This window comes from Ursus arctos, unplaced genomic scaffold (assembly GCF_023065955.2).
Source record: "Ursus arctos isolate Adak ecotype North America unplaced genomic scaffold, UrsArc2.0 scaffold_21, whole genome shotgun sequence".
NCBI classification, from domain to species: Eukaryota; Metazoa; Chordata; class Mammalia; order Carnivora; family Ursidae; genus Ursus; species Ursus arctos.
Window position 1 is genome coordinate 16,679,142 of NW_026622886.1, and position 144,179 is coordinate 16,823,320.

General features: G+C 39.8%; 1 long non-coding RNA gene across 2 annotated transcripts; it reads right to left on the minus strand.

Annotated features, from left to right (window-relative positions):
- Positions 1–47,743: 47,743 nt before the first annotated feature.
- Positions 47,744–113,771, minus strand: LOC130544476 (uncharacterized). 2 transcript variants are annotated; one of them, XR_008960764.1, is made up of 8 exons: positions 113,634–113,771; positions 112,922–113,030; positions 112,184–112,322; positions 111,462–111,647; positions 75,589–75,793; positions 56,358–56,562; positions 52,562–52,650; positions 47,744–47,886 (listed from the first exon to the last, which is right to left on the minus strand). It is a non-coding gene; the product is annotated as an uncharacterized LOC130544476 (long non-coding RNA). The 2 variants fall into 2 exon arrangements; XR_008960763.1 differs by having other exon boundaries at positions 112,922–113,104.
- Between the last annotated feature and the right edge of the window lie 30,408 nt (positions 113,772–144,179).

The following is a 144,179-nucleotide window of genomic DNA, read 5'->3' on the forward strand; positions in this document are numbered from 1 at the left end:
TCGGGGGAGGGGTGGTGGCAGAGAAGAGAACAGGGCGTGATGTAGAATTTCAGCTGTTGCCGGTGCCCTGGCAGGCACTTCCAGGAGGTAGGGGTGCCTCCTCAGAATTCTGAGAGTTCAGACTGCGTGAGGTGCATACACGGACCCTCTCAGAAGGATGGTAACTGGCACGGCACCCACCGCCTGCACTCTTTATGTGAGGCAACGTGTACAAGGTTCTCAGAACTGTACCTGTCACTTCACAAAATGGCAGTTTGAGAAAAAAAGCAAGAGCTTCTAAGTCAGACAAATTTGAGTTCCAATACCTACTCCGCCACCTACCAACCAACAACCTTAAGCAAGTCATTTAGCTTCTCTGGTCCTCAGTTTCCATACGTCTTAAATGGGCATTGGGGTATTTACCTCCTAATATTGTGACAAAGATAAAATGTATCAGTATAGTGCCTGCATGTAGGAAGTGTATAAAAATGGCAACTATTGTTAATATTAATTAATTGTCATTAGTAGCAGTAGTAGTTACTACTTAAGCAGGTCGGAAGGCTGCGTTGGAGCTCCTTAAGAGAGTGTGGCTCACCACTGCTAGGACAGGGCTGCGCAGAGGCCCAGATGGAAGCTCCCTTCGGGGATGACGCTCGGGGTGGGCTCAAAGACCCAACAGAACCTAAGAGGTTGAGAAGTCAGCACAGTTACCAGGACAATGGTTCATGGCCATTGTATGGGCCATCACGGAAGGAAGCTTCCCTCAGCAGTCCCACACTCAGTGGGAGCTCCCCGAGGGTGGGCGTGGTATCATGCCTGAGATATCCCACGTACAGTAGGGCCATGAACAAGGAGTAGCTCTTGGAAGGCCTTGCTGGGGGAGCTGCCACCATTGTCCCTGGGAGACCCACCTGCAGCTGGACCTCTTTGGCACCTCCTCCATAAGAAGCCATTGTAGAAAGACCTAAAGTCATAGAGGCCAGAGTGACCAAATTCCAGACCTGAGTGCTGTAGGAAAGGTTACTGTTCGGGAGCTCCAGCCCACTCCACCCTGCCGAACACACTCTTGGCTCCTAGAGACATGGCGAGCGCGTGCATGTGTGTCTGTGCGTCTGGGATGTGGTTTGGTAGGAAGCTAGTGCTTCAATGCCCCCATTATGAGACCCAAGTTTGGATGGGACCTAGGCCTGCTAAAGAGATCCTAAATTATAACCTGACTACAAGTTCTTGTGTGATGAGTGGCCTGAGAAAGGAAAGGTTCCAGTAACAAAGGAAATGAGAGCCTCGTATTCTACTTAATGGGAAACAGCATTAGCATTCTGCAAAGAGATTTCAGAGAAAATAGCTCTGAACTGAATTATCCTGCTTCAAGGGCAGCCAAACTTATTGACCAACTGGGTCGTGTAGCATAACCTTTGCCAGTTTTGAAATAATAAGCCTCCCGCCAACTTTACAGAGTGTTTACAAAATGTTTAAGTTCATAAAGAGCCTTTCGTTTCTCACATCTTCACCTTCTGTGGCTGCTGGGGATTGAGGAATAGATTTCAAAGCCAGTCCCTTCTATGGCCAAGGATAAGTTTATTATTTCTCTGAGTCTTGATTTTCCAATGGGGAATTAAATATATATATTAATACTTATTTCAAAGTGTATGTTGTGAACACTCAGTGAAAAACTGTAGATAAAGCACTTTGTATAATGCTTGGCGATGATAATCATAACAGTAATAATAATAATATTTATTAAGTGCTTAATATGTCATACATATTGAGCTTACTGATTAAACCTCATAACTGTCCTGTTTAGGTATTATCATCATCATTATCATTATCCTAATTTGACAGATGAAGACATTGAGACTTTGAGGCCAAACCATCTGCCCATAGCGTCACTGCACGTGGCAGGGCCACATGTCTTTAGTATCAGACACCCTGATACTAAAGAACAAGCACTTAATCACTTGGCTATCCTTCCTTGGTATATTAAATAATTCTTGCACTCAGGAAGTATTTCCTGTACAACTGTTAGGTGCAAGACCCTGACAGTGTCCCATCCTGAACATCCAGTAACAGCTTTTCTCAAATGATAGGTTACTAGCTCAGAGTGCAGCACAGATTCAAGACAATGTTGCAGAAACATGGCTTAGCTACTGTCTCTGCTGTTTTCAGAACTGAAAATGAGGATGTGGCATCATGAGAGAGGAAGCAAGTGAGACCTGATGGAGTAAAAGCATGGGAAACAATGAAAAGCAGGTTGTACGACAAGCTCTGTTTGTTTGGCAGTTTTTCCCCCTAATGTCGTGTATTTTTCTCATACCCTTGAAGATACTTTGGAGAATGGCCATCAAGTCTAATCCCCTCTGGGCCTCGCACGCTGCCGGGTCTTCGGAATGCCTACGGATATCTGTTGTATCAGACTGAACCACAGGCATGTTTGGCATCAGCCGCAGCTCCGCTGGGGCCATGACGTTCAAGCAGCCGGGGGGATCTTGGCAGGGATCGCTGTTTCCTGAATTAGGTACTGTGCTTGGGCGATAACAAAACCTACCTACAACCCAGAGCCTTCCTCAGTGGGGAGCGGTTTCTGCAGGTGAACCAGCATCCAGCTACGGTCCTCCAGGCACGTGGCGCCGTGTTCTGAGCAGCCACACTCAAGGTTCTGGCCAGTGGCAAGGACTGTTGGAGAGCGCACCCTGGAAACTCCTCGGAGGGACCCAGGTTTCATGAGGAAGCCTGCATCCTCTTAGAACCCAGGTTTAAGGACGAATTCGTCCCAGGGCAAGCCCGCAGATGTGAGCTCTGTCAAGTAGCCACCACCTCCGAACTGAACAAAGATTAACAGCAGGGTCAGGGAACCTGACTCTGTGGGAACCAGGCTCTGTGAAACTGGCTTCATCCTTCCTGCCATTCCAAACCAGAATCCAGACGCTCTGTCTATAAGAACACCTTTCCATAACACCAAAACATAATGTCTTTTGAGTTCCTTTTTCACTATTTTGAAAAGGAAATCACCCACAAGTATGGGAAATTTTCCCACTTCCCTGATATGTGTGAGAGAATAATCCATGGCTTTCCAGACAAACAAACCAGGCCCTGGTAAAAGTTTAGGTAGGAGGAGAAAGGCTTGCCCGAACCTCCCAAGTGGCAAAGCCAAGCTCTGCCCCCCTTACTTTGGATCGCTGCTGCCAACTTGCACTGCAGTACTGGGGTGGAAGGGCAGCCACCATATTGAAATCTGATCAATCAGAGCCAACCTCTTGGATGTCACAAAGTCGATGTTACAAACAAGCTAGACTACACAAACAGAAATTATGACTAGAATGGGGGGATGTTATTAGTTTTCAATTAGCAGCAAACAGCAAGAAGCTTATCAACTGTTTATAGTGGTGAGCCATTGTCTGGCATTAATAGCTCATAAAATATTTCAGAACATTCTAGATTAGACAAAAGAAATTTTGTCTGGCATTAATAGCTCATAAAATATTTCAGAACATTCTAGATTAGACAAAAGAAATTGAGTAGATTCTATGATGACAATGGTAGAGGTGATGTCCTATATGAGGGCATCACAGGGGACAAAGCAATGAGAACCCAAGACCCTTTGGTGACTCCAGAATAGAAGCCAGGCCATTCAGCATTAAAGGAAGGACACAATCATCCCTTCTAATCAGGAAGTCCTGAAAATGCATCATGAAAGAGCTAACATTCAAAATGGACTCTGACAGAGGAAGACCCAAGAGACTTGGATTTGCCTTGCCAGGTCGGAGTCTGTCCACCAGACCGGGGAGCTGGCCAAAACCGACACTGGGGAACCTCAAATTCTGGAGAAGGTCAGGAACATCCTGTGTAGCCTGTCTAAAAAGGGTGCAGGTGGAGGAGTCTGGACTGCACTTAGCAAAGACAAGGCTTTGGGGGCTGCAGGAGTAGCCTTCACTAAGACACACCTGGAAGCCTTCATTACTGGCAGAGCAGCAGAACCTGGAAGCCTTGCAAGGACGGACTCCAGCTTGCTGACCATGGCGTCCTCAAAGAGAAACACCTGGGAGTCTTGTTTGCTGCAGGTGCTCAGGACTTCAAAAAACAGGAAGTACACTCATGGGGGGAGCAGGGGGCTCAGTTTTAGGATAGCCCCAGCAGCAGGATGGACAGAACTGAGACGCTTTTGCGGTGACACTCCCTCGCCAGCCCCTGTAACACACCTCTGTCTAGGGAGCATCAGGGCATGGAGCCCACTTTACCTGGTGCACAGGTCCCTGGCGTAAACGCCGCTCATCACTCCCGCAGGTCCCGCGAGCGCTGCCCCTTCCCAGACGCTGAGGTGCACGTCCACCTGCGCGTAACTTCGCAGCCCTCTGGTACCTGCTCCCACGGGAATTAGCAGGCCCTTGGACCGCCGGGCGAGCTCCGAAGCCTCGCTCCCTTCACTGTCCCCGCGTGCTCAGCTACCCTGCGTGGGCCGGCCCTTCCCACCCGCAGCCCCGGTGCTCTGGCCTCCCCGGGCGCCCAACGCGCAGGCGCCTACCAGACGTGATCTGAGAACTGCCAGCCGGGCTGACTGGTAAGCCCGCGTGCAGTGACGCCCTGGAGCCGCTGAACTTCTAGCGCCCAGGGACGCCTGTGTTGAGGAAGAAATCTTCCATCCTGGGCCCCCGGGATGAATCTGAAGAAACGCTGTAATTCTGTGATGCCATACTGAAGGCAAACTTCAGGATTACCAAGGAGTTGAAGGATGTATACTTGGAGTATAGATTTTAAAGGGAAAACGATTAAATGTGTTATTTGCTGACCCTTGGGGGTAAAAATGCATTTTGACAGATATGTAGGATTTTATCCCACAGAGATGAAGCAAAAAGCATTCCAAGTGGTGAAATAGGGTAGGAGAAAAGGCGAGGAGGGGGAAAGCAGTGCAATTTGAGAAAAATAGAGTAATCCAGAGAGTCCAGAAAACAGTGTTTTTCAGTGAAAGAAAATGGATGTAAAGCTGACAGGTAGGCTAAATCCAAATTGTGGAGGGCCTTGAATGTTGGGGTGATAAGCTCGAGTATTATTGGGAAGGCAGTAAGGAGCTCTTCATAGTCTTTTAACAGACGACTGCTACCATCGTAGACATAAATGTTTAGTCCTAGATCCTTACCTTCATTAATTTCCTAACTAGGCATGCAGAAAGGATTTCTTTTTTTTTTTTTTTAAGATTTTATTTATTTATGTGACAGAGAGAGAGACAGCCAGCGAGAGAGGGAACACAAGCAGGGGGAGTGGGAGAGGAAGAAGCAGGCTCCCAGTGGAAGAGCCCAATGTGGGACTCGATCCCGGAAAGCCGGGATCACGCCCTGAGCCGAAGGCAGACGCTCAACGACTGCGCTACCCAGGCGCCCCAGAAAGGATTTCTTACTGTGGGGCAGAAGCTGGGAGAATGTCAAGAACCACCAGAACCAGTAAGATGAGGTTTTTATCAATTAATATTTGTAGCATCAGAAACCACCCTAAAAATTCAATGGTTTAAAACGATAACCATTTCTTTAGCTCTGTGGTTGGTCATTTGGCCTGGACTTGGCCGTGTCTGGGAATCAGCGGGGGACTGGTTTATTGTAAGCCAGGCACTGTGTCTCTCCTCCAAGTTTTCTCATTTTCCAGCAAGCTCGTCTGGGCTTGCTCACCTGGGGGAAGCAGGCTTCAGAGAAAGCGAGCAGAAGCAGGCACAGCTCCTGAAGCCCGGGCTTGGGACTGGCACCCCAGGACTTCTACCACGTGCTGGTGATCAAAGCAAGTCACAGGGCCAGCTCACGCTTAAGACATGAGGAAAAAGACCCACTTCTTGGTGCAAGGAGCTGCAAAGTTCACATTGCCAAGCGGCCTGGATAAAGGAAGATAACTAATTTGTGGCCATTTTTGCAATCGACAAGACTACTGCAATTCCACTAATACAAGTACACCCTGGACACTTACACCCTCCCCGATTACATAGTCAAGCAAACCATACTGAATCCCACAGACCTTTCCATGATAGCAGGTTACAGCACTGAATATGGAAAAGTCCTGTAAATATGGGGCATTCCGGAATCTGAATGTGAGTCTGTGGCAGCAAGTTCTAAAGCATAGTAAAGGGCTTATGGCCCACTGACCATTTGTAACCAAATGTGTTTGTGACTTCTCACTCAGGACAAAAAAAGCAAAATTTAATGGGCTATGAGGGAAGAATTGATCCATGAAGCAATTTGATAGCAATTGCCAACAGCTTACTGAGAATTAAAGTAATAACAGAAAAGTGTCTGAAAGGGTTCAAGAGAATAACCGCCAACACTGAAAGTGAGATCATTTAGCAAGGAATAAAGAGAAACAGCCAGCATGACAGGGCTGAGACTAAGAATTTTAAAGGAAATTTCAGGGTGTCTTGATTCCCATCCTTTTTCTTTCTACTTCTTTTATTTTTTTTTTAATGCACGAGGAAAATCAGATACATCATCACCAAACCCAGCATGCAATTAAAAGGGCAGACAGAATCACCCATAATTTTGTTAAATAAATGTTTCTCAGTGATATGTGCAACCCCTCCGAGGTTGGAAAGCGAAGTCTGCTCTTAGCATATCCATTTCTTTTTTCTCACAAGCATGTGCACATTGAGAATAGTATTATCAGACTGCTCATGAATGCCAAGTGCCAAACATTGATTTCCATTTGGGGAAGGGAGCGGGAGGCAGCATTTAGTCAATGAGTTGGTGGTCTTCATCCAGTTCCTAGCATACTGGTGCCCATAGCCCCACTGTGCCATGACAATGGGACCCTTTGTTGACAGTCTTGGCATGAGCACTAAGGATTAACTGGGCACCGTGCCTCGGTGACTCTCAGCTGTGTCTCTGCTCAGTTCGGAACACAGCTAAGGTACGGGGGATGGCCTGAGAAGGCTTTATTCATCACTGCAGCTCAGCACTGCTGGGGACAATCTGTTGTTTGAAAGTTGTACACTGGATCTTTTATTTCATACATAAGCTACACATGGCTCTTCTCCCTTATGACGAAGGCAGCGAGTTTCATTATTTTCTTGCCAAGAGGTGTTTCCAGTCCAGAACATATACAGGAACACATTTTATTGGGTGACCCACAGCCAAGAAGTTAGTTTCATTGTAAAGTGTGCAGGATGGAAACAAAACAAGTTTTTGGAGGACGACAGCAAAAGCATAAATAATCACAGAGTAAAATTTAGTCAATCTGGGAATGTTCTTGGCTGGGTTCATCTTAAGATATCAAACTCAATAAAACTAGGCTTGAAAGAGACCTTAAAATGTAGAGTATCTGTGCGTGGGGGTGGGTCGGAGGTGGGGGTAGTGTCGTCGTTGTTTGTTTGTCCTGCCTGTCCTGCGTGTCTTCCTTCTTTGTTACTAAAAAAACTCCAGTGTAATTTTGGGAGTCACTCCCCACCAGCACGTCATCATACGTAAGCCCTTAATTTAGGTGAGGCTGACCCAACCCCCTAGCTCCGAGGTTGAGCATATGACTCAAGAATGACGAGTTAGGCTATTCAAACTTCTTACTCTCAGTAATTGGTTCATGGGTAAGTCCTTGACCCAAACCAAGATAATCAGAGTCAATTTTATAATTTTGCTAGGACAGCTGGGAAAAAGATATTATCATTTCACGGAGGCTATTAAAGAAGTAGGATGTAAACATGAAAGTGCTGTGTGGGGCAACATGCTCACCAAAAAAGAAAGCAGAGGGAAGGGAGGGAGCAAAATAGATTCCAGATGACATTTTGAGCCTCTGGATCCAGCCATGCCTAAAGCTATGTCAATTCCTTCACTTCTTAATTATGTAAATCAATAAATTCCCCCCTCTTATTTAAACTAGTTGGAGATGCATCCTTGTCATTTGAAACTGAAAGCTCCCTCTAATCCCCAAGGTTTTCTATCTTGTCATCGTATCTAGGACAAAGAAAAGATAGAAGCCAATGCAGGTGATATGCTTTCTTGTAGGTTTCCAGGGATAGACCAGCCACACATTAAACAGATTTTTCCTGTATTTTCTTCTCCTAGGAGAGAATGGCTTTTTAATGTTCAGACAGTTTTTCCCCTGATGTAGCTTCGTTCCCTCTCAGAAAGCCATAGAGAAATTCCATGTCCTTCTTCTCCTAAATTGTCATAGAGGAGAAGATAAAACTTAAGTTATCCCTCTAATCTCTCCTTTAAGGACTAACTTCTTTCCTCTGGTCGTTTTGTTCCTCTTTGCTCTACAGACTTAGGTTTGTCTTTGTTCTTTTTTTGGAGTAGAGTGACATTAATTTGATCCGGTCACTTCCCCATTTAAACCCCTCCCACTGAGCTTCAAATAAAGTCCAGTGCTCTTTCCTCGGGATACAAGGCACCTCATTTTCTAGCATCGAAATTACTTGCCCTAGTCCCATTGCGCTCCCTTGCACCCAGCCTCTGAACTTTTTGTTTCACTAACAGAAAGTGTGCTCCCTCCCCAGGTTTACCTTGAAAGTAAGTGGGGTCCCAGGCAAATTCCCAAGGATTGCTGTCTGTATAAACAGTATAAATCAGCACCACCCTGGAAACTCATGTGATCCTGAAAGGAATATCACACTGGTCAGCAAGAGAGATTCGCTTGCCAGGCCTCCCTCCTGGGAGACAGCTCTGAGGTCCAGGGCGACATCACAGGCCTAAGTCCCAGAACTCCTAGGCATCCGAGCAACTCTGCTGTTGGTTTGGAGAACACCCCCTCAAGCAGAGAAACGGGTACCTGAGAAATTTTGAGCACGGTATTTCTAGTGACTGGGACTCACACAGCGCAGATCATAGAGGGGAGCTTGGCACTTCAAAGTGTGCGGATAAAAATTTTCCTCATTATATCATCGATGCCCAGCATAGAGCCTGGGATAGAAAGAAGATGCAGGGGCGCCTGGGCGGCTCAGTTGTTAGGTGTCTGTCTTTGGCTCAGGGCCTGATCCCAGGGTCCTGGGATGGAGCCCCACATCAGGCTCCTCCACTGGGAGCCTGCTTCTTCTTCTCCCACTCCCCCTGCTCTCTCACTGGCTGTCTCTCTCTCTGTCAAATATATAAATAAAATCTTTAAAGAAAGAAAAGAAAGAAAGGAAAGAAAGAAAGAAAGAAAGAAAGAAAGAAAGAAAGAAAGAAAAAGAAAGAAAGGAGATGCATAGTAAAAATTATGAATAAAACCGGATACTTCTTTTTAGTAAAGGTCTGGCAAAGATTGCTAGAAGTATAAAGTCTGATTTCTTCTGCCTCACACTTATTTAACATGATCCAGAATAATGGTAGCTTTTTCATAATTGCAAACCATGTTTGTGGCCAGTCGCAATCCTTATTAAAATTCCAACTAACAAAACAGTTCAAATTTTTCTCTTGAACTTTTGTCTTCAGGGCAGAAAATATGTCCAGATTTCAAAAATATTAGGATGCTAATTGTTTTCTTCTCTTTTCTTTTTAATTACGTGTGAACCCAGTTTTGCCTCAGCTGCTCTATCTTCCAGTTCCACTGTTGGACAGTCTAGGTTATTTCTTGGTAACAATTCCAACCCAGTATGTCCTGTATGAATCACACCATTTCTCAAGACATAAGTGTGTCATACAAATACACCTTCAGAGAAAAATTTAAAGATGGTGGGTGTATGTGCTGTCTGATCATTTTACTGTACTTTCTCTCTTGAACTTCATTAAAATCAGCAAAAACAGCAACAACCCAAGAAAAGTGGAAAAAGTCATATTCAAGTCAGAAAAGAAAAGAACAGGGGCACCTGGATGGCTCAGGCAGTTAAGTGGCTGCCTTCGGCTCAGGTCATGATCTCAGGGTCCTGGGATCGAGCCCCTCATCGAACTCCCTGCTCAGCGGGGAGCCTGCTTCTCCCTCTCTGGCTCCCCTTGCTTGTATGCTCTTTCTCTCTGTCAAATAAATAAATAAAATCTTTAAAAAGAAAAAAAAGAACATGACCCCAAAGTAAAAATAAGTAAATAAATCATGAAGTATATCTGGTAAGTACTATGAAATATAAAGAACAGATATGAGAAGGGAAGGGAAGAGCCAAAATATATACCCTCGGATCTCTGGCAGCAAAGAAAGATGTCCCTAAAAGTAATAGTTTTCTAAAGATCTACTGAGTGATTAAAGAGCAGACAAAAGGATGTCAACATTCTGAGGGAAAGAGAGTAAGATTTTTTAAACACTGAGATGTTCATGTGAACACCCATAAACCACAACGGCAACCAAAACCATAAACATACCCACCACCCCTAATTCCTTGGGCTCCTGTGTCATCCTTTCCACTCATCGCTCCCCGCCACACCTCATTTCCAGGCAGACCCTGATTTGCTTTCTATCACTATATACTACATTGCAATTTCTAGAATTCTAGGTTATAAGTGGAATCATGCAGAATGTAGTCATTTTTGGTCTGGCTTCTTTCACTCAGCATAATTACTTTGAGAATCATGTAATCCATTGTGTGTATCAATAGTTTATTCCTTATTATTATCCCATCTTTGGATATTACTACAATTAGCTTATCTAGTCACCTATTAGCAGACATTCAGGTTGTTTCCAAATCCTGCTGTTACCAAAAAAACCTGCTGTAAATATTTGAACATAAATCTGGGTATGAACATATGCCCTCATCTCCCTCAGCTAAGAACATAGGAGTTGAATAGTTAGCTCATATGGTAGATGTATGTTTAACTCCTTAAACTGTTTTCCGAAACGATTATACTATCTTAGATTTCCGTCAACAGTCTGGTCCACATCCTTGCCAACATTTGGTAGGGTTAGTCTTTTAACTTCTAGCCATTCTAATAGATATGCAGTGGTATCACACTGTGGTTTTACTTTGCATTTCCCTAATGACTGCTTAGGTTGAACATAGTTTCATGTACTTCTTTCTCATCCATATATCATCCTAGATGAAGTGTCTGTTCAAATCTTGGCCTGTTTTTAAATTGGGTTGTTCAGTTGCTTATTATTGAGTTTTGAGTATTCTTTATATATTGTGGATACAAGCCTTCTGGCAGGTATGTAACTTGTGATATTCTTTCCCAGTCTATGGTTTGTCTTTCCATTCTCTTAAGAATGTCTTATGAAAAGAAGTTCTTAATTTTGATGATATTTTACTTATCAATTTTTTCTCTTTTTTGGGTCATGCTTTTGGTGTCAGATCTAAGAAATCTTTACCTAATACAAGGGCACAAAGATTTGCTTCGGTATTTTCCTCTAGGAGTTTTATAATTTTACGTTTTCAATTTAGGTCTATAGTCCATTTTGAGTTAGTTTTGCATTTGGTGGGAGGAATGGACTGACGTTCAATTTTTACATAAGCATATCTAATTTTTCCAGAACTGTTTGTTGAAAAGATTATCCTTTCTCCACTGAATTATCTTTAACTCTACTTTCAAAAAACAATTGACGATATATTTGTGTCTTTTTCTGGACTCTAATCTGTTTCATTGATATATTTGCTTATATTTATGCCAATACCACATTGTCTTGATTTCTTGATTTCTGTAGCTCTATAATAAGCCTGAAATCAGGAAATAAAGTTCTCTAGAATTCTGTTCTTTCTCAAACTTGTAGTGTCTCTTGGCCTTTGCATTTTCATATGTATTTTAGAATTAACTTAGCAATTTTTGTTTTTAGAAAGACCTTCTGGGATCTTTGTTAGTACTGTGCCGAATCTATAGCACAACTTGGGAAGAATTGTCAACATGTTAAGTTTTCCAGTCCATGAATACAGTCTATTTCTTAATTTATGTAGGTATTTTTTTACTTTCTCTTAGCAATATGTCTAGTTTTTATTGTGTAGGCCTTGTGCATCTTTTAAGATTTTTTCCAAATTATTTCAGAGTTTTGACATTATGAAAACAGTATATTTTTAAAATTTTAATTTCTAATTGGTAATATTATAAAGGGATATAATTCATTTGATGTGTTGATCTCATATCCTATAACTTACTAAACTTATTAGTTTTAGTAGCTTTTTTTTTTTTTTTTAGATTCCATAGATTATGGGATTCCATAGAATGATCATGCTGCCTGAGAATAAAGGAAATTTTGTTCTTTATTTCCAAACTGGAAGCATTTTATTTCTTTTGCTTGCACTGGTTAGAACCTCAAGTATAATGTTGAATAAAAGTGGTGAGAGCAGCCATCCTTGTCTTCTTTCTGATCTTAGGGGAAAGCATGTGCTCTTTCGCTCTAAAGTTTGGCATTAGCTATAGTTTTTTATTAGATGCCCTTTACCAGACTGAGGAAGTTCCCTTCTAGTCCTGGTTTGCTAGTTTGAAATTTTTATTAGGAATGGATGTGGGATTTTATGTAATGCTTTTTCTGTATTGATTGATATGTCATATGGCTTGAATTTTTGACTATTTAAAAATTAATATGTTACATAATTCAATAAATTAATAATGTTAGTAAGCTGCACTTATTGTTTAATGTTAAACCAATCTCAAATTCCTGGAATGAACCCCATTGGTTGGACTCCGTGTGCTCAACTTTTCTTAAGAATTTTTTGTATCTCTCTTCATCAGTGATAATGGTCTTTGGTTTTCTTTTGTTACAATGTGTCTGGTTTGGTGCCAAAGTAATGCTTGTCTCATAAAATGGATTTGGAAATATGCTCCCCTCTTGAGTTTTCTGGAAGAGTTTCTGGAAGAGATGTAATATTGGTATCATTTATTCCTTGAATGTTTGGTAGAAATCACTAGTAAAACCCTCTAGACCTGCAGTTTTCTTTGTGATAAGCTTTTTTTTCCCCTTCAAATTCAATTCTTTGAATTGAATAGAGCTGTTGGGGTCACCTATGGCTTTATAGTCTATTTTCAAGTGACACAATACTACTTCATGTGTATTACAGGAACTTGCATTAGCGTACTTCCGTTTCTCCACTGCTAGTCTTTGTGTTATTGCCATCACAATTTTCCTCCCACATATGTGCTAAACCCCACAACATCCAGATATTATTTTTGTGTTAAGCAGTCAATTAATTTTTGATTTATGTAATAGTCTGTTTATTTTTTTAAAAGTCCTTTTCTATGTGTTTAATTTTGGATAGTTTCTGTTGCTATGTTTTTAAGTTCCCTTACTTTTTCTTCTGCGATGCCTATTATGCCATTAATCCTATTCAGTGTATTTTTCATCTCAGATAATCCAGTTTTCATATCTAGAATGTTGACATGGGTCATTTAAAAATGTCTTTCATACTTCCATATAACATAGTAAATCACTCCCCTATCTCCTTGAATAAACTGAATTCTGTTAACTGTTGTAAATGTTCTTGTTTCTTCCTTCTATTATCTGTGTCATTTCTGGGTGTATCAGTCAATTGATTTTTTTCCCCAGTCTGAAGTGAGAGAATAATATACTCCAAAAAATACAATACCAGTGGAAATAACTGTAATCCAGGAAACAGAAAAAATCAAAAGAAAGAGAGAAAAAGAGACAGAAAAAAAGAGAGACTGGAGGGAAGGAACAAAGCCAGGAAGATGAAAAAATAAAGAATATTCTAATTATTTTCAGAGAAAGCTGAGGAGACCTTGTATCAATAATACAAATACGGGATGGTATGATAGACTCTGCTTTTCCTCCTAAATCCATTGCATCCTTCTTCCTGATGGCATCCACCTCCGTGTTGTATTTTTTATCTTCCTTCACAGCTAGTTGCGACGTGTGACGAAGTTCTAGTTCACTTAATGCAAGAAGAAGTCATGTGTGCAGCTATGTCCTGTAGTTTCGTTTTTCTTCCCTGTGTGGGTGTGGCCAGGACCCAGCTCGGACTGAGCACTCAGACGAGAACAACACCCTAACGGGGGGGGGGGGGGGTGGCAGTGACCGATGGAAGGACTTAGGTTCCTGGATGTCTTCCGGTAGCACAGTCACCCCCATCCACGTCACATCAGTAACATGAGAATGAGATCCTGTTCTCTATTATTCAAGTCACTATATTTAGAGGCCTATTAGGACAGCAACTCAGATTTTTATCAACACCTTACATAATATGAAAAAGTAACAGAGAACAAAAAAATTGGTCCTACAATAAAATATTAGAAAAAAAGTTAAAAATATGTCCCAGTACAAAAAAAGAGGGAAGCAATATAAGAGAACAGATAATAGATACAAAATACAAAATCCGGAAGTTCCACCTGACTACAAGGGGTTCCAGAGAAAGGAGGAAAAATGCACATACAAAGAAATTAGTAAAGAAATAGTATATTGATTCCATTTATATAAGAGACAGAAACAGACAAAATGAATCTTCCTGTTAGCCATCAGGATAGTGGTTGCACAGGCAGCATGGTTGGAAGAGCACAGGAGCAAGGCTTCCGGGCTGCTGGAATCATTCCATTTCTCAGTTCTCGGGACTAGTTACAAGGATATTTGCAGCTTGTGAAAAAATACTAAGTGTCCTCTTATGACTTGCACATTTTTCTCTAAGTAGATTATACATAAATAAAATCTTTAAAATAAAGATAATGAATAAATATGGATAAAAATTTCCAGCATTGAAGTTGGAGAAGCTTCACTTTAAAGAATTTTTCAGATGGCAAAAAAGATCTGCAAGGAACATTATATAATTTCTAAAATTTCCTAACACCAAAGATAGAGATCTAACAAGTTACTAAAGAGAAAAAAAAAAAGTTAATCTACAAAAGAATAAGCAGGTAATCATCAAACATCTCACCATCAATAATAAATGCAAGAAAGCAATAAAATAGAGCCTTCAGAATTCTTAGAAAATTATTTTGATTCTAGAATTCTATAAGTAATCAAATTCTCTCAGTTGACTTGTGAATTCCTCTTAAGAAAAAAATAATTCCGTGAAATAAAATGGCACCTCCTAATCCCATGTTTTTCTTCCGTCTGGTCACTGAATTAGAGACACACACTATTGTACTTCTGAGGGGTAGTCTCAGTGTTTACCTAGTTCTTCCTTCCAGACAAAACCATTTCCCTTGACATCATTTTTGCTCCTCCTTCTATCATTTGTGGGCATAAAGTTTGATTATCCAATAATGAATCCTAGTTTAGTTTCCCTGTGTTTATCAAATATCCCAAAGCTATTTGTTAATTTAGCATTTGCAATTTAATTTTTCTTAAACCTCAGAGAATGCTTTATGAACAACCCACAAACATTTCTGAAAATATTAGAACAATATTCTCTACATAACATCGTATCTTTTGGAAGCTACTTCTATCTTCATATTATGGCAAGAGCTAACTATTTTTCAGACTGTCATTATTGACCCCTTTTATTCCATATAATGGGCTCTATCAACCTGATTCCCAAGGACAGATTCTACCAAGAGACAGCCATTTCTTTGAAATTATATCTTTAAAAATGTAGAATAAGAGAGCAACTGGTTCGAAATAAGGGGTTAGGTTTTTTTCACGATGATAATGTTATCAGTGACAGAATTAGCTGTTACTTCTTTGCCTTCAATTAGATACTGAACTATTTTAGCCAGAACCCCTGGGATTCTATTCCTATTAGTTGGTTGGGGTTGGGGGAACTGGTATAGAGTCTCTTGCTGTGTAAATTCTTTGTATTTTATGGCTATTACCTTGGATAATATTCATTAATCAAAGAGAGTAGAGTTAAGTAGACATTTGTGTGCTCTTGTCTTTTCCCCATTTGGATCCCATGGTCCAGCCGCTGGCAAGCTGCTAGAGTTGCCATTTTTCAGGGATTTGTTTGTGGAGTGGCCAATTTACCTCAGGGCATGTGTGGCCAACATTGAGGGAAATAAATGACAGGCATGTCATAGCCTGTCAGCTGCTGCAATTAAGTAATGTTAAGTGCCACGACTGCAGAAAAGGGTGGTTTGGAATCATAAAATGTTAGAGGTGCACGGGACCATCCAATGTCGTCATTTTATATGTGAGAAAATTGAGTGCAGAGATTAACAGGTTTGCTCAAGGTCACACAGGTACTTTATCAGGGCTTTGTGGTACTGTGATTTCTTTGTCCTCCACCTGCTCACTCCACTCAGCTGCTAGAATGATCCTCTGCCAACCCAGTTTCGTGACATTACTCCCCTGCTTGCAAACCTTTTGCAGCCCCCTATTGTTTCTAGTGTCAGAGCTGTGAGGGGGTAGCAGCTGGCAGAAGGCCAGCGCTCTATCGGCGACCAGGCGCCTGCAGTGAGAAATAAACCGTCAGCTCCAGCAGCAGCTGTAGAGGTCACGTGACAGAGAGGCAGAAAATTTGGGTTCAACTCCCAACCACATCCCTATCACAAACTGCTTCACTTTGGAATGAGCCCCTCCAATAATCTGGACCTTGCTTTTCTCATCTGCAAAATGAGCAAGTCAGTCTAGATAGATGTCAAGGGCCCCATCCAACTCGAAGATCCCATCCCCATGGCTTCCTCTGAAGCGTCAAAGCCGAGGCTTAGCATGGCCACACAGCCTTTCCGCTGAGCACTTTCTGGTCTTCCCTTGCTTCTAGATCCAGCATGAAGCAGTTACACTTCTCCAATCAGAACCTTGTGATTTTCCACTTGTGAAGGACAGAAGGTCTACAGGAATCACTGAGATGCAACATTATCTGCTTCTGAGTGAGCTAATTTCCCACAACCCTTGTCCACTCTAGCTTGTACCGACTTGACTTTCCAGCTTGGTTTCTCCCAGTCTCTTCCTCTCTTTTCCACAACTTCCCTCCTTCTCATAGATTGGAGTATTACTGCGTCCATCTTTCCCTTTCGCTTTTCTTCTCCTTCCATCTTCTTACTCTCTCTCTCTCTCTCTATTTTCTTTTAGTTTTCCAATTCTGGTGACAAACATCACCTGCCTCCCCACCAAAGACAGGGATTATTTTGCGTTCTGGGAAAGTCATCAGTCAGTCAGAGGAGTTCTCTTCCAGGTTTAACCCAATCTAGATTGTTACGGAGAAGAGGGACTCTTGAAGAGAAAAGCCATTTTTCCCCAGGGTAGAGAACTAAGATTGCTGGAGGGAAATGACCCTGGCTTCTGCTCTCTAATTTAACAGAATCCTTAACCAGACTGGTTTATTCAACCAGAGGGAATGACCGGTACAACTTTGTAGCAAAATATCTGACTGAAATACTCTGCAAACTTGCAGGAAATCCCATTTCTCTGGTTCCTTATGAGTCGGTGCCTAACAAAGGAAAGAAAAAAAATAAAAACAAAAAACCAGTTTTGCTCCACATTAAGAAAAGTGATCAACCGAAGCTTCAGGCAGGTCCGAAGTCTCTCAACTGCACGTAGATTATCAATCACCGAAGGCAATAGCTTCGGGTTCTCCAAGCCTCTCCACCTGCCTCCCTTTGACCCCTAGCAACCGCGCTTCTCTGCAGTGAGAGATGAGAAACGAAAGGGGGAGGAGGAACGGAACACAAAGGCATCAAGGGAAAACAAACAAACAAACAACATGTCAACAGAGTGAGAGATAATGGAAGGTGGCAAAAACCGAAGGACTTTCAAAAAGGGAGCTATAATTCTGCTGTCTTTACAAAAGGTGTTCTCAGCGTCTGCGGGCTGCAAACCCAGGCTCGGTTGCGTGCCAGTCAGGACAATTCCCAAGGCTCCGCTTTCCCTGACTGCAATTTCTTTTCCTCGGGCCCCGCATTTGCAGCGGCACTGGCTGTGGTTAGGGTACTTCATCCATTTGTGACCTTTCTTTCCTGACACCATGCTTACAGGCAAGTGTTCGCGCCAGTTAACCTTCTCAGTTTTCCCCGGGTGACCTTATGAATTTCCAACAGGAAAAATACAAAATCGTCAATTTGTTTTTTCATTACCCAGAGGATAAACACAAAGTGGGGAAGCCTTTTATCTTTGCTGCACCGGCAAACCTCCTCATTACTCAGCATCGAACAAACATTTGCTAAGAGTTAATAAATCCAGCGTGTGGCTTTCTTTGTGCAGGGAATGGCCTACCATCCAAGGCAATCTCTCATTAAGGAAAAAGAAACAGAACATACTCATATTTTATTCATGGCCTCAGAATCCCGGGGGAAAAAAAATCCAAAAACTGATAGACGCAGAGAAATCCAAAACAAAAAGGCTCACACATTCTTCTTTCAAACGACACCTTCTGACTCTCAGCCCCTCGGAGGAGGTGCTGATCCATGTCCACAATGGTCCCAACACCACTGCCATTCCGGCCTGCCAGTCTGATTGCTCAGACTGAGCCCAGTGACCTTTCACCACATCCTACAGTTAAAAGGGAGCGGGGTTTATTAAAGCACAGCCCTTGAAGAAGTCCAGTGGGTAATGCATTTTGTAGTCGTCAATCACCGATATCCTCTCAAGACTGTTCAGGCTTCCGGTTCCAGCTTTCCTCTGCAGGGGTGTCCGGACAGAACCTGCACGGGAGGCATCAGCATAGCCACTGCAGCAGGTTTTAATTGACCGATGATTCCTAGTCCTGCCGGCTTAGAAAGGCTCTGGTGATTTATTGGACTTGAGCAGAACTCTCATCCATTATAGTTTGTCTTAACTTAATCAAAGGTATCTTCTCCCTTCGGAGCAGCTAGCCTACAAACTCCGCGGTCACCATGATAAATGTGCCCGCTTGACTTCTTTCTGATTACTGGGAATGAAGCATCGCAAACAACTTGATACATTCTGCTCGTGCTGTGGCTGCAGTTATGTTATGGAAAAGCAGCTATGGGGGGGGCTGCAAGGTGATGATTATGCTAGGGTTTTGCTTGACTGATGGAATTAATGACGTGGAGGAGAAGAGAATTCACAAGGATTTCTCAGTTGTTTAAAAGATTAAAAAAAAAAACAAAACCACGAAGCAGTTTCCTTGTTTGTTCCCATCCCTGTACCAATAGGCCTTCCCCCACCCTCTACCAAACACACACACATACACACACACCCCCACACACGTACCAAGATAACCACACCTTTCGCAGAAAGCATGACTGATTTACAACAGTCTCTTAATCTAAGTGTTTCCTCAACTTAGTGGTTGATACAAGGAGATGGAGGGTTGTATCTGAACAAATAAGAACCTGAGGAAATAACAGATATATTTTAAATTTCTGTGTAAGAAATTATAGCCAAAAGAAAGCGGAATCATGAGGTAACCAGGCATTTTTCTGTATGACACAAGAGTCTCGTGTGCGCTTTTTAAGTGACTTATATGGCAAGCGTTCAAGATGAATATCTAGACTTTGCCTGCAGTGTTCTCCTGGCGGACAATAGTTAGAAACTGATGATCATGAACTTAAAAGGCTAGTCTTTGACTAATTCAACTACACTCTCTTCTTAAGAGAGCTGAAGGTCCTCCGAGGAAGTACTGTTACATTCATCCTCGCGACCCTGGCAATTAGGCCAGTGCGTGATCTGCTCAGGGTCTTCGGGAAATGCAAATGTTAAACTGAATTGTTCACATTAAGGATGAGAACCCTGTTCATTTTTGTAGCCTAGTACAGACGTAATTCCAAGGATAACTATGAACCAGTAAGGCCTCCAGTTGACTGCTTTGCTTTTAAATCATAACCTTGTTAAAGAGGAACCTTTTCTGAATCCCACTGACCAGTAGCTGCCCCCAGCCCCATCAGCCTGTAGCGTTCGAGAAAGTCCAGAAAGACAATGTACATTCCTCTACTATTTGTTTGTGGTAAACATATTTTATTCTGCTAAATACATCAGAGTAGAAGATCTCTGCTGTACAGTATTAAGACGAAAGTGTGCAAAAAGAACAGAGGTCAGTGAATGACAAGTTCAGAGTTTAGATCAGGGCTCAGCATATATGACCCAGGAAATCTGCCTAGAGCCAGTTTTTGTACAGCACAAGGACTAAGGATGATTTTGATATTTTAAAAGGGATTTTGTAAAAAAACTATAAAGAAGAATATGCAACAGACACTGCATTTGTTCCTTAAAGCCGAATATATTTACAGAATGTTTAAAATATTTACAGAAAAATTTTGCTGATCCCTGATTTAGATGACATTAGCCAATATGTGAGAGTTTTTCAGTAAAAGTAGTATGAGCCAGGTTGATTTTTTAAATAAGATTTTATTTATTTGCGAGAGAGAGAGAGAGAGAGAGAGAGAGCATGTATGAGCAGGGGGAGGTGCAGAGGGAGAGAGAGAATCCTCAAGCAGACTCCCTGCTGAGCACAGGGCCCGAGGGGGTTGATCCCAGAACCCTGAGATCATGACCTGAGTTGACACCAAGAATCGGCCACTTAAGTGACTGAGCCACACAGGTGCCCTGAGCAAGGTTGATTTTTAAGTGTGTTAGTCAGACCACAATATGGAGAGAGAATTATACAATCGAGCTTGTGTAAGATAGTAAATTAATGAGAGAAAACGTGTGCATTATTTTCTCTGGCTGTGTAGAACTTCCTTACAGGGAAGGAATACATTTACAGAGTCTTGAGTTTGTGGGTACAACCACGATTTCATGTAATTGTATTGTTTCCCAAATAGGTATCTAATTCACTCTCGTTCTTGGAGGAGAATTTAGCGGGATGTGGAATTTTAGGTTGTCAGTGTCAAGATGTCATGGAGGTAATCTGCATATCTGTCTCGTTCCGTATCATATTTTCTATTTGTCTCTCATGTTCTGCAATTTCACTAGGATCTACTGAGGAGTAGATTTATTTTTATTTTCTGCAATTTCTTTCTAATCAGTGTTTCATTAGCCTGTACGTTTATGTGTTCTTTAATTAAGAAAAATTGTCAGACGTTATTTCCTTGAAATTAACTTCTCACCTCTCTCACTCTATAAAACTCTTCTGAGAGGTATTGGAATTTATCATCCTGGCTTTTGCATCTTTATTTTTTTATTTTTATTTTTTTAAAGATTTTATTTATTTATCCGACAGAGATAGAGACAGCCAGCGAGAGAGGGAACACAAGCAGGGGGAGTGGGAGAGGAAGAAGCAGGCTCATAGCGGAGGAGCCTGATGTGGGGCTCGATCCCAGAATGCCGGGATCACGCCCTGAGCCGAAGGCAGACGCTTAACCGCTGTGCCACCCAGGTGCCCCATCAAAATTTCTACTTCTTCATCTCTCTAGTTTGCATGCCAGATGATTTCTCCAAATCCATCTTCTAGCTCATTGATTCTCTTTTCGGCGTTTAATTTATGCTTTCGTCTGTCTGTTTAGTTTTTCATTACAGAAAAATTTGGTTCCTTTTCAAATCTTCTGATCATATTTCATAAGGTCCTATTTTTCCATTATTGATTCTGTTCCTTCTTTTATCTTTTCAAATATTTTAAGCATGTTTATTTTATTGTCTCAGATTGTGCTCTTCTGTTTGTAGTGGTCCCCTGGTGCTCTCTGTGGGGAAGGTTATAAGGTTTAAGGAGAAAATTTATGGGAGTGGGAAGAACACGGTGTGCAACCGGCAACCAACTTGACATTCATGGAGTAAATCGTGATTAAAACAAAGAGATGAAAGACTTGAAAGACAAGTTGAGAATAATTTAAGAAGAATATTTCCTTAAGTTTAAACATATTGGAGTTTAAAATGTAGGTAATGGGAGCCATGGAACATTAAGCAGGAGGTGAGCTGGTAAAAGGAGTGTTTTGGGAATTGGTGACTATCAGAATTTTAAGAAACTTTGGCATTTTATTCCTAACACAAAGGCTTTTGATTACAGGGAAGGAAACAGAATTTGTGAGATAAGTTATTTTTCTCAAGAGCATACAGCTAAAGGAGAGCACTGTATGGAAAAAAGATAATAAAAATTAGAAGAGACAAAATGGTTTGTAAGACCCAAAATTGCCAGTACAATATTGATGGAGAAGAACAAAGTTGGACAACTGATGCTACCCAACTTGAAGTCTTACTATAAAGCTACAGTAATCAAGACAGTGTGGTGGTGGCGACAGAATAGACAAATAGACCAATGCAACAGAACAGAGTGCCCAGAAATGAACTCCCGTAAGTTTATTCACCTGATACTTGACAAAGTAACAAAAGCAATGCGACGAAGCAGAAATTGTGCCTTTGACAAATGATGCTGGGCCAACTGGACATCCACATGCAAAAGAGTGAATCTAGACCTTCCACCCTTCACAAAAATTGACTCAGAGTGGATCATGGATGTAAACATAAAATGCAAAACTATAAAACTCCTAGAAAATAATATAGGAGAAAATCTAGATGACACTAGGCATGTGATGCCTTGTTAGATACAACACCAAAGATATCATCCATGAAAGAAATAATGGATAAGCCAGAGTTCATAAAATTAAAAATTTCTACTCTGTGAAGGGCAATGTCAAGAGAATGAGAACACAAGCCACAGACTGGAAGAAAATACTTGCAAAAGACACAACTGATATACAACTGTTATCCAAAATATACAAACGGCTTCTAACACTCAACAATAACCAACAACCCTATTAAAAATGGGCCAAAGACCCTAACAGACACCCACCAAAGAAGATGTACAGACGGCAAATAAGTATATGAAAAGATATCTACGTCATATGGATCAGAGAAATGCAAATTAAAACAATGAGATACCACTGAATGCAAATTAGAATGGCCAAACTCTGGAATGCTGACAGCACCAATTGTTGAAGAGGATGTGGGGCAAAAGGAGCTCTGACGCATTGCTGGTGGGAATGAAAAATGGGACAGACACTCTAAAAGACAGCTTCGTGACTTATTACCAAACTAAACATACTCTTGCCATATGATCCAGCAGTCACGTTCCTTGATATTTAACAAGGAACTGAAAACTTACGTCCACAAAAAATTGTGCACCTGGATGTTTATAGCAGCTTTATTCAAAACTGCCCCAAACTCTAAGAAACCAAGATATCCTCCAGTAGGTGAACGGATAAACAGGCTGTGGTACATCCAGAAAATGGCATATTATCCAGTGTTAAAATGAAATGAGATATAAGGTCACAAAAAGACATGAAGGCACCTCAAATGCATAGTACTAAGTGAAAGAACCCAATCTGAAAAGACTAGATATTGTGTGATTCCAACCAAATGAGATTTTGGAAAAGGCAAAACTATAGAGTCAGTAAAAGGACCAGAGGTTGCTGGGTGAGAGGGGGTAGGAGAGAAGAACAAGCAGAGCACAGAGGATTTTAGGGCAGTGAAAATATTCTGTATGCTGTTATAATGATGGATGGATGTCATTATACATTTGTCCAAACCCATAGAGTGTATGATACCAAGAGTGAGCCTTCAGGTAAACTACAGACTTTGGGTGATTATGATGTGTCAATGTGAGTTTGTTCTTGTTAAAAAAAAAAAAAAAAGTTGTATCACTTTGCTGAGAGGTGTTTATCATGGGCAAGACTTTGCATGGATAGTAGCAGGGATTTTATGGGAAATATTTGTGGGGGCACTTCAATTTTGTTTTAAACCTAATACTGATTTTTAAAAAATTAAGTCTTTGAAAAAAATTGACTAAAAAACTGTAATAACTCTGGTGTGAAATGCCAGAGATCCTGTACTAATTTAGTACTGTTGGGAATAGCCAGAAGAGTGTAAAGGAATGATTAGCAGGGATGCTAAATGTCCATATGTAGATGTTTGGGACAGTGCATAATGGAAAAGTAATTCCAGATTGAAAGCTGAGACAGTTATGGGCCCATTGACATTACTGTAGACATAAAAATGTTAATGAAATGTTCAGATTTTTTGTTTTTTGTTTCGAAATGTTAAGATTTTCAAACAGAATGATGGCAGAGGAGAGAAAAGCCTCTTGGCACATGACAGGCATTCAACACGTGTTTACATTATTTTATTATTATTATTATTATTATTATTTATTTTACTACATGGGGACAAAGTTCTTGGAAAGAACTTGGATTTTGCAGTAAAATAGAGGATATGGGGTACATCACATCCTCTTTATGTCCTAGCTTCCTTACCTTCCTATCCCCCTTAGAGAGCTTTTTGGATCTAATATGACCAAGTGATAAAGAACTTTGTAAATACCAAGCATCATTATTCAAATGAGATAGGATTTTTCCCGGCCATAGCATTGCACCAAAGTCAGATATCATAGTCTTCCAGGAGTGCATTTTGGAGTAACAGCAGAGTTCAAGGCCCAGCTTAACCCCTGTGAGCTTTGTAATATTGGACAATTTCTTTTTCTTTTTTTTCTTGAACCTAAGTTTCTAAATCTATGAAACATGTATAATTACAGTATGTATGGGGTTGCAGGATAAGTGATATCAGGATAATGTGCACAAATGACTGGCCATGCTCTTGAGTCAGTACTCAATGTTAACTATTATTACTGTCCTGATATTGAAGAACACGGATGCATCGTCTGACTGCAAGTACCGTCTTAAAGTTATGGACTACTTGTGGCTCGTGAAGACAAAATTCTGCCTGAATGCTAAGAACTGGAATATCGGGAGGCTTTCAAGTTAAAGCTGAAGGATAAGTTGATGAAGGTTGAAGAAAATGAACATAAATATAAGTCTTTGCCCATCAGACACATATGAAGTGGTTAAAAAAAAAGTACATTTACCATTTACTCAACTTTTGTAGTTGGAAGTGAAAAAATCACGTAGGGAGTGCCATTTTTTTTCTCTTCTATAATTTTGCACTGAGAACATATTTCTTCTCTTAGATGCATTTTCAGAAGATGCAGATTCAAGGAATCAGCTTCTACATATTTACGTCTATACTCAATATGTGTGCTGAATTTTCTCAACCTCTGAAATGTATGAAATGTAAGCACATCGTCATAAAATATGAAAATAAACCACTATGGACACCCGTGCAGCTGGGTGGAGACTTCAGGAGTTAACTGTGGCTTAAGAGAGTGGAAACTATTAATTTCTAATCGTCCGTATTAACTTGACAATTGCATATACCTAGCAGGTGCTGCCCAGGAAGCTGTGTTTCCTTAGAATTAATGACATGCCATAATTGTAGCCATTTTTCTAAGTCTCCAGAGTATCTGTAATTAAGATATTTAACTGTACTTAAAATGATATAAAGTGTCATTAGTCCCATGCTAAATCATTTCAGATTATGGATTTATTTGCCAGTAAAATTATCCAGGTAATTTCCTCCACCTGACTAATGTAAAGTGTCACGCATGAGTACTCCTACTGGGTAAAGCTTGGGGTCTTTTTCGCAGGGGAAAAAAAAGAGTTTGCTTTGAAGTTTCACAAAATTGTAATGTAAAGCTTTGTTGTTCTCTTCTCTGAGGTAGTTTTCTTCACTGAGTGGGTTGGACTAGACCAGTGACTGTCATTTAATTGGGAAAAGTAAAAGAAAAAAAAAAATTGGGAGAAGTATTTTTCCCCCTTAATGTAATCAATAGAAAGATTCCTTCAAATAAAATCATCATTGAACTGGGGTAGCTCTGGCTAAAGGAGGAAGTCTAAAGAGCCTTATCAATCTCTTGCCCACCCTAAGTAGCCCCTCCCTCTTCCAAGCCTCCAGAACTCCCTGGACTCAATAACCTTTAGGTGCTTTCTGGTTGCATTATTCTACTTCTATGGAAGGCTTCCATCTCAAGTGTCCGATCCGTTGTCAGTACTTTCATGCTCTGTACCCTCCCTCTAAAGTAAAAGTTCAAAGAAGTGAGGTACTTCTGATTAATATGGAAAAGAGAAGTAGGATGCAGGTTTCTTGAGTATGTGGTCGAGTCTTTTGCCTTAGAACAACATGGAGGTGAGTAACGTATTTAGATAACCGTATCCTTTTTATGCCAGCAGTTTCTGGTGCCTAAGCTGCTCAACACAAAATCATTCTTTGTTTTCTCTTATGTTCTCTTCAAAGCTTTTAATTTCCTAACTGTGGCTATCCCAATTAGATACTTAAGTTTACAGGGGTAACCTGATTACCAATCCGGTATTGCACATGGATTTATGCCAGCTTCTCCCGGTATGGTAAGAGGTGCAGGCTTTTGACTCATTTAGGCCAGGAACTGATATAGGGTATATACACGAGGTGGAATTACGTACGGTTGGTTTGAATGCAAGACTCTTAAATTTGTACGATCATAGCTCACGGCTCCTTGACAATTAGACATTAAATTGATTTACGTGGCTCTTCCACATTTTATCTTTTCAAGTGATTTTTGTTCCTTCTGGCACTTTTATCTGGGATCATTTTCCTTTTGCCTAAAACTCTTCCCTTAGTATTTCTTCTGTGTTTGTGAGTCTGTTCTCTTCATTTTTGTTTGTGTGAAAACATCGTGATTTTGCCTACAATTAAATAGATATCTTTATTGAAGTATAGAATGCTAGCTTGGCAGGTTTTTTTTTTTCTTCTTTCAGTTCCTTAAAGATACTTCATTGCTGTCCTGCTTCCATAATTTTCAACTAGAAGTCAGTTTAAGTCTTAACTGCTAATCCCTTGAAGGTAATGAAACTGTTCCATGCTCTGTTTTAAAGATCTTTGTCTTTTCATTTCAATTGTTTTTCTCCAATGTACCCAGGGGTAGTTTACTTGCATTCATCTTAGCTAGAATGCGTACAGTTTCTTGAATCTGGTTTGAGGACTTCCATTAGTTCTGAATAGTCTTATGTCTTGAATGATTATTTATATTCTTATATCTTGAAAGATCGTTCATACCCCATTCTCTCTCCTCTCCTTCTGGTACTTCAATTGCATTAATGCTAGACCTGTTCACTGTGTTTCGTGTCTTATAGGGGCTTTTCTATTTTTTCCATTCTTTTTTCTCTTCACTTCAATACAGACATTTTCTAATGACCAATCTTCCAGTTTACTAATCTTCTCATTAGCTGTTTCTAATCTATAACCAAACCCATCTACTGAATGAAAAATTTTTCTGTTCTCAAATTTCCACTAACTTCTATTTTTCTAGTACCAGTTTTCCACTGGACTTCTTATATTTTCATTAAGTTTTAAAAATATATTAATCATAGTTGATACATTTGGATCACCTATGGTTCTCTTAATTTTTTTCTCTTGCCTTTTAGTCATTTATTCTTATATTCTGATACGCTTGCTATTTTTCAAAAGTAGACATGATGCATGAAAAATTATAGAGATATTTTGAGGCTCTGCATGATGTTATCTTCCTCCAGAGCTACACTGTTCAATACGATGGCAATGGAGCACATGTGGTTATTTAAACTTAATTAAAATTTTTAAAAACTGAAATTATTTCCTCAGTCATACTAGTCACATTGCAAGTGCTCAAGAGTCACACGTGGCTAGTCGCTGCCTCATTAGACAGAACAGATCTAGAACATTTCCATCATCACATAAAGTTCTTTCGGACAGCTCTGCTCCAGAGAATTTATTTTCGCTTCTGGAAGACAGTTACTCTAGTCTGTGACTGAGGTGAGGAGAAGCTGAGTTTTACTCTTTGGGAAGGTTGGCCTATTTCTGGTTGCTCTTACTTAGGATAAAGCCCAACAGGGCTCCCAAATGAAATCCTAAGTTATTCACCAGCCCTGCCCCCTCTAATTTTTGGTCTCTACAGCTCCACTACACTGTCCATAGGTCTGGTAAGCTTCTTGCTTCCATTGCTATCACTTCCTGCTTGGTTTCTCAGCTTCCAGTACCATTTATGAAGAGGTGAATTCCTTAAGTAGAAAAGAACTTCAGTATCAAATATTGAGATTACCTCAATGTATTTCCTTTCTGCATCTTGACTTCTCAAATACTTTCAGTCTCAGTATATCTCAAATATCTTCAAATAGATTTTTAAAATCCAGCTTTTCTAGTTATTTCAGCAGGAGGTTGGTTTGATACGAGCTCAACCGTCACAGCCAGAAGCAGAATCTTCTCATTCTCTATCTCCCTATCTGCTATCTGCTGTCAGGTACTCATTCTCCCTCTGAAATGTTGAAATATTAAAATATTCCTGTCCAAGTCACTAATGACCTCTTTGTTATCAAATTCAATGGTCAATTCTCAGTTCTCACCTCACATGGACTCCCAGCAGCATTTGAACTCCAAATGTATATATTAAACTTCCTACTTGACTTTTCCAATTAAAAATTTAATAGGCATCTCAAATTTAATATGTCTGGTTATAAACTTTTGATATCCCCATTCTGTTTCTTCCTCAATCTTCCCTCACCTCACTAAATGACAACTTTATACAGAATTCTAATTGCAGTGTCAAAATCTTTGCAGTCATTTCCTACTCTTCTCCAAAGACTTGACATTCTGCTCAGAATACCATCCAACCTCTTACCATGGCCTACCAAGACCATAAATGATCTGTCTTCTTTCTACATTCTGATTTTGTCTCCTGGCACCCTTTCATCCCCCTCACTCTCATCCAGTGATGCTGGTCTCTTTGCTCTTCCTTGAACACTCAAAGAAGCTTCTCTCACCAAGACCTTATACCTGCTTTTCCTCACTTTGGATATGCTTTGCCCATTCATGTACAAAGTCTTTGCTGAAACATCACTTTTCACAAAGGCTTTATCTTTTTTTCCATAATTTTTTTTTCCATAAAAATTGTACCCTTCCATCACCCTCTATCCTTTTACCTTGTATTGCTTTTCTTCTTTGCTCTTATCACCACTCAACAAATCACATACTTGTTTGTTCCTTGTCTTCTTTGCTAGAATGTAAGTTCTATCAGAACAGGGATGTTATCTGTTTCATTAGCACTCTATCCTTGGTGCCAGCCACATAACAGTGGAAATAACACATCCTTATTTTACAGGTTAGGAATGGAGGAAACATAGAGGTGAGACCCAGGGCACACAGCTAGTGAGCACTTGAGCTAGGACTGAACTTGGCAGCCTGACTCCAGAGTCGATGCTCTTACCACTACATTGTACTCTCTCTAACAGAGGTTTGAGATAATAGCCTGGGCCCTGTGTCTCCACAAAACTTCTTTTGCTTCTAGGATTTTGGTCTAAAACAAAAAGAGAACACACAATGGCATCATCTGGAATGCTTCAAATCATTCCAGAATCCTTCTTGATTTCAAAAAAGATGAAAGTTGAAGAAAAAGAATCTTTATGCCTTTTGGGAGAAAGACTGAGGCCCCTTTATTACCACTAATATTTCTAATATCAAGCTAAAATAAGAAAAAGGTTCAAGAGAAGTGGAGGAAGAAGGAAAGGAAGGAGGGGGAGAGACAGAGACAGAGAGGGAGGGAGGGAGCCACACACCCTCATGCAGGTTCAGATTTTACTTCTCTTCATATCATACAAAAATCATACCACAGCTTAGCCCTATAATTGACTAAATGTACTTTTTATTGATTCCAATTCGATCCAAGGAGAGGTAGGAGGAGAAAAGGGAGTAATAGACTCTCCCTAGAAACCACAACGCATATGCCCTCTTAATAGTTAGCACTGGTAGGATAGAGAGAAGAAAGCCAAAAGAAGATTGATCCCTGGCTGGAAAATAGAGTAACCATATGTTGAGAAAACGCTCTGTGTCAGAAAGACTCAAGGAGCAAGCAGAAGAAGGATGAGTCCAGGGAGGCTAATAAACTACCATCGTTAAACTACCAATGGTACGGCCTAAGTCCAGAAACCTATGAATAAGCGAGTTTCACAGACGGTAACAGTCACTCAGGTGGTGTATTGAAGATTGGAGTTTAAATAAGTTCTTATAGAAATGATGCAAAGTCTAGTTAGAAAGGAAGAAAGGCATATGATGTGAATTTACATGTGGTTTTATTTCAAAATGTTTTCTCTAAAAAAAGATGCAAGGAATTTACTACCGTTTGAGGCGCCGTGTTCTATGTATAGACCATTATGTGAGCGTTAGAGCATCTACGTAGGAAGCTAAACTCCGCCTCTCCGTAACTTTTCTGACTAATGCTGTTTTTGCTTTGCAGAGTCTCATGGGTGCCCATTTCCCCAGATATCAGTTCTTCAGGTATCTAAAGGCAGCTTTCATATTGTCCTACAGAACTCCTCTGTTACGTTCTCCACTCTTGTCTTTGGTTTCACCCCTCATTCTTGCTAAACTCCAAGCCCACATTCCAATCATCACCAGGTAGACATCTGGATCAGGAAGTCATCTCTAATTCAACATGACTAAAATTGAACAAATTCATTCCTGTACCCTCTGGACAAACTCTTCCCTTTGACTTTCCAATCTGCCAAGGAATTATCTTTGACTCTATTCTCTACTCTAATCCCAAAGGAAATCAATCACCATGTCTTTGTGAACATTACCCTATTTATTCCTTTCTTTCCATTTCCCCTGCCTTGGCTGGAATCCACGCCATAATTAGCTCTCCCTTGGACTTCTAATTGGCCTTCTCACCTCCAACTGGCCTTTCTTCCAATTCATCTAACAGAGTCCAGCTAAATTAATATTCTTATTAAAAATTGCCAGTCCTTTCTCATGACCATTAAATAAAATTAAAATACCTTAAGCCAGTATTTGAGGTAATTCCCAATATGGTCTGACTGAGGTTTGTCTTGAACCAGATCTCTATATCAACAATAACTACAAAAAAATAATAATAGTTACAAAATATCCACTACTTCTAAATCCCTTCCACATCTTATATAAATCATACTTTCTAGAACTATGCCATTCAACATGGTAGCCACCAGCTGCATATAGCTATTGAGTTCTTGAAATGAGGCTTATCTGAATTAAGATTTGTATTAAGTGCAAAATACACACTGGATTTTGAATATTTAGTATGCAAAAAGAACAAATTTTATCTCGTTAATTGTATATTGATTACATATTAAAATGATAATATTTGTATTATTAGGTTAAATGAAATACATTATTAAAACTACTTTTACCTGTATTTTTTAAGTTTTTATAATATAGATATTGGGAAATTTAAAATTACATGTGTGGCTTGAATTTCAGGCTCACATTATATTTCTATGGAATAGTTCTAAGTATGGCAAATATATATGCCTATGGACAAAAGAAGGGAGAAAACTATACAGAATAAAAGAACGATGGGTTTCGGTGTGGATTTTTTGCTTTTTTTAAAGAATAGTTTTCACCATTTTAAGTTTCTGTAATAAAAAGTATGATTCTTAATTAAGTTTAAAAATTATCATACCATGCCCTCCAGATAACCCTTTCTTTTTTTTTTTTTTTTTAAGATTTTATTTATTTATTTGACAGAAATAGAGACAGGCAGCGAGAGAGGGAACACAAGCAGGGGGAGTGGGAGAGGAAGAAGCAGGCTCATAGCGGAAGAACCTGATGTGGGGCTCGATCCCATAACGCCGGGATCACGCCCTGAGCTGAAGGCAGACGCTTAACCGCTGTGCCACCCAGGTGCCCCCAGATAACCCTTTCTACCAGCTTTCTTCAAGAATCTCATCCAGAAGTGATTTCTTCTCATTGGATTTCTTACATCTGTGGTCTGAAACCTGCTGCACACAGAACCATTCAGGGTGTACTTAAAAAATAACCAGATGCCAAATCGGTCAATTGAATCAAAGTTTCTAGGGGGAGGGCCTGGCATCAGTAGTTTATAAAAGCCACATTGAGGACCACTGACCTGTAGCAACAGATCACACGTGTGGCACTTAGTAGATTCTCCCTTTCAGTACAATAACTTGTCTACTTGTTATTTTATCTCCTTCACTGGACTTATGGTGGTAGATCTTTGCATCAAGGCTTTACACATCACAGATCTTCAATAAGCGTTATTAAGTAGCTACTGAAAAGTCGAAAGGATTTCCGTAAGAGGAGTCATTGCATTTATGTGTAATGAGTTCTGTGTGTCAATTACGGAGTCAGTACTCAATACCTCCTGCGTTCGTCACCGGGACCCTATGATGTGGGTACGACTGTCATCCTCGTTTTCCTCATGAGAAAATGGGTCCACTAATCAGTGACAGACTCAGGATTTAAACACATACTGAATTAATTGCAAAGCACCATGGTTATCACTATTATTCTGGAAACACAGCAGACGTTATTGCTCGCTATATTGGGTATTACCACAGTGCAGCCTGACCAGACGGGTAAGAGATTGATAAAACAAGACAGGAGAAAAACTTGCCCCTCTGTGACGAGAGCTTGGTGGTGGCAGAGCGGAGAGGGAAGTTGAGCTCAGACTGAATGTAGGAGCACACCAGGGCATAACCAGGGAATATTGGGGTGTCACCATTTGCACACTACTCACCTGTGGGCTGCTCTCCAGAGGCAGGCTTCTCAAACCGGACCATGCACCCAGATCTCCTGGGGCCCTTATTACAACACAGATTATGACTCAGTAAATGTGTGTGTTGTGTGCGTGGGGGGGTGGGGCGCTGAGATCCTGTATTTTTTTTTTTAAAGATTTTATTTATTTATTCGACAGAGACAGACAGCGAGAGAGGGAACACAAGCAGGGGGAGTGGGAGAAGAAGAAGCAGGCTCATAGCGGAGGAGCCTGATGTGGGGCTCGATCCCATAACACCGGGATCACGCCCTGAGCTGAAGGCAGACACCTAACCGCTGTGCCACCAGGCGCTCCCTGAGATCCTGTATTTCTAACAAGCTCCCAGGTAATGCCAAAGCTCTTGGTCCTCAGACTGCCTGAGTAGAAAGGCTGGTCTCCACAACCTGTCTGCACAGAACTTACACTCCCAGATTTGCTCACATTAGAGTAAAAATCTTTGACGAGGAGCCAACTAGATCATATGTTGGGCTGAATTCAACTCCTTAAGTGTTCACTGAAGGTCTCCTATGTGCCAGGCGCTCTGCAAGGTCCTGAGCATCCAGTGAATCGGTGCCTGACACACAGGAGATACTCGGAATGCCGGGCACACTGTGGAGTTCACGAATGTCTGAGTAGTCATTCATAAGACGGTCCCCGCTCAAAAGGTTCTCACAGTCTAGTAAGGAAGAGAGTTAAGTAAAGAGACAATTGCAGCACAGTCTGCTATGTGTTATAAAAGAGAGAAGCCCACAGAGGAGGGTAGCATGAGAACATAAAAGGCCACCTAACAGAAGACTCCCTGTGGTGGAAAAGGCCACAGTCTGAAACCTCTTGCATAGAGAGGGAAGTTTCCAGCTAAGGAATGCTATGGATCACTTCTGCTTAAAATTTCCAGAATCCAGGCGTGTGTCCAGCTATTTTTAATTAGCACTACCAATAGGAAGCATGTGCTATCTCACGGAATGTAATGCCGTCCACGCAGGAGCCCAAGAAAGCTTTAAGCATTGTCCTCAACTCTGTTCCTCCTTCCCTGCCTGCGTTCAATGGTTGCAAACTCCTGCCTAATACTCCTTCTAAGTAGCTTTCTCATCTGTCCCCTGTTGTCTCCACCTCCATTGCTACCACATAGGTCCTGATAAACTCTCTCCCGCTTCAGCCTCTTAATGGGTTTCCCTGCCTTTCCCTGCCCCTCATCTTATCTTTTCCTTCCACCCTTGCCTGAGAAGCAAAGCTGATCATAGTGTTTCCTGTCTCTGAATCTTAAGTGCCTCTCGATTGCATACAAAGATTACACCGAGTTCCATTTTCCACACACCCTTCATGTCTCTACTTGAATCACCTCTTTTGAAGCTATCTCTTCTATAGCTTGGGACACACTGCATTGGAATTGATTGTCGATCTTGAATCTTGTCATAGTGGATGATGTTTCCACATTTAACATATGTTGCTGCTTCATTCTGAATGCTGTACATTTCCCCCCACACCCCTCTTCACTAGGCTTCCTCCTACTTATTCTTCATATCTCGGCTGAGTTGTTACTTCCTTGACAAGTCTTCCCTGCTTGCCAAGTCTGGGTAGGGGATGGTTAAACCCTCCAATATAGCAGTTATTACACTACATCAGAATTGCTTTGCCCCCTTGAGTCTGAGTATCTTGTGCTAAACGCAAGTCAGTGTCTGTTTCTAATACTACTGCAGCTCCTATCACCTAACAGGAACTCGGCAAATGCTTGTTTGGGGTAGCCTTTCTAGGCCATCAGCCCCATAACAAATATGCTCTCTCCTGGAAAAAGCACGACAGTCTAATTAAAGAGACTACCCTGGGGAACCTTACACAAGTCAGAAGTTGGAGGTAGGTTGTAAAGGAAGGTCTGTGGGTGTCCCAGTGAATAAGGGACAATAACGCAATATTTTTATAATCAGTACTAACCGAATAGACCAGAAAAAAATGAACTTGGAACAAAAAAGCCCTTCTCTGGCCAGTCTAGTCAACGTAAACACTGTCCAAACCATCATTTAACTGGCCACCTGGAAATACCTAGCTTCCCAAAGGATGCACTGGCAGCCAAAACCGAAGAAATTTTCCATCATTGGTGGGCTTTTTTTTTTTAATTCCTCTGTACAATGACAAGAATATAAAAGTCTGAATGTGATATGAAGTTCATATCTCATTATGCATTACATTTTAATTACAGAGAATGCTATCTAAGTTAATGATGTGAAATTTTTGTGTAGGAATTGCTACTATTATCAGTAAAACTACAACACTGAAATAAAATTATAGAAAAGGAAATATCACACCATTGTTTCTAAAGAATTTGCATTAAGCTCAGAGAGAGCAAATAATGAAGAATGAAAGGAGTCTTTGTTATTCAGCAATTTCTATGATCTGCCAAAATGTCAAATAATCCATTTAATCAATCAGAAAATTAAAGAATGTGGCAAACCTCAAGGTAGTTTGAGATTACAGCTGTGCAAAGTATTTCAACTATAGCATAAATCTATGTCACAATAGCAATTACCTAATGACTCGTTTTTCTATAACTTTGTTGATGTAAAAATGCAATTTAGGTTTCAAATTAATTGCAGCTGCGATCCTATTTGAATCCTGTATACTTGATTTGAGGATGTTTACACAAATTCTTTCAACTTCTGCTTTAATGAATCTCACGATTATAGGAAAACCACATCTATTAAAAAGGAACTATCACTATGATTTAGTCAAAAATTCACTTATAATCTTCAAGTCTTTTTTGGAGTGTGGTAAGATCAAGCTCTGGAGAGGATTTGGGAGTTTTGAAAAGAAACATGAAATATTCTGATAATTTAAGCCAGGATGGGAAAGTCATGCAATCTGCTATTCAACAAATGTTGAGTTCCTTCTATGTAATAGGACCTTCTATGTAAGTGCTGGGGGAAAACAGGGGCAAGACCAGAAACAGTCCTTTCTATCATAGAGCCTAAATTATCTTTAGGAATAGGAGCATTAATTAATCATCTAATAAATAATTACAAACTGAGTCCAATCTTCTGAAAAAAAAAAAAAAAACACAAACACACTTAGATGGGAATTGGTAACAGATGAAACTGATCTAGACTGGGAAGCTGGAAGAGTGGCATATGGGAGGAGAAGAATCTAAAGGCTGAATAGAAGTCCCTCCCTGGAAATGGGGAGGTGGAGTGGCAAGCTTGAAGAACCTTCCAGATGGAGACAGCTGTGACCGTAGAGGTGGGAGAGGACTAACGTGTTTGAAGGACTGAGGGACACAAAAGTGAACAGAGTGCACAGAGCAATGGAGACAGAGAGGTGGGAGAGATAGACATGGTCCAGATGCCACAGTACCTTGGAATGCATGGTGATGACTTTGGTCTTTATTCTAACAGCAAGGGGAAAACCCTTAAAAGGTTGTAAGCAGGAGAGCAAGTTGACACATCAAACTTTAATTTTGAAGAGCTACGTTTGGCCGCAGTCTGAGGCTGGAGGCCCAGAGAGAGTCCGGAACAGACTAAAAATGCCAAGCCGTAGGCTACTGCAGTCCTTCTGTCTATTGACCTTGAGTCTTGGCAGCAGGGACAAAGACAAGTGGAGGGATTCAAGAAATACATGTGAGATATAACTCGAAATTAGATTAAAAATGGGGTAAGAACTGAATCAAGGACTATTCCTGGATTTCTACTTCATGTAATGGATGTCATTTGCTGAGATAGGAAATTAGAAGAGTCCCAGGTTTAGGGCAAAAGATAACTGATTTGTTTTGAACATATTGCAAGGGACATACCTTTGAAACATCCTAGTGGAGATGTCTAGAAGGTAGTTACGTGTCTGAATTGGAACTCAAAAAGAGAACTGGGAAGAAATTATTGAAGCCACAGCCTTGAAAAGACTTACTTAGGAGAGGAGGCAAAGAGCCAGGGCTAGATCTTGAGTAACTTTATACTGTGTGTGGGCAGAGATGGAAAACCCAACAAAGGAAATGCAGCCATAGCCAGAGACATATGAGGAAAAGTAGGACATTGTTGTCTCATAATATCAACAGAAGAGAATATATGTTTTTAAAAGGCACTGATCAACAGGGCGGATTGCTATGGAGAACTCAGTAAATGAGCACTGAAATAGTTCTTCAGATCCAGCTACATAGAAGCTATTGGTGAGCTTAATAAGAGCTGTTTATGGCTATGAGTCATGAAGTTTAAGCAAATTGGAGTAAACTGGGAGTAAGTAGGAGGCGAGGTAAAAGAAAAGGTGATTGTAATCGTAATAACATTAGCATCCACTCATAACATTTCCTGTGTTTCAGGCACTATTTTAAATCATAACTCATTTAGCCCTTACAACGACCCTGTAAGAAACACCCGGTGGCTCTACTCTTCCTTCATGGAGAGGCTCAATACCTTGTCCCACATCACACACAAAGACACTTTTCTGAAAAAGTTTTGTGCACAGAGAGGAGAGATTTATCTAGGAAAGTAGCTGGAGGGGTTGACTTGTTTTTAACCCTCAGAGGGAACCCTTGATTTGTTTATGCAGTGATAGGAAAATGTGCTTTATCCCCTCAGAGAAGTGGGGATATGGCTCCCCTTTATACCTATCAGGAGAAATGGAAGTCATCTCCCAATTGTGGTTCAGGAGACACTGAGCCCTGTTCCACTCACCAAGGAGGGTCAGAATGGGAAATGCTTTGTGTAAAGTTATCTTTTGCCCAAGAATTTAATTTTACTTGTGTGTCTGTGTAAGAGTAAAAAGAATGACTTTGAATCTTTAGTTAAGGAGCGGAACTCAGGGTGGGCAATTATCAGCTTTGTGTACTCTAGTTTTATGATATTCGGGAAGTTGTGGCCTCCTACCTCTGAAACCAGGATTAAATGTTGCTTCTCTAAGAGGCCTTCTCGGATTCTCCCAAGGAAATCTCCATGTACCCCCCGAACCCTGGGCAGCCCTTCTCGTAACACTCATCCTACTGACCACCTGTTCAGTCTGTGTCTCCCACCCCCATCCCTGCCATTAGGCCCCACAGAGGACTGTGCCTGCCTTGTTCTTGGCACTATCCCCAGCCCCTGGCGCGGGGCCTGGCACGTGAATCAGTGAGCGACCTTAAAATCTCCACATTAAGTTCAAGTGAAACTATGTTTTTGCCATTTTGTGTTAATTTCCAATTTAACGACCCTCTAGATGCTACATTTCCAAAGCATGTAGTTCGCCGAAGCATTTCTGCTCCTGCACAGCTTGAGCTGAGCTTCAAACCGACTTGAAATGAGAAGGCTGGAAATTATAGCCAGGTTACCGATGAGGAATTTCAGCTTCAAGAGAGGAAGTGAACGTCTCGTGGGCACGCATCTAGCCAGGGTGTCGGCACTGGGCACTCTGCTACTGTCATGTTCACCAAATGTCATTGGACAGCGTGCTCTGTATTCTATTATTGAAAGCTTGAGTGGATTGCAAAGCGATGGCTGAGTCACTTTGAAATACCTACTCCTTCCTTCTCCTTTATTCTTGGTGTCACCTGCCCTAGTAGAATTAGGATACAGACCTCCCACGACCACACCGTTTGCGCAAGGAAGTGGGGAAGGTCTAGAAAGTGTCCCTACAGGGGCCCAGTGACCCTCAACACTTTGTTTCCCTCATGGGAGGCAGGAAGCTCTGATAGGGCCATCCCTGTTTTTTCTAGCATCATTCTGACCTTTAGCAAGAATTATGGGAAAATGTTGGCAACAGAAGACAGAAAAAAAGTCAGCTATGGGGGCAGTGATTGGGGGTCCCAAGTTCCTCTCTTTCCTGGGCGGGTTAGCCATCAGAGGAAACAAGGGAAGGGGTGTGTGTGTGTGGAGGAGGCATGGTGGTGGTGTTGGGCACCCACTCCGATCTCAAACCTCTGAGAAGTAGGCGTGAAAGAATCATATCGTATCACGACATACAAAACACAGAAGGTGGGTTTGGAGCGGAGAGAAAGTATCTTAATAACTGGCACACCTAGGATGAGTCATGCCCTGGGTCTGAGGACTGACATTGGAGGGATAATGAGAATTCTGTGAAAGGCAGCCTGGTGAATCACAATTTCTTGGTCCCTCAGTTTCCAAACCTGAAAAATAAAAATAAGGATAAAAATCTTCCTGGTGAGGTGGTTGAGAGGATTAATCAAGGTGATATACGTAAAAGACATGGTCCAGAGACAGGTTGTTGGTAGATTATTGTTTTCCAGCTCCTGTGTGCCTCGAAGGGGGGAGAGTGTGGAAATGAAGTAAGAAGGGAAGAGGCTGTCAATGTCTTAAGGGAAGGTTATTTCTAGGCTTGAGAGGGTATAGCTGCTGACAGATGTTGGGGGTGTAGCTGGCTTTAAGGATTTGGATTTGATAAAACTGAGAAAAATATTTATTGGAATTATTTTCTACATCTCATAAGAAAGGGCCGCAACCAAGAAATACATATTTAAATTTAAAGAAAAAAATTGGAAAATTGTGTTGTATGTGCACAGCCTGGTTTCTTTTGGGTGAGCCTCACTATTTTTTGCCCTTTAACATTTTTGTTCTCCTGAAACAAACGGACTCATCCCATGTACACATCTACCCCATACAACTATGGCGAACGACTATTAAATTCAGTCATTCTAGTTCCCTTGGGAGGTCTCCTGCCAATTGAGTAATTTATTTCACCTGGGCTCTTACATTTTCTTTAGAGCCATTAATGCCTATCAGTAAATAATAGTGTATTCTCCATAAGTCGTTTGGAATTTCAGACTTCCTGAATTTAGAGTAGGCGCCCAGGGTAAGGCATATATTTGCGTACTAATGCTTTTTACCAGGTCACAGTGTCCTATTTAAGCTCTCAATTGATTCATCCCTCAAGATCTGTCTGGAAATAAAGAGGGCTCTGTTAATTGTTCTTGTTTACCATGGACGTTAACCACTGTTTGATCTGTAGCTATGGCATTCTCATAACAATCCGATTTACGAATGAGGTATGAACACCTTATCTGAAAAGAAATCTTATGAAGGCACATACACGTGAAGAAAAAATACATGGGGCCAGTTTTGAGGATTTCAAAGGAAAGGCAATATATAATTCCAAATTTTTCATTAGTGTCCATTTCTCTACAGAGAAATGGGAGCTTATATGTGTTTATCCACGAAGATAGATGTCTTCAAAGGTGGATAGCATTTTACAAATGTATATGCTGATTTGAATAGTCATTCCCACAGAGTCTCCCAATGACAATTCTGTGTTAGCTCTAGAGAGGCACAAGATCTTATTCTTTGGTGAAAAGACCAGCAATCTAATTGTTTTACTTGTATTCAAAGAAATGCAATGGATCCTACTAGTTTCTTTCTTGGCTTGTAATTCTATGAAATTCAGAAAGAAGATAAATGTGAAGGAGCCAGATTGTGCAAGAGAGACTAAAATAAACAAAAGGTTCTAGAACAAGTTAATACAGCAAGTGGAACACGTAGTTCAACTTGGAAGTTACATCCTACGCACCATAAATATGGCTAATCTCTCAACATCAAGAGATACTCTCGCGGACATTCTGACATTCATTTTAATGAGGAACAGGTAGGCTCTGAGAGGTAAGAGCCTGGTGTGCTCTGATTCCTATTAGTTGACTCATAGTTTTTAAATATTTTCAGGTGCTGACTTGAGAGCAGTGCTGAGACCCTCACTCCTAGCCTTGCCTGCAGCCAGTAGAATGACCTTGGAACTTCATTTCCTATGTAGAACAGGGGAATTAAAGTATATGATTTTAGACTTCCATTTCTAAAATAATTTATTGCATCCTAGAATTCTACAACCAACGTTGAAAAAGTAAATAAAGACAGTACAATTTGACACCCTTGGAAGAATAAGGCAAAAGAACCAAGAGAGCAAGGGAACTGGTTAACTTGGCAGAAATAGCATAATTCTGATTTTTAAAAGTCTAGCAGGAAGTTTCTGACATCTCCTATCTGCTAGGAGTGTGGACTGGTACATCACACTCGGAAAGCAATTTGGGAATATATGCCCATAAACTTCTTATACAGCATTTCACAGTAAAGAAATTTATCTTAAGCAAGAACTGGCATCAAAGTGATATAGGCAAAAATGCACGCCGCAGTACTCTAAGAGGGGAGACTGGAAAACCAAGCCGTATGTCGTACAAGAATATGGTGCTTAAAGCACGGCTCACTCACGTGGTGACACGGAAGTGATGCTTTGTTGTCATGCTATAGAATGCCAGGCTCTCGACATGTAGATGCCAGGAAGTGCCAGATAAGTACTACTGCACTCAACAAATATTTCGGTGTCTACTATGTGCAGATACAGTTCTAGGCTCTGGGGATAAAGCAGTCCTGGCCTCCTGGAGCTTATTTCCAATGAGGAAAGATAATCATCAGTCATTATTTGAAAAGCAGGTAAGTATTGAGTACATCAGATGACGGAAAGTGTCAGCTGTGGATAAAGATGAATACGGATAAGGTGGTGGATGTCTGGAGGAGGAGGGGACTTAGTGTTTTATAGAGGGTAGTCTCACTGACAAGGAGACTTTTGTGAGAGACCTGAGCAGTAAGAAGTAAGATATGTAAATATCCAAGAAGAGTGTTCCGGGGAGAGGGAACAGTAATTCCAAAGGCCTGAAGTAGAAGCACATTTGGTACATTCACGAAATACCACAAAGTCAGTGGGACTGGACTGGATGAGCGACGGACAGGCGCCGAGGTTGGAGAGTGGGGGTGAGCACAGGCCATGTGGGGCCTTGTGGGTGATTACAAAGACTTTGAACTTAATTAAGCAAGCAAGTAAGTCATGATAAGGACTGAAGGTAGAAAGAAAGGTAAGGGGGCCTGGCATCAGGGGCCTGTGTCTCTGGTTGGTCATGTGTCTTGGATCCTGCTTCCAGTAAAATCATGAGAGATGTTCTTAAACCTCATTCCACTCCACCCCTTGACCATCAGCATTTCAAAGCCAAGGGCAGTCTAATCTAGAGAACAGGGTCTGGACAGCCCTTTCTGGCATAGTCACCCTTGGGAGATCTGAGTCCCAGAATGGAGATGAGAAACCTGAAGCTCTTGACCAAGAGGGTCACATTATGTGGTGCTCATGGAGGTTTGGGGCTCTGTTCTCTTGTGTGGACCCCACTGTGACCCAGAGCTGATGGTGGGACCTCCCCCTTAGTCTCACCTTACATGCACAGGAGAGTGACTCTGGTGATAAAGGCAGGCAAGTGGGTGTGTGGGCCCACCTGAGCCCATCCCACTCGGGTAAAGACACCTCAGGGGACATGCCTCCTTGGTGAGGTCCAAATTGTGACTAAAAAGATAAGGCTTTGCTATTTGAACCATGGATTCAGAGTAGCTGGGACCATCCAAGAAATGAGAGAGAATTCTGAACTCTGTTTCACCTTCTCAGGGGGCCTCACAGTTCCAACAACTGCAACACTTGGGATTGGGACGTGTAGGACAATTTGGCTTTTCTTAAACTGCTCAGTCCCAGATCCCATGAACGTTATCCTCTATCGATTAAGGTGATGTTGTTGGTGAAAGCTTGGGTCTCCTGCTTCTGCAGTGACCACTGGCAAGACGGAGATGGATTCACTCAGTTGTGGGGTGAGATCCCTTTTTACCAGCAGCATTCTGTTCCACTGGCCAACATATTTATAGCACTTCACACCGGCTGGAAAGGCCAGTGGAAGACTCACTATCCAGAGCTGTTGGGGGATGCTGAGCCCTTCTCAGAAGCAACCACTATTGCACAAGTGGCCTCATAGTTCCAGCAAGTACTGCAGTTTCATTACAATCACACAAAAATAAAGGAGGGGAAAAACTGAGCGAATACATGCCCATCCTTGAAATCACGGGCATGCTGGCAACTTAGACTCATCCTATCCCACTTGGGTGATAGCTAATTGCAGCCCACTGAGACTCAGCAGTGATTAATTAATGTAAGCAAGTGTGTCCATTAAAATCTACTGTCTGCTTTTAATGGTACTTGGGAAGATATTTAGAAGTAAATATGTTCTCCTGGGTAGAATACTTTGTAGGATGGAAAATTTTCCAAGAACCACTCACTTGAGCTTTTCATAAATTCCTTGATAAATTAATATTTAAATCCTTGGCCCTTGCCTATGGAAATCTGGCTGCTGTTTTTAAATCCTCACACGGCTCTTATCCTGATTCTAGGGAACTTTCTCTGCTCTGGATCCCTATAGTAATTTCATATACACCATTCATTACATGTTATCTTGACTGACTTAGTAATGTTTAGTCACTACAGAATTAAACTCTCCTTGCAGTTCACCTTTAACTGTGTATGTGTGCTGGCTATTTTCTATTTCCCTATCCATACAATATATTTCTTAAGGTGATATGGCCTCTACTTCTCTATTTCCTTCCATCTACCTCCTTCTTTCCTTTCCCACTCATTTATTCACAACTACCTGAATACTTACCTCACGTCCCTAAGCATCAGGGACATTACTAGATTCTGGGATATACAGAGGTAAGCATGGGGTTTAAAGAACAAATTTGGGGCACCTGGGTGGCTCAGTCGGTTAAGCATGCGACTCTTGATTTCGGCTCAGGTCATGATCTCAGGGTCGTGAGATCAAGCTCTGAGTCGGGGTTTGTGCTGGGCACTGAGCCTGCTTAAGATTTTTTCTCTCCCTTTGCCCCTCCCCGCCTTTCTAAAAATAAATAAATAAATAAATAAATAAATAGGAGCACCCAGGTGGCTCAGTGTGTTAAGCTGCTCACTCTTGGTTTCAGCTCAGGTCATGATCTCATGGGTCCTAAGACTGAGCCCCATGTAGGGCTCCCTGCTCAGCAGGGAGTCTACTTGAGATTCTCTCCCTTTGCCCCTCCCCCCACTTGTACACTCACTCTCTCTCTCAAATAAATAAATAAATTGCAATAAATAGATAAATAAATTCAATTATAATAAAATAATTCCAGATATAGATATGATGTCATTGATTTTCATTATCTTCCATATTTTACAGCACTACACTGACACCATTCTGTAATTTTTTTAAAGTTTCAGCATTTGTGTACTTGTCAAGTCCTTTTCTTTATTCACGTGTATTCGATAGACTTTAGTGATAAAGTCAAATGATAACTTCTCCCTGTTTAGAAGTTAAACCAGCGTCAAAGTTATGACTGAACTGACAAATTTCTCCAAGCACATTGATATGCAAATGCAGGGAGGCTGCAGCTCAGGCTTGCCAGTGGGCAGTTTCTGAGGAAAAGGCAGCATTTATCTTACTGGGGCAGCCCAGACATTTTCAGAGCACAAGCTAAAATCCCATTGTGTGGAGGAAATGGAGAGGCAAAAGATAACAAAAATAATCTTTATTAGAATTCTCATTGAAAAAAATACAGAAAACCAGTAAAAAGGAGTATAGGTCAACAGTCAATATTAAAACAGTTCAAGGAAATACATATATATATATATATACAGAAAAAAAAGAACAGTGAAATAGGTCAATCATCAACATTAAAACAGTTCATTAAAAAAAAAAAGAAAAGAAAAGAAAAGAAAAGGAAGCTATGAATCCAACCGAGGCATTTAAGCCACATATGGAAAGGAGGTACGACTAGACATTCTAGAAGAACTGTTTTCTCTCTCAAAGGTACTGTTTTTAGACCAATGTCTGAAGGGAAGGGAAGACAGGAAATGGGGAGAGAGGGGAAGGGAAGAGGGAAGAAAGGGAGGCAAATAGAAACACTAGTATCTCATAGGCTTTTTTCCCAACACGCTCAATCATTTGCTAGGTACTGTATGCATTACTTCATTTAATCCTTACAACAACCCTGCGAGGTGTATTACAGGAGGTTCATGGAGGTTAAATGACTTGCCCCAGGGCTTGAAGTTGAAGTTGCAGAGAGAGGAGAACCCAGCTCCACCGGAAAGCCCTCTTCCCGCCCTCTCACAGCAGGTGTTTCTTTTCCGAGCTACACCTGGACTCGGAACCGGAAGGCTTAGCGGATGGATGTGTCTGACGAGGTGTCGATCTAGCCCATGCTACGGATACCTTTTTGGAGCTTGGGAGTAGAGCAATCTGGACCACTTTTCCAAGAGGGCAAGTCTGATTTGACTATTTCTTCTTTGTTTCAGAATAGAGACCACCACAGGAGAAAGAAGCCATAGGAGGACTGACGGCTGCCTACCAGACTGGTGGGCTCGTAACAGTTCTCCTAGAGCGCACTGGTTAACCGAAGACGGAGAAAAATGTATGATAAACGGAAATGTGCAAACCCGAACGTGCATGTAAATCGATGATCACGAAGATGAATCAACTCTCATAACCTAGATTCCTTAGCTGTCAGACATCTAAGGATAAAGGAACTCAAACACCAAGCATGTAGCAGAGCTACCGCTAAATCATTGCTCCATCACGTTCACAGCCGCACAGGCAACGTTTTCTATCCTGATGGCCCCTTCTTAGTTGATGATTTTTCACAATGTATTTCATGGCTTCCATCCCTACATGAGACTTTATTACTATCACATAGGAATAAAAAGCCATAAAGCACTAGAGTGAATTTATCTTGGTCGGATGCAAAACTTATTTTCTTCACATGACTTCACAACCATTTCAAAGCTAACCAATCATTTCATGCTACATTAAAGAACATTTTAAACTACACATAAGTGACAGGAAGCACACTTAAATTGTGACATCACAAATTAACAAGATGTTATCCTTCAACGACATTCTTAGCTACAAGGACCAAGAAACAAGACCAGAGACACTCGGCAACACTCAACCATCGGGTTCACCGAAAACAAAGGACACTGGGAAGAATTCCTAGAGAAAATCTCATCACTTTGACATTGGACTTGGAAACACAGGAGGAAAGACGGAAGACAGACAAATCACTGACGCGAACTGAAACCAGGGGATTTCTTTCAAGCCTCTTGCTTCAACTTCTCCCCCAGGAAGCTTTGCTACATGGCCCACTGCCAGCTTTCAGACTTTTCATTCTGGAGCAGGTGGACAGGGGGGACCTTAGCACCTGCTTACACTAAGTCAGCACTAAGCCTTCTACACCTAAATAACAAAAAAGAAAAAAGCGAGGGAGCGAGAGAAACCCTACAGCACGCTAAGAGACCACAAGTGCTAACAGCTCATCTGCAGACCCCTTCGGAGGCTGAAGCCACCCCCCCACCCACACCTGTAGAAGCCAATATCCATGCCAGAAACAATACAGTGCACTAAAGCTCTCAGTGATTGAAATGACTTGGGCCCAGAGCCCAAGAATATTCTTTATGCTGCATTAAAGTGACATTGCTCTTGGAATTATTAATGCACTCATAAGTGAGCACACTGAAACGAAGTCTCTGTGACCACTGATAACTCAATGCCATAAGTTCCCACGGGTTTTCTGGCCTTTCAGAAATAAACTTGGAATGCCTATTTACAAACTCCTAAAACGGGGCCCCAGACTAATAAGCACTGCCCTTTGTTTTTTTAAAAAAAAAATACTGTATTATTCAAATTCAAATAAAAGAAACAAGAACTTGAGTTTCACATGAGGATTAAGGTCTAGGCAAGCTATTTCCACCTGGAGGTTACTCTAATGAAATCTTGGTTTATGTGAATCACAGGGAGGAGACTGGAAATAGTTAAATGAAAGGAAGTGCATACATAAATTCAATTATCATGCATGAAACATGCAAATGATTTAAGCACTGCATCTGAAACTCTACTTTATATTCATTAATCTCAGGTTGCACTTTTGAAGGAGAAAGACATGCTAATTGGGTCCAGATTAATGCACTCCCAAACCTCTCCAATTTGTTTTTAGGTGAGGGTTAAATGATATGTATTAAAATAAACACAGCTGCTCCTCTGCCTCCACCTCCCACCTCCCCCACTCCACCTCTACCTCTGCCCCCAGCTGCCTCCCTTCCTCTACCTCACCCACCCAGCTGCCTCCCCTCCCTGCCAGCAGCCCACTCCAGCTGCCTCCCCTCCCCCGCCGTAGGCCATTCCCAGCAGGCTCCCCGCCCCTGCCACACCTCTCTTCCGGTAGGGAAGGAATTAAAAAGCCCTAACATCTTCCTTTAGAAAAGACACTGGATGAACCAGCCTCTTAGCCTTTTCTATCTTTCCCGGCTAGCCACCCTACTGCAGAAAGAGCATCGAAAGGACATCGCATCCTGATGATGCCTAACTGTGGCGTTGAGAATGTGCACAGATGGGCAAGCTGCCTAGCGTTTCCATGGACAGTGGGTTCTTTCTACAAGTTTGGGCCTGCGTCCTTGGACCAGTATGTTCTGAAGGGTAGTTTCAGAGTGTCCCGGCATGTCCTTGCTTGAAGCCAAACTTGCTCAGGTTGACATGGCGATTCTGTGACTCAGTTATGTGGGAAACTAGAGAATCAAGAGAAAACCTGGGGTTTTTGGTTGCTGCTCTTGCCCTGTGGCTCACTGGGCTAGCAGAGACCGGCATAGAGCAGAGGGTCCTCAAAAGGTCTTTGGAAAGGATTCCCTGCTTTCCCTTTTCTTCCTCCTCCCTGGCAATACTATCCTTAAAAGAAGAACATTACTTACATATTTACTTATTTATTTGTTTATTTTTATTTCTTGGAAACATTAGTTTGGGACACAAAGAAATAACATGTTTTGGGGGGAAATCGTAGCTTGTGAATAATGACTCTTTTAAAATAGCAAAACACCCAATATTTCTTTTCTTGGTTTCCTGGGCCTGGTCTTTAGAAAAATAAGACAAAAGAAGAGGAACTACAGCCTCCTGGGAACAGACTTGGGCACAGCGGCGGGATGGAAGGGTCCTCTCTGAAGGAGCAAGGCACCAAGGAGTTAAACCAGGCACTGGGAGGGGAGGGGGGGGAAGAAGCCTTCAAACTAATTTCACACTGAAAGTGATGTTTAATTTGAATCATGCTCTTCCCAAAGGGAAAAGGTTAGTCTCATCACTGGGCTCGTATCCTCCTCCCCTTTCTCCTTTCATATGAATTGAAAATTCAGATTGACCATTAATCATGATGTGACACATCCTTTTTTTCCTGGTCCAAAAATCAAATGAAAGCCTGGGACCACATCTGAGAACGCATTGGCTTGGCCAAACCCCCCAACCTACGTGCACAACGGAGAGATGACAAGAACAAGGGCACATACGTACACAGAGACAGAAAGTACTGGACAGGCACTCACAGCGAGACACAGAAACATGTATGCGATCAACAGCCATCGGCTCGGGGAGCCTCTCTGCCTAAATTGATTTTTGCATATTTGCAAATGTAAAATTAGTCATAGTAAATAACAACAAGGATGAGGCCGATATTAAATCTGTCAACGTCCTGACAAATGCTCTGAGCACTCTTTAGTCAGGAAAGACACTCAGGATCGTCAACGCTCCTGAAAGAGGAAATGATTACACGCTAACCAAACCCTAAGTACAAGCTAAAGATATTCGCTTCATGAAGCCATTCCTCAACTAGCCCCTTGGCACTTGCTGGAATTATTCGCAGCACGAGCTCTACTTTCTCATTTTCTGCTGACTCCATGTGGGTAATTTCTTTCTCATGATTAAAAGTGAGCTTGGCACATCCTTCAAAGCGTGGCTTTAGGTGTGGTCGGGCCCCGGCGCATCCTTTGTCTAAGGCAGGCTGCTAATAACTCATCAGCGGACGGGCGGGCCAGGGGAATAGTCAGGCACCTAAAATGATTTTTTTTAAAGGCAAACTTTATAGGTATCTTTATATAAACATATTTTTATACGGAAACATGCAGCCGACAGATGAAATGAACTGTTTACCTTGGAAAAGAATAGGCAGGCTTTTCTCTTCCAAATCATCACTCCGGCCTTTCTGAATGTCATCCAAAAGCGATTCGGCTTCCTTCGACTTATCCAGCATCTGAGGCTGTGAGATAACCCTCGTCGCACTGGCCTCCTTCCCCAGCCCTTCATTATTAGCCTCCTGGTGGGTGAGATAGAATACAGTGAATGTAATAACCGTACTTCACACAACAGGCTCGCTCTCTCTTTTAAATTGAAAATCCCCTTATTACAAAACAAGGGGTGTTCTTTTTCTTCTACCTTTAAGTAGGACTGCCACATTCATTGCTTTTTACAAAAACGCAGCTGCTTTTTAAGCTACAGATAAATAGAATCTGCTAGGCGGTAATTCGACTCAGTCTGAATGCATTATTTTCTAAGACACTTTGGCGAGGGGCTTTTTATTATAAACTGGAATGAACAAGGAAAGTCCTTTTCTCTTCTAATTATGAATGTGTTTTGTTCCCTACTATTAACCTACAACGTCAGATTGATCTTCTTCTTCTTCCACTTCTCCTCTTTCTGCAGCCAGTTCAATAAATCAACATATTTCTTTTTTTCTGGAAAATTAGAGGGCTGATGATTAAGTCTTCATGAACTCCAGTGACAAAAATAAAAATAGCACAAGGGACAAGCAAATGCCGTAACCACAAATAAAGACAATGAAGGGGCCCTCTGATGTCCAAGGTGGCGAATCCTGTTTTGGCACTGAAAGTTAAGATAAAGGGGATTTACTTGTTCATTTCATTTTAATTAATGTAATTTTAATAAAATTAAGCTTTCCAGGCATTTGCATAAAGCTGATCTTATTATACTCATTCACTTAAAAAGGAAGAAGATGTAATAAGAGGGTAACATTTCCACATAGAGTGCCCAAACCTCTTGTGTTTCTTGTTTACTTGTTCATTACGTGTGATAGTTGGTAATTTTATCAGTCATCCCTCGCTTCTGGAAGCATTGCGATGAAGAATTAAACAGAAGAGGAAACACTGTGATAAACCGTATTCGATTTGAATTTCTGCTGACACTGCTTTAACTCCAAAGATAAACACCGAGAAAAATGGGGGAGTTCCTAATAATGTTAAAGGCAGTCTAGAAACTCCATTAGCCTAGGTGTTGGTTTAATTTCGATCCCATGTTGATATTTCTGACTATACCATAGACCACGGTGGCTACGCTCTATGTCTATATGGATATATCGCCCAGCCAACGGGAAGATATCCCACGAGTTATCAGTAGGGTTCCAATTAAGGAAAAATAAATAGTGTTGCAACGTGGACAGTAAGTGGAGATTGCCAGTATATCACAGAAGCACACAGGTGCCCACTATCGGATCAACAGATTTAAAGCCGATGCCATCAGCTCCCTTTCTTCGGCAGTCACGGAAAGCAAAGTGTTGGAGATGAACTGCGTGTGGTAGATAGTTTTGGAACAATTTCTCCTTGTTAAGATTATTTTGAGTTTATTTCCAGTAAGGATGATAGTGGGAATCGAAGGGGACCTGTGCAAAATAAAGGCTTTCGTGGAAGAATTCTGTGCTGGGATCACATGCATATTTGAGAGACTTCAGAGAGAGAGAGAGAGATGAGAGGGAGGTACCTTGAAATCATCTTTCCATCTAAAGCCACGCGGCCTCTCCTGTGTAGTTCTGTTTGAAATTTTTAAAGGGGAATACTTATTACAAGTGAGATGTAGTCCAAATTTTGAGAGCACCCACTCTCGGAAGAGATACATTTGCTGTGAACAGTGGTGGTGGAACTTTTGAGAATCTACCACCCTGCTGAAGATTTGAGTCTGTTTTCTGTCTTCTGATATGCCTGGGAACAAAGGAGGCCCCATCAGGATGCCAGCCTCTGTCTCAGTGACTACTTGATGCTGTGGCAACAGAAGCAGCCCAGTTTACCTAGAGTAAATAACCAAGCCCCTTCACTGAGAGACAAATTGGAGTATATTAGTTATCGCTGTAAGAGGGAAATTGAATCCTCGGGCATCGACGTCTCCATTGAGCCTAAGCCACAATAGCAAGCCGGCTCCGGCAATCAGGGATGTTTATTTTTGTAATATTGATATGGGAGGCAAATAGAAGAAGAAAAGAGACCTTAATTGAAGGAGTTCAGTCCTGATTTAGAAACATAATATTTGTAGAAATCGGTTTTGCTGGGTTACTCACAAAAATATCTTGCGCCTCTGCTCCCCTCAAGCCGGTCCTTCTCCTGGTAAATCATTAACTCAGCTGAGAGATCAGGCCGGGCTGAATGTGAACTTGTCAGGACAGCATATAATCACCATCTTCTGCCGTCTGTTACGATTGTTTTAGGGTAATTAAAATTACCTTGTGTGAAGATAATATAAGCCACTAGAGGCAGAATTCTTGGCCCTTATTGAACTTTGGAAATCATTAAGTAAGCAGCTCTACCAAAAGCAACTCTATGGCTAAGGAGAGAAGAAAGTGTGCCCTGTTGCCGGAAGCAGTGGGAGGGGGCTTTAACAATTTCGTCTCCTTTGATCCTCTCTTTGAGAAAAGAAAAAGGAGGGGAAGCCAAGTGAGAAAGGAGGAGGTGACAGAGGAGGGGGAAAGAGGAAGAGGGAACGTCAAAAGCCCATTGGGTACAAGTGAGTTATTTCCTTCCTTTTCACGTAAAAACACTTCTCTTCACCGTGTCCCTACCACTTGGAAGCAGACTCAGTTTCAACCATTTTAAGCATGACTTTGTGTCCCGGTAAATTGGTAAATTGAGAATAGTTGGGCCCGTCTTACTGGGCTCCTCGGAAGATAAAGTGTGGGGTTTTGAGTTATCTAAGACACACTCAGTAAATAGCACTTACCCAAAAAGGAACAACCATTCGTATTCAAAGCACTGCTAATCAGGGTTCTCATTCCCCATGTGCCTCTTCACCTGGAAATTCCTGATTTCATTCTCCAATCATGCCCCAAACTCTCAGAATACCCAGCAAAACAAAATAACCCGTGACAGATGGACCCCTGCTCCACCTCATTCTTTCTTCCACCAAATTCAAATCACTTTACACTTGCAGTAGAAGGGCTGAACACTGATTTTGTTTTACCTCCAGGTCCTGCAGGGTAGGAAAGATCTGAGAAATGGGAAAAAGGAGGTGCTAAATGGGTAAAAATCCAAACCCATCGGCCAAGGCACCCCCTGTTCTGAGAGGGTTCATGGGTATGGCCAAGTCTGCAATTCACTAAGACAGGAGGTCCCCAGGGACAACTTAGAATCCATTTGGTTTTGGAGTTGCTGTCTCCCAGTCCCAAATTCAAGTTAGTGAGCACACCTTGCATGCTCCACCCATGGTTGAGCCCCACCCGTGGTTGAGCACACGTGCACAGGCATACATACACCTGCATGAACAACCTATCAGGAATACCACTTGTCAAGAATAGGCACAGACATGCTCTATTACCTCACCTGGAAGTCTTCATTCTGCCCCAGCTGGGGATAAAAACACTGCACCACATTGCAAATAGTGGGTAAATCTGATTTTGCAAAACTGCCCAAATACCTCGTCTTTACTAAACAAAATACCAGCTAACCACACCTGGGTTGTAAAGGGACATTAGGACTGTGGTCCCTTTCAAGGTCAACATCTATTATCAAGATGGGTTGAATTTCCTAAGATAAAATAGCAACTTCAAAAAATACTCATATCCTTTTTTTTTTCTTTTTCCAGTAGGTTCCACACCCAGCATGGATCCCAACATGGGGTTTGAACTCACGATTCTGAGATCAAGACCTGAGCTGAGACAGAGTCAGACACTTAACCGTCTGAGCCACCCAGGCGCCCCAAAGACACTCATATTCTTAAACTTACTTTGCACAATTCCTTTTAACTTTCACCAAGTCCATTATTTTTTTAAATGAAAAAAAAAAATAGGCTATTATGAAGATGAACTTTTGCATAAGTATACTCACTTTCTTTTAAGAAAAAAATACATTGCTGTGAGTGGAAGAAATGCCTGCTCTTCTTCTCTTCCCTCTAAACCTATTTTCTGAATAGAGTTGTTTGAAATGATCTCACTTCTATAAAGCCAAATATCTTACGATGATCAAACTTGACAATTACTGTGCAAGCAAACACAGACTCTTAGAAGGGCAACTTCAAAAAGATTTCTTCCTGCCGATGGCTATATGCCCGCGAACAGAGACGCTCCAGAAAGAGGCTCCGAGCTCCACTGACCGCAGGAACTTCCAGCCAAGATTCTAATCACCACTGCACAAGGCAGTCTGAAGGCGATGGATGGGAGCAACGAGACACAGTATGTGTTGAATTTGGTGTGTCCTACAAATGAGGAAACACTGATATCGCCCCAGAATCACATTCGGCACGGAGATGCTCTCAATATGAAAAGTAAGACAAGCTTTTTAACTCCTTGTCAAGGCTTCCTGACATCCAACACTTTCATGAGGTCAAGAAAAGTGTCCCCAGCTTCTGTTTTCTGTTCTCCTTCAGGGAACACAGTGAAGAATGGGGCTGCCCAGCTGCCTTTTAGCATGTCACACTTGGATGACTCCCATCCTTACGGGGGTGGGGGTGGGGGGTGTTGGAGGAGAATGTATCCATTGCATTTGGACTCACAGAAGAAAAAAATCAAAATCAATTAGCACAAAAGAAATTCACATATTTTTCCCTCTTTAATATTCTACCGAGTGCTTGTGGTATAGTTAAGTTGAAAAAGTTTTACATAATGAAGATTACTGAGGCATAAATCGCATAGGTGAAAACTGAGATGTAAGACAGGTGAAATCTACAAGCTAATTAAATTCAACAAGGGCTTCTGAAAAGACAACATGCCCACTAACCTTCCCGTGCCACTATTTTGTTTTTCAAGGGGCAATAAGTGCTGAGTTGTCACGGTTGTAGATTCCACAGTGTGATCCTTCAGCAAAACCTGGGGGGTGGGGGATGGGAGAAAAGATTAGATGCGTGGATTTCTGTGCTGAATGGATGCCAGAGCCAAGATGCAAAGAACAGATAAGTTAGAGATTCAGAGGAACTAAATTTGAAGCCAGCCAGTAAAACGGATTGAACCTTATTACCTCTAGTCACTGAGAAATTCCCGAGACAGTTGGATGCAATTTGAAAAGGTCAGAAAAATATTTCCTGCACAGCATTACTGCTTCATGGTTTAAGGGTGTACATTTGTGAGATGCCAGCTCTAATCATTTTTATTGACTTTGCTTTCCAGAGACAGACGGACAGTCTGGGAAGCAAGACCACTAGATAAGAGAAAGGCAATCTTATAAATGAAAATCTCTCTTATTTTGCTCTCTCACTTGTGACTGTGAACAATCCCAAATCTTGCCCATTTGAGGAGAAATCACACCAACTTCACAGAAGAATGACAGAATGCAAAGAAAATCTAGGAAGGTATTGCTGTAATTTTAGTAAGGCAATCTCTCTTAATTGTTTATTTAGCCTCTACTATATGCTAAGCATTAAAAGGTAAAGGATGCTGCACTTTAACTGTGAATGATTAAAAAGAAACACCATAAAATACACCAAGCTGAGGATGTTAATTTATTGTCGGCATTTCCTTTGAGGGACGGCTTCATGAAAGAGGGAAAGCCACAGGAAACAGTAATAAGTAATTGAAACATATAAATATATACTCAAGATATTGTTTTAATGAAGGCTCTGTGGGGATTAGAACCGTTCCAAATACAAAGAAAAAAAGATTTGTCATTTTACTTTAAAAGCGGCTTGTAAGCAGGAAGAACCTTTGTTAGCAAATACATTTGCAGGTCTTTTTTGGGGGGCATGCAATTAGAAGTCAAAACTGAGCTTTCAATACATAATGGCATGATCCATTCTAACCCTGCAAAGGTTTAATTAACATCTGACTTTTCTGTCTGTGAGGAGCCATGTGTTTTGGAGGCAAACACAAGACTATTTACTCTTGTTTAGCAGTGAGGCTGAAACTTTTTAATGGCCTACAGACCCAACTGCATGCTTTCTTACGATGTTCTGGCTCCGTGAAGATGGCCTGGCAGCTCACAAGGGCTTTTCAACCAGCAAGATGGCTTTTCTTACAGAAAGCCTTCATTCTGATCCATGCCACGCCTCATGCGATTCAGGAGTTTCAAACTGGACCCTGTAATCAACAAGCCACCACTACCAGCAACCCATGAAGCCAATCACGAAACAGCTTTTCATAATCTCGGGTATCCCGAAGACAAGGGGAAAAGCCAGCTCATGAGCTGGGCATCTGAATTCTTGGCAGGGGGGATAAAATACTTCGCTTCCAAGTGACTTTTGTTTTTTTCTTTTCTATCTTACTTGACTGTATCTGGCATTGGTTAGATACAAGAAGTACAATTTGGGGAGACTTAAAAAAATTTTTTTTCACCTTGTGCGACATCGTAGATTGAACCACAGAACGTGTTTATGGATACTTTGTGATGGTTCAGAGGCTTCCAGGGAATCACACTTAAAACAAGTTTTTCCCATCTTCATTTCCTAGGCCCTGTGTTACTAGCAGAAAAAGCATCTAATGTGTGCATCTTTTGATTTCCACTACCTAAGTTCTCCCTGAGGGAAAATTTTGAGCATTTCTCCCAACCATTAATATCATTAATCATGATGATAATAACAATCCTAAAAGTACTATCACTAGTAAAAATAATAATGGAAGTAGTGCCTATTAGTTGAGCATTTACTAGGTGTGGGCGCCATGCAAATTTATTGTCTCGTTAATCGTCACAGCTAACTTAAATAAAATAAATGTGATTTTCTCCCCCCTCCACGTATTAGCCATGAGGCTCAAGGAGATCAAGAAATTCATCTGGGTCAGAAAACTAGAAGGTATTCACGTGGGACTCAGCTCCAGGCTTATCTGAGTGTAGTCCTTATTAGTCAAAGCTGTGTGCTTTGAATCATGTCCCCTGAGCATTACAGGACCCAGGAGTGCCGGTCCTCACAGATCACAGGATTTCTGGAGCTGCGCTGAACGAAATTTCATTGCTAAAATGGATTGAGTCATGCCCACCAAACAGTGGCTGACAGTCCACACAATGCAGCCAGCTTCCACAGCTACAGGCTAACAGCTGAGAGATATCCTTCCTGTCCTTATGGAAGTCAGTACCTGAAGGGAAGAAGACGCTCAGAGCAGCCTCCTTCACGGTTCACCTACACCTAATAAATTTTGGAGCCTAATTGCATGCAAGGTGCTTTTCTATTTGAATTGTCTTTGAATTATGTTCAGAGAAGAGCAAGAAGAGAAAGTTTCTTCTTAGCTGGGGCTGCATTAAGGTTGAATGTGTTAGTTCAACGAATCCTTCTTTGAACACAATTTTAAAAGGGAAGATGAAGATGAGTAGCTATTTTGTCATAGTCCCAGGCCAGTAAGTAGAATGAGAAGAAAAGAATGATGGGTCACAAAGGCTTAGCACATAAACTATTGTGGGTCTTTTATTGCAACAGAATGTATCAGGTTTCAACAAACTGTTAGTGTGCCTTTAATTGACGGTCGTTATTCTAACAATTTACCAAATGTATCCCCAGCCCTGATTCTACCTACGTGTGGAGAGGTGACGACTGAAGTGTTGAAATGCTGGTTGGCAGTCCCAGCACATGCTGTCCAGGCACCTGTCTACACCTGTCTGTAGTAGGTGCCCTCTGAGCCCCTCTTGTCTGGAGGAGAGCCTCGTTTCCTTGTCAGGCTCCCTTTCAGAGGAGACCTTTCTTCCCACCCTGAAAGGAGACGCTCCTACCGACAAAGCTGTCTTGGAGCTCGAGAGGCATTACCAGGAGCCAAGAGGAGAAACAGCAGCAGCTGGGCTGTGCCTCTCACAGAATGAAGCCATTGTTGAGGTCCTCTGAGCGACAGCATTTAGGAACTAGAAATGAAATGAGGAGCGGCTACTGAGAGGCGGAGAGGAGCAGGTGGCGAGGAGGCCGGTACAAAATGAGCTGAAGGATGCACCCCCAGCGCTTCTGACTCTTTGCTCTCCATCAGTGCAGAGCGAGGCAGAGAACAATCCAGAGAAGTGTGAAGTGGGGGCCTTTTCTTTGCACCCCTGAAGTGCTCGGGGACAAAAAGCACCTACTTCTTAACCCAGGGAAAAATGTAAAACATCCTCCAAAGTGATCTGAGTTTTAGTATCTCATGTCGAGAAGTCACTTTTTAAGCCTTGGTTATCTTCCAAAGAAGATGCCCGAAAAAACGTTTTCAAGACAGGTAAACTGGTTAATTGCTTAGGGTTGTTGTTGTTTTTTTTTTAATTGCAATCTACTCTCAAAGTACAACAACAACAAAAATCTCTGTAAAGAAAAAGCTGGAAGGAAACATCAAGCTAGCTTATGCTATGAAATTCTTCTTTTACCGGATTCTTCCTGTGAGCAAAAACTCAGCTTCAAGCATTCATATCATTAGAATTAACTTTCTAGCAGCGATGCTAAGAAATGGTGACAATTAAAATATGGTATTTACAGCAGAAGCAGTTACACCTCAGACACCAAGAGAATGAAAACAGCCTTTCCTTTCTCATCCCTGGATCAAACATAATAATTCAGCAATTTCTAAAAACCCATTATTAGACTTTTATTTTAATTATTCTTCCAACATCTCAATGTCACAATGTTAAATGCTTAGTGTACCTGGCTGTCCTCAAGAGGATTTTGGTAGCATGAGAACCCAAATGTTATCCCAGTCCATTTTCTTTGAATTATAGGAACCTCCAGAGTATATTGTCTCCTACATTGGGAGATAGCACGGCTTAAATTTTTCTGAATAATTTCCAAAATCAAATTTGAAAGTTTTCATGAGAGATGATCCTCCCCGGTGGGTGATATGAAGCATAACCTAAGGGGAAAACATGAAAATAATTAGCATAAGATGTATTAGCATATAGATGCCTTTGAAATAATAAACAGCAGAAAACCAAAATGCTTATCCTCAAAAGAAAGTTATGAGAAAATATGAAATTAATATACCCTTCTCGCATGACAACCTCAGCCTGAAAGCCAAACAGAATATTCTCATTCAGTGAAGGGTGGGATGGCCAGGGAGATGGAGAAGCAACCCCCAAACCACCTTTCCTATGCACTGTTTTCTTCATCATCACTACATCAATATTCTCTCTTTACCCTTACTTCATGTTACCCCTTTTGCATTTTAGACAGAAAAATAAACAAAAAAAACAGTAGGAAAACAAGTGTCTTCCTTTTACTTCTTCTAAGAGCAACCACTAAGTAGACAGACCCAATATTCTTTCTCTTGTTTCTTTCCCTCCTTTGGCTAATCTTCCATCTTTCCCTAGATGGCATAAGAAATGCCAGGCTTGGGGGCGCCTGGGTGGCACAGTGTTTAAGCGTCTGCCTTCGGCTCAGGGCGTGATCCCGGCCTTATGGGATCGAGCCCCACATCAGGCTCCTCCACTATGAGCCTGCTTCTTCCTCTCCCACTCCCCCTGCTTGTGTTCCCTCTCTCGCTGGCTGTCTCTATCCTGTCGAATAAATAAATAAAATCTTTAGAAAAAAAAAAAAAAAGAAATGCCAGGCTTGGCAACTCAATTATCAACAGAACTGAGGAGTTTCAGATGAAAGGGGGACAGGACTTAGCGTTTGCTAACCGTGGACCATAAACACCACTGATTATTTTTAAATTTCGAGTTGGTACAGCCTCTCAAGGTAGTAAGCTTGCATATGTGCTGTGAAAGGAAGAATATGGTCTTTGAAAGCAACCCTCACTTAAAAGTCTGATCTGGGTAATCCTGGAAAAATTCATTAAGCACAATTAGCTTCAGGGGCACCTGGGTGGCTCAGCTGGTTAAGCATCTGACTCTTGGTGTTGGTTCAGGTCATGATCTCAGGGTCCTGACACTGAGCCCCACATCGGGCTCCATGCTCAGCATGGAGTTGCTTGTCCCTCTCCCTCTCTCTCTCGTAATAAATAAAATTTTACAAAAATAAAAAAAAAAACCCAACCATGATTAACTTCATATTTCCTTTCTACAAAATAGCAATAGTGTTGTTTAGTTTCCAGATAGTTGTGACAAGTAGAGGTTATGTAATAAAAACCTGGAATATAGTAGGGGCTCAATAGAGGTAGCCCCATTTCCTCCTCAATGGCTTTAGTGAAAACTCCATAGATTTTAAATACTGGGATTTGGTAAGCCTACTTTCCCACCCTCACTTTGCATGTATGTAGATGAATATATGGGCTAAAGACATTTATTAAGGAGAGATGCCGCAAAATAATGATATTTCGTTCTGGGTCCATGGGATCAAACCACATTTTAAAGTATCTGATACAGGTGAAGTCCCTGAAGAAGCCCCATGTTGGACTGTCAAAATACAGTCAATGTCCCCTCATCTAGACACCATCTACATTACTTCAGGTCTTTTAATAGTTATTTACAATGGCTGTCTATACAGCACTTAGAACCCTACCAATGGGTCCTTTGCCAATAACACCATTTGATTTTCTCAACTTGCTTTCAACTTTGAACTTCTGAGCGATGCTAATTACTTACCAAACATTGTATGTGTTGGTCTCTTGGCATATAAAATGGGAAGGAAACCTTTACAAAGTACGGAATTCTGTAGAGATTTGAAACTCCAACTTGGTTTAAGTCACTTCGTTCTCTTTCTGTGGAGCACAGATCTTGAACTCACCCTTTATTATCTAATACCTGCTTCTGAGGCAACAGTACGTGTCCGGCAAAAAACACCCATCGATTTCTTGAACGTTTATATTCTGTCACCAATCCCTAGTACGCTGCTGACACACAGTAATGAGACTGGGATGGGGAAAACCCTCAGGTATGTTGTTTTTGACAAATATGCTACTGAGTTGAGTTTGTGATAAGCGTTTTGCTGAGAATGTTTTGACTGCTTTACGTGAACACAGACTGTCCTGTTTACTTTTGCCTGCTTAGACTTACCTGACTGACTATACATCTTCAGGCAGACACCATTTGCAGGACATTCCTGCTGAATGTCCTTTAATCCTTATCTTTTTTCTCCACTCGGGCCTAAGAGAGACCTAGCTTATTGCCCTTGAGGGCCAGTTTAAAAAAGAAAACGTTTAGAAAGAACCACCCCGGTAAATAAACCAAAAGCTAGTTTTCTTTGGCTTTCGGGATTTGAAAATATTTTGATTGTCTGCATGCTTTCTGAGAATGGCTCCTCTGGCTATGAAGGAAAAGGGCCTGTTTCACAAATCAAATAAATACATATGTATACAGAAGGTATTCTCAACGGTCTACCAGTCATACCCTGGGAAGATAAAACATGTTCTCTTCTGCAATTCGAAAAGGATTTGAGACTCTACCAATTTGTTCCCGAAGGATATCTTGACTTCTTATGGGCCTCGTTTTAATCTAATGATGTGCAGATATGTTTGTTCTGTTGTTTTCAGAGTTTAAAACCATTCAAGGTGAGTAGCAGGGAATGGGCAGGACAGTCTTCCTGCAAACTCTAAAATCTTTCTCCGTTTTGTCGATATTCTCCGATCATTCTTCCCAAAGTTTCTGCTTTCAGAACTCAGAGTCCTGTTAGGCCTTGATAACATAAAAATAAACCTTCCGAGTCAACCTCCACTGGCTATTTTTTAAAGTCAGGTGGTAGACTTTTCATTTGTTTCTTACATGGCCAAAATATTTTTTCCTCACTTCCACCACAGCAAAATAGTCAAAACCGCAAAAATGTACTTTGACACTAATATTTCCTTGACTAAAATCATAGGTGGGAAGATTAAATCTCCCGCCAACACACTGGCATATTCTTCGAATATTCTCAATGACTAGGAATACGAGTTGGCAGAAACAGCACTGTTCATCTACTTTGGATATAAGCCCTTCAAGGATGAAGATTTGGTGGGGTATAGGATGGAAAAACAACAATGATTAGCTGATAGTAATAATGACTGAGGCGTTATCTTCTTCAGCTCTCCTTAAATCCTCCTCTTTCATTTCCTACTTTCTCTTGCCCAGCAGTGACTAAGCACTCACATTACCCCACAGACAGTCCTTCCTGTTAGCTGGAAAGTTTTGTCACCTGCTGAACTGGTGTTTCGGTAAGAAACTGGCATATTCCCACTTCTCATCCCATCCGACACCACAAATAATTTATAAAAATCCATGCCTCATTTATCCCTTCTTCAGCTCTAAAGCTCTTAGGCATATTTATGTGGAGTCATGGTTAACACCGCAGTATTAGACACATTAATGAACGGACCTGTTCATCCCTAGAATTTTTTCCTCCTCAAACTCCATGCATCTGAGCAACCAAGATGTCTTTAAGTAGGTAAATGGATAAATAAATGTGGTACATCCAGATAATGGAATATTACTCAGTGCTAGAAAGAAATGTGCTACCTAGCCATGAAAAGACATGGAAGGACCTCCAATGCAGATTATTAAGTGAAAGAAACCAATCTGAAAGGCTATCTACTGTTTGATTCCAACTGTATGATGTTGTGGAAAAGACAAAACTACAGACACGGAAGCAAAATCGGTATTTGCCAAGGGTGGGGGTGGGGAGGGGAAGAGGTGAATAGGCAGAGCACAGAGGATTTACAGCACAATACAAATATTCTGTATGATGTTAGAATGATGGATATATGGAATTATGTTTGTCCAAACCCACAGAATGTACATCACCAAGAGTGAACCCTAAGGTAAAGTATGGACTTAGGGTGATTATGCTGTGTCAATGTAGGTTTCTTCTTGGTAAAAAACCATGTACAATCCTAGTAAGTGTTGCTGATAATGGGAGAGGCTGTGCATGTGTGGAGCAGGGGTATACGGGAAATCTCTGTACCTCCCTCTCAATTTTATTGCAAACCTATAAGTGCTCTAAAAAAATTAAGTCTTAAAAAAAAAAAAGCCATGATCTGCTATATTTCTGGCCTTGTCATATTAGAGTCCTAATAAAAAAGCAAATATTCTTAGCTCTATACCCGGATTACCTGTTTGCTTTTCTGTCTGCTAGAAGGGCTTAGGAGCAACTGGAATCCAAAGTCTGAGAACCCTTTCTACAGTCACCAACTGGAGAGATACAGGAGAGAATGTCTACATTCCTTACGGTCAGGCTCAATCATTGATTAGTTCAGAAATATTTTTTCCAAAATTTGTTCTCTGAAGGTGCGACATGCCTGCAGGTGTTATGAAATTCTCTGCAGTACCAATAATTGCACAGATCTCCCATTTATCACTGTGATGTGCAATCTGAGAATTGGGCTCTGAATCTTAGATCTGTCCCACACTAACAACATGATTTGTTTCCTCAGAACTTGCAATGTCAACCACAGAGGTTGTGGGAAAAAGAGAACATAAGAGGAGGTGCCTTATAAACTGGAAAGTACTCTGTAAATATTGTGTTTTTTTGAGATATGGTTATTGTGGTTATGGCGATGATGATGATAACTGTTACATGAGGACATGATTTCATAATATATGAAAAGGAAGATATGAGGAAGCATACTAGAGAGACTATGATGATAAAGTTCAAGAGTGTAATTTAATAGAAACATACGATTTTGTCTATCTGACCCAGAATGGGAAAAATCATTAGCTCACCCAAAAGTTCTTGTATAAAATGAATTTCTCCAAGTTTCTTCCAATGTATATGAATATGTTTACAGGTAATAGATGCCTAATAATAGATGCCATTCACTGGGGTTTGTTATCATATGCTTATTATTGCTAAACATTTTGTGTGAATTATCTCATTCAGTTAGTAGGGGCAGGAACTGATCTTCTACCATATTAGGTAATACCAAGAATGTATAACATAGAAATGCATATTACATAAAAAGAATCAATAGAGTTATGTAAGCCCCAAATAAGGCTATTTCATTTTTGAATGGGATTTCACAGAACTGATAAATTCAAGAGAAGGGAGATAGGAAGACTGATTTGGCATCTGGACTGACTGGAAGAGCTATTAGAAAAATGAAGTGGTAAAAAATATGACTGTATGGATGGATAACGGGAAAGGTTTCAGGGAAAGGTATAGGTCATGAACAAAATTTCCAATTTTTGTGAGGATATAGTCCCTCTCGCTATAGAACACTGCTCCCCCACTACACAAATTATCCCTGCAAACTGTGCCATTCTCCTGAAGATTTATTAGTCATTGCATTCTATACACTGTCCACTCCCCAATTACCTGTGGGACTGGAGGTGATTTTCACCAATTTGTAGGGGATTTACAATTCTATTTTGGCTTCTCCTTTTCTTCTGGTGCTCACCTGGGACAAAGCCTGCACCACCCCGGGAAGCCTGTGCTGAGTGAGGTACAGAAACTAATCTTCAATATTAATTTAACCAACCCCAATTACGCAGGTACATTTGTTGCTGGAAGTTCTATAATATATTTCCATTTCAGATCTAAATTTGAATATTCTGTCACCATTTGCATCAGTAGGAATGAAACGTGAGTAAGCATGAGTAAGCCAAGGTGGAACCCACAACACCAATTTTTCCGTTCAGCTTGACGATATGCTCTGGAGCTTGTTAACACAATATTTTAACAAGCACAGAAACCCAGAGTATTTATTTGCAGCATTTATCATCATTTTTCCCTTTCCGCAGAAGAGCAACTAGGTGGGCAGCTCAATGGAGAGGATAATACAAAATAAGAGAAGTGACGGCCTTTCCAGATTTCTACTTCTTAGAGTAAAACGGGAATACTTCTTGCAGCACAGGGCTGCACTGAACAGCACACTTACGAATAGCACAGAACTAATAGACTGTGGCTGTGGGATGATTTTTTGCTAATTGAAAGGATGGACAGATTCCTGAGAAGACTTATTTTCAAACCCTGAAAGTAGCCTTGGATGACACAGGAGATCAGCCTGGTGGGTTTGAATCTTGGCTCTGTCTCGTCAGAGTCTTTGTGCTTCAGATTCTCCTTCCAGAAAATAGGGAGAGTAATAGCCTCCACACCAAAGATCTTTGTGAGTGCTCAGACCAGTACCCAGAGCCAAGCAGACACTGTGTGAGTGACAGACAGACGGTGACCTTCAGCACCATTTATCACAATGATCTGTTCTTCATTTTAGAGACAAAAGATAACCTCCATGTCATGCTGGCTTTTAGCACAAGGGGAGATTAAATACCATTTCATTATCTCAGCGATAGCCAATTTATTCATTATCATATATAGAGTGCTTACTATGTGCCAAGTACTACGGTATTAAACAAGGCAGAAAAATTCCCTCTCCTTATGGAGTTTCCATTGGGGGGGGGTAGACAACCAAGAAATTAAGAATATAATATCTATACTGATGAGTACTAAGGAGAAAACTAAAGGAAGGTAGAGAAACGCAGGGTGACCTTTACTCTGTCTCCATGTTCACCATGTTTGACACAACAGCTCACTGCAGGCCTTGCTCTTCCTCGGAGAGGAATTCTCAGGCTGACATTCTAGGTAACTGCTTCACTGAAATCTCAACCATTTGGCTGCAACAAAAATAATCCAGCATATGAACGCATCCAGATAGACATATGTACGCTGGTTTTCTGAAATGTAATGTGTATGTAATTTCCCGAATGGCTGGTTGTCACATCCATCTGGTCTTATTTCCATAGCACTTGAATGCACCACGAGGATATAAACCCTAAAAGCTAGAAAACAGAATTTAAATACCCAAACACATACGAGGTGTGTTTTCAAAAGCAGCAGACAAGCGAGCACTGTGGTATCTTCATTAACTTCTCTGCCACAGTTGAGAGTAGCTGAGACTCAGCACAAAGGCCACCGAACATAAAAGACATTCCACCGGCAGACCTCATTAAGTGGGCTTAAGACAAGCCTGACGAGCTAATGACAAAAATCTAATTTGGAATTTCTGGACATAAGAACCCTGAAAAAGTCCAAATACACCAACACTCTACCATGCCTCCTGTCTGAAAAGGCAACAACCCAGCATCCGTTAGGCCTACGTGGCTCATGACTCAAAGCACAGGGCTGGATGTTGTCCTCTTCAACAACACGGAATAGCAAATCATGTTGTGTGTTTTTAGGTTTGGGCTCTGGTCCTATTTCAACTGCACAGATGTTGAAGGTTCCTAAATTAACAGTGGTCTCCAGGGAGATGCTCGTCAGGCCGCACATAGTGAACAAAGGCACGGCTGGAATCTAGACACCACACTGTCAGAAAACAGCTTTTGCTACCGTTTCCCCTTTCTCTAAAAGACCTTTCCTATTTCTACATTCTGTTGGCACTGCAGTGTCTGGCCCATGTTAGACTGTACTTCCTTAAATGCCACGTAGAATTCTCCAGTTGCTCTTGGTGTGTGTGTCTGTCCGCTCCAATGACTTTTACATCTCCTGGGTGGAGAAGTGCGCCCTTTTGTGAAATGACAGCACCCGTGTGTGCCCCACACAGTGGGAAGTGCCTTACAAATACTGTTAACCGCCATACCCATCTTATTATGATCAACTTAATTTTAAAGACAAGCAAACTGAGGATTCAAATAATTTGCCCCACCTCTAATTGGTGGAGTACCAGTGCTCTACCCCCAGACCATCTGATTTCTGAGACCACATCTGTATCCCACCACTGATGCAGAGAGGAAGAAATGCTTGTTGAATGACTACATGAATGAATTCATGCATTGCTTAATATCCTTAGAATTAAAGGAGGAAGAATCTGCCACTTAAACCTTATCCTATTGCAATAGTAGGTATATAATGACAGGATAGTTATTCGAAGTCCTTGAAGGCACCGTGTCTTTTACTTTCTATATTCCGATAGTACCTTTTGGGATACCTCACAAACACAAGGTATTTGTAAAATATTTGTGGAATCAGTGTTTAACCCAACATAACAAATAACACATGAATGAAATGATATCCTTGGGTCATTTTCCGTTTCCTGTTACTAGCTCCTTATATGAAGGAAGAATAGATTTTTCTAAAATCTGGCTCCAGGTGCTAATTTCTTAAGAAATCCCTAGACATGCACCCGTGTTTCCACCTCTGGGCTTTTGGCCAGGCCTGAGGGAGACCTAAATTCCTGGTCCCAGCTTTTCAAAATACAGCGTACCTCATTTCTACAAAAGTCTTAGTAGTAACGGTAGAAATGGTAATCATTAGCTATTGTGAACAAGGCAATGAGTCAGAATATCTTAACACATGTTTATCGAAGGGAAACAAATTCCACTCTACCTGTCAAAACCTGGATAATGACCTGGATTTCACAATATACGCATCCCTGGGCCCTATACTTAAATGTAGTAATATTTACATAGGACGTTACTCTGTTAATGTTGCATGGAGAAACAGCATTACTAGCTTCTTTTTCCCAAACAGTCCAGAAAAAATTCTCTGAGTGTATTCTCCTACCTTCATATCTTTCCTGTCCCTCACTATAGCAAGCGATACTGGGTAAGTCCCTTAACATCTCTGCATATCTCATTTATAAAGAAGACTGTAATGTCACTTGCCCTATTCTCATTACTGTGAAGATTACATATGATCGTGTGTACAGAATTGTTTTTGAGCCGTGAAATGTTACATAGCTGCAAGACGTTATTAGAAAAGAAGGAAGGGATGTTCGTGTATAACATGCCTTGAGAAGTCAGGTGTTTAATTTCATTCTTAGGCAAATGATATGTGTATGTGTATAAACGCACACGCATATATATACACACCTGGGACAAAATGGGCTTGTATATGTACTGGTGGGAAATTTGAATCACTTTACTGCACAAGACTTTAAGAGTTAATGAATGCCACATTAAGAAAATTTTTCTAATTATCTCTGTTGGTTTTGATGCAGAGCTATTGTGTTTTATAAAATAATTATGTCTACCATTTATTGTCACCTTGATGACAGGTATTGGGTTAAGGTGTTTATTTATATACATTGTGTGGTTTATTCATTGTAACACTATGTTAGGTATTATTATCTCTCTGTTGCATATGGGTAAACGAAGGCCCAAAAGCATTAAGAAATGTCCCCCAAGGTCACACTGCTGGCAAATGAAAGAGGCAAAATCTGCATTCGGGTCTGCCTATTTACAAAGCTTTGCTTATGAAGTCAAACCCTATTCATCTGAAATCTGCATTAATTCAAGTGTAGCATATGTCATACTTCTCTGAGAGTAAATTCAAATGAATTCTGTCCTTTGTAAAATGTTAGGGTTCCTCTGACCAAACATAAACTGATCAAAAGTACACAACTTTCTCAAAATAATCAAGAGATTAAAAAAAATTTTTTTTGTTTTTTTTTTTTGATGCACAAAAGATTTTATTTTTTTAAATTTTTTTAATGTTTTTTTATTATATTATGTTAGTCACCATACAGTACATCCCTGGTTTCTGATGTAAAGTTCGATGATTCATTAGTTGCGTATAACACCCAGTGCAACATGGACGGCACTGGAGAAGACAATGCTAAGTGAAAAAAAAAAATTTTTTTAACATATCTTCAGAGGGTTTAAACAGCTGGGTCAGGTAATACACAGTATCCTACAATTTAGGTTACTGAGTTATGAATGGGGTTAATGGCCATGATTTCGACTCACTGTACCCACAGCTCACTCGAGGCATCTCCTTGAGTGCTCCTACTGTGTGCTACCACTTCCCACGTGCTAGAGCTAGGTAAGGTACAGGGCAAGGTTTAACAAAGAAGTGAAAGAGATCCCTCAGGGAGTCTACAGTCTACCCTTTTGAAAAGAAACCAGCATACATGAAGCAGTCAAAGAGTCAAATTAATCTTAGAATACATTAGCAATACTTAGAAGTAATAAAACTAAATCAAAATTTCTTCAAAGGATTAAGTCTCTCAGCCTTTAACTCAGTCTGACCTGCTTCCCCCACATGCCAATTAGAGTTCAAAGAAAAGATTCATACACTTCATTTACAGATCTATTGAACCTTGGGCACAAGTGATAAATCCTTAATAAGTCAGAAAGATAGCTATATTTATTCTTAAAATTAACTAATTTGCACACTGAGGTTAAGTGATTTGCCTAAAGACAATTCATTGCAATGTCTGATAAAACTCCGTAACTCCATTTTATATTTCACATCACTGACCTGGTTTCCCATTTTAAGGTTACTGTGTAGAAATACTAACATGTGTCAATAAAGATTACAGAAAAGATTTTGACACAAAACAAGGTCACATCTACACAAAGAAACACAAACAAACAATCACAAACTTTTACTAAAATATCTAGGGACTCTCATGATGAGCAAAGAGTGCCCCAGACATCACTGAGAATAGAAGAGATGGTTGAACTTTGCAGGGAGAATTTTTCTTCTTTTCTCTTTGCTCTGAAAGTGGACTTAGGTTCATTCAGCAGTTGCTTTACTGAACGTAGCAGCATTAGAGTAAACATACCCAACAATCAAACTGTTTGGCAGACTCTAGTGTCTACACTCAACTCTTCATTTAGGTGATTTTATGAATGTACACACACACACACACACACACATTTTGTTCTTTAACAATGAACTCCCTGAGACCACCCACAGAACATGTGGCAGACTACCTTTAGCCACCGGGAAACAAAATACTCCCAAGTTTTCAAAAATAAAGATATTTCCAGAATAAAGGAATTTTGCACTAGGCATTTTTGAAAAGACAAATGCTAAAATGATAATTGAAAACAAGACAGTTCTGAAGGTGACTTTTCCAAGCTTGCTATTAAATAACCATAATTATAATACACATAAATTTTATTTTAAAAATACTGGTATGGGCTTCACTGACTAGATAGCAAATGGCAATCCTATGCTACAGTTGGTATTGATACAGAAAATGGAAGACAACGGTCCAAGCAGGATTTATGTTCTTTTTTCGACTTTGATTTAGGCTATTTTGAGGACTTCATGCTTTCCGGGGCCAGTTCACTGTACTTTAAAATTTTTTATAGCCAAAATACAACGAGAGCAGAGTAATTTCCACAAATTCCTTATTTTTAGTATCAGATTCCAATGTAATTTTGCTGGATCTAAACCTATCTTAGAGAACCCAAATGACACAAAACTTTGGGAATAGAAATTAGCATAATTGAAATAATTCAATTTTTGGTAATTATAATTCTCACTTAAACCTAAATTAAATATGCCAAACTATAATTATGTTCAAATTTGCATCATGAAAATTATCCCCATTTTGCTCATGGCATCTTAAAATACATAATAAGGGATCTTAAACTCTTAAGTTTGAGTCAAGAGGCCTTATTTTCACAGCCTTTGGGAAGAAGAGACTTATTATGTATTAAGCACAGTTATTCAGCCTCTTGGGGGAGGGAGGATGGGTCTATTATTCTTCGCGATACGATGTGGAGGATTTGTACTATAATCTTTGGGTACCTCTAAGTTACCTTGCCATTAATGAGCGCCGACTGCCACAGCAGACGGGTAAAAGATTAATGCTTTCTTTGGAGAGAAACTTTAAGCAAAGCAGGTCACGCTTTAGGACACAGGTAATGGGAATCAAAGACACAGTAAAAGCTGTAATACTTTAAACCTGGGCACTTCAAAATCAGCACGACTTTATTACCCATTTTTTAAGTGATTGAAGATGAGAGACAACATGAAGGCGCTGAGAACTTACCTTCCAGCACTGCAAATTGCTCATTGATTCCTAAGCAGCCTACGATCAAAATATTATTATTATTATTATTATTATTATTATTATTATTAGTTATTTGGGATGCAAAGAGAAAGCACCCCTCAAATACTACTCACTGAAGCTGTCTGTTTAACTAACCTTTCTACTACTGGATTTCATTAAATTAACCAGTTGATGTGATTAAATTTGCAAGGTGGTTTATTTATCTTCATCTTTGGGACAGTGGGTGGATATAATCTGGCAATATATTGGTCAAGAAATAGATGGGTCTGGATGTGCAGGGCTGGCACACTGTCAAAGCACACGATGAGTTTCTTACAAAAAAACATACGAATATATCGCCGGTTGAGTAAAATATTCACATTAATACAGGAATAAGGCAGAAGAACCCTGGCTGACATCCCATCTGTTCTTATGAATTAAATTTAGAAATCATATGTAATATAGACATTTCTGTCTGAATATCATAAAACCCTGACACATCCAGGCTTTCATTAGAAAGCTCCACGATGTGACTTGAATAACAATCTGTCTTAGCTAATTAGTATTTTCAGTTTAGCATATTCACTTCCAGACATATTGCTGTTTGCACATGGTAATTTAGGTAAACAGATACCATCCACAGCTGCATCAATTAACACTGCTAATCAAAACTGAATTCAGGTAATTAGGCACATTTATGCAAAAAAATGTGTAATTTTGGAGAAAAGCTAGATTCTTCAGTAATATGTCAATAAGTGAAAAATCTCCCTTTGCTTATGAAGATGAAGAATGAAGGGAGAGAAATCATCATTAATATATACATCATGCAGACAGAGTCAAAATTCCTAAATTAAATCTCAAATTTTAATTGGCCTGTATTTTCAGAAATTGGATCATATTTTTCATAAATGTTTCTCTCAATGTTTCCACATAGTGAGGTTGATTCACATCTGCCTAAGGGTTTAATCATCATCAAGCAGGACTCAAATGGTTAATGAATTCTCAAGTATTTATATACTTAGAAGAGATGTTGGTCAAACTGGCTCTTCCATCTCGCTTAGCATCTCTTAGGGAAGATCGTCTCAGTATGTCTTGTTTTCTTACACACTTTACTGTTCTCTGCGGCAAAGGACTTCCATTTGCAGTTAGAATCACAAAAGTAATTTCTAATTATCCAGCAAATTCTCCTACACCCCCTCCCCAATTCTACACAATGTCCTCTAGTTGCCTTTTCATTCATTTTCAAAATGAATATTGTGACTTATTTTTATTTTCCTATAAACATAAACCCATCCGATAATTTTGTTTAGATATTCTAGTCAGTTCAGAAAAACTAGGTTAGCTGTTGGTAAATTATAAGTAGCCAGTAACGAACGATTCAGGGTGGGAGGGAATTGGCAGGCCTGGACTTAAAGCCAAAGTAAAGGAAAAAATTGGGTCATTTTCAACAGAATTCTATAGTAGATACGGGAATCTGTCATCTGTCTATCATCTATCTCAATTTCTCCTTTCTCTTTTCCGACTTTGAAGCTTAGATTTATTTCTTAGTGCAAACCCCAGGACTTTATAATGAAATACCGAGTTCAGTGTCCTTAACTTTATTTTGATGGTAATAATCACAATCTAGTTTAACAAGCACTTCCTTGGTACCTCCCATATCTTAGACACTCCCCTAGGCCCTTGTGGGCAGATACAGAGACCTATCACTCCTCTGAGCCAAGCTCTGACGGTTCACAGACCACAAGAATGAACTTTTAAAAAGCAGACCAAGTCTCCAACTGAAAATTGATCTGTCAATTCCAAACTTTTGGAAACTCCCATGCTAATTTTGCAAAGGTTTACTTTTTGTCTAACCCATGCTAATTTTTTTGTTCTCACAATAAATCAGGAAACGAGGACCAAAATTGTTTTTGCCGCAGTAGCATGATGTCTCTCTCTCATATTACAGTAACCCCATACGACTTATATCTATTTTTATATATATTTATCAACAAGATTTTGCCCACATATTCCCTTAAACTCATTTGGCATAAGCAACTGGACAATTCCCAATGGAACAGAAATCTAACAGACTCTGTGCTCATATGCAGTTTCAGGAGCAGGGATCATAAAACATGGAGGCACATTTATCAAGGGTTGTTAAACTGCTCAACCAATGAAAGTGCATGAGGCGAGCTGAGGATACCTCTGACTTTGACTCTGCTACACAGAATTATTTACGAATTTCAAATGAAAGATATGTTAAGTACAAACATTTTAAAGACAATTTTTAAAAAGAGCCTAATGGCTGACTTTCCATGAACTAAATGATTAATATTTGGGAGGACAATTTTTAGTCTCATGAAGTGAGCCAACTAAGTGACAATCATTGCATGGATGTGCCAGTGAATAATCTCTGTCGCCCTAAAGCACCTCGTCTCTTCCTTAGGAGTGAATCAGGGGAGAGTTAATTCTTTCCTTGTAGTCCCAGCAATTGAGTGAATTCCTTTCTCTGAGGAGAGAGTTTACATTCACCTAAAACCCCCATGCCCACAGTCACCAAGTTTTAGCCAACTGGGATGCTATGGATATGGCATCACTGGCTCTGGTGAAGAAGGCCTTGAAATATGGCACCAGCTCCCAACCCAGGCAAATCACTCTCCACCCTCAGTCTCAGTTTCTGGTCCAGAAAACATGGCTCATGGACCCACCTGCCTGTGTTGTAGGGAATAGCTGGTACATACGAGGGGCCCAAATAATTCTTGTTGACACCAATGTAGATTAGTCAGTGATGGCTCCAGAAATACTACATTTTAGTCATACTTATTTTATCAAGCAGTTCTCCATATTCCAAAGTAATATGCAGAGGGGCTGCTAACTAGTAATGTGGAATGCATCAGCAGGCCACACGTCACTACCCCACGTTATATCACCTTCCAATTCACCTGAAAACTAATGCTACGGAACTTTCCCAATGAGCTGGAAAGTCAGCATCGGAGCACTTATGGTGTCCAGAGTATCTTTATTTTTTTGTCAAACAAATTACAAAAAAAAAAAAAATTCATTTGACCAACATCAACCAAATAGTTTTATTCTAGAAGTACTGTCCACTAAGAACAACATCTTGAAAAATTCAGACAACTTCTTAACCATTAGGCATTTTAAAAACCTTGAAAATCCTTGCATTTGCCACTTGTTGTCTCTCTTTGGTCTGGCGCCATCAAACTGCTCATAATAGGTCTACTTTAAATTTCTGTGGCATTAAATTGTTGACTCACAAACCATACAATAGGCAATGAATAAAATGACACCGCTGGTCACTCTCTGAACAGTCTGGTTTTTAAACACAAGGACTCCAACAAAAATATGCGGCCCAAGAAAATATCAAGTGGATTAATTTTGCTTGTTAATGGTAAAGAATGTTCTTCCACAGCCATAAGAGAAAATGTCAGGTCTGGGACTGGGTGGATTAGAGGGGAACAGATTGCCAGAAACAAAGGCAACAAAGAAATAAAAATGTCTTCTAAATACACTGAAGCAAAACAAATGATTGGATTTGGGATTTAACAAAATATAATCTTATTTGCCTCTGCTCTTTCAGCATGCCTTTTCTCTACGCTAAGACAATATGAATCTCGCCTTCTCAAGCCATGATTTTCTTTTATGGGAAAGATGGCTGGTAACTGATGGCAACACACAGAAGATATTATCAGTAGATTGGCATATTCGTTTTTTATGCTTAGAGGATGTGTTTACAATAAATTTTAATGCCCCTGATTATTGTCATCCAGTTCTGGTAAGAGGTAAAATGAGAATAATCAAATTAGAGGGGATTATTGAATTATAGCTGAAGAATGAGTAGTGCTTACTTTAGAGATTTAGTTTAGAGTTGCGTTTGTTTGTTTTTTAGTCAAAAGTGTCTCTAATAAGAAAACCAGTATTATTACGGAACAACTGGATTTTTAAAAATTTGGACAATTTAATGGAGCCAAGCTAAAGCTGATAATCTACACTTTATCAGGCAAGGTACAGAACAACATATGTGTTTACAGTTTATGGTTGAGTACTAACCCCATGATTAAGAATTAGGAAATTATCTTTATAGCAAACAGATTTTAGCTGCACAGATTACTAATCTATGCTGCAAGGTATCATCCAGCTCTTTGGAGGATGTCAGAGTCACTTTGCCAGCTGCATTCTCTCTCACTCTATCACAGAATTTTCATCTTTGACTTTCTTCATAGGCCTGGAGGAGAAGCCTATCTTTCAGGAAAAAATGTTTAAAAAGGGTATGTGAAAAGCTTGCACAAAAATAAACTACAGCACCTCAGGCTTCTTAATTTTTACACTGTAATACTTGGGACTTTCGTCTCTTGACATGTTCAGAGTGAATGCTTTGATGAAAAGAGAGAGAAGTAAATTACGTATAGAATGAAGAAACCCTGTATTATCATTTTAATGGTCTCCAGACACATAAAAGGAAGATGTGTTCACTATGTGGTGGGACTTAAAACTTAAACAACTCACTGACTTCGGAATAAAAAAATTTAACGTGATTTGAAAAACGGAAACAGTTTTTTGAAGTGACGTAAATATGTAACTTTTCACAAAGGCGTCTGAAAAATTTAACAAAGAAAAATAAAACCCAACCATTAAGTGACTTCGTAAGCAACGAGACTTTGCACCTCCTATAACATTTTTGGACTTAATATAAGATACTGAATATATTTATAGACTCTCAGAGATCATGGGCGACGAAATTCTAGACATTGGAAATAATCAACTTTTACAAACATCTTCATAAGCAACCGTACCACAAAGCCCCCATTTTCAGGAGACACCACACAGATTTAACACGGATATAATATGCAGTTTGGGTGGCTGGCAGTGGATTAGAATAAAGATGTCACTGTTATTTATTCCTAACCTCTTCAGGACATTTCTAGATTGGTTTTTCTATTGAGAGCACGCATTTTTCAGTGTGTGGAGATTGCCTTCAGGCTCCCTGCTTTTTTTGAGGTGGTGGTTTTGATGTTTGGACGGGGTGGGGGGAGGAGTGATGCCTGGGACTCTTCCCACGTGCTCCCAATTATCTATACATTATTCCATATTCCCTGCCACTGGGATGCTCTCACCAGAGCTATGATCCTTCCAAAGCAGCATCCCATTCAGACATGTAAAAATGAAAATTAAAATAGGAGGGTTTTTCATTATTATTATTTGAATGACATACGACCTACTCAATGTTTGCATTTAAATTGGCCAGAATAATTCAGCTCTGGCTTTTAATTTCAGAAGGGTTAATCACCCTAACAAAGGTCAATCAAACTTTAATCTTCAATAAAATTGCTACAGCCCCAATCACCTGCAGGACATTTATTATATTCCTATTTCCATGCGAAAGAACGCACTGCTTTCATTATGCATCACTAATCTTCTAACTCTTTACATTAGCACATTTTACCAAAAATATTAATTCCTTTGAAACTCTGACAAGAGTTCATTTCTACACATCTCAGGAGATAATCCTGTTTAAAAGAACGGGTGCATCAGCTGTGAACCACTTTCCTGGCTTTTTCTAATCCTCATAGACCTTCGCTACTCCAGCTGAGTTCTTACAATAGGAAATCTCAATGACACAAAATGTTATGGAGGTTTAGGTTAAAACAACATTATATCATTTTAGGAACTTAATCCCCCCCTATTGTCTGTGATTATGCCATTCATCTCCTTGTTTCTATCCATAATGTTTACTGCGTTCAAAAGTTATTGATTTGGAGGAAGCAAATGTTAACCATATTTGAATAGCAGCAGAAAGACTTAAATTCATTAATTTGTTCACTCGATAAATATATATCAAGTGCCTATTACATGCCAGATACTAGGAGGGGAGAGATGCAAAGTCAAAGAAAAAAGAGTCTCTCTCATGAGAATAACACTCTCTTCCGAAAATGACGTCCAGAATATAATAAAATAATATCTTAAACCTTCACTTTCAGCTTTTCTTATCAACGTAATTAAATTTTTGTGAAGACTGGAAATGTGTTGAGTCAAATTTTAACCAAAATTTCAACAGACACTTTTTTCTATTATTTGGACACTTAAAGGCTTTAAAATTCACAATTCCGTAAGTGGCCCATTTTTTAAATTTTGAGACTATGAAATTTGATTGTCATATTTTAAAATGAATATATTCAGAGTATCTAGTCTCCCATGACTAGGAATAAAGCCATGAGAAAGCTTAAATGGACTTATTAAAAATATACATTGCTATGCATTCATTTGTTTACAAAATGTTATTTCATTATGTTTAAAAACTGCTATTAACGCACACAACAAATGCACTGGTAAACAAACACACACACACACACACACACACACGCGCGCAAATTTTTGTTTTATTTTTGCCATGATATAGTGGTCTGGAGGACCACAGACGGAAGTAGAGAACCTCAGTGAAGTCCCAATTACACTGCAAATAGATTGCTTTGGTATTCTAGCGGTGGTGTGACACAGCATAAACAGCCCAAACTTCACCTTCTGCATAATTTTTGAGAAACCTTCCTCTCTCTTTGTACTCCGAGGAAGCACACGGGCATACACACACGGGCACAGACTCCTCCTCACCAATATTCAAGTCCATTAATTAGCAATATGTGATGGCTATAATTTGGGGAACTCCCCAGAGCCTCAATATTCAATCAAGCAAAGCAGAGCACAGTAAAAAGAAAATACAGGTATGACAGTCAATGGTCAGACGCATTGAGGAATAGCACATAATTTTAAGACATGCTCGTCTTTCTAAATGTTGTAAAAAGCCCCAATTACTTTGACAAAAGTCAAGACCCCAGGCTGCCTTCCCCCTGCTTTGAGCATTTCTTGAAACTGAAATAGCACCTCTACGTCCTCTATAACTATGCTTGCCGTTCACTCCCATAACTAGGGGACACAATAGAATAAAGCAGAACAAGGGCTTTTATTGTTGAGCAACATAAACCCAATGCTACACGATATAAATGTTCACCCGATATTTGTTAACAAACAGTTATTCTGAAAACTGATGAAGCTTAGACACAACGACAGGCAAAACATTGCTTTATAGTCTATTCTCTGTATCAAAACCCATTTCATTATGTTTCTGAATTTCCAGATTTGGGAAAAAAGCCCAAAGCTTTCAGAGATACGCTGTACACGCTCAAGATGCATGTGGATCTTCTTAGGAATCATTTTGGTCACAAAACAAAAAGGAACCCACGAGCCACCAAACAAAAATCTTAATAAGAAAGCCCAGGTGTGGAATTATGAAAAACGAACAAACAAACATACCTTTGGTTGAACAAGTTCACGATTTCTCATCTTGCCTATACGGCTTTGCCATTCCACCTTGAGCAAAAGTCAACTCCGTGTCCCTTGTGATCTTTGTGACAATGCCATCATATCACTGGCAAATTTTTCGATTAAACTTTGCAGATGTAGTAGCAACTTTGTTAATTATGATATTAGCCAGCTGGCAGGTACAATCAGTCAACCGCTGTAAGAAAGCCAGACAAAGAGACATCTAATCATTGCAACCAGAGCAGATAAATTTTGTTCCTTTCTCACACGTGTCACAGATTCTATCCCTTCTGACCCTCTCCTCAGCCATCGACTGTCAAATTTAGATTCTGCGAGCTCCCGGCTTCCCTTTATCCTTGCCTTAGATCTGAAACTCCTGGCTATCAGGAAGACACGCGTCACCAGCTGTCTCGGAGCAGGAAAGCAATCAGGTGAATACTACTTATTATCTTGCATTGCTTTCTGAGGAGTGACAAGATTGATTTGGGACCTAGAATACATTCAGATCTCAGACATGTAGCTCCTAGGGTTTTGAGTTCAAACAGTAGGCTATGTGTAAAGTTGCAACAGAGAGTACTTTAATTCCAGTGTTAAAGATATGGGATATTAGAAATTTAAGGAGAATTAAAAAAAATCTACCAGAGTTCCTTTTTTCGGATGTCTTTGCATTTTCTTTTCCACATCTGTGCTACCTTGGTAATGTCTGTGGACGGACTGCTACCCAGCGGAGCCAGCTTCATGGCTAAGGAGCCTTAAGTCTACCCGTGGAAACAGTATTCTGACGTTATGAAGTCGACTCCATCTATCCCCTTTTCATCAACAAGAGTACTCTATAAATTCCCATTCCTGGAACTTACCCTCACATAAAAGTTTAAATAATACTTATAGAGAATAATGGGAGACACTAATTTGGGCACCGCAGCTAAGAATAACTTACACAACTTTAGACAAAGAGACAGACATCTTTACATCCTAATACAAATTTTACCTTAAAAAAAAATCAGTCTACTCAAATCATATAGAAGTGATTGATCAATCGATTGGTAGATATACACACACATATATTAATGAAGTTACTGAAATTGAACTGTATATTGGTAACACACATAATAACATTCCTATAAAATGACATTACAATATTTTTTAAAGCGAAACATTCAGTTGACCAGTAAAGAGTTTGATCTGCATGGTAAGCCATTAAACCAATGTAATATTTACTAAATGATTATTTTTCCCCATTGAAATGTTTCAACATCAGTGAAGTAAAAACATTTACACTGCAGACTTTTAAAAAGAGTAATATACAATAATAAAATTATATTTATCAACAAATTAGAGGTCTTTCTGGGATGGAAGAATTTGGTGAAAAGTTAAAATGCAATTTTGAATTACATTTTTTTTAAAGATTTTATTTATTTATTTGACAGAGAGAGAGACAGCCAGCGAGAGAGGGAACACAAGCAGGGGGAGTGGGAGAGGAAGAAGCAGGCTCCCAGCAGAGAAGCCTGATGTGGGACTCGATCCCAGAACGCCAGGATCACGCCCTGGGCTGAAGGCAGAGGCTTAACGACTGAGCCACCCAGGCGCCCCCTTGAATTACATTTTAAATAAGAATTCTATATATTTGGCTCCCTAAAGGGACCAAAATGGTTCTCTACCTGTGAAAATTACAGGTAGAAGGCACTGTATTAATAAATCATGGTATCCTAAATTTACATTTTATTTCCACATGAGGATATTGCTGTAATGGAAGGTCCAAAGTCCCTGCACTTGGTTTATTTAGCATGAAGTGCTGAAAAGATAAATGTATTTAGATGCAATCTAAGCTATATACAACAGGGATAAGATGATGTAGGGATCCCCAAAACTACAGAACAAGATACTTTCATTCTAGGAAGATAAAAGGGTTTCTTAAATCCTACCAGAAGAGAGATGGGAGGCAAAAAATATGGTTTCAGGAATTCTCAGAAATTATATCTATGAATATGTGTTTCTGAAAGTAAAATATGCTTTATCCTTTGAGTCTGCAGCTGCATTTAAGAAATATGTCAGAGTCCATGAAAGCAAAAGCACAAAGGATTCAGAAATATTAGAGGCTGAGGGTGTGTTGGGCAAAGTCTCAAGGACAAAACTAACAAACAAACAAAAAACCCCTTAGACATGACTTTTAGTAACGCTCTGTTAGGAGATGAGCGGGCTGTCACCTTCACCACCACAGGCTTGGTGACCATCATGGGGCCTGGCACTTGGTAGTTTCTCAAGAAATGCATGTTGATGAAGAACGAATGCTTTTGTTTGACATACCATCCTCCCCAAAGCCCAATTAATCCATCTTAGAAATTAAGTAATGCCAAAAACTCCTTCTTTAGGCCTTGTGTCAGTTACTATAAATCGATGATCATATATTCATTCAAAATCGTATCTTTAAAAATACCAAAAAAACAGTTCAGACCTACAAAGCGTTCGAGATACAATTTTTCTTAAGATTCCAAAATAAGTGTTTCAAATGTTGCTCGCTATTTACTCCTGTGAAAATAATTCTAACTCAGAAAGTTCACATGAGTCAAAAGCTTTTTTATTCTTTGACTAAAAGACTTTTTCCTAGGAAATCCAAAGAGGATAAAATATACCACTTATACTGAGTCTTTCACTGCAGTAGTATCTGTAAGAGAAAAATGAAAACAATCTAATATTCCCCAAAAGGGAAATTATTAAATAAATTATGGCAATTAGTTGTACACAGTCATTATGTGAGAAAGGGGATGACTGAGAAAATCAACTTCTTATGACTACAGTGAACAAAAAAAGCAGAGTACAGGATTGTACATAGACTGATTACTGAGTCCATCTGGACAAAGATGGGAAGGAGAAATGCCCAAAGAGGAGATATGTTCTGTGGGATGAAAAAGTGTTTTCTTCTTGGGCAGGAGTTTGCTTTGACACCATTATAACTGTTCATCTCAAGAAGTCTGAATAAAAGCCCCCATCTGTAAAATGGGAACAACAAGAATAATGCCCTCCGGATAGAGCTCTGGTATTACATCAGATAACATGCATAAAACCTTCTGCGTCTTCCTGACCTGCAGTAAACTCTCGTTACATATCTTAGTTCTTATCTTTACTATAACCCCCCATGTAAATAATCCTGATAAATTGACTTACACCACATCTTTTATTTTTTTCTCTGAAACATCACCAAAGAGTCACTGAATTAAATGGTGCAATCTGAAACAAGGAAAACTCACCAGGCACAGAAATATAGTCTCGGTGCTAGAACTGATTTGGAAAATAATAATGATGATAATTTCAGGTGTACAACATACGGATTCGATAATTCTACATGTTACTGAGTTCTCACCATGGGTGCAGTCACCATCTGTCACCACACAAACGAATATAACTTTGCACGTCAAATATACATCAATAAAAAAATAATGGCAATAATAATAATGGATAGACAAACACAGCTTCAGCTACAAACTATCCTTTGCATAAGACCTATAAGACCTTTATTATTTTATAAGACCTGCAGGTCTTAAGCAGCAGGCCCCAGCTCCAACTTGGGCCGTGCCAGTAAAGGAGCAGGACTGCTGGAAAAACTTGAAGTGGAAACAGGAGAATCTGAGCTGGAGCAGTCGACACCTGGAATCTCAGTGCTCTTTTCCGACGTGGTGCCTGCTGCTTTCTGCTCCCTGTGGGCACACGTTCCGACGCAGAGCAGAATCACCTAAGCTGCTCTTTGTCTAGGGCATTCCAGTTTACTACGTAAACGCAATGCACGGGTGTGGACTTTTGCACGGCCGGAAACAGTCCGTGAGAGCAAGGCAGGCTAGGCTTGGAAACACTGTCTGTGGAGAAGCGTGGACAAGTATCCACGGTGGATCCCCACAGACCACCTACTTGCGCGTTTATCCGTGTACCACGAACCAGCTTCCGCTGGCCCTTGCAACAGCCCTTCCTGATCCCTCTGGTCACTTGAATATGTTTAATTAAATCTCCTACGTGTATTTATTTCATTTCTGCCTTCTGGCCCACTGGCTGTAGAATCAAATGCCTCCTTTCCCTTCTCTGTTGTGCCGCGGTCTCAGGAGTCAGACAGCCTGTGTCCATCCCATGCCTTGCTACTCATTTACCAGCTCGAGGACTTTGGGTGAGTTATCAAAACTCATTTAGACTCTGTTAAAAAAAATAACACCACTTCGTAATGCTATTGTGAAGATTAAATTATACATGTCAATTGCTTAGTACACAGCAGGTATTTAATAAATGCTCTGTCATTGCTGAAGTAGCAGTGGAATCACTGGGAAGCCACACAGCTCAGGAGCGGGGGCAAGAGATCCACAATCAAGCTTCTTGCGTGAATTTAGATCCTGGTTTTCTCACTTCAATGATGAATAACAACAACGAAAACAGTAAGAGTAATAATAACTTCCTCACAGAGTTCTGAATTAAATGACTACTACAAAGTACTTACCACATAGTAAATAATGTTTGCAAGTATTATTATGCTGCCTACTATGCATATTGGTTATTTCTTCCCCATTGCTTAACTACTGTATAGTAAAAACAAATCAGGACTTTGAATGTGAAGACCTGAGGATGCATATATTCATACAGGTCCACACTCATGTTCGTTGCAGCACTATTTGTAACAGCAAAAGCCTGCAAATGATCCCAAAAGTCACCAAAGGTAACTGGGTAAAGAAGGTTATATCCATAGTGTGGAATGCCAGGCAGCCATTAAAATGAATGAGGAAGTACTGATACGAAATTATTTCTATGATCCAACTTAAGGGAAAGAAGAATGGTGCAGAACAGAGCATTGTATGTTATCATTCTGTTTAATAAAGGCTTGTACATAATGTTTGTATATTTAGAGAATCTCTGAAAGATACACAAGAAATGGCTGACAGTGGTGGCTTCAGTGGGGAACGTGGCACTTGAGGGACAGGAATGGAAGTACACTCTTCACAGTACACATCTTCCTTGATTTACAATGGAATTACGTTTTGATAAACCCATCGAAAATTGAAAATATTATAAGTCGAAAATGCATCAAAACCACTTCATCTACCAAATACAGTTTAGCCTCGCCTACCTTAACCATGCTCAGATCGCTTGTATTAGCCTACCATTGGGCAAAACCATCCCATGCAAAGCAGTTAGAACAAACAGTTATAATAAACTGTTGAATATCTCGTGTAATTTACTGAATACTGTACAGAAAGTGAAAAACGAAATTGCTGTATAGATACAGAACAGTTAAGTAGGTGTACGGGTTGTTCACCCCAGTAGCTGACTTGGAGCTGTTGCCCAGCATCAGGAGAGATGATTTTACCATATTTCTTTAGCCCAGGAAAAGATCAAAATTCAGAATTCAAAGTATGGTTTCTACTATATGTGTGTCACTTTTGCACTATCATAAAATCAAAAAATTCTAAGTTGAACCATGCTAAGTCAGGGACTGTCTGTATATTCTTTGCTACTGTATGAATTTGTGTTATATATATGCAGCTCTTTTAAAAACATTAACAAATTTAACAACTTAAAAAAGTCATTATCTCTACTTGAATATGAGGTCTGTTTCCGTTTCTTTATAAAAAAGTAGAGACGCCCTCCACTTCCCATGCTAGTAAACGCGATTCACTAGCTTGTCTGCCCAGTTGATCTGCAGGACACACAGCGCTGGTTTTTTTTTTTTTTTTTTTTAAGATTTTATTTATTTATGTGACAGAGAGACAGCCAGCGAGAGAGGGAACACAGCAGGGGGAGTGGGAGAGGAAGAAGCAGGCTCCCAGTAGAGGAGCCCGATGTGGGACTCGATCCCGGAACGCCGGGATCACGCCCTGAGCCGAAGGCAGACGCTTAACGACTGCGCTACCCAGGCGCCCCAGGTTTTTTGTTTTTTTAAGATCTTATTTTATTATTTATTTTTTAGAGGGAGAGTGTGTGTGTTAGCGGTGAGGCAGAGGGAGAGAGAATCTTAAGCAGGCTCCACACCCAGCATGGAGCCTGACATGAGGCTCGATCTCACGATCCTGAAATCAGGACCTGAACTGAAATCAAGAGTTGGACACTTAACTGATTGAGGCACCCAAGTGCCCCTAAAGATTTGTTTTTAAATAATCTCTATACCCAACCTGGGGCTAGAACTTAACAACACCGAGGTCAACAGTCACATCTACCGACTGAGTCAGCCAGGCGCCCTCATAGTGTTGTTTGTTTGTATATAGCGTGACTTTTTCCTTTCAACTCTCATTTCAATGCTATTTCAGTAGCATTTGTTGCATGAGTTAATTTTCCTCACCCAATAAATGCCAAAATGTTGATATTCCAGCAGCCTCTCCTTTCTCAAAGGATGTCTTTCTTATTAAGGGTTGAACCCAGCACATGAGAGACGAACTGTATTCCTACATTCTGGATGATTCCAGAATCATTTCAAGTAAGGAGTCCTCTTCATGTTGCACATGGACAAATGTTTGTCTTCAGACAGGCAGTTGGCTCTCAAGGCTAGGTTGTCTAGTTGCCAGCAGAATGCCCAGAGCTAAGGGTGTCCAATAGGGCACAAGATGCAACTCCTTTTATAGCGTAAACTCTATGCTGATAACCTGCAAGTCTGGTATGGGCTTCAAACAAGACTGCTCTTGTCTTTCCAAATATGCAGATTTGAGAACTCATTGCTAATTATAAATGTTATCTAAACAAATATCAACTGATACTTTCATAGGAACCTTTCATGCGTCATGTTTCCTTCTTATATGAAACAGTCTCTCCTTTTAAAAGGTACAACTACCAATCATAGATGTTAGCCTTCAGAACGCCTGGATTTACAACAGGTTGATAGGCAACCTGTGGCCTCTATTGTCTGTCTATGAAACAGTATTGAACTCATAGGGAGAAGATGATGGTTAAACGGAGTTAGTTGATGTACTAGACACAACGGCCAGCACTTGGGAGCACTCAATAACGGTGTTCTCATCAGCGGCAACATCACTGTCATCATCACTAATTTTAAACACCACTAGATGGTCAATTGCTGCACTAGAATATGAAAAACTGCTGGTACTTTCCACTTGCTAATTTTTCTTTTCCAGAGTAAATGGTATCCATGAAATGAACACAAGTCCATACAGCAATTGGTAATACTCATCCTATATGCCAGTCCTCAGATTTTAAGATCATGCAAATCACTGAGGGATTTTGTTAAAATGCAGACTTTGATTCAGTAGGTCTGGGTGAGCCTGACATTCCATGTTTCTGACAGGCTTTGGAGGGACCCTGCCACTGCTGGCCTTGGAGGATCAAGGTTATGTACACTCTGGACTTTACATAGGGTAAGAATGACACACTTGTTAATAAATGCCATGGATATTAAACTATATATTTATGTGTGCAACCAAGTAATATTTTTTCTTCTCTCTCTCATGCTCTCTCTCTGCATTTACATTTCTCAGTCTTCAAATAAAATGTAGGTGTGCAATAATAGGACAACTAGTTTCCTCTCTATGTTGACTCCTGCTGGACACAAGGCAAGGGGAAAAAATCAGTTATATCATTTGAAAAGGAAGGGTCACATTTACAAAAAAGAATTGTTAAGGGAAAAGGCAAATATTTTAACCTTGAGGTATTTTTTTTTTCTTTAAGTAGTCTCCACACCCAGAATAGAGCCCAACGTGGGGCTTGAACTCATGATCCTAAGATCAAGACCTGAGCTGAGATCAAGAGTTAGACACGTAATTGACTGAGCTATCCAGGTGCCCCTAACCTTGACATATTTTAAAAGAGTGAGTGATAACTGTGATTTCCTTTCTTACCACAACCCAAGCCGTTGTTTATATTCATTCTGTTGGACCCAACAACAAAATGAGATATTAACAAAATCCTTTTTCTGTGATCTGTATGCTTCTCTTGTGTAACTAAACGTTTACATCCATTTCTTAAAACAACTACTTAAAGCTAAATGGTTTAATCAGTAAGAATATTGTACCCTCCGTAAGCTGATATGACCTAACTCTTAACAATTCTGGGAGTACTGCTAAGCTTTCATTATCATTTCTATTGCTATGAGTTAGTTCTCTTGATTTGTTTGAGGATAACTGGTGAAAAAAAATAACAGAATTTGAATATGGTAAATACTCTAAATTCTAAAACTCAGCATCCAGGCAAAAGCTAACTAGGGGTTATATGATACAACTCAGGCTTGTTTTTGTTTTTCAGGTTTTTTTTTTTTTAAACTGAGATCCATGGTAAGAAGATATTTACAATAGAGCTAAGTAGCACGCACACACTCAGTAAATTTTTGAAAAAAAAAATGTGCTCGTGAAATAATATTTATTACAGTCAGTATGCTCTGATAATTCTATTCTTTCTCTTTATTTTAATATTACTAAATTATTAGTTTTTAATGCTGGCTATGACTTATTCTGTTGATTTCACAGCCCACTGATGGGTCATTCAAACTTCCAACCTTGGAAAACTTCTGAGAGCTAAAGCTGATTCTCTGGAAGTTCATAGGTACAAGGGAAGTTCAAGAACTGAGGCCACATCGTGGCATTCACACCAAAGGCCTGGTCAGAGAGCGAGTACAAGGGCAATTCAGTGGCAGTTAACAGTTAGAAACCAATACATTTCCACCAATATATTCAGGATAAATGCTTTCTCCCCTCGCTTGTCTAGAGGATAATGTAAGAAAATCACCTTCACGATTAGGTAGAATAATGGTGTTTAAGTGAATTACCCAATTACTACTAGGAAGTAATAAGGTAGCAAGTGAAGGATGACTATGGGTCGGAATTGATGAATACGAGGGAACATGCAGGGAGCAATTTAGCATCTTTTAAATACATTTGAATATAGTAAGCTGCCTTGACCTGGGAGTCACATCAGTGAACCAAATGGACATTATTCTAACATAAGCTGGAACTATTAAGGACTGGTAAATCACAAAAAGAACATGGAAATAGAATGAGATTTTGGTTTGTGTTGATCCCTTTTATGTGGGAAAGGCCAAATTGTACCTTTCAGTTCAAGCAGCACTGAATTGTTATCAACTGTGAGTATAGGCATTTTCGTTTCAATTTTATAGAAGGAAGACAGCAATCAAGTGTGTGAGATAAGAAACTGCAGCCAATGAAGTCATGGAAACTAAATGAAGTATATTGAAGCCCTATGTCAATGCCTGGGTACTGGCTAGATCTTTTCTTGCCAGTTGAAACACAAGCAAGCAAACAAAGAGAAAGAACACCCCAGTTGGTAGCAAGACAGACAAACTGGTTAGAGGGGAGCACTGCTATCTTTAGTGGGTCTCAGAGTAGTTCTGTGAGAAGAAGGAATGGGTAACCTTTCATATTTCCTCCTGCACAGTTATTCTCAGATTCCATATGGGGAGTACAAAAATAGTGAAGAAAATCTCCCTAGTTCAGAGTTGGGTACCATGCGGAGGTTTAAGAGATACTTTTCAGTGGAAGAGAGTTAGCAGAATATTTTTAAAACAGCAATATTTTAGAGTGATGATCAGAGATCATATTCCCTATATATTTTATCCCTAAATGTTTCTAAGGAAGATGTTTATTCCGATGACTCACTAACCATTATTAGTATATTTAGTGTATATATTTTGGGAAAGAGATATATAGACGGCTATATCACAATATTCTTCCTCTCAGAGAAAGACCTTTTCATAACTCTCTCAAGGGCCTCTGGCGCTTATTAAACATCAGCTTTTTGCTCTCGGCTGAAATTATTCTGACAGCTTTGACATTACCTTATCATTACAAGATAGCGGTATACTTAACGATAAATGAGGATTCACGGAGAATTAAAAATAAAAAGAATACAGACAAGTCTCCAAAATACCAGGTTAGAATATCAAAGGTTACTCAGATAAAAATTTGATATTTTCTCGTTCAATTAATCCTACCTTTCTGTGGGTAAGCAAACCACCCGTGTTGTTCCATCACCAACCCTCCACGTGCACCTCACACAAAAACATACACATCTCATTTCAAAGATTTGTTTAAAAGAAATGATGATATTTTAACATCCTAGAAAGATTTCTCAATGCGGATTAGTTCTAATTTCAACTGATTTTCTCTGTAACTCAGCCTCCCTCACTCTCATCAAAAAAAGAAATACTCCCAGCAGGATCCTTTAGTGACACGGTAGATTTTTCTAAGTAGATTGTATGCCTCTTGCTTTTATACGGTCTATTAATGAGATATTGTGCTACTATACAATTTACTAAATTGCAAAGATCAGTCATTCTTACTTTCTATGCAAATCTAATCTGACAAAGCACATGCACATTCATACACACATGGTTAAATACTCTCAAATCTGGTGGTCCCTTACCGAGCCACATAACTAAATCATTTTGGGGATTTTTTTCAAGGAAGTTTACTATGACCAAAAAAAAAAAAAAAAAAAAAGTTCAAATAAACAGTGAAGTTTGTACGTGAGTTTTAAATAGTAATTTTTATTTGTATAATTATCCATTTATTTTAAGAGGACGGACCAGCTAGAACGGGAGTTTGAAAGACTATGTATTAAGAGGAAAGATGAAACAGATGCAATACACAGTTAAGATCAAAGAGCCCCATCAATTCATTCGGAGAGTCAAAATCCAGCTGAGCCTCAGAGCCCTGTCTGCATAATAAGAAAGGTTGACTAAAACATAAGGATTAAACAGATGAGCTGTCTCCTGCAGAGGCGTGGGAGGGAAGCCCCACTGAGACACTTGTAAAGACACTCTGGAAGTGCACACCTGCTCCTCTGCAGTCAAACATACAGACCAGTCTGGCCGAAGATGGGCCACTAAGGTACTAAATTGCTAGTTTTAAGAAAAAGGAATGTATGTTCTAAGAATGTCTTTCTTTTATTTGTCAAGATACTTTCAGTCCAGGAAAATGACAAATTACTAAATCGCCTCCATTTTCCCAAGGTGGCTTATCAAGTACTTGCTTTCCAAAATCGAGAAGAAACAGAGTGTGTATTTTCTTATGTCATGAAACAGTATTAGGGAGATGCCTACCTCATGATCAATTTCTTTCCAATAAATGGTGCTTTTCTTGAGACCATCCTGAGTAACACTAGTAACATATGCTAATTCTATTTCCCATTCTTGGGAAATTATCATTTTTAGTAGTACATCCCAATTTTTATGATCACCATGCCAGGTTATACTCAGAGCTATGCTAAATTACACGATTCAGTTCCATATAGCAAGAATACAGCACAGAAATCAAATGCACTTAAGGTTCTGGGCCCGTGGCAAATGGTACATTTATTCTAATGACTTCACCACAATGTTATGTTGTAGCTACTGATAAGAAATTATTCTGAACATAAATACAATTTTCTTTTAAGAAAGCTAAGCTAAGCACGCTGGGTCTTTAGACCCTACTGGGAAAAGATCGTATGGAGTTATAACATTAGACTTCAAATAAAATTTAAAAACTTTACCTTTGGTATGGATTAACTTGCTCAAGCACAGCATGCACGGTGATTTAAACACGCAATTAACAGACCCAAATATATGGTAAGCATCAGCTTTTGTTTAATTCACCAAAACAAGCAATCCAATTCGTAGCGAGAGCAAGAGCGTCTCAGGAGTAGAAGGAGTCAGAAGATGCCAGGAAGTGGTTTCGTGGGGTTGAAGCACAGTCTTTGACCTGCTCTCTAGTAGTCTAATTACACAATCATTCACTCAACCAACCAACCAACCAATCAACCAATGTTTTTGCGGTGTTGATTAAATTTAAGACGCTATGAGGGATACAGAGAATTACACGTGAACCATAAGAAACAATACTAAACCGTAAGTGTGAAACGTGTGATGTAGATAAATAGTGTAGAAGCAGAATCTTGTGTGATGAAGAGCTGGAGGTCTTCATTTGAGGGGTGGGATTTGACTTAGGACATGAGGTGAAGAGGAGGAAACTGGTTTCTGGGGGAAGTACAGAGATAGAAGAATGAAGAATCCACTTGGAGAGAGAGAGAGAGAAAACATTCCGTTTGGCTAGGAGATATAGAAACATATGAATGAGGTTAAAAAGGAGAGAAAGGGGGGTGCTTGGGTGGCTCAGTGGGTTAAGCCTCTGACTCTCGGCTTCGGCTCAGGTCATAATCTCAGGGTCCTGAGATTGAGCCCTGCGTGGGGGCTCCAGGCTCAGTGGGGAATCTGCTTGAGATTCTCTCTCCCTCTCCCTCAGCCCCTCCCTGCTTCTTTCTAAAATAAATAAATAAATCTTTAAAAAAATAAAAAGGAAAGAAAGGTAATTATGAGGAACCTTTGCCAGCACACAAACCGCTTTCCCCCAGTCTTCCCCTACGTGTTCTCTACATGTAGTCTGGAGAATCACTTCACATTTCTGTTAAAAACTCATGATCCGACCCACTCTAGACACTGTGGATCAGAATCCTCAGAGATGAGAAGTGAGAAACTGGATTTTTTTTTTAAAAGATTTTATTTATTTATATATTTGACAGAGACAGCCAGCGAGAGGGGGAACACAAGCAGGGGGAGTGGGAGAGGAAGAAGCAGGCTCCTAGTGGAGGAGCCCGATGTGGGGCTTGATCCCAGAACACTGGGATCACGCCCTGAGCCGAAGGCAGACGCTTAATGACTGGGCCACCCAGGCGCCCCAGAGAAACTGGATTTTTTTAACAAACTCACAAATTATATTATTTTTAATCTCTTAGAGGCAACAGGGAACCTTTAAAGGATTTGGGAAGAAGCCAACTGAAGGATATGTTAGAAGGACTTTGGGAAGGGAGGATTGGGAGACAAGGAGAAACTCTGAGCAGGAAGTCCAAATCAGAAGTTTTTTTTTTTTTCTTTTTTCAAAGATTTATTTAATTTATTTATTTTGGAGAGAGAGTGCACATGAGCATGAACAGAAATGGGGGAGCAGAGGGAGAGGGTCTCAAGCAGACTCCACCTTGAACATGGAGCTCACCTGGGGACCTGTGGCTGATCTCAGGACTCTGAGATCATGACCTTGAGCTGAAATAAAGAGTTGGATGCTTAACCAACCGAGCCACCCAGGTGCTCCCAAATCAGAAGTTCTTATTTTAATCTAGATGTGTGGTAAGAATAATCTCCTTTGCTCCAAATAAACATGAACACTTCCATTTCTCTCAAAATCAGAAGCCCTTAATCTCAAATCTCATCTGAATTTCCTACATATTAATATTCTAATGTTTTTAAAAATGACTTTTCTAAAAATATTCTATTTATTTATTTGAGAGACAGAGAGCAAGAGCATGGGGGAGAGGGAGAGGGAGACGGAGTGAGAATCTGAAGCAGATTCTGCACTGAGCACAGAGCCTGACGAGCGGCTTGATCCCACACCAGGAGATCATGACCTGAGCTGAAACCAAGAGCTGGATGCTTAACAGACTCAGCCACCCAGGCGCCCCTAAAAATGACTTTGAAGTCCAACTTATTTCAGTAAGACATTACTGACAACTTTAAAAAACCTTTTAAAAGTACACTAATCTGCTGATCCCTCTACCCGTTTTCAGAAGGTCTCACTCAAGTCTGACTCTTGAGATAAATCAGCATTTGTTTTGTTAATCTTAGAGAAATCAGCAAATCATCTATAAATACTATCATATCGGTCAAAAATTAAGACAATAAATAATATTCAGTGCTGCTGAAGGTACTGAGAAAAGAGGATTATTAACATCTGTTTATGAGAGTTTAAATTTATACACCTATTCAAGGGGCAACTGGCAATGCCTGACAAAAATTTAAATGTCTACACTCTTTAAAAACAAAAGTATTTCTAGAAGTCTAGCTTAGAAAAGTACCGACAGAAGTGTATAAGCATAGATAGTGTGTGCAAACATGCACACATGTGCTTATATAATCATTAATTTACAGAGAAAAGGTGGAAATAATTTATAAGAACTTCAGTAAGGGAATAATTACATCAAGGTACATATATATAACAGCAAATGGTATAGTTACAGTCACAAATTCTGAAAATCTATGTGTTGTAATGGAATAATGTTCAAGATAAATAATGTAAAAACCAAATTATAGAAAAATATGAATAGAATAATCCAATTTTTAACGAAAAAAGCAATGTGTGTTAGTAAGTGTATTTATGTATGTTTCTTTGTTTATAGAAAAAGCTCATGAGGCGCCTGGGTGGTTCAGTCTGTAAAGCGTCTGCCTTTCAGCTCAGGTCATGATCCCAGTGTCCTGGGATTGAGCCCCCTGTCGGGCTCCCTGCTCAGTGGGGAGTCTGCTTCTCCCTCTGCCCCTCCCCCGCTCGTGCTATCTCTCTCTCTCTCAGGCACGAGCTCTCTCTGAAATAAATAAATAAAATCTTTTAAAAAAAAGCACTCATTAACAGTAGTGGAATGGAGGAACAGTACAAGAAATAAAGGTTAGGGTTTTCACTCTTTAATTTATACATGTCTGTATCACTTATTTCCTTAAATAATAAGCAAAACTTTTCCTGTAACTTAGAAAAAATAACTTAAAATTTATTTTTGAAGTCACTATGAAAATGAACATAGTATTTGCAAAATCCATTAAATACTTGCCAAGGATTTTAAATAACTTCTGAAAATAAGTGACACTTCAGAAGTGTCACTTTTGAAGATGGTGTAGAGGGGAAACCAGCTTCCTTTCATTTTGATTAATTAATTCTCAAAATTTAATGGACTTGCAGCCTTTAAAAATCATTCAGAAATGTTAACGATTTACGTATTGACTTCTACTTTACAAAAGCCTTTCCATTTTAATTAATCTATCAATCTTCCCGTCTGATGGAGGAAAACTTTATATTTGCATCTTTAAGGAGGAGAGTCTGAAATAAATAGATACATATAATATTAGAGCTTTTAGGCTAAATTATGTAATTATGCTACTTGATCATTCATTAGATACATCTCATGAGCCCACCTTCACTCATTCTCCGATTTAGCACTACTATCAGATACTTGGTTCCCACAAAATACTTGTAATATGTGGGAATGCTGAATATGAACACTAATTTTCATTTAAGTTTAATAGAAATCTGTTTTCAAAAATGCTTCCAAATGACGCTGTTTAATTTACCAACTTCATTCTATATAAAAGATGGGTTTTTCCCACACCAACACAGCAATTTTTAAAAATTAACATAAAGCTAATTTATGATTTTTTAAAAGTCAGAAAATGTCTTTTCAATCTTAAACATTAAAGAAAATTCTTAAACATTATAGAAAAAAACATAACTTCATCATGAAATTCTCTACAGTTGAGTAAGATTTATGCATTTCCCAGATCTCATTTTTCAAGTTTTTAGCAATTGGTTTTAATTGGAATTCTAGCTCCTTCCAATTCCAAGATATATGAAAGGAAAAATAAAATATACAATAGTTGTGGAGTAAATTATATCACATTTTCATATATTTAATAGCACCAGTGGAACGCGTATATCCTTTGCTGACTGCATATGTTACAGTGAAACGAACGGCCTTACCAAGCCTATTCAGATAGGAAACAAGGAGAAAACGATTTACTGCAAAGTTTTCTAGAGTTTGATGGCAATTAGCAAGTCTTACAGCTGTTATTTTAATTACTTTTAAAGTCATGTTTTACAAATGGGAAGAATACTTTCAGTAAACATTAATTTCTTGAGCAGAAGTACTCTTTTCCATAAATGTAAAATTAGGAAGTTCAATAAGATGACAAAAATAATATAAAATGTCCTCTCTAGATGTATGACCAAAGGACACAGTCAGCTACTGTTGGAATCGTTTTTTCATCATTTAAGCATAAATAAAATTGGAGGTTTCTCCACTGTCTGGATCAATGACCCAGGAATTTTAGAAACACTTTGAATCCAAAATTAAACTCGGGTTGATAGAGAATGTCTAGGAAAGAGCAAAAATAATTTACCAACAAGGAGCTCATAGAAGAGACAAAGTGTATACCTGTGAGACAATTAGAAAATATGTTTCAAATGTTTGAGTGTAGGACAGTCATCGACTAAGAGGCTGAACTACAAAAACATCCATAATTTCTCTGGCGTTCCTCAAATCCTCAGGTATGGTCATTTTCCCTCTAAGTATAACAAAGACGTAAGCACAGATTATAGAATATGCATTTATTTTCAGCTTCCCCAATGCTAGGGTCCCTGCCTCAACCTCACCCCAGCACTCATCACCTTGTAGCCATGTAAGAATTCCACAAACCAGAGGCAAAACGCATCCAGTTCCATGGCACAGATAAGTGTTGTTCGCTATGATGATTTTTACTTCTTTCTGCTATTAAGAAACCTTGTTTACTCATCTAACAAATACGGTTGAGCTCTCCTATGTGCCAGATACTAGGTTTGGTACGATGCTGGGTGATGGGGGAAAGAAGATGAACAAATGGATAAGGTCCCTAAATAGACAAGAACTGAGTTTTTTGTTTGTTTGTTTGTTTGTTAAAGACCCCTCTCCCCCCAAAAGTAATCTAATTATTTTTCCTAGCAATGTCTCCCAGGTCCACCATAGCTTATTTCAACACCTTAAAATACTTATCATTTGTTTCTAAAAATGATAACAGGTAGCCTTTGTATGTGCTAGGCTTATGATATGTGTGCATCGTTTTTTGTTTGTCTGTTTCCAAAACACCTTTTGGGTCCTAAAGTGAAAGCTACAGGACAGCAAGACAGAACAATACAAACGTATTAACATTTGTTCGGGTTTAGGCCTACCTGTAAAAAGCTTACAATGAAAAGGAAACTGGCTCAATTTTAAATTTAGGCTCCATAGATCGTATCAGAAACATAAACTGCTCCCCCACAGACTTCTTAATATTTCCAGTTTAGTTGATGTTGATCAAGATTTACTTTTGTCCTGACTGAACTGAAAAGCGCCTTTCAATGTGAATACCATCAGGCAGCACACCCAGGTGTGCCGGGGTTAATGTCATAGCTTTAGATTTGAAAATCATTACTATTAACTTCTCTAAAGGTTTCACAAACCAGCACCTCCAAAGTATTGAAACTGGTCTCAATTCTCCACAGTGATTGTGCAGCTGTAGAACTTTTTGCTTTTTCTCACAATACTTCGACTTCATCAGCAACAGATGAATTCATTAACTTCATTATTAATTCAAATGATTTTTTCATTTTTGTAAGCTCCACGGTTGTCTCACTAAGATCAGCTCTCTGTGTTCTATAAAATGTAATCAATCTCTATTATAGTCATGAAAATGGTATTTGTCACTTTGCTGAGGAAAAAAAATCAATATATCATCCAAGGCTGAACAGGCATTTAATGCAATGAATTGAAGACTGTTAGAGAAATTTAGCTTGCCAGGAGTTTAGGACAAGATAATCGAAATCCAGAAAATTCACAGAAGGTTGGCCAATGAAATATATAGATGTGCCATAGAAATTAATATTTGGGCAGTGGAATAACCTGTCATCTCCAATCCTGGTAAGAAAATGGATTTAGACAGGCAAATCTCCAAGGGGTCACCATTTTAAAAAACAAAAGTGAAATCCATATACCAAGAAAGCGTTTCTTGAATGTGGCTGGTAAATAGGAAAGGCTTCATTCTCATTTCCTATAAAATGTACCAGGTAGAGGGATGCTTTTAGACCTGCATAAAGGTAAAAAACCTTCAAGGTCAGAAACCTGTAGGGATATTGCCATTGGACATATTTTGGCTTTGAGCTGTTTGGGGCTGTTCTCCGTTGCAGTGGTTAACTACAGAGCGCAATGGTGTGAGAGAGTGAGAGAACACAAAGCACATCTTGCTGGTCTCCCGCTCGGAGAGGACCTCTGATCCTGTTCTTCCAGCTTCTACTGTGTTACCTCCAGCAAAGAGGAAGCTTGCACTTTGACGGCCTCCTGTCTATAGAATAACTCTTCTAAACAGAAAATGCTCTCTGTCTTGAGCTGAAATCTACTTCTTAAAAACCTGCTGCTCTTTGGTTCTAGTCCTATATTTGGAACAACATAAGGTCAGTCTGTTGCCTTTCCTTTGCAGCAGCCCCTTAGATGCTTGAGGTCAGGTATCATTTCCTCCGGCCCTTTTCTCATCTGAACATAGCCCATCTAGTTCCTTCACCCATTTCTCCTACTACACCACTTACTGTGCACATGGTTTCAGAAAATTCATAGTGAATTCAGAAAATTCTTCCCAAGAGACTCCAATTTATCCATATCCCCTTTAATTTGTACCACCAAAAGTAAACATAAGAAAACAAGTATGTTCAATAAGCATAAAATCCATTAGAGCCCCAATTTACTGTGGTTGGCAGCTGTAATATAAAAGTGAATTCCTTCCTTCTTTCTCACAGTAGCTTCGCTGGATGGGTTTTGGGTAGAATTTATGATCAATTACAGCAGAAGCTCTATGCAGGCAGGAGTTCTTGTCTGTTTTGTAAACTGCTCCATCTTCAGCACTGAGCACATGTATGCACTCAGTAAATATTTGGTGAATAAACAGAAGAATAAAAGAGTCATTTAAAGCTGCCAGATCTTTGCTTATTGCACATCCCTTCTATTCATACTCATGAAACTGATTTTAAAAATCCAAATATAGGGCTTTGTATGTGCTGCATATTGACTTGGATTAGATCAAGAGTTTGCAATAGCTAAAACTATATCCAAGTGTATACGCATGAACAAAATATGACTGTAAAGCAATGGCTTTCCTTAATTAGCCTATGAGACTTGATGGATTCAAAGTCATTTGGTCATTATCATACCCTATAGTTTTCAACTACAAAGTAAACGTCTCTCTGTATGTTAATTTCACTTTTAATCCTGCCGTAAGTCATTATTTCATTATTCTTCAAATGATAGTCATCATGTCCTACATGAGACAACCGAGGTATAGCAAAATTAATAACTTGCCTTGGCTCATACCAGAAGTAAATTGCAGGATCAGGTTTCAAATTCAGGTCTCTCAGAACCAAATCCTAGGTTTTCCACCATTCCATGCTCCCTGTTTTATAAAACTGAAAGATAACATGAAAGGGAAAATAATGGCAAGGAATTTCTAAAGAGAGGTACTCTGTAATAATCTCATCTTCCTGATAGGGAGAAGAAATACCATTCCAAAGAGTTTATTATAAAAGTTCCCAGTGGAAAACCATTTTTTGTTAAGACATTTTCCTTCTCTGCTCTATAGTCTCTAACAATGAGATTAAAATGCTAAAAGAAATTTTTAACTGAAATTTACATCAAATTTTGAATTTTCATTCCTATGACTGAAGAAGCTGGTATAGGTAGGAAACAATAAAAACTTTAGGAGAGGAGAAACAAGATCATGGACTCCATGTGAATAAACTGTGTTTGCACAATGGCAAATCAACTATTAAATGCAACTTTAAAAAATTGTGCATGAAAAAGAAATTAGCACTTCTACTTGTTTGATGAAATGAGCCGAAAGAAACTAGTGGTAAATTGAATTAAAAAAATGTTGACCATTTTGGTGGGTGTCGCATAGAGTGTTTGTATCATCAGTTGTCCAGAAGTAACTCCTGGTGTGTTAAAAGATCAAGGCAATTTTGACCAATGAATTCAAGCAACTGCCAATTTAACAGAAATATTCCCCTCAAACAGGCTAACTTACATTCTACTGAGACAAACTGGATAATCGCTTGTTTGAATAATGGCATTATAACCCTACAATGTACCAACATTCTTAACTATCTTGAAAATTCAATTTCTTATTAAATAAAAGCACATGATGGTTCATCTTCATTTGCAACAAATCTGTGGATGCTCAATTCATTTCATGACTTGCTCAATTACAAAGTAAATAAGCGACTCATAGAAATCACTTATTAGGTGGCAACAATGAAAACCAAAGATCTTATTTTCTTTATGGGCTTAAACTGCCCCTCTCTGGTTTTCATGAATAGAATTTTCTAATGCTATCTATTGTTGGCACTTTCAGTAAACGTTCCTCATAGAAGTTTAGCTGTAACTTTCACCAAAATTACAAAGTTGCTTCATTTCTGAGGTCACCGAACAAAGCAAGTTAATTAAAATTATTTCTTTGTATTTAACTTGACAGATCACAACATCTTAAGAGATAAGTTACACTAAGTCTTCTGTAAATATGTCTCCTCCATTGTTAAGTCTCAGAATATAAATGTGCTGACACTAACTGATCTAACTGTGCTAATTAACTTACTCCATAAACCTTTATTGACCACCCACTATGTATCAAACGCTATGCTACAGCATGAGGATTTGAAGAAATAAGGCACAATTCCTTTTCTTCAGGTAGGTACAGTCTAGTAGGGAAGACGTAAATATGAGCATAAAATTTCAACGTGGTGGGGTAGAAATAGCATTACAGAGAATTGTTTAAGTTTACAGACGTCACCGGTACCCAGAAATGTGACTATCACACAGTAGGCACTCAACAGATATTTGTTTACTAGATGAACAACTGAATGAATCTCAGTTGCACTAGAAACAAACAGAAGAGGCACCTACATCAAGCTAGGGCACTTGTGCTACAGACTGGAGTGATGGAGAAGGAGGAGATGTTTGACTTTACTTGTATGTTTCCAGAATATTCTGATTGCATTTGGGGAGGAGAAAGGGAAAGGGAGCGAGAAAAGATAGAGCCATCTTAACTGTCCATCTAAGAGGATTTTATGATAAAATGATTTCTCCTACATGGCAGGCTCTGAGCCTGAACCTTGGAAGAAAGCACAGTTATTTTCATGCTGATCACACTGAAGCCCTAAGTTATAAAGTGACATATTTGGATTTAAGTGGTTGAGAGCAGAACCGGGCCATCAAGTTCAGTATATAGTTCACTATGTCACACCCCAGAGAACATATTAATGAAAAAGCTTTTTATACTTGAAGGCAGACTTCAACACATTTCTGTGACAGTAAATTAAAGATCTGACTTAAGACAGCAACAGAATAGAGTAACTCTAGTATCAGCCATATGCCTACAATAGAGTCTTTACAAATAAATTTATAATTATCCCTTCTCAAAGGTCTATCTTTATTCTCTCCTACTAACTAGAATGTAAGTGAGAATTCACGCAATTACAAAGATAGCTGTTGAGACAAAGTAATAACGGTCTCCTGGTTAAGATCCTATTCAAAAGATGAACTTTGTAAGAACTCATTTTACTATAAAAACTCAAGAAAATTAAGCCAATGAGTCTAGGTTTCCTCCACTTACGCCACCTTACACAATGATGAATCTAGTAAAGAAGAGAAGCTCATTCCTGTCTAAATATTTGTCTTCTTTTAAAGCTGACTTAGAATACATTAAGTTTTTCTGCCTAAACTTCCAAGATTGTAGTAAAAAATAAAAGCAATGTTATAAGCCTCGATTATTTAGTGTCTGCCTCCCTACATCACTGCATTATCACTTTCAGACTTTTGTATTTTGCCCCACTGTCCTTCTGCCATGTCCCTGGATTAATTTCTAACTCTGGGTAATTTAATTAATAGATTATCTCTGTTCCTGCTCCAAAGCTATTCAGTGATGCTGAAAAAACTTACCACCACTGGGCAGATTGATGCCATTACAAAGGGATGCCTTCAGAAACCCCTTCACTTGCACCAGTGCATCTCCCTGTCCTAGTCCTCAAGAGAGCTCTTACGAATCTTTACTACTCTGCTCCTGTCCACCCTGAGCTGACTACCTTGCCTCCTACTTCCTAAAGAATAAAAGAGCCCAAGAGGTGCAAATATCTTCATTTCACCAGCTGACAATCATCCTTAGCTTCTTTCCTCTTCTCTTGGAGGAGAGAGGTATATACATTATTCTTTTGAAGGTCTCGCCTCCAGGTGGATTAACTTCTTCTATCTCCCCAGGAGTAGCTTCATGAGATAATCAGCTTGGCTTCTGCTTCTCTCTTTCTTATAAACAACTTGCCCTACAAATGTACTCAATTTTTTTGCTTTTTCAAAAGCTTTCCTTTGATCCTACTACTGCGTGTAGCTACCATCCTATTCCCCTCCTTTCCTTCAACACCCAATGTGTAGAAAATGTAGGCTGCCGGCTACTACTCTTAGCCTTCTCAAGTCATATTCATTATTCCATCCACTGTAATATGGTTTCAATTCCCATTAATTCAGTCTTTCTGAGATGACCATAAACTTCCTTGTTTCCAACCAAAGGCTGGATGCTTCGTCTTCATACTGCTTGGCAGCTTAGTGAAATTCGGTACCAGTAAGACTCCCTTCTGCTCAAAATCCACTTTGTTTCCTTTCTTTTTTTTTGCCTTGGCTCCCGCGGTGTCACTCTTCCCTAAGGTTCTCTTGCTTCACCTGTCTCCTTTGATTGACTCTCCCACCCTATTCATCCTTTCAGTGTGAGCTAGTTTGCTAAGCTTCCCTCGGCGGCACTCTTCAATGCTTTCCCTCATTCTCCTAGACTAGAGGTTGAGGGGAAAGGTGTTCTATATAAAATACTACCTCTTCTATTCAGCCAGCATTCACCTGCCTCACAGGGTACTCAAAAGATGTTTCATTCATACAAATGAAACAATCACAACTCTTTTTACTAACTCAGAAATGTTTTTTGAACTAGCCTCTTCATTCTCATCACCATGCGTAAAATCAGCTCCTTGTTATTTGGAGGGCTAGAAAATTATAGAATCTTCCTCACCCTTCCCTTCTTGTTTCTCCTTATAACCACTATGTATTTCTTTCCATGGCTGACAGAGTTAGCCATCTCCAAAAAATAATAACAGGGCATTTCAAATCATAAGCCTGTTTAAAAAGCAAAAGCGCAATCATATACCTTGGTTGGCCATTTGTTATAAGATTAAAAATTCAGATTCCTTTCCTTTGTATTCAAAGCTCATCACCATCTGGCCTCATCACATCTTTCTAATTCATTGTTTACCTCTCCTCCTTCATACATACATCCACCCAAGCTTCACCTTATTGATTTTCCACCGTAATTGTGGGCCAGCTTTGCAGGTGTTATGTTCTCTGTCTAGAATGATTTCCCCCATGTCTTCATTCTGCATCCTTGAATAATGAGCCTGAGTATCATCTTTTTATTCAAAACCTTTCCCAGTTACCCCATAGAGCTACTGAAACTGACGAAATCTTCTTTAATTTTCTGTGTGGCAGTTTATTTTCCTGTCACTCGAACTTCACACTGAAGTCCTAAGGGCAGAGAATTTATTTCACTTGTCTCTATCTCCAGAACCTGGCAGCGTGCCTGGGAAATAGGAAGTAGTCAGTACATACAAAGTTCATACTTTTGATACATACATGTTTTACATTAATCACTGAAAATTGATGATGGGCATTCAGATAGGGAAAGAACCTCACAACTATTTTCATTTTAACATGTCTATCGTGTTAGACACAAAGGCTACCTTTACAAATTAGCTAAACAGGTCATAAAGGAAGTAGATTTTTAAGCCACTTTATAAAGCTATATTTATGGGATAAATTTGGACAGTTAATGAGATAGCCTGATAACTAATACATTCCTGTCAATCATAATATAAAATCTTATGTGGTCATGCATGTTTATATTTTTCAATCTATCTGACATATATTAAGAATATAGTGTATCATTAAATGCACTTGAACTAAATAGCTTAATGGCTACTTCTATTAAAATAAATGGTTTTTCAATAATAAAATGGCTTCATATATATATATATATGTATATATATATATGTCAATAAATATTTTAAATGACTCACACTTTTGTGTCTTAAATATATTGTATATTTATCCTCTTGGCAATGTATAAGAAAATAAACTGCTTTTCAGATATTGAGACCTGACCATTTTCTTTCCATCCTATTTGAAAATTTACAAATCAAATTTTGATTTGGTTTTTTTGTTTGTTTGTTTTTTGCAATAAGAATGATACAAGTAGAAGTTTTCCTAAATTTGTTTTAAATACTCTGTCATGGCAGTGATATCAAAAATTAAATCCAGCTCCAAAAATTTTCTTTGGATTATACTAAAAACACTAGAAGAATAAAAATAAAAGTGATTTTCGTAAAACAGAAACCACCCGTGTATTATCCACTTCGTTATGAATATGCATCTGCAATTACATACATCTCGTTAGTTAATGGAGAAGAAGAATGAGAGAGTTAGTAGTACAGGGCGTTATCACCACCTATATTTATGGTTTTCATGAAAGAAACCATTTGCAATTCACAGTAAAAAGCCTGAAGTATTCATTACTGCAGAAGACAAGTGTTGCTCTCAGTGAGTTTTCGCTGTAAACCTTTTCAGTCTTTGTTGTCATATCCAAGCATCTGCTACCCTACAGTAGGAGAAGTCTAAACACAGCCCCATGCAGCTGTCAAGTTCTGTTTAAACTTTTGTCAAAACCCCAATTCTTTGCAAGCAGTCATTCATCTGAGATTTGTACTCCTCACTGGTTACCGAGGCATTCCTGACGGTTTCTATGTGCACTTGTGATCCCGTAGCATAATCATAGGAGTTAAGTATTAATATTTTTCTAATTGAGTACCTGAAGGGAAACCATCACATTGATTTTACCTCAGACACCTCTGAATAATTTGCACACATCTGACAACTAAATTTTACCTGTTTGAAAGTATACATCCCAGAAAGAAATTAGACCTAGCATTTTTCAATTAAAATACTTTCATAGGCTATGAACAGCAAAGTGAAATAAAAGTGAACATACCATGAAGATTAAAATGAGAGGCTCTCAAATGGGGGTGACCAAGGTTTCCAGGAAGGTAACCCTTCTTATATTACTTCCTTTAACACTTCCTTCTCCAATCATAGAGAACAAGTCTAAGGGTCATTTAGTCCATTTCCAAACAGTAGAACTCAGTAGAGCAAGAAGTAAAAAGAAATCACCCATTTTCCTTATCCTCATATCCTGGATATAAAACAAATTGAAGTCTGAAACCATATGTATTAGGATATCCAAGATACAGTGAAAATATGAAAACAAATATAAGCGACCCATTTTAATGTATGTAATTTTTTCTAAGAACTTTTCTCGTCATGGTTCTAAAAAGGAATGCGATACTCCGAGTCCTCCTTTATTGGTAATACAAAAGCCAAAGATAAAAGCTCAGGTTTTATGGTATCACACCCATTACACACGCAGGTTATTGTGCTAATAATACTTTTAGGATGATATTTTAATATTATGATGAAAATGTGGAGATAAAATAAGAAGTGTATTTTAGGAAATGCAGTCATTAAAGTTTGGATTAAACCTAGTCATTAAAGTGTGTGCCTTTGCATTCTTAATCAGGTATTTACATCTTTCAGTTGGCTTGAGATTTAACATAGTTTAATAAGACAGAGCCATAGTAATAAACGATTAACAAGACCCACATTTTTTGCTCAGATTAAGACAATTTCCGTAAGCCCATGCAAAAAGCCTGTAAGCTCTGCAACTGCGTAGTTGCGGTTTTAAAGAACGCCGAGAGCGGACAGCCAGTAAGGTGGATTCAGAAGGCTCGATGTGCATGGAAAAAAGCACGGAGCTGGCTTTTAGTAAGATGTAGAGAACAAGGAGTAGAACAGAAAGAAGGAATTAGGTGGGGTGAGTGAAGAGAAGACGAAGCTGGAGAAGGTAGGCGAAGATCCACTTTGCATTGGATGTATGTGACGGGAGCCACCACTTGAAGTTCCTGGGCAAGGGAGTGGCATATGCAGTACAGAAGTCAGCAGGCAGGACTCCGAGGGCTGCCGTGGGTTTTACAGAAGGGACAAGAAGATGAAAGAGGAAGCAAAACATCTTAGCAGTCCATGACAAGGACCATGGAGACCTCCACGGACATCATGCAGAGTCCAGCCTAGTATCCTATCTTTGCGCACCAGAGAATGTGGCTCGCTTATATGGCATTGATTATTTCAAATGACTGGGGATGTATTCACTCTCTGTTATTCATCTGAACCTGACATCACAGTCCCCGGGTCAGAATTCACAGCTCTTCGGGGCGTGTGTGGAGGGCGACACTGATTCACACTGACCCACAAAATAGCATTGTTGAATATTTGAACTAGTCGCCAACTAGGTTTCGCATAAACATTTGAATTTATAGATTTAAAATTAGAAGGTCTTTAAAAACTTAGAAGTTAAAATTAGAAGACCTGGCATGGCTAGATCTGTTCTCTTATATAACAATACATTATTTTCATTTTTGGACAGGACATGCTTTCTCCAGTTTGCCAGACAGAGTCCCCACTCTTCTCTATCATTGCTCTGTTTGAGGCCCCTTCAATTTTACTGTGACTTTGCGTGGCTCATTTGAGTTCCCAATCTTGGATCTAGATCTTCCAAAATGGATTTATATTTTGAGATACTTTTCCCCAATGGGTTCCCTAGCCATGTAAATTACCAATAAACAAATCTATCTTCATTTATGGTTTATTGCTTACAAAGAACTTTCCTAATACAATCCACACATCACCCTATGAGGGAGGCAAGGTATATATCATTTCCACCATTTTACAGATGAAAGAAAGGAAACTGTAACAGATAAAGAGACACATGTAAGCTGACCCGTGGCAAGTGTATGGGTTGGCACCAGGTCTCAGGTCTTTTGTCCCCTGGTAATTGGTCTTCCCACTCCTGTGAGCTCCCAGGGCTATACTCCAATTCTTTTATCTTGGGTTTTAGCCAACAAGTCTATGTTATTATGACATCCAACCTTATCTTTCACATTTGCTCAACATTTTTTCCCACTCCATCCTATCCTTGGATTCCAAACTCTGCCCAATCTCAGCCTCTATTCACTGCTGGCTAGCTTCAGTGGATCCTCCAGTTCCCACCTGAAACATCACTTTCTGAGGAAACCTCCCAGCCATATCCCACGACCTGGCTACCTCTCTCCTAGTTAGTTACATCCATTGTGCCCTCTACTTACCCTGTTGTCACATGCTTAACACTAGATGATTATCTGTGTCCCTGTCTGAGCCATAAGTGCTACAGGATTGGGAATTAGTGTTTCTCATTTTCTGCAGTGTCTCCAGTCCCTAGAAGAACCGTGCGGGTACATGTGAAGGCGCGGTGTCAAGGTTTTGGTTTTGGTTTTTAAAATAGTGTTTTAATTGTGTCAGTCTATCTTAAATGAACAGCAACTGATATTTATTGAGCACTTACTATCAACTTCTTTGGATGTTCAGATGTCTCTATTCATATCAGAGCTGCAGGATTCTGGAGGGGGATAGAATGTATGTTTGTACAAAAATAAGATACTGGGATTTACTCTTGTCACTTTCTTGTTGTATATGGGGGTATGCTACCATCATCCTTTAGCTGATATTGACTATAGTGGTGGCACTCCTTGCCAATGACCCTTAAATTCTGTGTGGCCTCACCCAGTATTTAGTTTGCAACTAAACGTGGTCAGGCAGCCTATCTGGCTCACTTGGGCAATTTTTTCCTGCTGTTCAATATTGTCTTTTCTCTTTTTTGGCCATATCTAGTTTGCCAGTTAGCAATGCATGGTTACAATCTTTAATCTTTAAAGTGTTTTTTTTTTATAAGTATCATTCTTTTTCCCTGGAATTCTAAAAAAAATGAAGAGGAAAGAAGACAGAAGAAGAAGAAGAAGAAGAAGAAGAAGAAGAAGAAGAAGAAGGAGAAAAAGGTGTTTTTAAACATCTTCTAGGGGTGCCTGGGTGGCTCAGTTGGTTAAGTGTCTGCCTTTAGCTCAGGTCATGATCCCAGGGTCCTGGGATGAAGTACCACATTGGGCTCCCTGCTCAGCAGTGAGTCTGCTTCTCCCTCTCCCTCTGCCCTTCCACACTTGCTTGTGCTCTCTCTCTCAAATAAATAAATATATTTTTTAAAAAAAGAACATCTTTTAATCTCCCTGCAGATTACTTACTTACTTTCATTTTCTAAAACAAAAACCCCCATTTTGTCAAGGCTCCCATAGCTAAAATTGAGTAGCATAGCTTAGTTCTTTTAAAAAATCAAAGCTATCTTAGGGATGCCTTGTCCCATAGATCCTTGAGGCAAGGCTAAAGTCCTATTTAATAGTTAGGAGCTCATTAACTACTGATGAATTTTATCATAGGGAAAGAGGGAAATAAAACATCATGAAAAATGCTGAGTTTGTGAAACAAGAAGGAAGCTGTTGGCAGTATGGCAAAGACAGTAGGGAGACATTGCGAACATGAATAAAATTTTGCTTTTAAGCACTCTAACTTTTAGTTATTGTCCAAACACAAGAAATGTGATGTGGAGAAGCAGAGAAACAATATGAAATATTCCATAAAGACAGTTCCATCAAGTAAGAGTCCCCAGAACACAGGTCATGAATGAATAGAGTTCAAGGAAAACCACACTGTACAAAAATGTATTTACTGTTACTAAATTTTTTTTAAAGTAGGCTCCATGCCCAGTGTGGGAGTTGAACTCACAACCCTGAGATCAAGAGTCACATGCTCCACTGACTGAGCCAGCCAGGTGCCCCACCATTACTAAATTTTAAACTCTTATTTCTTTTTCCAGCTCTATGCTGTAAGCCACCTATTTTGTGAAGCGTTTTCTGATTCCATAGCTTGAGTTTGTCACTTTCTCTACATTGATAGGCCAATCGTTTCTTTGTTATGGCAAGTGCTGCAATGTTCTAAATCTATTTCTGTATCCTGTGCCTCCCTAACCAGGCTGGAAACTCTTCCAAGGTAGAACCAAGCTGCCACAATTGTTTCTCTCAGATCTAGCAATCTCAAGACCTGGCACTTAATGGGTACTCCATAAATGAATGATCAATGTATAAATGATTATATTAAATTTGAATAATGTATTAGATGCGGAGTCAGGGCACTGCTTAAGAACAAGAATGGAGCTCCATTTGAATTTCAGGGGACTAAGATCACCAGTGTAATGGTCAGCAAAGGGCTCCATTATAAGGGCAAACAAGAATCCTCTGTATTTTCTGCAGTCGTTTTTACCTTCACTGAATGGAGAGAAAGTTCTATATGGACAAACTATTAATGCTGGTAACATGATGATTTCTGCAAAAAGATCCTCTAAGATTAACCATAACCAACACTTACGCCATGTAGATGCAGCATTCCAAACAGTAGGGATCTGCTTGGAGGGCTGGGCCAGGAATCCGGCAAAAACAGGTTTGTCTTGAAATCTGAGACATGATGTTGCTAAATACAAATCAAAAATAGCAACTCTGACATTTTCTGTTTATTAAGCTTTTTTCTCTCATCTATTTCCTGCAGACACTTCTACAGATGGATATGGAGATAGGCACCTGCTATATCGATCCTGTTCTCCCTTGGGAAACACGCATTTGCTGTTTTTCACGGCCATTCTTTTTTAAAATTTGTTTTCAGGAATGCTGAAAAGGGGAAGCCACTCAGCTACCTTGCTCTGCCCAGAAGAGCTCTAGCTACTGGGGGAACTAACCAGTTTGCTTTGCCGGCTTTGTGTTATCATGCTTCTTTTCATTTCTCTAACCCACTTGGATGCGGCAGGCGGGAATATTATTAACCCAACAATGAGCCTGTCCCCTGGAGAGAGAGTGATATACCTGTAACACAGTGGTATCTCCATTATCAAATAAACTAATTTATAGTGGCCTACATTTCTTGGTTCTATAGGCTGTGAGATGATAGGCCTTCCAGTAACAGATATATCCCGTACAAAATTAATTCAGTTTGCGAGGGTATATTTTTAAGATATACTGTTGAACTCTGGTGAGATTAAAAAAACACATAACGGGGGATGCGACTTTTAATTTTAGTTTCAACCTGGATAATTTCATGTTTGTTGAATATAAAAATAAATGAGTTTGTGTTTTGCATGTCTCTTTTAATTTTATTTTTCCAGTAATTCATTTTTATTATATTTTATGAAAATATCACCCCCCAACAGATGGTAAATTAAGAGGGGAGAAAAAAGGTCATTTTTGAGAATGAGAGCACTCAGGGTGGCAGTGTGGCACCGCAGGCAGGCTCAGGCTGGCCTGGAGCATGTGCAAAACGCGCCTAATGCTATCTCTACCGCAGGGTCCCTGGGGAAATCTAGAAAACAATAGTTGGGTGCCAGAGAGCTCTGTTTCCTCAACTGTAAAATGGACACATACCACTGCTGCAAAGTTGTTGTAAGGATTAGATAATTGGACAAGGTCTGCAACTCAGTGCCTATTTGGTGTCTAGCAAAAATCCAGAGTTAGCTGTTATTATTATTGAAAGTGTCTTGCATATAGTAGCTATTCAATAAATACTAGCTTTTATTTATTTCTCACTTGTGTAGAAGATTCTGAAAATGTTAATGTCTCCCATGGCCATAGTCCAAATTCTGAGTGACCCGAGGGCATGGCAGTCTGACCATGCCACATACAGATACCTACAGAATGATCTAGATCCTTTGAGAAGTGGTTTGTGGATCTAGCCCATCAGTGGGGGGCCCTTGTTTACCAGTGGACATTTCTCTTCTTATATTTTCATTGAGAACACTCTCCTCTGGGTCATCTCTGATTCGCTGACAGAAGGCAACAGACAGTGAGAGAAGAAGGCACAGAAGGAGCGATTTCAGGTAATGAGAGAACATGTCAAAGAGAGGTCATTTGATCTCTTCTTTCACAAATTACTAAACATAATATGTCCCTGCATGCCCTCTACTAAAAAAATTGCTTGAGGAGGTAGTTACGATGCGTAAAAAAGAAGACGAAAAAGCTTCTACACTACGTTTGACTTTAGAGAACACTCTGATTTGATTCCGCCAACCCTGTGGCAGACCCTTTTATTCCCACTTCACTGACAAACTGAGGCTGAGAAATTCAACGGTCTTCCAAGCATACCCTGCTGGTGAAGACATACTTTACACCTGAACTCGGCCCTTCGAACTCTTAAATAGGTGCATGGAGAGGCTGGTGAAGTGGAGTGTTATATATATAAAGAATATCCTAGGAGAACACCTCAGCATAACAGTTTGGTGTGCGAACAACTTTAAATCATGAATACAGGCCTTTGTGGAAGAAATACAACGGGCAACCGAGAAAGACTATATGGATGGGGGGTACACAGAGAAGAATGGACGTATATCTGAAAATAAAGAAGAGTATTAGGAAAAATGCTCAAAGGACTTCAGCTTGTGGTCTAAAGCATAACTAGATTCAAAGCCCAGAGTCACAATTGAAAAGAAAAAAAAAAAAAAAAGGAAAAGCTGACAGACACTTTTGAGTGGCCCCAGGCTTAGAGAGGCAGCCTTTGAGGATGTCAGACAACCCCCACGGGAGCCCCAGCAGGCACCTTCAGTGGCAGAACTAACCTCACCCCTTGGCCCAGTTAACCATTCCCACTCTGGGGAGATCTCCAGAAGGCAAGGGAGAGATCACACTGTCAAATAAATTTCTCCAGCTGCTGCTGGCTGCCTGCAATCTCATCAGCTCAGTATTTGATCTTTGATAAGAGGTTAGTGACCTTTACAAGGGCAACACCTCAAATGTTCTCCATCATCTAGACCTTTGTGTGTATAAATTTCAGGTCCTTGCTCGAAGGAGGTTTTACCAGTAAAGGGAAGAAGGGAGGCAGGGCGCTGGGCATTCAAAGGGAATAAGGACAGAATGTACCTTCTCAATCAAAGCTGGCAGCGCTGAAGGCAGATACTGCCTTTTCACGATGTTGTCTAAGATTAGCCATCATTCTTGGACTAATGTAGCACATAGGAAAATTGTGCATATGGGGTATGTGTCTATCTGCACAGACATGCAATAAGTAAGAGGAATACTAAAGATCACTGCTAACGTTGATTGACCTCCTACCATACGCCAAGCACTGTGCTTTATGCTCATTAGTCCATGTAATCTTTACAGCAACCCAATGGGGATGGGTCTGATTACTTTCCTCATTTTATAGCTGAAGAAGCAAGGTTAGAAACTGTTGATCCAACGAGTAAGCAGTACAGCAAGAATTCAAACCAGTCAATCCAATTCCAGGTTAACTGCTACGTTTACGCGCTAAACTTAAGCTGCAACGTTTTCGTGGTATGACGCAGACACACACACGCATGAATCAATGCTGCAGACCCTGCAGCAGAGAAGTCAGCGCCCCCATCCGCTGAGTCTTTAATCTCCTGGTTTAACACAGACCAAGTACGCAAAAATTAGACAAACAAGGAAAAAATGCAGCAGTTTATCTTCAGAAAAGATGGGAAACAAGGAGGGCAAGAGTGAACATGGAAGGGGGGTTGAATCTTTAGGTAGAGAGAACGTGCCAAAGTAGAAATGGGAAATGAAGAACTTTCTACGTCTCTGAAAAACAGAAGGTAGAAAGGTAACCTTCTCAAGCATGAAGGAATTGCTTAAAGTTCAACAAAAATTTACAGATTTGATGGGGCTTTCTGCTAAATTCTGACAACGATCATCTAAAATCCCTCGATGCAAAAGTGTGCCTAGTATCAGGGAGTTACGGTAATTTACAATTCATGTATCTATTGCCAGTTCATCTGTTTCACACCCCTGTGTATCAATATTCTGTGCTTCTCAGACTTGACTAGGAGTGTCTGGGGTATGCGGCAGTGTTGGGGGGGAGGGGTGAAACAGTACCTGGCACATAGCAGGAGCTCAATAAATGTTCTTTGAAAGAATCACCAAAGGACAAACATGGCTCACTCATCCCAAATATCAGATGTACTCAACAGTATGCAAATTACAACTTTTCTTTAATAAAACAATCATGATATATAATGAAACAATGTAAAATGTGAGTGAATTCCTTCAAACTAAAAATGGACTTGCTTTGATGTCTGTTTAGGGTAACACCCACACCCCCAGACTCTTAGGGAGTCCTTGTGGTTTCCCCTCCACCATTTTTATCACTTGGCCAAAAACCGCGTACAAGAAGTATATGCATGGAAATATGCGTGTGCACGTATTTAACCCGGACCACGGACCACTGCCGTTCACATTTAAAAATGATTCCACTTAAAAGAACTGCTATCTTTATGTGTGTTAGAGGGAAATGGTACGTCTTTCCTTTTAGCTTATTAAGATAGTACAGTAGGCCCCTGAGAACCATAGTTGCTGAAGGGTAACCACCTCCTTCCCTCATCCCTCACCAGGACCATTACACTATGATTCACATCTCATGCAATTATTTGAATGATAAACAAAAGAAGGGCATTTTATTCTCCAGCATTTTTCCATTTTACAAATTAGAAAAGAAACACACACACACACATTATCCCCTACCCTTTTTCCCTTTGCCCCCTACCATGACTATCCTGGGAAAGAGTTTGGAAACCAGAACGCACCAAGTAAACAAACGTGAGACCTCATGCTATTGGACATCCAGAAGGCCATTTAGTGCCCCAAAGTGCAGTGGAGGTTAGTTGTTTTGAGTGCCTGGAAGGCTATGGCCATATCCATGGCACCGTCACTTTCGTCAAGGAAAGTACATGGTAACTTTGAAATATGTTGAACTTACTGGTCCTGAACACTTCTTTACAAAATAAATTAGTATCTGAGATTCCTCATGGACCCCAAGAGACATTTATAAATAGGAAACTTTGTCAAGGTGAAGCCAAATTGGCTAAAGAATTTGTCTAACTGCTAAACTCAAAGGGACCTCATACTCTTGAAAAGATTCCAGGTACGGTCATGGTGCAGGCATCCATGGCCTTTCATCATTCTTTTTCTGTTTTTGTTTTTTTTTCTAAAATTTCAATGATAAAGTTATTTAATTTTTCCTCTGTACCTTTTATTAACTTCTGATAAGAAATATCCACAGGACAGTCATAGAACATAAAACAAACCAGGGTTCTCCTCCATGGTAAGATGGTGCACATACAGGCTCTAACTCTGTAAGATTTAGTTCAATATAAGGCACGTGGGCACCAGCTGGGGAGCATGCCGATTTATTCATAAAATGAGCTATGACAGTATCACAATAATCTAACACATCTCAGAACTTGAGTCTTCCCACCTTACATGTACATGGCGTTCATCCCTCCTAGACCACTCTTGTATAGTGCTCTACAGCTTCCTTAAGCATATATTCAGTACAAATGCAAATTGATAATATTCATCCCAATTTCACCACGCGCAAGGAAATCCCCTCCAACGAGACAACTCCAGTCCGCTGCCGCTTAGACAGAAGGCGGATGCCTCTCCTCACTCTGTCAGCTCCCTAAGCTCTCATCTGTGAGCACATGAGAAAAAGGCTACCGATGCGGCAGAGCGACAGGTCAAAAGGTCAAGGATCAATCCAGTGATGTGCTTTAGGATATCTGCTTGGTCAAGCGTGCTTCATAAAATATTTGAGGAGGTGTGTACGTACCACTTAGGAAATAGTAATCAAATTAACAGAACAAAGTAAAATCAATTCTCAAGTTCTTGCTCCTCTAGAAGCAAACAATAACACGCAACACGAACCCTTTGACAACTTCACATAGACCTATGTTTTATGGGGATTTTCACCCTGCACATTTAGTTTTTGCTAACCCAGGAGTCACTATTAAAGCTATTTGGAATTCTCCCACTGCATCGTATTTAGGCAGTGGTAGGAAGCAGCCCAATAACATACTGTATAGAGGGGGACACCCATTTGGGTGGACAAAATCCACCATAGTTAATCCTCGTAAGTGAAATTTCTGCATCCTATAATCAGGAATTGCTGGGAATTTGATTACATACCCCAGGCATTTGGTCCCCAATCTCCTTTTTGTCTCTCCCCTCAACTGGCAAACAAGAAAATTTAGACCAGAAGAACCTAAAGAATTACAAAGAGCGTACTTTACTACGGAAATGCTTTTACCTGCCCGGCCTGCTGTGAAGGAAATGGGCTGGGCTTTCAAAATGTTAGTCAGTTTAACTCCCAGTTGGTGGCACTGGAAAAATGTAGCCATGCAGTCTTATTGCTCTGTTTCTGTTCTTTAACTGCCAACAGGAATACAATAGACAAGATGAAGGGGAACAAAAGAGAGATGGATTCAGAAAGAACCCAAGAATGACAACAAAGCAAGCAAAGAAAATGATAATGAGTCAAAGACATTGTGCTTGCCAAAGTTAGCATCCCAGACTATTTTCATATTGAAGATAATTATGCTTCCATTAATTGCCACTTTTCCCCTGAAAATTTCATGATATTTTACAAACTACAAATTATCTAGTGGAAATTCATCTTTGCAACGTTTTAGGAAAAGTCATACCATGTGCTTAACCCAAAGAGAGAATGTCTATAGTCATGTTGCTCAGACGTGGATAAGATACACGTTATGTATTGAAGGGGATTTTGGTATAAACAGAATGGGCGATGATGTTGAAAACACTAATATTTTTGAACTAGAAAGCAAGCACCCGGCCACTTTGATGGATTACAGGACAGGTACCAAGTAAAGAGGACTAGATATTTGTGTATCTACAGGCACCTGGAACTTTTCATATGTCCAGCTCCTCCATCATATCTCCATTGTCTTTTGTACTTTTTTCCTTCTGAGGCAGATGTTAAGGCATTACTACAGTAAACACAAGGCTGGCACTTACCACGAAATCTTTATTTCCCATTTTAGCTCTAGAATACTTCCAAGTATGCCATTGTCTTCAGTTTGTTCACATTTAAGAATTCACATATCAAAAGTTAAACCTCCCCAAAGGTTAGAAAATAGTATGCCTTTTCCCCCCAGAAGAATGATAATATTTGTAATTTATTTTTATTTAAGTATGTCATCTGATATACTGAGTTACAATTTTCCAAGCTGAGAAGGATAGAAAAACAGTAACAATAATGTAATTCACACATAAATAAAATACCTTATTAAATAGCTTAGTTTTCAGTGCCTCAAACTGGTCACAGTTTAGACAATGTATATAAGGCTTTATGTTACAGATTTCTATGTCAAATTGACGATCGCAAACTTTCTTGGGGCCGGGATAATGCTAAATAAAATCAAATGTAATCTCATTTTAGGAGACATGATAAACTCTTACCTTCTCTGATGGGACATCCAGAATGTCGCATTTTCCCTGCGATTTTATTAATAAAGCAGCAGCAGCCTTCTAATAGTTCTTCCTACACAACCTTGTCTTTCTGGGTAGTCAGAGTCAGGCTATTAATTAGGTGATCCAAAGGCAGAATACAAACTACAAACAATTTTTCTTGTTGTTTTGGCCAGTCTGAAAGTTCAGGAAAAGGAAAAAAAAGAATGAAGAATTTTCTACTGGACAACAGAAAGAAACACTTCCTATTAAGGTAATTCTATACATTACCATGAACTTGCTAGCATTTTATATTTTAACTTTCTTATAATCAGTTTTTGATCTCACAAAGTATTAAAATTTAAATTATATCTACCCCCAGATGTAGTCAAGTGGTAATTTGGCAATTTTCTCCTTTAAGACCCGAATTACCTTCCTTGATCATCTACTCTCTCAAATTCATTATAAAAATGACCAATTTACCACCCCACTTCACATGAGGAAAAGACAATACTACAGAATGTGGGCCCCAGGATAGAGCAACCAAATGCTACCTGGGGATAAATGAGCATAATAAAGAGTATATGAGTAACCTAAATTTTCCAATTATTCTTTAGCTTATAAAATAATTGCTAGACTCGCCATTATGAGTTCCAAAAACATACACTTGGAAGCATGACATTAGCATATGTCATTTTCTACTGGCGGAAGCCAGCTCACAATAAATCTCTTACCTTGTAGAGAGATGGAACAGCACAGGGCTCATAATAGGATGAGTGATGCATGAAATGTTCTTCAGCTCACTTCCCCTGGGATTTATACTTCCAAACCTAGGAACACCGTCTGCCTGCATGGATGGAATGCTAAGCAATGCTGTAAAACAACCAATGTGTTATGTATAGCTTTTCAACTTTTCGAAATCTAGGAGAAACTGTGAAATAAGTAAACAAGTAAGCAAGTAAGTGTCTAAAAATTATAGCACAAATTAGCTGGAAAAATACACAGTTCAAATAAGGAAGATTAGCAATGAGCCCATATTTTTAAGTAAGACTGTGTAAATAATAGGCTTTTTCTTAGAAGCTGAAGGACTACTGCACGCCTGCTTACGGGTTTAAGAGCGAGGCTGTTTTATATTGTACAAGGAAATCACTGTATTTTAATTACAGGTAAAATGTTGGTTAAATAGATTGTTTTCAAAAGTTTTCAATAGTCAGATTGTATTTCAAAAAATATTCCTTTATTCAAAGGAATAAAGAAAAAAAGTAAAGCTAAGAAAAATATATGAGAAAAATCTTATAAGCTCAATTTCTCATTCCATTTCCTCATTTTTTTTTTTTTTGAGGAAAAAAATTGTCACTAACTTTTTTAAAGGCATAGTTTCAGATCAGACTTGTTTCCAATCTAAATTTAGCCTCCGTTCCTTGTGTCATATTTCTTCAGGCATGAGAAGGAAAATCAATGCCCCTACTCACCTTTGGAAGAATTTCACTGCCAAGTCTCCATGGTTCTATGGGATCCAATAATCCGTGGCTCAGTATTGATTTTTCTATGACACCTGTAGAAACAGCCTCTCCTTCCTTTCTAACAAAATATAGCAACAAGAATCGTGTAGTTTCTGAGTGAATTAAACAGAGGCTATTAAGCGCAAATTCATCCTGCAAGAAAACGTGGGTTGTATTTTCTAAAAAATGTTACATTTGCTTGATATTTCTGAGCCATTTAACAACTTTTTAAAGATAACGTGAACACATACTTTTAAAGATAATTTGAATCTGATTTCTCAGGTATGTTGTAGCTAACTCGTGGATTACAAATAGCGCTTATTTTTCTTCTAAGGAAATAGACAAATGGTAAAAGACAAATCGGTAAACTTCAATCCCCAATTTAAAAATATCTCCCAAATCAACACCCCTTTTGCTTATGAAAAACCACATCATGCCTTTAAGACCTAAAGTTTTGACAAAATAGAGGATGACCCTTTCAAGCAGCGGAGTACAGCAGATCAAACCCTAGGAGAAAGAGTATGTTAAACTTTGGGGTGTATTTTATGGCACGAAAAGAGTTGGAAGAAGAGCCAAAAGCCACCAACCTTCTACTTTCCTTGAAACGCATAAACGCAAAAGCCAAACCAAAACAAAACAAAATCCAATCCAAGAAGTCATGTTTCCAGCATTCTTCACACACCTGATTTAAACCTCAAAGGTATGTGTTTCCCCCTGGGCAGGCTTCTCTGGGCATGTCTGAATATATTCCCCGCAGCCATCCCGCACGCTGAGTGGAGTCACTATAGTTGGCAACCCACTCCGTCACTCACTCCATCAGCCTGAGAATCTGCAAAATAAAAATGCAGTGTTAAAAAAAAATTCCTTTTACATTTGCTCTTCCCAGTAAAATCCTACAGAAGAAAACACAAAGCAGGTTGTTTCTCACAATATATGTGACATCTTGGTTAAAAGTGACACGGCCATGTTGCACTCTGACAGGCTGAGTGTTAAGATCTGACAGACAGAAGCCCGCGAGAACAACCTTCCTGCCACATATATTTAAGCTCATGTTAAAACCTTGATTTGATAGTCCCTTGATTAGCTTGAGCAGCAGTGAGTCCTACTGCCTTTCAAGTTCATTATAAATTATGCTATTCCTCACATTACTGTCAATTTAAGCTCCTGTTTTACTAAAATGCAGGCATTTAAACACTCATCAAACCTGTGCACATTTTTGAGTTAAGGAATTAGATCAATCCAAACTCCAGCTCAAGGGAGAAGTTCCATTGTTTATCAGGCCATGTCTACACTGGCTGAGCAAAGCGCTCTGTTCAGAAGGAGAAGCGCCTTTGGCAGCTAGAGTCTACATAGCTGACCCATGGACGCTCAGGTGGAGCTTCTTCACCTAATTACACAAGTGCAATGAAATTACTAAGCATTTGATGAAAATGACCCGTGATGACAAACAAAGCACGGCATGATTGTTGTTCTAATTTATTTACATGGTAGTCATTCAGCATATAACTCAAAGAACCTTTTAAAAAATAAGAATGCTTCTACTTCTTAGGCATTATGAAGATGGGCATTGAAATAGTTGATGACTCAATGTTTAGTTTGACCCAAGCTGTATTCTTTCCAAACAAGACAGCGGTGGCATGATTTTAAAATGCAATACATTTTCCTAAGGGGTCTAGGTTAAGTTTTCACCTTTGATTTTGTATTTGTGGGGAAACATTTTTAGACTTCAAGTAATTAAAAAGTTGATTTAGATCTTCCAGAAAAATGGGTCAAAATGGTAATTGATATTTTGCAGGAAATATTTTATACTCTTCCAACCTGCACCACTGAGATTTAGTAACAACTGTGGGTGCATTCTATTCTCGGGACACTTCAGTGCCCTCCTATCATCTTGAATGTTGAGATCTTTTCACCAATTTTTAGAATAAAAAGAGATTTAGCAGAAATGTTCTATTAACAGCTATGAAATTATAGGTTTCCCTCTCCATCCACCCAAACACACTCCACCCTGTGCAATAATAGATCCAATGCTAATCACCTTTGGAATTTTGCCAGGCTCCCCCACGGGTGAACTAGCAGAGCTGGACCCAAATGCTTGAAGGAATGAAGCCTCTCTCACCCCCCTTGAAGCCTTCAAAGGCTGTCACAGACCACCCACTGCAACTCTTTGAAGAAAGCGGGGGTGGGGGGTGGGGTGGGGGGGGTGGGTAGGGGCAGGGGGAGATTTAAATGTGCACGAGTCTATCCAAATTGTGATCTATGAACTCTACTTTACTCTTACCAATATCACCTCAAAGTAAATTTGCTACGGCAAAGTCCAAACCCCAGTTTCCCTAATCCTGGGTCTTTGTAGGCAGGATGATCTCCCATTTTTTGCTACCCCCATTTTCTGATTTTCAAGATCCTGGTCAGTCAGTTTGTTTCTGGTTGATCATCTTTTAATCTATATGCCAAAGCCTTTTTTACTGGGAGCAAAATTCCACTTTCAGACTGCGTCATGGCAACAGGTTAGTTGATCAACTTAAAAATGACCATTCAAATTTTAAAATTAAAATAAATCTAGGTGATCTAAGAATCGCTTTATTTAGCCAAGCCCGTCTAAAAGAAATTGAATCCAGGATCTCCTTTTCCTATACAGAAGCCCGAAGAATGTCTAAATATAAAACCACTGTCGATGTCTTGGTCACACAATGTTTGAGCACCTCATGAGGACGACATAAAGCAAACGTCCTTATGGTGCTTACTGTGTGCTAGGCATGCTTCTACATGCCTTATATACGTGGTCTCACTGAATCCCCATGACAACCCTGTAAGGCAAGTACAGATAAGAAAACAGTCCAAGAGGCAACGAGGAACTTGCCTTGGGTCACATAGGTAGGAAGTGGTGGCTAGGATTTGAATCCAGTTTGGCTCTGGAGTCCATGGTTTTACTTGGCCTCTCTCCTTGTCCTGCCATGCTAACCATACTGCTGTCATTATGGACAGAGATTGATATCCAAAGGTGATTCCTTTAAATTGGTGTTTTCTTTCCTATAGAAGGCGAATTAATTTGCCTGGAAATAAAAGCTTTACTCTGTGAACTGTTCGGGCCCCTTGGCTCATTTTTCTGCTCCTTCCTCGTAGGCATTTTCTTCCATATTGAGCCAGCATCTCCTCCTCTCAGAATAAGCTGGATGTCTTCAGAAGCAAAATTGCTTCTCGCTGGTCATCACTTCAGGGTACCATTTACTCCTTTAAAACTTAAATCCTGGAAGATGCTTACTGACTGTGGAGGATATCAAATAAGGAAGAAAATGCACGGATAAAAACTGAAAATTAAATAAGGCTGCTGAGTAGAGCACGAACCTAATTGTCGCCTCATGAAATTGGGCCTCCTGAGGTCAGGTCCTGGTGCTACCTTTTAGAAGCTGCCCATGTTGTTTTTTCTCTCTATGACTTAGTGTCCTCATCTATAAACTGGGAATAAAAATAGTATTATTGCTTAGGGTCGTAAGGATTAAATAAACTAATCCATGTAAAATAATTCACCCCAGGGCACGGCGCATAGCAAGCCCTCAATAAATACATGTTGTTGCTATTATGACATTTAGTTTGTCGTTGCAACTAAGCCTAGCTTTCAGCTGCCACTAAGCACTAACAATCAAGTTTTTTTCATTTGGGTGTGAAAGTATTAATGCGGATTTTAGGAAAATCGGTTGTAGTCACAGGAAATCCTTTCAGCCCAGGGACAATTTGGCTTTAAAAAGTCACTGTGACAGATCTCCACAAATAATTTCATTCCCCTTTATTTTGCAAGAGCACAGGAAAATCACAGAATATGACAGAACTACTTAAAAAGTCATCAGAGCTTACAGTGTTGTCAGACATCTACCTCAAGAGCCAGGAGTAGATTTTTCTATATGGTAAGGTTTTAAGTAACTTAAAAGGACTGCTTGCTTGTTTTTTATACACAATCCAGATTTTTGCCCAGAGTTAACTTTCATGAAATTGACCTGGACAGTGGGGATGCGATTTTAACAATTGTGCAATTCAACAGTAGTAAAACTGTCCAGGCCTTCAGCTTGTCTGTTTCTTTCTTTGCTCTTTTCCCTTATCTATATTCTAAAGGCTTAGGCTTATGCTTACATCCCAAATTCTTTGAGGCCACATGGGTGATTTAGAAATGGCTGCTTAGGAACCCGAGATAGAAATTTCCACTGCAAAGAGAGGGTAATGCAAGTGCTAGAGGAAAAGGACTCGTTGAGTGCATGCTTGCACTGAACTATTCGGTAAGTGTTATACAAAGAAAAAGGAACAGATTGAAACCTTTCTTCCTTTTGGTTCTAAAATGGACACCATCACCAGAGAGAGAGAGAGAGAGAGAGAGAGAGAGAATGAGAAGCCCAGAGACCCAGCAGGAGAACCATGGAGAAGCTATTCTGGGTAAAACTGACACTTTTGCTTGGATATTCCTAGGATGCACAGGACTGCCTTTTTGTGGTTCAGGTGCCATGGGACTTGGGAACCACTTTTTGGTCCCCAAGGGGCTAGTGGTGAGGACAGTGCCTCATTCCCCAGTGCCTCAGAGATGGCCTATTCCTTGGCGATCCAGAGGAGAAGGAAGTTTGGGTGTATAAGGTAGCACCCTAGTCAAGAAGTAAATTTTTGAATAAAGAGGTCACTGTGCAGCCTCATCTGGCATAAAGAAAGTAGACAGAAAACAGAATAGTGAAAGAAAGCATACACAATCTCCATTTTTAATCCTACATCTGTGCCCATGAAAGCTTCCTGCCATCAACATTCATAAGGCATGGACTCATAAACTACCCAGGCCAGCCAACTTTCATTCTGAAATGAGGTTTTAGCAATAATTAGCCTCCGGTTTTCTAGATAAGCATATTCACCTGCCTAAAGTATCATCAAGTGAGGGACAATTCTAGGATTAGAACTCATGGAGGTAGAAGGTGGTCAAAGTGTTAGAGAAGAAGTGAATTTCCTGATAGCAACTCAGTCTTTAGAAGGGAAATGGAGAGGCCAGGAAACACACAAGGACTTCTATTGGCAAGAGATGCCGCACCCTCCACTGGGAAAGATCTATACAGACAATAGGGGCACGAAGAGGAGATCCTCTCCTTTGCACTCTGCCACCAAGATGATGTGGAGAATAGGGGACAATGAGGAGCCAAACAGCACCATCTGGTTTCTTACTTGAGATGACGAGCCATCCAAAGCAAAGGAAATAGACCATTTCAGCAATTTTGTGGGAAAGGTACTCCATGCTCGGGCTTTCTATCTGCAAGCATCGTTAAGTCAGATGAGCACAGTACCAGGCACAAAATTATCCTTCACGAGCAAAATTCTTCCTTTCTTGTGGCGGCCTTATTTTTTATTGCCACATATTGGGGTCTTATTTAAGGCTGTTTAAATCCTTTAACCTGAGTGATTTTTAAAAGAATTCTACTTATTTTGTATCAAATACAAGTGCCAACAAATGATGTTGATTCCCCAACACCAAATAATCTCCAAACACCAAATGGAAAGTTAACAAAAGAAAAAGATCAGATTTATGAGTGGTCCTCACTGGCCACTCTGCAGACCTGCTGTCATTTCTCATTATCTTTTTGAAGCCCCTGCACAAATTCAACCCAGGTGATTTGGTTCTTAACAAAATGAATGTGAATTAATTCTGATCATAAATTTTAATGAGACAACACTTCAGATGCTCTCAGACATTCCAAATGCAAAACTTCTCTTTTTCTGTGGTAAAACTGCAAATTCTTTTCTTAGGAAACCTTGATTGTTTCACCTCTGCTGTTTTGACATAATGAACCAATTTGCATATTGGTAAGGTCAGAGGGGACAGAACTGGAATCTCATGCTTCCCGAATCTTTACCTCCATTCCACCGTTACATATTTCTCATTTCCTTTTGTTCACAAGTTTTATAATTTCACAGAATTACGAGTCATACAGCCTGACACCAAGCTTGATCTTGCCATTATGCTTGATTGTTCAAAATTACACTAGTCCCAGAATGTTGACAGAATTCCTTTCAATATTTTCTCTGCTGGTTTATTAAGTGGCAGTGTCATACTTAAAGAAACGATCATTTCTGGGGCCACTTGTTCAATTCTTTGAAGACTGACATCGCATTAAAAAATGTTCCCCCCAATCTTCTACTATTCTCTCTACCCTCGATATATTTGATGTGTCAGAAATAATTATAAGTGGCTTACTAAATACGGGAGCCATTTCTCTTGAATGTTCCGGACTGGATGAGTGCAGGACGGCTTTGTTACCAGCTTCATTCTGCTTGGAGATATGCATTCAGCATCCCAGCAACATCTCACGAGCGGCCGAGGCCTGCCCTAATGTTTTAGATTTCTATTTCTCTTACTCCAGCCCAGCCACTGTCTGTTCCTTCCAGATAATTACTAATGGTAAAGGCCCTTCGTCCTTAGAGATGTCCCTCGCCTTCTCTCACGCCACTTTTCATTACGCATGCTCAAGGCAGTGCCTTCGCTATGTCACTTATTAATACCAGTGTGGCTTGTTGAGACACAGGTTTCTGATTAGAATGGGGGTAGGGAAGCAGGGACTTTATTTCAGATCTCTCTCTTATTTCACACTCTCTCTTTAGAATGGGGTACTGCCTGTTCTTCTCATCAAAGGCAGAAAATCTGTTTTGTGTCCAAGGTAAATGGAAAATGCCCACACCTATACATCCTTTGAAAGCTGACTATTCTCACTATGGTTAAAAAAAGAAAGAAAAAAAGAAAGAAAGTTAACGAAGGATCCTGCCCTATCAATCTTGGTTGTACTGTTGGATAAATAAAGTCATCTCTCTACAAAATGATGCATCCCATGCACCTCTTCAGGGGATGAAGGGCAATCTAATACTGGGGACATTATCCCCTTTCACCAATAATCAGGATTACGACAAATTTCCTGAATCTCTGATTTGTTGGTTGTTATTAGCGCCATTGATGAGCTCTCAAAAGAAACTCCACCAGATGGGCTTACAAGTGGAGAGGCCCATGGTCAGCTGAGACCTTCTGATGCAAATTCTGGGAGATGGGTTTCTGAGATGGCCGTGGACTGATGGACAATGTTCTTGACGTGGACAGATGGAACTGGGTTTCCTCTCTACCACTTATTATTAGCCATGTGGCTTTGAGCAAACCACCTAAGCTCCCTGAGGCTTATCTAATAAATTGGACAATGTATCTGACAGTGAAAGCATTGGTTCATAACAAAACATCATACAAATGCTTGGCATTTTTTTGTCTCAAATAACGACCTAGGGCTAATGAGGAAATAGGTTAAGACCATGGACATCAAACAGAAATCTAGAGGAAAATTCATATAGACCATAATCTTGTTTCTTTGGCACTAAGAACAGGGCTTTCTTCTAAAGAAATACTACCATTACTTAAAATTTAGTCTTATGTATATATCATATATACAGGTGACCAATTTTCAAGGAATGAGAAAGCAGTGAAACACTCGAACCCCCATACAGAGTAGCTAAAATGAACACTTCTTAGTAATTCGGTAGGCATCTCATTGTCTTATCACACCTAAGGGTCATAATTAGGATTATCAGTGGCTAATTGACTGGAGAAATGGCTGGAATCCAAATGACTCTGTGACTCATGACCCATGCTATCCATTTTGAATACTATCATAGGTCTCTATTGCAAAAAGTAGCATTACCTCAATAATTCGAAGCTATCTGCCCTGAGCTTATTAGTGATTTGTATTCTCTAGGAGGATGTTAACCACAACAGAAATTTCCACATTCTAACGCATCACCAAGCATGTTGCCCCAACATAATGACTTTTGAGTGGCGCAGAAGGCTGGGAGCTTCACTTCTCTGAATCTAATGCACCAGGTTTGGAAGGAACGGCAGGAAGTCACTGCAGGAAGTCACTGCAGGGGTGGGAAATAGGGAGGAAACACTAAGCTCTGTCCTGACTCATGCATGGGACTGTCAAAAAGATGAAATGAGTTAAAACTTGAAGAAGACTTTGTAAGTTATATGGCACTAGACAAGTGTAAGATATAATTATTGCTCTTAATAGTCTTGCTCGGTTTACAACAGATGTTATATATAGCTTGAAAGGGAAGAGTTCTTTTTCAAACGATAGTATATTTATTCCACCAGCATCCAATTTTTGCTTTCTCAGCTCATCTCTCAGCCAACATGAGTGACATGTATAGTCTATTCTTGTTTTCTTCTGTTTTTGTCATAGTTCGACACAGTTGGAATAGAGGAAGATCTTGCAGAGAACAGAGCTGCAAGTGAATTTGGAAATTTTAAAAATAGCTGTCTCTGAATAGTAAGGTGTAAAGGTTTCTGTATGTAGAACTTCTTGTTAATACAGCTAAAAGCATGTAGCCAATTATTGCAGGAGGGTAGAATATTCTGAAAGCTCAGCATTCGCACACTGTATCTGTTAGGATGCCATTGTCACAAAAGGGAGATACGTGTCATAATGATTTCCACTCTGAGCTTAGCGATCAGAATTGCATCCTTGAAATAAATAAATCTGCATATGTGCATGAGCATGCATGTGAAGGCATGGGTCCTTATGGTTGTATAATTATAAACACACATAGTTGTGCAAAAATATGCCACAGGAAGAACCCAGGACACATTTGGCCGAGTGCTTTAAACTCTATGAAGCTATTAACAGTCATCCATAAATCAATTGAAAGTAAAACTAGATTAATCAAAGTAGGTATTCGTTTCTTCACACAGAAAGGGCTGTTTTTGCCTCCTTAATTTCTAATACAAGTATCTTTGGAATACTGCTATAAGCACAGCACAGAGCTTAAGGAGAGAGGGGAAAAGGGGTTCTAGGGCAGCCCTTTCCTAAATAGAATGAGGGAGATTTACATTGGCTATTACGAAGTGATTACTAGGTAGGTAGGTAGGTAGGTAGATAGCTAGATAGATACAGTGAGAAAGGACTAGTAGAACATTAACCATAACATGCTGCGTTTCATAAACACAGACTAGCGTATGTATAGAAAAAGTGTAAAAAAAGATGAAAATCGATCTGTTACCAGATGTTCTATCTGGGAAGGGAAGCAGAATTGGGGAGGGAGGAGCAGGAGGAGGAGACGGAGCTCCTTTTCCTTTCTTTAAATTTCACTGTGATTACTATTGTTTTTATAATTAATTTTTAAAGAAACATAAGTTTAAAGAAATACAAGTCATGGTCCCTATACTCGAGGAATCCTGAAGGTAATGACAGGTCTTTTGTAAGTGAGCCTACCACTTTTCATGTTGCTCACCAAGTTCTGCAGAGTAGATATTCTTAATTGATGCAAATAGCATCTCTTCTGGCAGAGGGCCACTTATCTGTTACCAGTACTTCCAAAGCTCCACCCAAGACGCTATATCCATGATAACCTCAAATGTAAGGAGTCGAAAATACTAATAAATCCATCATGCTCCTCAGCTCACCTTCACAGCTAAAGGGGTTTTCTTTCTTGCTTTTAATGGGACAGATATAAAGCACTAGAGGAAAAAAACTGTACCATACTTATTAAAGTCTCAGCCGTACATTCTTACCATATCACCCTCTCCCAGTCAGCTGGTTCAGAACACGGGCTCAGGTGGAAGCACACAGCACTTTCCCCACTGCCCACAGCATTGTTCTTTATACCATTATCAGTGCGTTTAAGCTGGGACCCTTTGAAACAGCAGAGCACAAAGAACCAAGAGTCTTCAAGATTGGGTCTGATACTTTGTCTGCAACAGGATCAACCTGACTTATTGGTCAGCACACAGGACCGTAACCGCTGGTTCATTTGTTTGAAAATATGCCTGTACCAAGAAGCAGGAACTTTGGTCATGGTGACAGCGTGACATAAATGATCATCTCTTCACTCCCCTCAAGAAACTTGTAACTGTCCAAGGAAAAACTTCAGATGTAGAAAAGATCTTGGAAGTTATCAATCTTTTCTAACCTTTGAAGAATTCATGTACTTGTCTTTGATTATAAAATTTTACCCATTAGAGAAGTCAGCATTAATTTTTATGTCCATGACTTTAAAAGTCAAAATAAGAGTGTTCCGGGTTACATGAGGAGTTGGCAACGCGTGCAGTGGGCCAAAGCCAGCCCGCCACCTGTTTGTGTAAATAGTTTCTTTGGAACACAGTCACGCTCATCTGTTTATGTATTATCTGTGGCTGCTTGTGAGCTACAACAGAAGAGGTGAGCAGACACGAGAGAGAATGTATTCATTGAAATAGGAAGGTATACTTAAAAAACGTAAAGTACTTATTTGTCTTCCATTTTGGCATGGTCTTTCTGGGAATCTGTTTCTGTAGGATATTCTAAGAGTGATTTCTTAAGGAATGCGTGTGTTCCCTCTCTGATACTGGGAAGAACAAAAAGAGCTAGTGAATAAACAGCATTGTAAAGCATCAGGTAGAAGAAATACAAATTAGAAATGGAGGGACTTTACAAGCAATGTTTTTAAATCCGAACTTCGCTACCACTTCATTCACACCCAGTTGGGCCAAGTGCTGAAATCTGAATGTGTATGGTGGGGATAGGAAGAAAGACCTGAATTCAGTGATTAGGAAAATAATGGAGCTTATTTAACCAGTCTTTGAAAATGTTTATAATATTGTGAGAACTGCCCCCAATTCCTGAATGTCTCTTCCTGAAGAGAATCTGTCAAAAAAAAAAAAAAAAATTGCTTAAGCTAAATTTTTGCAAAACGTTTGCATGGATGGAGCTACATAGTGTCCTGCCAAAGATGCTCCAGTTTAATTATGCCCAGCAAGTTGGCTGGGTTTGTTTGGCACTTCATTAACAAAAAATAAACCTCACTCTTTTTCCTGAGAAAATAGCATTTATAGTATTTTTGGGGACGGCAAAGTTCAGTGTGCTACTTCTTGGTATGAAAAAAATGTATGTGGATAAATAAAGCTTAAAAATTTTTTCTCTGGCATGGTAACTGACTACCCCGGAAAAATCGATGTTTTAGACATGTGAGTGAATACAGGTCATATAAAATTTACCTTTTCAATGTTTAAAAAAAAAAAATCACAGAGAAGAAACACCGTAAAGCAAGAGGAAAGATCTGGAAATTGAGAAAATAGATTCTTGTGACACTTCTAAATTAGAGGGGGTGTTCTACGCAAGCCAGTAACAGTCTTTTTTAATTTCAGCTTCTTTTGGTGGTAAAATATAGGTAAAGTGTGGATGTTGGGAGAGAAAGTAAAATAAAGATAGTTGTGTATTTGTGACTCAGTTACCGCTCAGAAGGAAGGAAAGGTACAATTAAATTAAAGGTAAATTACATGCATATAACTCCTTACATGAAGAGCTTCCTGACTCGATTATCAGCAGTGAAACAGAGATCTTTCCAGTCCTGTAGCAAGTTCTCATCCAAAGAAATCAGTCTGAATTTAGTTGAAAGGAATAAGCTGCTAACAAGTTGCTAACAGCTGTCAATGGACGGCAGAGCTCACAGCAACACAAACTCGAGAATGACACAGCTCATGCAGTGAGGGGAACATGCACAGGGCCTTGGTAAGGCCAACGATAGTTGGGGCGGAGGGTGACAAGGCACACAAAAGAAGGATTCTTAGAGGAGGTGCCACATTTGCGTTCAGCAAAGGAGGCCTTGGAGTGGGCCAGGACAGCAGACGCAGAAGTGACGCAGAGGCTAAGGAGACAGTCAAAGCCAAGAAATCATAGGGTTCATAAACAGCATTCCCAGCTGTTGTCTGTGTCTGGAAAGCAAAGGTTAAGACAGGAAATTGTTCGAGATAAGATGAGCGAGGCAGGATGCAGTGTATTTAAGGCTAGTATTCAAGCTGGGACTATTTTGGACTTTATCCAGCAGGATAGGAACTCATGGGTCTGTTTTAGGCCTGCGCCGGGCAGGTCTGCTTTGGGGCGGACATGTAAGGTGGGCTCGAAGGTGACAAAGCTGGTGGAGGAAAGGCCGTTTACTTGGTGCAGACGCCCACGGAAAAGAGCAATCACAGCCAGGAGGCGGCAGTTCTAAACCACGGCCGTGGCCACTGTGATGAGCACTGCAGATGAACGCAAGGAATACTGAGGCTGCGAGACATGCCAGTCCCGGCAATGGGTTCGACATGGGAGACAACAGAAGTGGGAAAAGGAAACCGGAACTGAGTCTCCAGTGTCCAGTGCAGGTAGACGGAGGACGTGGTTCCACAGCACGCTACAGAAGAGCCCAGAACGAGAAACCCGGTTAAGGGGGATGGTGATGAGGTCCCTTTATGCATGTTGGGTTAGGAGGGTGCCTCATGGACACAGCAGGCAGTTGGATATTTGAGGAAACGGATCTGAGCTGCAAATAAAATTTGTGCGTCATTGTAAGTCCTGACAGTGGATGAGAGTATGGGAAGGGAGCAATGGGGGGAGGATGAACTTGCGGAAGAAGGAGGAAGAGAAGGCCACGAAAAAGACAGGGAAGGAACAACCAGAGGACCAGGAGAGACTGATCGATGTGGCCAAATGCACGGAGAGATCCAGGAGAGACTCCGAACATCCCCCAGGTTTAGCAATTTAGGAACCCTTAGTTCGTTGTGAACTGAGGGCAGCTGATGGATGCTGGGGACGGTAAGGTGGAGACAAGGAAAGGCACAAAATACACATATAGCCAATTTTCAAGGGGTCTGATTGAGGTGGGGACGGGAGATACTGGCATGAAGATGGACCAGAACCAGGACAAGGGGAGGAAATTTAAGACGCGAGAAACCCAGGATCCACTTGAACAGATGACCGTCTCTGTACTGAAGTGCCCGTCCCAGCACAGCAAACTGCTGCGGCTGCCTCGGTGGCTGTTTCACCCCCCTCTGCTCTTCCACTCGTCCTGTCTGTCCTACCACAGTCACATCTGAGAAACTTTCTGGGCAATGTGCCCTGGTTCCAGGATGGCAGGCTCTTTAGCAAGCAAAACATGAACTCAGATGGAGTCAGAGTCATAATTTTTGTATGAAATCTCCTAGGAAATCAGAGAAAAGGTGATTGTTTTCTAAAATAACCACTATTTAAAAAAAAAAAATCTCTTTAATTCCCGTTTAAGGCCTGTCACTACCAGAGTGCTTAGCCGGAAGTACTTTGGAGTACTTAGCTAGTACTTTACCGGAAGGCTTTGGAGACAGACGTGCAGGTACATTATGAGACATCACACATGAGATCTGACTTGTTGGTAGATGACAGTTACAGGCGCAGTTAGTTTTCAACAGCACAGAAATTCCCACACTGGAAAGGGACAGCACAGCGTACTTAAGAGAGGGTCATCTGGATATGAACAGGTTTGGGCTTCCCCTGGCTGTCACTACCTCGCCCTGTGACCTTACCCAAGCTCCTTCTCCAAGTTCAGCCTCTACTGTAACTATGGAATGAGATGCCTCCACTTAATGGTTTCCTCTTCCAGAATTTCCAGCTAAAAGAAAACTATGGCTAACACTCCTGTTATATTTTCTAAGATTTAGGAAATTAAATCAAAATCTATTTTGTGGCTACTGAAGCAAATATCGAGCAGGACCAAGGTCCTAAAATTATGGCATCTATCTTGGGAGAGAAACACCTACTGGTAATAATTAGAAAAGAGAGCTAAACACACAGCCTCTTCTTTTTCCAAATGAAAAGCTCATTTGAATCTCACAATATTTTCCTTCCCTTTCAAAGTCCAGTAACAAGTGTTTGATGACAAATCAAAGCGGGATTGTTCCAGTCACAGTACACATGCCAGTGCCTCCAAAAGCAAAGACAGAATGACAATTTCTGGAGACAAATGATTCATTTCTGTTTCTGCTCTATTCACTAGGACAACATAACTGCAGTCAAGATTCCGTCTGAGGTTCAGTAATACAAAGTCTATGCCTTTGGTTACCACACAGACAGCGTTTCTCTGGAGTACCTCCCCAGACGGTGTCAAATAAAGCGACCTCAAAGAACTCCAGTGGGTGGGGGCGAGGAAATTAGAAAGTGCTTTTAGTTTCACAGAAATTCAACAAATGCTATTTTGTGATCCTGGAGATAAAATGGAAGAAATCGTAGTGCAAAGAAATAATCTTCTCTTTCTTCTTCATTCCAGAGACAGAAAATAAACACCCGGTAAGAATGTTTGGTCCTTTTTCTAGGATTTTCCAGGACCCTGTTTATCCTTGGCCTTGCTCTTAGCTGTAATTTCAGCATCAGAGAAGCAAGACCTTCCAACGCTTAATTCCTTCCTACCCTCTACTGTTTCCGAGCCCTCCTTCACTGACGTTGAGTTTTGTTGATGAGGTTGGTATTTTGTTTATTTCCTTCACCACTTCGTTTACGCCCTTTTTCACAGCCTATCTTCAGTCCAGGGCTTGGTGAGCGCCCACTTGGATTACTGTGGCCCCTTTCATCCGGCCCTCTGATTTCTGAACTTAAGACTCTTCGTCTGCCTTTGCGAGGCTTCCAGACGTCATACATAAGCCGACGGTCAACACACAGCAAAACCGCTAGGGTTGTTTCCCACACCTTTCGAGGACCTCATCACTTTCTTTTCCTTAGGTTTCCACACTGACATTTTCCCTGGTAGGTTTTCCTAGCTTCACAGTCCCCTGTGGGCACCCCGCCCTGCGCTTTCTACTTTGTCTCTCAACCCTCTCTGGTCTGCCATATTCTTCTCAGGCCAGTCATCTCGATGCCTATATCATCCAGCCACTCCTCTTTCATTTCTGGGCCTTCGCCCAAAGTGTGCCCTAAGTGTGGGATGAGGTCTTCTCCACCCCACCTTCAGCAATGCCTGGCTCTGGCCTTTTGTCAGAACTCTACCTTTGCTGGCAATATCTGGAAAGCAAATGCGCCTCAGCTGCAATTCCTCAAGCACACACTATTCTTCAGGCCATTCCTTTTTTAATACCTAGAATCACCTTATTTGTGTATTTCATGCCTTCATGGTTTAGTAGTATTTTTTTCATGCCAAACTTATTATATTTCTATTTCCTCTATTAGACTTTAAACTCCCCAACCACAGGAATTATATAGCTATAAATCAACCTCTTCAGGGTTGTCCAGTCACCATTTTAAAAATGACTGTAATAGTGACCATAAAATAGAAAGTACTATATGAATGTACTTGTTTTTCCATGAGGACATAAATGAACAAATCATCTTGGTAACCACATAGCTTGGCTCTATCAGCTCCCCAGTGGGCCTTGAAAGCACTAAGCCTGCTTCTTACCTTGCTTCCTGTCCTGTGGAGCTAATCCAACCACAGACTTGCCTTTGAAGTCAACTGGAACGTCATGCATGGGTGAGCTCCAGAGAGCACACAAAAGCAAGAAAAGAAAACTGACATGTTATTCTTAACCAAAGGGACTGTGCTATTTCCGTGTATCCGCACACACTTGGGCATCCCACAGACTTCAAGAGCCTGCGGATGAAGGAGAAGAAGCTGAAGTCTGCGGTGGCTTGTGAGTGGGGACAATGGCAGCAGACGAGGCACAACAGAATGAAAGTTTTAAATTCCTAGTAAATAATGCCTCTGTTTTCTTACAAATCAAGAGCCATACAAATCACAAATATAAAAGTCTTCAAGGTTATAAAACTCCTCCCTGAGAATGTCAAACCCTTCTGGAAATGGCATCCACTCGTCATCTGAGGCATCACAATTGCCTTGTACACTAGTATTCAATCCCATGCAACAGCCATTTATCCAGAATCTTTACTGAAAAGGAGTTGTGCTCATCAAGATGAGAGCATCATCACTATCTTCAAGAAGAAAGTATAAAGCAGTTCTCATAGCATATAGCTCTCCACGGCCACTTACAGAGAACACTCTCAAACAGCAACGGTCTGCAATGCAGCAACACAGTGCACTCTGAATTACAGCTTTAATACCGCGTCTCGTAGTCAAGGGCTTAAAACCAAACGATGTTTGGAAACTAACTAAATTTATTATGTACATACCTTTTGACCCTGCAAGTCCTTTCCTAAAATGAAATTCCACAGAAATAAAAGAACCAACAAGAGGCCCCACTACTTAACAACCATGCGTATTTTGGGGTGGATTTTCCTTACCTCTCTAAGTCTCAGTGTGGTAATTTGTAAACTGTGGATAATAATAGTACTTGCTTTATAGTCCATGTGGGTATGATGCCTGGCATGTGGGAAATGGTCAAGAAATGTTAGTAAGGTGGGTATTATAATCCTTCCTTTGCAGAGGCATAAAACTGTGTTTCAAAGATGCTAAACAATTGGTCCAAGGTAATAGCATGTCTTGGATTTGAATTGAGTTTGGTTTGATTCCAAAGACTATCACCTTCCTGCCTCAAAGGCTGCTACTTAACTTAGGGCCCGAAAGTGAATAAGGGCAGGAGATATCAACTGAGAAGATGCTCCAAATCCCATTTGGATGATTACTCAAGGAAGTCTGAGTTCTCGTAACCCTCTCTTCAACCTGTATGCTCAAATATTAGAATATCAGACTTTCAAAAAACATCCAAGGCCCTCCAATCACAGGGTGCTGAGCTCAAACATAGAAATGACACAACCGGGTGATGTAGCCTGAAAAATGAACGTGAACCTGGAAAGCTAACAGTCAATTACTGAGAAGGCAAGGATTCAGCATAGGTGCAAGAAAAGAGCTCTGTGCTCCTGGACATTGATACAGGACTGTAATACTTATTTCACATTTAAATATTTTAAGATGGAGCATAAGCATTTCTATTTGCCATCATAAGCACTATTAATCAAAATACACTGGCTACTTTTCTGGGGTAAAGACCTGGATGACAATAAGCAAGTTATGCCAAGGTTAAGTTGTCATGAATGAGCACCTGGAGGGGAACTAGAGAGTGTCACCCCAGAAACAGCAGACAAGGTGAGAATCTAATCTGAAAAAAGACTTACTCTTAGAGGTATGGCACTAAAATTAAATTTTAAGAAGACAATGGACAACATGATCTGGCAAGTGAAACTAAGAATAGATGAATCCATAATTCAACAAAAATTTGATATCTTTGTTTCTAAATATTGTCTTTGATCTCTTCTGATTCACAAATTTAGCCATATATCATATTCCCCACTGTAGAATGTTTTCACCTTCTTGAGTTTTTTGTTTGTTTCATTTTTCTTCAAATGGTGTGAGTCTAAATGTGTAGTTTTCTTTTTAATGTGTAGTTTTAAAGGTAGGGATAAATAGTATGTATTTAAGTGTCTAAACTTCATGTTCCAGATTGTCTACTGGGCAGGGGCAGGGGCGGGGGGCACAGGGTAGGGAGAAATCCCACTGAAGAATTTCTCAACCATACCTTTTGCATTCCATGGAGTCTGGAAGTGCCTTCTGCAAATGGCTATCGAAAATGAAATGCAGCCTAGAGTAGACAGCAGTGAAAGGAGTTGCTTATTTGGGGATACCAAAGGCATTCACAAGTCCCAGAGAGAAGACGTGGAGTGTCTTTGCTCTCTTTATCTGTTTAGACAGGTGAATGGTGAACGCTGCTTCCCAAAGACACTGAGAGCCAAGAGCTGCCACATCGTAGAGAGGAAGCTGCTCTCTGTTCTCTGAGTGGGGCTCGTTACGTATCTTTCTGATTGTCCCTCTGATGCGTCTAGCATTAAGTCTAGTCACATACCAGGATACTCAGGAGAATTAGTCCTTTGCTGCACACCCCCCCCCCGTTCCCTTAATATCAGGGCACCTGTCCTCCTTACTTCTTGAATGCCACACACTCTCCATAGGAGATATCTGGTGGGAATGGGGTACTCATTTGTCTCCAATTCTTCCCTTCCCTGAGTAGAGAAGGCAGAAATGGTCAAGGCTCTTCTCTCTATGTCTACAAAGTACACACTCCACAAGATAAAAGAAAGAATAATTAAACTATTTCTGGGCTTTTCAGTACTGAGATCTTAACCTAACTAGGCGCAAAAACTTAAAGGTATTTTGATTAAAGCTTTAACATTTTTTTGGCTTCTCTGGTAAATGACAAGCATGTAAATACAAAGTTCTCCTTAAAATCCTAAAATTTTATAATCATGATAAGAAGTAAGATTGAACTAATCCCAAAGCTCTTTGCCTAATGTTCGGTGTTGTTTGGAATAGTGTTTTTAGCTACGTGGGTGAATGGTGTAATATTTCCGTGAGAAAACAAAGCTCTGGGCAGGACTTGACACACCTAGGGATGCTGTTGAAGACAGCTTTGAAAAGTTTTCCATTGCACAGAATATGTTAGTCTGTCTTTTCAAAACAGCAAGGAAGTTGAAGTATTTCAAAAAACTTGTCAATTGTCATTTGTGTCCAAATTTTAGAGAATACCATGGAGTACAATTAAGGCAATGGTAAACCCCACCCCCCACAGTTCATTATAAACCTTCAGTAACGTATTGGTAACTCTGGGACAGGTCATTACTAACCATATGACACAGTTAAGTTTTTTTAAGTCTTGATGAAATGAAAATCTTCTTTTTGCTGAGGAAATAAATTGAAAATTGTAACAACCATTTTCAGGAGCTAGCCTTTATTCTGAATGTTCTCACTACTGTTCTCACAACAAATAATCTGAAACAATACTCTGAGCCAAAAAGCTATATATTTGATTGTTACTACTGCTTTCTACTTGTGAGGGAATAGCTTCTCCCTTCACAGAACTGAAGTATGATTGCTAAAGTAATTTTATTCTATTACCCAATTCGTTCTTTAAAGTTCCTCTTCTCTCTCCAATTATATGATAGTTGATGAGGGAACCATCGTATTTTCACCTTTTATGAAATCCTCCTCAGTGCCTTTAGCAACACTGGCCAGACAAGATAATTATGGGGAAAAAAGCCAATTGAATAATTAAGTAAATAGATGATTTGAAGTCTTCACAAATTTATGACAATAATCATGAGTATTAAGCAAAAAAAAAAATACCATTTTAGTTAGAAAGGTCATATACTGTACCAACTTTAACTCAACTTAGAATGGAAAAAATAAAGCCCCCAAACTACGTAGAAATTCTGAACTCTTTAAAATATTCTAGATCAGAACTTCTTTGTCCTATGTACTGACATTTCCTATTGTTTTTACCTAACCAAAAAATAAACACTATCAAAGAGATAATTGACTGAAGGGAGGTTAAGATACTCATAAATAATCAGAAAGCCAATGAGTAACAGTGAATTGAAGTAGGTTAGACTGGATCACATTGCACTGTACTGAATTAGCAGGATGAAAGTAAAATGAGGACTGAGCTCTGGATTAAAATCCTGCCAACACTTTGAAAGCAGCAGGCTTAATTAAAATAGATCTTAATCTTGAGGATGATATGCTGTCTTTTTATATAGATAATCTTATTCTTATACCATTTTCCTACTTGTCAAAACTATTTCTCTGGACTTATTATAAGCACAACATCTGATGGGAAGCAATGTGTATTTCCTGTCTCCATTACGTAAGTACACACTTCCTAGGTGACTTCGTTGTCACTTGAAAGTTATACCATTTTCCTATTTATTTAAAAATTAAAATTAAAAGCTGCTAATGTGAAACTATTTTTGTAAATGTCACCAAATGGAATTTATTTTAAAGATCAACAGCCTCATCATACAACATGCCTAAAAATGGAATGTTATTATTCATGCGTCACGAATAGCCTTTTACATGTCATAGCCACAGCGGGCCAACAAAACAGAGGACTCAAGGAACTTTAAAAAAAACTTTTGACCAAAACGAGTTATTAATTTAGCATATTTTGAAATACCTTCTTTTTGATTGTACATTCAAACTGATATGCCATGTCCCCCGATTTGCATGATATGAAATTGAGAGGGAGCCAAAGGTTTTCTTTTTGCAGTGACAAAACACACAGTTAATTCAGAGAAAACAGAATCTTCAACCAATTCAACTGATTGGGACTGCAGCATAGAAAAAACTGGCTGATTAAATATTTCCCTTTCCAACTGCATGTGGTGTGTTCTTACGGCAAATCACAGGGGCTAAATATTGTTCACCGTTGTGCACCCAGGTGGCAGCGAGATACCAACAATAACACACTATAGCTAAGTGCCAAGGTTCATGCCTGAAATTAGTGTCAAAATGAAAGGACCATAGAAAGTTAGGGTTAAAGGGGAGACAGGCTCATCCTCCGCATTTTGCTGACATCAACGCAGCATGCGATAGGCACTTGGAGCACATTTTCATTTTTAGAACTCTCATGGGCTGTTCAACTGCTACTATTACAATACAGACTGCAGAAATATTCCTTGTTTCCTAAAAGCAGGATGTAGCTCGAAGCCTCAGGTCCAATGCTTCGTCCTCACTCATCTCAACTAGCGAGCAGGGATTCCCAAAGAATGGGGTTGCTCCAGCTGAGTACTCCCAGAGGAATCAGAGGGTACACAGTGGCTATCATGATCATTGGTTCAAGGTGCAAACTTTCTAGCTTGCTTTACCCAGGGAAATTAATACATATTACACATATATTATGTATTAGTAACACCTCCTTGAAGTAAGCCCTATAGTCATTGCTACGTATACCGGTCATGGCTCTTATAGTCAGTAAAACAGCTCCAAAGCAGAGCTCAGGTATAGTAGTTGCTTTAAGAAATATCTATCTGGATTTTCCTATGAAATAAAATTTCTACCTTAAGCACCTGATTTGAGAATCCACACAAAATACAGACATACATATTTTTCTTGAGATGTCACAGCTACTTTTTTTTTTAATACGATTGAGTAAAAACATAAATAAAATTAACCACAAGAGCTGCTTGTTGGTAGAGGAGAAGTTGCATTTGGATTTTGAATACTGAATTTAGCTTTTATTGGAAAAAAAAATCCGACATAAAGTAACCAATAAAACTTTACGATGGTTAAGAGATTGTCTCTTTTTGGGGGAGGGGCAGTCAGTAACTTCTGTGATACTAAATAATGTCCCAAAGGAGAGAGAAATAACCATACACAGCAAAAAACAATATGACCAGCTGAGAGTCTGCTGCACCCTGGGCCTGAATAGTGTTGATAAACATAGACAAACATAACACGATTGCCCTTTCTCTTAGAAACACCAGAAAGTTCATTCTATATTTAATGAATTAATGCTGTAAGAGTGACAATTTATTCTCTGAAAAGGCAAAAGCTTATACGAAAATAAAGATTATTGTGTATATCTATACATTCTTTAATGAGATCTCTGACACTGATGAAATATTTAAAGATCTTTGAAGGCCTGGGGCTATAAATTTAGGAATATTATATTCTCTTTCCCTGCTAACTTTCCTCCTGTTGTCAGTCTCTGCTTTCTTCGTGCCTCTCTTCTCCTCTTCCCATCTTCAAATGTGTATTAACTGCATATTCTATGCCAGGCACTGTGCTAGGCTGTGGAGCTCTTGCTTCCAAGATTTCCAGTTTTCTTCCTCTTCCACTTTCTTCTCTTATTTTACTACTGGTTCCCTGAACTCTTTGCCAACATATCATCTGGACGCACGTCCAAATACTAACACAGCCAGGACACTGGAAATATGTGAAATGTTACCTAGCCTCAAATCCCTTTAGTTGTTGCAAAGGTCAAGGGTCGAGTGATCAATGCAGATAAAAGAACTTTTGGATTTCATTTCCAAGACAGACTTTGTTGGCACCATGGGCTTTGACCCAAATACAGAAGGATGGGAAGTGTTGAGAAAGCAGTGGCAAAAATGTTCTGGGGCAGGAACGATCAGAGGAAACATAAGGCCAACTTTATGGGGGCAAGGAGCAGATCAGTCTTCTCATTTAGCAGATTCCTCTTTTGAAATAGGTAATAATGCAGCTAGAAAGAAAGACTGAAGCCAAATAGTGAGAGGTCTAAAGAAGGTTTGAAATTCAAATGTTTTATCCTATTGGCTCTGGGGAATCCACAGATGCAAAGGGAAATGGCGGAATGGAAGTATCAAGGTGGCTGCACGCTCCTATGCTAAGGGCAGAGGCTTGCCTGTTGTACCCACTGCTTTATTCTAAACATCTTTTAGGACCTCATAAAAGTTCAATAATACTTGTTGAATGACTGGAAGCATGAATAGAGCCTGAACCATTTGGGCTTTAAGTCATCTCAGCTGCTTGCTAGCTCTGTGACCTTGAGGGAGTTAACTTCTCAAAACCTCCATTTCCTCTTTACAAGCAAAGGTACTACCTTTCTCAGAAAGTAACTGATAGGATTAAACGAGAAAACAAAGGTAGAGGGTTTAGTACATTGACTGGCAAATAGAGTAAATGTGAACCATTAATAATTAGAACTAGAGGTCCCTTAAAATAGTTTAAGAAGCATTAGAAGGAAGCAAATGTAGTGAAACCAATGTAGTATTTGCTGCATCATGGGCCTACACAGTGAGGGGGAAAGGATGAATGGAGACCCCAGTTCTAAATATACATCAATAAGATAACTTCTTAAAACACATTCTGACTGCTTTGCCACTATAGTCTTCTAAATTGGTATATATGCCTAGAATGTATTTTAAGCCCTTGAAAGAAGAGGCAAGTGAAGTGCAAGTTCCAAAATGATATGGGTTGTGATGTGATTACCTGATTGTGTATGACTAACTGGCAAGACTCCTATAATCTGCAAAATCAGGCAAATAATGAATATTAAATTGATGGTGAATATTAAATGAAGAGCTGCAAGAATAGTGTCTGGTACAGGGTGGGCACCAAATAAATGTCTGTGGAACGAATGAATATTTTCTAAATCCTTATGGGAGAACATTTAAAAAATCATTTATTTGATTTCCATGTTTCAAATTTCTAGCAAATCAAATTCGTCTTCAAACATATCCTGAAAATCCAATATTTTCGAAGATGCCTGCAGTAAACTATGTTAAAACCCTTGAGATCGTGATAATTAACTGTACACCATATGTTCCTGTTCCTGACCATGGCGTGCTTGCTACCCTATATTTCTTTCTCTAAGGAAATTCCTAGCCTTCTGGTGTATTTCAGGCTTTGCATTTAGACTGTGAATTCGATCATCAGAAAAATACAGGAATTTCAAAGATTTATAAATCACAAGTATGTTGTGCTTAAATAATGCCAAACGACATTATGAACATAAATTATGGCTCAGAGATGTTATTAAAAATGTAAAACAGTACTGCTCGCCGTAGGGTGTAGGATCATAAAGTCTAGCAACTTTAGAAAGACTCAGGTCCATTATGATTCTACAGGAGCCACCTCTTGATTAAAAAAAAAAAAAAGATTATAAAGACCATTGAGCAAAATGCAACTCAATTTTAAAAATCTGAACAAAATTTTCAATGCTTCAGTTAATTATTAGTGAGTGACAGAGTGTGTAATTAAGGTTTTCAGCATAACTTTTATTTTCTGAAATCATTCTGGGATCCCTTAAACAAAAGTATCTGACTGATGGTAATGCAAATGAGAAAATCTGCTCTTGGATCACAGAGGTGATTAAACACAAAACTCCAGTCGATAAAACTTTACAATGTATCCTTGCCAACAGGCTAGAAGAGTTAACCTGGAGTGACACCTTCGCCAGCTATCCAAGAGGGTCCCTCCCCTGTCCATTTTTCTTATAATAAGTTTTCTAGCTGATGCTCCGTATAACTCTGAGGTTTGCCACTTGGTGGAAAATAAACTAAGGTAGCTTGAAGGAAAGATTTTATTGAATTATGCAAGTAACTTGTTACCATTGGGAAATGCTATATCCCAATATCAAGCCCTTGCACAACATCCCAAAGGCAACTCAAACCTTTCAGCACTTTATACACAATTTCTAATGAAATACGTTTTCCACCCACCAACCACAGACAAACAGGTCACACAAACAGCTTCAAAGTCAATGTAACTGTCTAGATGACAGATAAGAATAATGGCACACCAAAAAGACAAAAACCGAAATTATAGTAGGCAGAAAGAAACTAAGAGTAACCAATTACTCTGCAACACTGGTATTTGGAAGGGAGTATTAATGACAAAAAGAAAGTAAACTTGGGGAAATCTAGTAAACACATTAGGAGAGGAGAATAAGCAGATACCAGAGTTTAATTGTACTTTTCTAAAAAAATTGCACCGATGGCGTGTTAATTCAGCAATCATATAATATTCTGACTGGAAATATTCACGACAGTCAAGTTCAATTGCATACAAATTTTTCTAATTAGTGTTTAGAACAACGCAGTTTGGAAGCTAATGGCTTTGTGTAACTTGCACAGAAAAACTGACTTAAGATTTTCATTCTGATTTACATGAAAATTGATCTAATATGTCACAACTCCAGTTCCCAAAAGATTTGATTCTTTAAAAGCTACGTGATTAACTTTACTTGTGTCTACATCTCCCGAAAGAATTGAGGTGCAAAGACGTTCCTGGTAACATTTGCTGCAATTACATTCAAGTTTCTATACATGCCTTTACCTTTCAGTACAGACAGATATACCAACTGCGTATTTACATGCACATATTTGATTTCTTAGTCCATTTTTAAATTTAAAAGGTACATGACATCTCGAAGCGAAGTCAATGTTCTGATAGTGCATAATATTGATTCTTTCTGTTTTCTTAGCCTTCCCCTGATTTGCCTCTTCGTTTTCCCTCTTTATATCACAAACTATCATTTGTAATATTCCTCCCTTTTAGATACACCTAATTCTTTTAAGGGAGTACCAAATTAAAATAGGAGGAATCTGGAAATACTCACTGGTTTATATCAAGAGCTCAATGCATTTGCTTCAGCTGAGATAATGCATGAAGACTTTTCTGAAATAACTTTTACATAGGATAAAATGATTTCTATGTCAGAAACAATTACCAGCCAACATTATTATCGCCAGAAAATTGTAAGCTAGAATGAGCAATAAAAACATTGTATTTGGAATAAGATATTAGAGAATAGCTATTAAAATATTTTACTCAATTTCTATTATTCCTTAAAATGGAAGTCATCAAATTGTCATTATAGGCCTTTCCCACAGATTCTTCAGAGACTGAATTTAATCATTTCAGGAAATTGAGGACTATCCAACATTCACTTAAATCCTATGAAATTACAGCAAAGCAAAACACAATGTAAAATTTATTAAGACATTTTATATTGAGATATGTTCACATACACACATAGATACATACCACAGACTGGGAAATATTTGCCTTCGGAGACCTGGAATTAAACATTTCTTGTGAAATTAGCCACTTACATGAAGCATTACCTTCAAGGAGACCTGAAGGAAGAAACCCAAGTGAAGGAGCCACAATTTAGCTTTGCAAAACCCCCGTCTTCATCGAGCGCTAAAGTAGCAGTTAAAAAAATACCTTCAAAAATCAGTTTTTGGAAAATGACTTGCAGCTACAATTATTACCTGTATCACAGAGCATAGAACTTTTAACTGCTGCTCCACCAGAAAGAGCTAAACAGTCGAAGAAGCGCATCAACACCAATAAAGGCATCCTTATGCCTTCTTCCCGAAAACGTTCTCTTTGAGGAATTGTCAGGCTGAAAGAAGACCTTCGACATCAGCCAATCCCCGCTCTTATTTACCAGTTCTGGGAATAAAATCTACATGAAATAAAGATCGCTTTATTTCAAACGAAATAAATGTCCTCTGAAAAAGACAAAAATCTGCTCATTTTCAAGGCTGGAAGGAAACGTATGAAGTACCTGGTTGTATTTTGTTAACAAAGGCTAGACAATCTTTAGAAAATTACTAACAATAAAATTCCCTAAGATAGTCTCTTCTTTAAACCTTCTATAGCTAGAGAGAATGGCTTAAATTTTAGCTGTATTCAGAAAGTGGTTTTCCAATGCTACTGGCAAGAAGTACATGGAATGGTTTGACAATTGCACTTTAAAAAAAAATGTTGAATTTTTACCTTTCCATTCGAGGACGATGCCACTTCTTATGGAGCCCATTTTTCCTGAAGAGACTCAGTTCTGGCCGATTTAGAATAAAAACCATTAGCATATTACTATTAAAAGAAAAAAAAACTACACTACAAAGCTGCGGTCTCTCGGAAAGAAGCTGACGGCGCTTCTACGCAATAAATGCCTTTCCTGATACCTATTTTGTAGCAGCATCTGATTAGCAGACTGTATGCTCCCTGCAGCAGCAATTAAGCACTTTTTAAGGGAACGGGAAATGTATGAGGGCTCATCTGCTAAGCCGGGCTGTATACTCCACAGCCTCTTAATCAGCGCGGCTCTTTTCTTAACAAGGTTCTAGAATGCAAGGTCGTCCAGGGACCATTAAGTAGCACACAAGCAGAACATTGCTGGGACTCGCCAATACTGGATACAACTTTCCCTCAAAGAGCCAGCGCGAGAGCCAAGGTGACAGAGCCGCAGCACATCTGCCCCTTTATGCCTCAGCACCGGGCACTTGAGAAGCGGAGGCTGACCCCAGCAGGGAAACTCCTCCTGACTTCCTCGTGCCCCCAGCAGCATCCAGGCATCCGGAGAGGGCCTGCCTCTCCTGCAGCCCCAACTAGAGAGGAAGTAAGGAAAGGGAAAGTTTACCCTCTCATCCTCGGTCCACCTAAAGCGGCATCACCCGAATCACAAGTGAAACGCTGATGCACGAGAAAATACATGCCAATTTCCTCCACTTTGCTCCAAGTTTCAGAGGCCCCTCCGCAATAAAAGATAGCTGTTTGTGGAGGCTGCCTTGTTCCATACCATTAACTCAGAACAAAACATATTTTTAGTGGGACAGCGGTGTTTACTTGTAAGAACTGATGAATTGTTCGGCACCATTTATCACTCGCAGACAAAGACGTTCAGCCACAATTTTGGACATAAATCAAGGTACGTGTTCCTCAATTAAAGAAAAAAAAAAAGACTGCTTAAGTCCCCAAAACCACAGAGATTGAGGTCAGACTGGCCATAGCAACCAAGAACAGGACTTGGGTCTCCAGAAGGACCTAGCAACCAATAAATGAGTTCAGATCTCTTTTCATCTCCACTGGTGTGAAAGCCAAAATTAAAAAGATTAGATCACCCTGCACCCATTACAAAAGGCGCCACAATGAAAAAGTCATTTCCAGCCTTTGAATCACATCAAATAAATAACATTCATCCCTGCTATAATGAACAACTTTCAAAGTAAATTGAATCTCCATAGTACTGCTTTCCCTGGCTGCACAGTATTTACATAACAATATATCACAGGAAGCTCAGAATGGGTCTTGTAAATGGGGAACTTGGGATAAAAAGCATCTTTAGCCCCGATTACTGTATACTCAGACTGCTTTTCAATCCCCTTCATTTAAACAATGTGTTGTATCAAGAACATAAACAATGTTTTTAAATTGTGGGAAATGAAAGTTTTCAGGACATTTTTAAATGTCTGGACTCACCCCTTCTGTGGGGCACTGAGAACGTAGGAATCACTTAACCTCCTAAATCCATGCCCTTGATTCATTTTTGTGACAAAGAATTCTCATCTGTGGGTACACTTGCTTCTTTGTTCGTGCCAGCAGTTTTTCATCCTAAATATCTCCTGAATTTTTATATATTATTTAAGATGAAAGCACACTTGCAGATTTTTTTTAGCATGTGGCTCATTCATTATTTGTCATTTCCTCGAAAGTATAAGGTATTCTCCACTGCCAGAACAATTATGCCTCCTAAGTTTCAGCAGTATCTCACACAATATGTTCATCTTCTGCAGGCTAGTTCTGACAAGACTTCTCCAGGTCATTACAAAAAATTTTTTTCAGCACTAATATCTCCCACTACTTAGGTTTCCATCAACTATCGTACAATTCATGCATTTCCAGGGGAGTATGTTCAACTAAGACAGTTAAGTCCATGTTAAAAATATACCAGCTCTATCTTATCTTTTTGTGTCAGCTCACGTACACAGTACTATTTGAACTCCACAGGGAATCTCATTAATTTTTAAAACTCTCTGACCTCAGTACAGTGGAGTATAAAAATAATTTCAAATTAAGAATGAAAGAGCATCACTTGAATTTTACCCGGCCATATGCTCTACGTTGCACAAAACATTGCTAACTATCATCAAACAGAATTTTTTCCAGATACGAATTTAAACAGCATGATAAATGTCACCAGGCAGACATAAAAAGCAGCTCACCGTTCCGCCCAGCCCTGCTCACACCTCACCTCCGAGGATTCTCGTAACACAAAGCCCCGAGAACACAGGTTTGCAGGCAAGTGACAGCACAGATGATTCCCTCACGCAAATATTTTCCTACTGAGACTCGCTCTCTGTCTCCGCGTCTCTCTCAGCCACAGGATGCAAAAAGGCAAGAAGCGGGGCATACACATTTTCTTACCTAAAACTTGTCGGAAGGATGGTCCTTAGGTCCTTGTCGCGGTTGTCACCTCCGGTGCCCCCTCTCGCCATCGTGGAAACTGGCTTCCCTGTGCGGATCGTTCTGTGCCTCAGCTACAGCTGTGGCACTCCTCTGCCTGCAGAGAACCTACGAGGGGAAATGAGGGAGGGAGAGAGAGGGAGAGAGTAAGGGAGAGGGAGGGAGTGGATGTGTGTGTGTGCTTGTGTGGGTGCGTGTGTGTGTGAGAGAGAGAGAGAGAGACTGCTGACTTGAGACTAAGAACCTAAAACCTCCGGCCAAGACAAGCCTGAATAAAAATGATCAAAGCTCTGTCCTTCATCAAGAGAGTAGACAGATATTTTTTTCTCCTCCACTGAAAAGTGGAGCTGTCATTGGGGATTCTCACCAGGAAAGCGCAGACAGAGGCAGACCTTCTCCAGAGTGTCAGCGCTGCCCAGCAGTCCGTGCAGAATACAGGTACCTATTGTTCCAGAGACAGAAATGTAGCCAGCCAGTCAGACTCTGACAGATCTCAGCAAACCAGTGAGCCTGCCTTCATTTTAACTCCTTATTTACTAGTGCTTTTTGGTCAAATGCAAAGGTCTTCTCATCACCCAGGAGAAATACATGGAGATGATGCAGATGAACTCCGGGCAGGGACTAATCCTGTATCTTTTACAAAGAGGGACTTTTCACTACTGTTATGGAAATGCTGGATTTAATGCAAATATCTTATTTTTCTGGGAGGAAATGAAACATTAGATTAAACGGGACAGACTTAGCGAGTAAAAGAAAATCTTGACATCCGAGATGAACAGCACAGCCCATTTTAAAAGGAAGGCAGAAATTGGGGTTCAAAGCACCCTGAATATAAATATATACACTCTGAGCATAAATGGGGTTACCTTAGCCAAAGGGGTTCCAGTCTTTTGCATAGGGGTGTGGCACATAGAACATACTCCGCTCAAAAAGCTACCCTGGTAGACCTCTGTTTTCCTAGGGGCTGGAATCTTTTGAACTCTCTCTTTCTAGACTCATTGCTTTCTCAAGCACCCCCCACCCACCCCCCAAAAAATTCTGCCTTCCCCCAAACCTCACCATTATTTAAATTATCAGTATTTAAATTATGTCTAAGGCAATAATACAAAATTAGGGAGCTCAGGGAAAAATAACTTGTTCTATATTTTCCCTGATGGATTCTGAGATCCAGAGGGTATATCTGATTGTTTAAATTCTTGGACCTTTCTGGACTACAGTGGGTTTCTAACTTTCATCTTTGTATATTAATTAATTTTCTTCTAAGGAGTGGAAGAAGGCAAAATGCCTTGCATTTGATTGTTTGGCACTGTTAGAAGGCAGAACACAGAAAAACAAGAGAAAAAGAAAAAAAAAAGAAAAAGTAGTTTCTCATTGAGTTAAAATAAGAGATGGACTTATACTCCCCCAGAAGACTTAATATACAAACACTTCAGACTTTTTCCCAGAATGAACACCAACTGCATTAATTGTTACCATACACCTAAGAAACGCTGTGCATACTCTGATGTCGTAGGTGTGCTGCAGTCTCTAAAACGGTTGTGAAATTCCTCTGTAAAACCCACACTCAAGCATCTCTTCACAAAGCCAGAGGGTAAATACTCAGCGCAATGGGGGGAGGTTTAACCATGCGTGGCTGTTAACAGTAATGAGATATGCAGTACATATCTACGCACTGCGCAACTGCTTCTTCTAAATAGCTAGGGTTTATTTTATTCATTTAACAAAAATCCTAATAAAAGGTTTCTTCACGATGTTTCAAAACTCCACTTAAAACAAGAAAGAAAAAAGACTTAGAAAAGACAGTTCCCTCCTTTTTTTCGTCCTAAATCCCAGAATTTTGAAAGCAATTCAAGTCATGCTAATTTTAAAAAAAAACTCTGTGCAATTCATAAAGGCTTTAGAAAGTCTTGTAGAAGTTAAAATGGCTGGATTCGGTGACTTCTGAAAGTCCACCTTGTGTTTTAGACTTAGGGAGAGCTTCTGCGATGCTCAGAAGGGAAAGGATGTCAAAGACTTGACCTGAACAGGGAGAAAAGTATACAAGGTTTCTTACTAAGCTCACCTTCACCTGCTAGCAGCAACGACACAAGAGAATCTTGTAGCTTGTTTTCTCTAAGTGGGATAGGCTGATTTTTTTTCAAACCTGTTTTAAAGAACACACATATCTTTGTAAGCTTCAGGGATAACCTAATTTATCATGACTATCTTAATAGCAAAATAGCAGAAGCCCATTCAATGAAAGAAAGGAGGATAGATTATAGGTCCACGTATAGAACGAGCTGGATCACAGCAGAGGTGACAGCTCCCATGCAAGGCTCCCATGACTGCCTCTAACGCTGCAGTTTAAAAGGGGCATCTAAGCTCTCACTCCTGAGCATGTGATAAGACTTAGGTGTAAGTACATTTAATTAGAGCATTACCCAGGCCCCATCCAGATGTCATTATCTTTTATGGTGTTTTTTTTCCCTTTGATCTTTCTGTCCAACTTCTGTTGTCTTCAGAAAACCAAGCTTAGTGTGCCAAACAGATTCTAAATATTCAGCTCTTAATATGTCTGAAAATAGACAGTTCTCACAGTCGGGGTCCATTATTTTCTGGAGACATGTGCAGAGGGTATCAACATTAATGAGACTCATGTGCACATGTAAACAAAAAATAGAGGATACACTCCTGCAAAGTGTGTGTGTGTGTACATGTTATAAATGGATATCAGTATTTGTGCAAGGTATATATTTTTTGTTGTTGTTTCATGAGTAGAAGAAAAGATCACTTTCCCCCCCTCAATAACGTTTCTTTGTGACATCCCTAGATGTTTTTGTCCCTAGAACACCCCTGAAGCCTATTACACAGTCCCAAGTTTATAATTCACACTTCAGTCCCCAATTTGCCAAATAATTCATGTCAAGCAGAAGTTCAACATAAAGTGCCAACTATTTCTTGAAAGAAAAAAAAAACTGTTTCA